Raw genomic sequence first — 121,783 nt, forward strand, 5'->3', positions numbered from 1 at the left:
ATGTGCTTATATACTTTATATGAGCACTTAATTGAAAAAACAAAAACAAACACAAAAAAGCACCAATCCTGCATGCGGATGTTTTGATAAACCTTGACATAGAAACCCTGACAATAATTACTGCCATTATCTGTATGTTTTCCAGCCTCTGAATTTATGATATATTATATGCAAACATACTGTTAAGTAATTTAATTTTTCTCTGTCAATAATTTTGCCTGCACTAAATTGTATTTTTTTTTTTTTTTTAAAGATTTATGCATTTTAATTTCATAACAAAGTAGCAAACCTATAATCCCCCTTCAAATTTAAGTCAGTATGGCAGACTGAATGTGTTATTAAGAACTTTCTTGATCTGACTACAGGAAGACAGAAAGAACAATTGTCATTGATGTGAACCAGAATCTCACCAGGGGGCAGTATAACCTAATGGAGGAGGCCTGTGTTCTGCTTAAATGCGTGTTGTAGTGCAGCTTAACCAATCAATTGTAATGCATTATAATATTTCATGTGACATTTAACTATTCAGATTAAAATCATGGAAGTACATAATTGGAAAAAAAATTTTTTTTATTGTCTATAAATATTAATATTCAAGATATAATCCAGCTCGGGTGTATTTTGATTGCCACTTGGCATGTAACTGAAAAAATAAATGTACAAAAAAGCTCTCTGCTTCAGACTAAATTAATAGAGGTCATTACAGTACATGCTGGTATCATCAAGCCAGTATTACAACGATATGATATGATATGATATGATATGATATGATATGATATGACTTCACAGAGGATGAACTGATGCAAATTCAAAGACATGGGATTCTTCATGAGCCACTTGAAGCATGAATGGAGATCACCAAAATTACCTGCCATAAACTTCCTGCCGGACTGCAATGCTCCTCACTGAATGATACCTATGTCAACTTGGTCAAAGGAGGGACAACACTCTCTTAAACTACATAGAATTAACCACTAACAAAAGCCTTCATTGGCCAAAATCAAAGGACAATGCATCTACGTGCATACTGACTTAAAGGACTTTAACACTAAAGCTTATAGTTCATACAAAATAATTTAGTTTAATCATTGACCCACAACACTTACTTAGTTTACTATTTTTAACCACGAAAATTTCTAAACATAAATAAGTAATATTGGCATTGTATTCATTCTTTTTCTGTTATAGCATAATTTCATGTATAAAAGCGCTTGCGAAAAGCACTATACAAATAAATTGACTTGACTTTGAGTATTATATTATATTATATTATATTATATTATATTATATTATATTATGTTATGTTATGTTATGTTATGTTATGTTATGTTGTTATTATATTATATTATGTTATGTTATCATGTTGTTATATTATATTATATTATATTATGTTATGTTATTATGTTATGTTATCATGTTATGTTATATTATATTATGTTATGTTATTATATTATATTATATGATATGATATTATGTTATGTTATGTTATTATATTATATTATGTTATGTTATTATGTTATGTTATGTTATGTTATGTTATGTTATTATGCTGTTATTATATTATATTATGTTATATTATATTATATTATATTATATTATATTATATTATGTTATTTTATGTTATGTTATATTATATTATATTATATTATAATACATTATGTTATTTTATGTTATGTTATTATATTATATTATACTATATGATATGATATGATATTATGTTATGTTACGTTATTATATTATATTATATAATGTTATGTTATTATATTATATTATATTATATTATGTTACGTTATGTTATGATGTTATGATATTATATTATATGATATAATATTATATTATGTTATTGTTATGTTATGTTATTATGTTATTATGTTGTTATGTTATGATATTATATTATGTTATGTTATGATATTATATTATGTTAAGTTATGTTATGTTATTATGTTATGTTATGATATTATATGATATTATGTTATGTTATGATATTATGTTATGTTATTATATGATATTATATGATATTATATTATATTATATTATTACTACACACACGTTGTGCCTGAACGTGTCACATCGCGTCAAAGGCTTTTCAGTGTGTACTTAATAAACTTCATTTCCCAGCATCCCCTCCTGTCCTCCACCCCAAGTCCAGCCGGTGTATTTGGATTCGAAGTCGGAGCTGACAGCTTGGTCCTTGGAATAGATCGTCTTTCACATAGAGCAAAGAAAACGGGAGAATTCGATTGCGATGGACGACAGGTCGACCAAATGACCCAGCTAGAAGAATTATTTAAGAGCATCGTCTCATTGGAATTTGATTATGTGTTTATCGAATGGGAGGAATATTGCAGCATTATGATACGCCCATGCGACGAGGTGCAGGAATGTTGTGATGCACAGTGAACGATCTAGGTAACCAGAAGATACATCTGAATCCAGAAAAAAAATGCTTATTTTGAGAGGAAGCCTGGAAGAGCGCATGGATGTACCATTAGCCTAATCTCTGGATGTCAAGAAATATTGTTGCAGGGTATAGAAAGGGACTAAGTGGATATTATTATTATTATTATTATTATTATTATTATTATTGTAAAGATGGTGGACGCATCCTCTGCTGGCTTTAATTTGGGCGATATAAACACACTATGGAGGAGAATTTCGTCGCCTAATCACTATCACCACGACCTGGATAAAAGTCACCTTTATGCTTGCCATTCGCATCACTCTCGTTCCTCATAGAAAGATCATATATCTTAAATATCATATTAAACAACCCGACGATCCGCTTAAGCGTGTCAAAAAATATGTATTGATATACGCAACAAACTCCAGCTTCATGAATCAGCTGCTCGGTGACAATAAAAGGTCTAGCCACTGTCAAAACGACAATCAATGAAAATGAGGACGAAATTATCGAAGTAAACACTCGCACGTGCAATTTATAGAGATAGGACGTGGATTAAAAAGCAGATATACAGTAGCTATAGTAACATTTATCACAAGGATAATTCATTTAAATGTTTAAACTCCGAATATATGGTTAAAACGCTATGTAGAAAACATTATGTATGTCGACTAAACCAAATGACAGTTCCTAGGCACTGCCATCTCTGTTGTAATTCACATCTTAAAATGGACGCGCGCTTTTTTTAAGAGCTATTTAGAGACTCAAACTGGCTAATAACGTTGACGATGTTCAGGATTTTAAACGATACAAGAGAGGCGTGTAGAGAAATATAATAAAGGTGGAAATAATTGTGGATGTTAGTGCATCTCTGTAAGCCTGTCATAGTTTAGCTGGAGGGGAAAAAATGTCTGAAGATGCCTTAAGCCTGCGCATGCATGACTTTCAAGACTATGAATATTCATTAACATCCACTGCAAAGAATAACGACGATGTCCTTTGCATTTGTGAAAATATGACAGTCTTACATGGATCAGATTTTGGTGGATTAGAGTCAAAATTCCAATATAAGCTCTTCACCTAAAAGCATAACCCCTGCAATTTATGATGTAGGGCCAATTGTGAGAAAATCCCATCTCATTCCTGTTGTTATCCTGTATGTGTTGAGGAGTTGAAAAGAGAAATCAGTCAAGCTGTCTCCAAGGCCTTCTGTGAGTAACTTTTTTGATGGAAAAATCAATGCCATTTCAAGCAACCAGAAATACCATTTTTGAATCAACATCCTCAAGCCTTTACTGACTTGATATTCTGACCTAATCTCAAGCACTTTGGCTCTCTTGTTTCTTTATATAAAAAATGTGTTACAATGCAAAACTCTTATTCAATATCCTCTTCTTAATCATATTAGAGCTGCAAGCAAACACAGAAAATGACGGGCATCTATTTGAAAGTACAAGGCTCTTTAAATGTTAACACATACACAAAGTGTGCTGTGGACAATCCAAGCGATCAGTGAGGACGGTGCAGGGGCAGCCCAGCTGAAGCTTTACTTATTAATTTCTTCCCTTGTCAAGAAGGCCTGTTCTCAGTAGATGGGCTCTGCATGGATATTGTGCATGAGTTGACAGAGGGCCTCCTCCAGCAATTGAGACCTCATCGCTGACCTGTGCACTCAGCGATGGACCCATATACGAGACTGAGTGGAGTAGGGGCTGGAGGTGGTAGCAGCGCCGCTCCGCTACCTTGCACCAGCAGTGGTGACTCCTCTGGCCCCCCACTTCCCCCTGCCCTCCCTGCAAATACAGCTTCAAAGCCCTGCATTACACAGGCAGAGAACAGCAGCAGCTGGAACTCATCGACCCTTTCCTCTTCTGTGGAGTCCCCAGATTCCCATCATCATGAAGGGAGTAACACTTTCTGGATGGCCGTGTTCGACTATGAGGCCACAGCGGATGAGGAGCTGACCCTGCGCCGTGGCGACCTACTGGAAGTACTCTCCAAGGACTCTAAAGTGTCTGGAGATGAGGGCTGGTGGACTGGCAAGATCCAGGACAAGGTAGGCATATTCCCCAGTAATTATGTGACCCGACGGGACACCAGCTATCCTGCGTTGCCCCCTGGAGGCCTGATTGGTGGGGAGTCTCCACTGGAGATTGATTTCTCAGAGCTATGTTTAGAGGAGATGATTGGTGCTGGTGGGTTTGGAAAGGTCTATAAGGGTGTGTGGCAAGGTGAGGAAGTAGCTGTTAAAGCTGCCCGTCAGGACCTTGATGAGGACATCAGTGCCACAGCAGAGAACGTGAGGCAGGAGGCTAGACTCTTCTGGATGCTCCGACACCGCAACATCATCGCCCTGCGAGGTGTTTGCCTGCGGGAGCCAAATCTTTGCCTGGTTATGGAATATGCCCGTGGCGGGGCTTTGAACCGGGCACTTGCTGGGAAGAAGGTGCCCCCTCGGGTACTGGTGAATTGGGCAGTTCAGATTGCGACTGGAATGGACTATCTGCACAACCAGACCTTTGTGCCAATCATCCACAGAGACCTCAAATCCAGCAACAGTGAGTAAAGTTTTTTGTTGCAGAAATATACACTCATACCATCAAATTAAAACCAATTCATATTGACATGCATAAACTTATTGGTTAAAGGTAAATGCAAAACCAACCCGGTCTCATGACAAGTCGTAGTAATTTGTATGAGATGGCAAAATTGTAAGAAATCAGATGAGTTGGCTTATACAAAAACATACAACTTCTGCCACCGAACTATGTTATTTAGATTTTTTTCTAAGTTTAACCACCACCTAAACCTAATCATAAAGTCTAACCCCTTAACTATACCCTCAACCTAACCATAATTTTAATAGGAAAATCACTGAACCATGAAAGAGAAGAAACATCGAGGTTTTGAATGAACATTCTTATGGTTTTTCCTAAGTTTAACCCCTAAACCAAACCCCAAACCTAAACTACAATAATTGAAATAGGAAAATAACTTTTGTGCTGCACAGAGGAGAACAATGGGGTTTGGAAAGGGAATCATTTGTATTGCATAAATAAATATGGAGTGAGGAATCAAATTTGTTTACTGACGTTTCTTAGCTAAAATTTGATGCTTGTATTGGATCAATTTGAAATTCTGTTTCGTGATTGGTTCATCTCTATGGTAATAAAAGTTGTACCTTTCGTACAACATGTGTTGTACGATATCTTACAATTTAGCCATTTCATATGAATTATTACCAGTTGTCATGAGACCATGTTGATACAAACTTCAAACATGAGCAGAAAAGATACAGCCCCAAAAATAGATCTAAATTGCATCAAAAACAGAACTCTCTTTACTCAAATTTGCAATAGGAATGGCATAAAATTAATGTGTTTGGTGGGATGAACGTAGTGACAGTGCCGAAAGAAATAGATGTTTTACGTGGCTTGCGTTTAGCTTAAAAAGTTTTTATTTTTTTATTTCTCAGCCTCTTCTTGTGTCATTGGCTCCTCTGCTTAAGGAGAGTTTCTCTGCTCTGGAACACACTAAGCTATTTTTGGTCCTTTGTGCTACTTTATGCTAAGCACAGTTAGAGTTGTTGGTTTACTGGGCAGAAAGAAGAGAGTAGCTGAATGGCTATGTTAAAGTATGGATGTGTGCGTGTGTGTTTAGTTGGATGGGGGGAAGGAAAACTGCACACTAGACAGTGAGTTTTTAGCTTTTGCAGTTTTTGCAGTAGCAGACCATGACAGGACACTATCTGTATCCGAGAAGCTTGAGAGAAGATTTAGCAAAGTCTCCTAACCCCTGTCCTTGTCAAGTCCACAGTCACCCCATTGCTGCCTATTCTCTCAGAGATGGGATGCATGTTTGCAGTGGCCCTGTAGAGAAAAGAAGGGTGAAAGCATTAGCTGTTAGAGTTTAGAGTTTCACAGTTCCTCATTATCCAGGGGCTCTGAGCTCAGGTATCCTCTTCAAACTGTTGGTGTACTTGGAGATTAGCATAGCTGCATTGGCAACAGAGGCGGATTCCAAGCCCTCCAGCCTCTTCCCAACTCCCCTCTGTATTTCAATTCAGTTTAGCTTTATCGGCATGACAATTGGAGGATAGTATTTCCAAAGCATTTTAAGATTATGTAAATAAAAACAGTTTTAAATAAGATAATAATACAATAATAAATACAACTATTAGTAGTAATGAAAAAAAAGGAAATTTAAACATTTCAGTATTGTTTAATATTTAAACAATATTTGTTAAAAATATTGTTTTAAACAAAACATTATTTATTTTTGTTTATTTTTGTTCCCTCTATTGCACCCAAGACATCCCCCTCCCCTACAGTACGGTCCCGCTCAGCCAACACAGTGAGGCAGAATTGTGTATATGGCATAGTATCCCATTTTGAGCTTCTGTATTTGTGTTCCTCCAAGCATTGGTGTTTATAAAACAGTTGATTTCTGATATTTCTGTGTAACTCATCAGCTCCACCTGTCACATCTTTTCTCGTAACATTTATTGGGTCTGTTCCAAAACCTAGTGAACATCCTCCAGATGCAGCATTTTAAGACATCATAGGCACACTCCCGACGCAAAGGCTGTTCCAAAAGTTAGGTATCTTAATTATGGTGCCTCTTAAGATATCTCGTTTTGGCCAAATTTTAAGGTAGCATAGTATGTATCCTTCCCCAGGTAGGCGATCCCAGAATGCTCGACGGAAAAATAAATAGAAGATGGCGGACGGAGCAAGAGAAATTTTGATTATAAATATACTTATAATCAATTCAATACTGAAAATTAATGATAAATACCATTTTAATATGATACAAAACATGCTATTTTACCCAAAATGTATGTGTGCTGTGCATATTTATGCTCATTAGAAGATTGTGTTGTTTCTCTCCCATCATCGGTATTGAAATCAGTTGTGAGTCGAGTCTCGCATGCGCTGCCTGTGAAGAGCACTATTTGAATGATGCGCAGAGCTGCCGCCTATGTAGAGCGTACCAAATCTGTCTCTTATGAGGCATAATTTCAGTAAGGATGCTGCCATAGAAGACAGCTGTCTATGTAGGCAGGAGACAGTGAGGTAGCTCACTACGTTTTGGAACAGACCCATTTAATCATGGAATGGAAAAGAAAAAGATGCCATTCCATAAACATTCCCAGGGACAAGTCAACATAAATTAGCCACACACAATTGGTGTTTTATTCAATGAGGCTCTGTAAATAAATCATATTAGAACAATGAAATGAAATGAAGAGTCAGGGACAAAGGCTTTCAAATGACCACACCAAAATTACTGTAATAGCTCCCTTTGCCCTATTATGTTGCCTGGGGGGCTAATTTGGACATATTTGGTTTGCTGGTTGTCAGTGCATCTGAACAACTAGGATAATCTGATTACTGTAACCTCCTTTGGGGTGATGTCACTCTGAGTTTGAGTTGAAAGGCTGCAGTTGTTGGTCAGTCCATATTGTTAACCGAGCTCTAAAGTTACCCGTTATCAAAAAATGGCCCAGACACTATCAAAAACAAAAGATAAATGGGGATCAATTGGAAGGATGACTCAGCTGAGGGTAATACTAAACCCCCGATCACCTTCCTCTGACACATTCCTCAGGCAGGTCTTTCCTGGAACACAGGGATGGCTAATGGCTAACGCACACTGTCTGGTGCTATCAAATAGCCTTGGCATGCGCTCAGTACTTGTTTTTCAACACTTAATGAATCTATACACTCAAATTTAAAGGGGTCATGAAATGCTTTTTAAAATTATTTTATTATCTTCCCTGAGGTCCACTGATAATGTCAGTAAAGTTTTTTGCACCAAAACTGTCATAGTTTAGTAATAAATTATCATTTTCCACTCTGTCTCTGGCCCTCTGACTGAAACGCTTAGCTTTGGCCTCAGCGTCTCCTTTAAACTTCAATGTAAATGCCCACTATTCTGATTGGCTAACATCGTGCAGCCCCTCAAATTCAGCCATATTTGAAACTTGTGAATAAACAGAGCTCTTCACAACATTATAAAACTACATATCAGGGTTTACACATAATGCACATCCAACACATTGCATCTGAATATATTAAACCGTTTACTCAAGCACATCAGCACCATAACTATCAAACAGTCATAACATATGAAAATTCATGAATGAAACTGTTTACTCACGGTTTTGCTGTCAAGTCCAAGTGTTTTTAACTGTCCCATTCTTCCCATTCTTTTCAGTTCCTTTGCAAAGCTTGAATGGAATTATGACTGGTTCACAAGCAGTCGATGCTGATATTAGCTGCACAAACACAGTCCATACCACGGTGAAACATGATGCACACACATAGGTGCACTGAGGCGATGATCGCCAGAAACGCAACCAAACAGTCAAAGACACCCAGCTTGTGCTTGTTTACATACACATACAAGTAAATATTGCTCAGATGGGTGCAAGAACAGCAAGACGCTGAGCAGCTAAATGAAGCTGAACGGAGTCACCTTTTCTGAGTTTTTACTGACACCGCGTCTTTTAAAAGCGGTTTGATAGACATGACAATGGTCAAAGACATCTGTGTAATGCATGTTATATGCACAAAAACCTTCAAAATAGTCCAGATGGGTCCCCTTTGGTGTTTAGGAATAGTTGGTCACACTAGGCCTGCCTCTTTCCCTCTTGTTTACAATACGAACTTAGCGCCAGTGGGCGGGGCCAAGGGTTTGATGACACAGGGCATGTAAATGCAATTGAGCAATGTCTCGTGACATTGCGAACACACAGTTTTCAAAATGAGACTTTTCAGCAGGGTGGGAACTATAAATGCTCTTTTTAGACTGGGGAGGATGTTTTGAGTTCTGAAATTTACAGTATGTTTTTATAGTACAGTTACCTCTTATATGTCTAAATATCAAGGAAAATTAGATTTTCCATTTCATGACCCCTTTAATATTAGGTGTATGATATAAAGGTAAACTAATGTTAAAGGTAATGATAGACTGATATATTGATTGGTTATTCACCTAGTTTCAGTTGCAAAATCTACTGTTTACCTTTTTTTTTTATATCGTGTAAAAATAATACATTCAGCAATTTTGTGTACACCTTTGCTGTTTGTAAATGAATTGGATTATATAGATTGGCATTTTACTACATAGCGCTCTGGAATAGTCAATTCTGATTGGTCAATCGTGGCATCCATCGGTCTGAAATGTCTGGATAATGACCACATATCCATGGATACATTTACATTTAACCCGTCATTTGGGTATTATGAGACGTCTTTCCTACATCTTGTATCACTCTTAGATTTTGCAAGTAAGCTAATAAAATAATTTAAACTCAAATAAATATTTCATGTCCATGTATTTATTTATTTGGCAAGTAATCGTGTAATAAGTTGGATAATGAGCAGTCAGATGGTAATTTTGCAATATAAAAACCTTACAGACCTACAGACGCAAACCGGAGGTGTAATTTAGCTGCTCTGGAGACTCTGCAGCCTCTTTCTTTTCATAAAATAATATAATTTAGATGCAAATCATGGAATTTCATGTCCATTTAATTATTTATTTGGTAAGTGGCTGTGTAATAATCGTGATCATATACAGTCAGCTGATCATTATTGCAAAATAAACCCCTTCAGGTAGCCTAATACAAGATCCCACTCCGAGTTGGGGTCCACACCCCAACTCGGAGTGGTTTTATTTTGTGGTAATAACCGGCTGACTGTAGATTATCCCTCATATAAACTTTTCTCGATAGATAATGGCATCCACCATTTAATAATATACATTATATTATATATATATATTGGCATTGTAGCTGTTTTATCTGCAGATATTGGCAACCACCATTTAGCAAAACCATTTCGGTTCACTACTACTAAAGTATGAGCAGGTTTATCGTACCTGTTCTGGCATTTGACCTTCAATGACAGGACACATGTACTACTCCATAGTGGATGTAAAAGTGCATTCCTGTATTTGTAGGCCTAAACATGTAATTAATTACAGTTGCAATCAAAATTATTCAACCCCCCTGACCAGCAATATATTCTGTTGATGTGAATTAAAACACATCAACTAAAACCTCAGTAAACAGACAAAGTAAGTTTTTAATACACATTTGAGTGATTTTGAGAACAAAGAGTTCAGTTTACCCAAATTTTAAAATAAAAAATAACTAATTCTCTCAGAAATAACCAATTCGCCTTACATATTTAAGAAACAGCTACATGCAATAGGGGCTGAATAATTATGACATGGCTGTATTTTTAAAAGATCCTGCTATTTACAAATATTAGGTTATATATTCACACTATGACTTTGAATGTGTCACTCAACTGATATAGATGTAAAGTTTAAAAATTCTGGGTCATCAGAAAAGCTTACCTTTGTAAATCCTTACTGTCTTGGGGGGGGGGTGAATAATTTAGATTGCAACTGTATACTAAGCCACCATAATATTTGTGTAGTAGACTATTAGGGTTGTGATTCTTTTGAACGTGTTGCTCTTGTAGCTCTGTTGACACTATCTGTAGCTTAATACCTTTATACTGCATTTATCAGTTTGGGCCCTTTTTCCACATGATGACTGCAGTTCAGTAATTGGCCATGTGATGTTTATGCCATATTAGCATGCAAATAGCTTTTACAGGCAGAGATATGAAATAGTGTTGAACCAGCAGGTGTAGGAGGTTAGGGAGAGATAGACAGGGAGAGGCAGAGAGGCTGGGAACACAGCAGCATAGCAACAATGACCACTTTATTTCCAGCCCAAGACAGAGATGGCTCGACAGTGACAGGAGTCACTCGTCCGACTGGGGGAGGGGAGGGTGGGTATGAGAAAATGAGGGTCTGGAGCTTGCACGAGAGTTCAGATGGACACAGGGAAAGGAAACAAGGCTAAGTAATGTGTGCGGATACATGTGGTGGAAAAGCCCCAGGGTCTGAACTCACACAGGAGGGGGGTCAATGGTGGGTTATAGGCACTGGGTCACCAGGGTACAGGGACACCATCACAGGACTGAAGCTGTGCTGAATATCTGTAGTTATATGTCTTTATTATTTTCTTGTATCTCAACAGGTAGAGCATTGCACTATCTATGTCAAGGGCATGTGTTTGTTTCCCATGGGGATGAATGTAGTGAAATGGATGAATGGATGGATGGATGGATGGATACAGACTATGTATCTTAAAGATATTTTATTGTTACACAAGGTTACTTTTATTCAAAAGTTTTGTTCTTGGGACTACAAAAAACCTTTCACACAAAAGAGGCCTGACAGTTTGACAACACCGCTTTCCTGCCTTTTATGACAACACCCTGGAATCATGTGATGCACAACTGTCACCCATGATTTTAGGTGTCTCATTAATAAGTAAAAGGATGCATTCCATTCCCACCGATTTGAGTCAGGTCCACTCTAGTTGCTTATCAAATAGAGATGATAGTAAATGTGGGCCTTTTAGCACTGTTTGCACTTTAGTTTGTGTCCATGACTCATTTGTCTGACACTTCAGGCTATATGTTAAACATCAGGAGTTCATCGATACCAATTTTTAGAGATTAGACAGTTTAAAAGTACTGGTACTTTCTTTTTAGTACTCGCTGCTGATACCAGTGCTGTATTTTTAGCTAAACTGTCATTTTCAAGTATAGCGTATTGGGACAGTTTCAGGAATTGTTAACTCAACTTTTAAATACTTCAAATAGAGCAGACTGATCTCACAATGGAATCGTAAACAATATGATAACTTAACTTTTGCTAAAATTGGTCTGTGCTCACCGAAATGCGAAACACTGTCCAAGCGGTAACTGTTGGTGGGTACCTATGAGGGCCATTTTCCAGGCGAAATGTTCATGGAAGTTCAGTAAAAGCGAGCTGTGAAGCGAGTTGTTTTTTCCAGCTGTACAGGCTGGAATACAGTGAAGAAGAATGCATTTTTTACAAACTGTACCCCAAAGTAAACATGTAACATTAGAGGTCGTGCCACAAGGGAAGGTAAACATGCTTGAGCTGATGCAAAAATGTCTGATAGGAGATGGCGCTTGTCAGTGAGTTGGCATAATGTGGCTGATCCTAAGGTACTGGAACTGTCAGAAACAACATGCCAACTTGCTGTTGAATATAGGACACTAAGACCCCGTTTCCACCTGGTATTAAGATGCGTCTTGGTGATCTGATCACACGTGGTCAGATGAGACACATCGCTTTTTACACCTGGTCATTTAAATTCGTCTCCCTTGACCACTTGTGATCAGATTTGGAAGGTAGGGACTCTGTTTCATGACGACATTCATCAGTCATTATGTCAGTGTGTTCCTGCATGATAATAAACCACAATAAAGTCAGAAAAGACAAAGAAAGTGTGAAAAAAATGGTGCGCTATTTCTCCCTGATGCAGCTGAAATTTAATCTAAGCACAAACACAACATTTCGAGCAGAATTGTCTGTTATTTTAGTGGATTACCTGTATTAACCTGAGCTGCAGATATTCGTGCTTCTCATAAGTGTCCCTGCATGTTGATATCAGACACACTGAAGAAGATCCGTGAAGTTCTTGTGCTTGTGTATATATCTGCTTTTTTTATTTTTCCGATCAGACGGTTATTTACTTTTAAAGCCACTCGTAACCAAAGCAAAGTTTAAACTCTTGTTTTAGCGCAGCAGTTGATTGACAGGAGAGGGGTGGTGCTTCGCTGCTGCTGGGACGCATACAGAAGGGATTAGCGTTTATACTTCAAATGTGATTCATTCAGATGCGTTTTTGACCACATGAACAATGTTTTAGACCCCGTTTAGACCTGTATTTAGCGCTGACCACCAAAAACGCATCTTAACATGAGGTGGAAACAGGGTCTAAGGCATCATTAAATTAAAATATGCACCATGCACCACCAATATTAGCATTTATGCCATTATGTCATTAATTGTGAAATACTGTATCTCTAATCCACTGACATTATTTGTAGGGCTGTCAGTGGATTCAAATTTTTATTTGAATTCATTACATGTGCTGATTAATTAGCCTAATTGAATTAGACCCCAAAATAAAGATAATTTAGTGTATTAGAAATATAAGGATTATAAAAATAATATAAATAATTCAGATAATTAAAATACATTATATTATTTAGGAAGCACACAAAAAGTAGCTTTAGAAGTCTATTAATGGTTTCTCTTCTATATAATTAAACATAAGTGTATTGGCATACACAGGGATGTGCTACAGAAACGGAAAGGGCTTCACTCCAAAATAAAAGCTTCCTCCAAATAAAAGCTCAATTTAAATATAAAAAATTACGACAGAAATATATCCCTGCTGTATAGTTATGTTACATGCACTGTAATAATACTACTACTACTACTACTAATAAATCAGTAGTAATGTAATTGTATTATATTTAGGCAATATCTCACATCTATGATACTCTGCTATGTAGCACTTTATTAGACAAAAATAACTTCAGTGTTATATTTTGGATTGTGCTGTGAGTTTCTGTATAAAAACACTTCATTTGATAAAAATAATATGACAATATTGACAATTTATTTTTCTATTTTAATTTGATTAAAGTTTTTTTGAATATATTTAGACACCATTTTGATGAAAAAATTCAAATAAACTGCTGATAGGTAATTCAGAAAAAAAATCAACAAAAACAAAAAACAGGTATTGTACTGGCGATTACCGAAAAGGAAGTATAGGTACTCATACTCGTTCTCCCAAAAAATGCTATTGGGACATTCCTACGAGACAGCAATCCATATTGCAATTGAGTTTGTCAGTCTCTCACAGGGTGCATTCGCTCTGTGCTATTTTGCATTGCGTTGTGTTTCAGCATCTTGCACCATAAATGCCGTGTTTTATTTCACAGTGTTAAGTTAAAAGTAGCTTGAAACTTTCAAAAATGTGTATCGAAATCCCTGCATTCTGTTGTGCTCAGTCCAGCTGTATTTGTGCGCAAAAGTGTCATCTGTGAAAGGCTTTACTGTCTGCTCAACACACTCTCACGGCAAAATCGTCAGGATTCGGACGACTTTTCTAAATTTGGCTAATTCAAATGATATTCCTACGACTTTCACTACAGCCAATGACATCGCTGGACATCGTTTCTATCTTAAACGCAACAATTACTTGCTTCTGTCACACACAACAGCTTCCTATCATGTTTACACACACTACTGATTGATTAAGTTTAGATAAGGGGTTTGGGTGAGGGCATAATATTAATAAGTATGTCCTTAATGCCTCATGTGTGGAATTAGACATTAGACATCCGGGAATTTGCACATGATGAAGTCGTACGAGTTAATGCGAACAACATCGTGCGAGACCATACAAAATAGCCAACTCGTAAATTATGTACGACTTTTCATGAGATTGGGTTGGTCTGCTCGCCTGAGCCCCATCTCTGCAGAGGGTGCAAAGTTTCCCATTAATTACCTAGACTGTGGCGGCTATTCTCACTAAATTAACATGTTAAATCCACAACCCTTATTATTTGTGCTGCCCCTGTTCCTTTGTGTAGCGCTGTTTATTCAACAAACATTGTACAAACATATGCTGTATGGTTTGAGTGTTGAAACTTGTGGTTGCCGCAAACTTGCTGAAAGCTGGCCACAAATTCGCCACTCATTAATTTTCACATGGAAATGAGCTTTGCGACAAATTTTTCATTTTCGGCAAGTTTGCAGCAATTTTTCGGCAATTCTAGATTTTTGTAAGGGGGTGCATCCCTATTAAACACTACGATAGCGTTAGATCAGAGTTGGCTCCGATCTGAAACACTGCTGATTTAGTGGGAACTTGGGCACCTGCAGTACAGGAGTTTTTTTTGAGGCCATGAGTTTTGGTCATCTTTTGTCAATATACTGTACCTGTAGGGGTATGTGTGTGAGAGAGAGAGAGAGAGAGAGAGAAAGAGAGAGATTGATGTACTGTAGGTAAGTGTCCTTCTTAGTTTAAACTGTGACACAGATCAAATGCTAGCCAGATAACAAATACACACACGCAGTATCTAGCACACAGATCAATAAATAGACAATAAAGAGTACGGCTTGCAGGCTTAGTTAATGAACTGAAGACCACAGCCCTCAGATGACTGAGTATCTGTAAAATTGAACAAGTTAATATGTAAGCGCACATATTTTTGCAGGCATGAGAATTTCTCAGTTGTTTTCTGTTAAAGAGTAACTGTGGCAGAGTCCAAGGTTTGGCCCAGAGCTCACGTGACGGTGAGAAAGATGTGCAACAACACAAAGCAAAAAGGACACAGTGTGTACACACAAAGTGCTTATCCACACCCAAACTGAGCATACACTATAATGTACAACACACACATTTTCTATGGACTGCAGCATCAGTCAATAATCAAACTGGACCTGCCCAAACAGCTAACATGCACACATTTACACTATTCACTTAGCCCAGTTTTACAGCACACACATAAGCAGCACATACTCTAGGTATTTTGATGCCCATATTTATTAGGTTATAGGTTACAGGATTCACACTGTCCATATAAGTAGCCCAGTCCTGCATTGGAGAAGCTTAGCTGCTAGAGTTTTGGCACTGAGCATACACTTAGTGCACTGAACAAAAAAACAAGCTGAAAACACTCTATAATCTTATTTATCATAAGCAATCTAGACTTTTATGAAACAACATAAAATAATGGAGGGAGCAACTCACTCATTGTTTGAAAAAAAGACATCTTGATGCTTGATGCAGGTTAAGCTGTTTTATAGCCACACTTAGGAGTTTGGGTTTCGTAGATTAATTTCCATTTGGATCTAAATGTGATTCTTCCTCCACAAGTAAATGTCATGACAATCAAGTTTGTACTAGTTCTCACTACTGATAACCCTTTTATAATTGTTATCAGAGGTGTCATGCCCATTCAGACTGAGGGGGCACGTGCCCCCTTAGATTTTTGAGCCAAGAGGGTTTTTAATAGATTATTTGAAATTCCAAAAACTATAATTCAATTAAATGGTTATTGCATGTCAAAAAAGAATGTCTTTGGCAAATCTGTATTCACATGTCTAAAATCTGTCGGTCCAAGTTCAATCGGGTCACATATTCCGCTATACGCACCGTCCAGTGGCTGCTGCTGAGATCGTGCTCAAGGGGAAGGTCGTGCAACAAGGGAAAGCCCTGTGTTATGGTAATAAAAACTAAATTATTGCATCAACTTCAGTGCAGTTCATATTTGCCAACTATGTCTGATATCTGTGAAACTGTCAGTCATCTTGTTATAATCTAATCGTTTATTTCTATTTTTTATTTAATTTTTTTAATGTTAATCAGTCAGCATTTAGCTTTTATTTATTCAGTTTCCTTAAGAACAGTCGGATCGATCTCTCCCTATTCCCTATACACTGTAGTAGGAGCATGTTTGGGATTATAATGGGAAACAAAGATTATAAATTGCATAATTATACTGGCTAAATTCTTCATACACAAAGCTACATTTATGAAGACCCAACCTGTTTTCAATATTATTTTTGAATGAAGTACATTTGTTTTTATTAGTACATTGAGATGTATTAAGAAGAAGAATGCCACTAAATTGTTCAATTTATTAGAAATGACCTTGGAATTTGTTTTTATTTATTTTTAAAATCTTTTTCTCTTCTTCTTTTTTTTTTTTTCCTTTACCATTAAGTTGTTGTCTGCTCAGATTAGTTGAGATGTTTCTCTTAATGTTTTGGTGTCTTGTTTGTTATATATTTGAAATTTTTGCAATTAAAAAAAGCAACAATAAAAAATAAATAAATAAATAAATAAAATTCCCTATACAGTGCATTGTGTGGCCACATTTAAGACAATTAAGACAATATTCGTGGTTAAAGTAAGGAGTAATAACATACTCTTAGAGTTATGCAAACCATTTTATTCAGGTAATTTATTTATTTATTTATTTTTATTTTTTTTTGCTTTAGTTTTGTTAGCTATCACTTGAACACGGAATACAATATTTACATGATTGCCACATTCAGAGATAGGCTTCATGTTTTCACTCCCTATTGAGTTGAAGCAGTTGTGGGCATCATTGTGTTTGTTCTGGCCCATTTTGCACCTCCTCTCCTGTCGTGAATGAAAAGTGCTTGAGAAATTGAGGTGGCAAGATCACAAAAAAGTGATGTAAAACCGCCTAAAGATGTCAGACATGTGCTTCACCTCATCAAATGTTACCAAATGCAGCCATTGCATATTGCACATTTTACTGACAAACAGCTGCAAATGTAATACCCTTACAAAAATCGAGAGTTCGTGGCAAATTTGCAGCAAACTTGCCGTAAATTCGCCACTGATAATTTTCACATGCAAATGAGCTTTGCAGCAAACTTGCGGCAAATTGTCCATGTTCACCTCTATCGGTGAAAAGCTGCAAACTTCTGGCGTACATTTGCAGCGGATCACAGGCTCATTTGCATGTGAAAATAACAAGCAGAAATTTGCCGCAAGTTTTCGGCTCGTTTAGATTATTTGTAAGGGTACTCAACCACATGTCGTTCCAAACCTATGTGACTCTCTTTCTTATGCGGAACACAAAATTAGATGTTTTAATGAATATCACGGTCTGTCTTTTCAGTACAATGGAAGTGGATAGTGACTCACTTTAAAGATTTAAAAAGGACCTGTGGAGGGGTGAGCAAAAGACAGACACAACACAGTATGTGTGGCGTCAGGCCTTGGAGAGTCATTTATTTAAAACAATAATAATAACAGAAAAGGGGGAATAAATGTGTCCATGGGGGAAAATTTCCCACATAAAGGGTAATCTGGCATCCTCGCTGTGAATGTGGCTATGGGAATGCGTGGATTGAAGAGAGGTTAAAGACGTACGTGCTCCCCTCCATGGTCTGGAATGCAAGAGGTGGCGGCTTCTTCAGCGGCCGGCATTCCTGGGCCACGGCACATGAGGGGAATGGTGGAGACATCCTGGCCAGACAGCCGCAACACGTGCTCCAGTCCCTGGCATCGTATCTAATTCTTGCTGGACTCTACCCGCTCCATTCTTGGACCTGTGAGGATGCCAGCGTGTAGAGACCGGTCTCCAGAGGAGAGGTGCGCTTGGTTTTTAAAGGCAGCAGTGATGAGGCTGTTCATTGTCTTCAGGTGCGCCTCATCATGTGCTGCCAAATGGGAAATAGTCACTGTGCCCCTCCTCTCTCCGGCCCATTCCAGTTGTGAGCCTGGCTGAATAACGGCCCTCTGAAGAGGCAGGGCGACGATGATCCAAGGGAGGGGTGTTTCGTTCCATCACAGACCCAAACTTATCATATAAGTAGTCCATGCGACTCCTGCATCGTATTCCAAGTCTTATGAAGGCATACTAAAACCTGTAATTTTAGTCAGAGTGGCTCGCATTTAGCACAAAAATGAACTCAAGATCTTGTGTGAATGCGTGCCAAGTCATATGGGTTTGAAATGACCTAGAATGACAGGGTGAGTAAATTATGACAGAATTAAAATTTTTCAGTGAACTGTTCCATTTAAGGAATACTCAGTGTAGTAACACATAAAAATACTACACAAAAATCAGCCTGAAAGCACAATGTGAGCCAGCTTATGCACTGCTTATGGTGTGGTGTTAAACAGGCCTTACAGAAATACGTACAGTTATGCTGCAAAGGTATTACTGTGGCACAGTAAACATGGACAGTACCACACATCCATCCCTACCAAGAAAGCACAAATGACACAAAGTATAGAGTATTGGAGACACAGAGTGTACAGTGTTGTGGTCTGTATACTATTGCAATCCACAGAAAACAATATATGCATGTGCATATACAGTAGCCCTGTACACAGAATGCACTGACAGGGCCAAGTGTCACAGATCTTGGGCACAATGCCCATCAGTGGCCTGCTCCTCTGCCATCTTACAGTGCCATAGAAGTGAGAGAAGTATTGTTGAAGCACTGAAAGGACATCAGACGGGAGCAGGGCAGAGCCTCCCGGCATGGGACATCAGACTGGAACAGGTTGCGTTGGAGTGTCTTGTAAACAGATCATTAGACTGCACAGTTCCCAGCCCTATTTTTATTAACAGTCAAAGTGGCCCAGTTTACCTGATACCCCTGAATACCCCAGTAAACATTTTTTAACATTATTCTTATTGAGGTTTTATTTACAAGCTATTAGTGAATGATTTTTAGTCTAAATATTTTAAAGAGCACCTATTATGGTTTTAAACGTGCCTAATTTTGTTTTAAAGGTCTCATACAATAGATTTGCATGCATTCAAGGTTAAAAAACACTTTAATTTGCTCATAATTTAAATTGCAGAATTACCTTTTTTTCCCAGTTTCAAAAAACGACTCATGCAATTATCCATTCTAAAGGATTCATTCTAAACTCTTCCTTTCAGAGAGCCTACTCTGCTCTGATTGGTCAGATGTCCCAGTCTGTTGTGATTGGTCTACCGCTTAGTGTAGTGTTTGAGGGCGGGTCAAAGTTGTTCGCGAGTAGCCAATGAAGACCAGAGGCGTTTTTTTGTTACCAAATTATGTAGGTTAGTACAGGAAGTAAGTCTGGAATTACTAACGACTCATTTCAGGTGTTCAGAATCAGTTCTTTCTTTTGGGAGTCAATAACTCCATTTGTCGTGCACTTCGATTTTTGAAACTTTGCAGACTTTTTTACATTAACAAAGCTACAGTATATAACACATTACATGAAAGGTAATATTTGAAAAACCATAATAGGTGCTCTTTAAGTTGGAAGAAGTATTATTACACAGATTTGTTTTAAATTTTCATTGTTAAAATACCTATATGAAGAAATAGCTATAAGTAAGCCATTTGTAGGTTGATATCCCTGAAAGGTGTAAACACTATGGCTCTATGGCACTATCAAATCATTGCTCTATTTGTTTAAGCATCCCAATCAGCCCGACACAGCAACAATGCCTCAACCAATGGTGGGAGTTTGGGTCAGGACTATCTGCTTGTCCAACCTATGGAAGAAAGGGGAAGTTTAAAAAAAACGTATTCCGTTTGGTGACATTAGTGGTACAGAAATGACAAACTTTACCTTTAAAGGTGCACTCAGTAATTTTTTACCCATTATAAAAGTTTTACTCCTGAAGAAATTAATTGTAATTTTGAAACATATGTATAAATCATGACCACTCACAAGAGGTGAGGACTCTAGTCATATCAGCAACTAGAGTTGCACGATTAATCGTTAAAAGATCGCAATCTCATTTCTAAATGACAACGATTCTGCAATGTATATTAACATTCCAGTGGCATACATTTGTAAGGTGGTCAAATTTAAATTCAAAATTAACTTCAAGATGTGTTTTTAAATGTTGATAAACTTTATATGGCATCTACAAAACACAGCGATCCTACACGAGACACTGAATCAACTAAAATGCAATGGCCAAAGACGTTTGTCCAGCACAGTGCTTTACAAACTGCAGGGTGCTGCCATGATTAGATAGGAGTATGACAGAATCTGTTCAGTTCAATATTTTAATAGCCACCGATGCTAAAAAATGACGGCATTACCAAGATCTTACTAAATTCACTTCCTGTGTGCTGTTTGATCACAGCCGGCTGCTTTTAAACGTTCACATGCGTGTCTCACATTTTTAGATTGTGTTTTTGTGACTTTAATAAATTTATTACAGTAAATTAGTATATTAATAACGCATTAGTTAATGAATATCCAAGAAACACAAAAGGTGTGTGTGGCATAGACTGTACAGTATGAACACACAGGAAGTCAGCACGTTGTTTCCGAAAGATCCAGTATCCTAGGATCGGCCACATTATGCCGACTCACTGAAAAGCTCCATCTCCTATCAGACATATTGGCAACGGCTAAATCATTTATCTTCCCTTGTGGCGTGACCGGAAGGACGTTGCATCAGCATCGTGGAAGACCTGGGTTCGCATCCCGCATTGAAACCAGGAAGTAATCATGTTCACATAATCAGTGACAAGCGTGATGCGGAGGTTGCATTTTTCAGCTCTGATAAGCAGGTGCTTTGGTGACTGTCAGGTGCTGCTTATGTCATAAAGTGTATCTTTGCATGTGCCTCAGGTGACATTTACCTCAAAGGGGCCTGACAGCCACACAGCTGACACAAGGTACATTTAACCCTGTGGGAGAGGGAGGCTTTGCAGTTACCACCACAGGTGTCCTGTTACTGAAGCTCATTCAGCACTACAACAACTGAAGTTTATGTCAGTAACATTTGAGATTTCAACAGATAGATTGAAGCTTTAAGCAAAAGCTGCATTAAGATTCTTCAAAATTTCAGAATTTTTGAGTGACCCATTCTTGTAAAGCTGAAGTGTGACATTTCTGTGCCACTAACATCACCAAAAGGAATTTGGAAAATAACAGAAAATAATGATTGTCTTCGATTCAGTTCAGGTTTCAAACAGGTTTCCGGAACACTCCCCTTGTCTCCCATTGGTCGGCATATAAAAACATTGTCTTGCCCCAAACATTGGTTTAGGCAATGTGGCTGTGTCAGGCTGATTAAGATGTCCAAACAAGCAGAGAGAGAAAGGGAAGAATGACGTTGAATGATGTTCTGGAGTTCATCCACAGTTCTTGCGTCCCTGCTCCCTGTTCAGGCAAATTTTCATGCAGTTCCTGGTTTGTGGTTTGCATTCCAAACGTCTCTAAAAGAGACTCAATATATGTCCAGAGGACAAGGCCATCAGTACAGCACAGGTTCTCATTACACTTTTATCTATTGACATTACAGCCAGTCTAATATTGACAGTTGAACAGAGTCGGGCAGAAATTTGACTCTAATCGTGAATGTGCAATCTCAAGAACTTCTAAAAAGCACAGACAACAAAGCAGCAGCGTCTAATGTCGAAATATCTAAAGTTCACCATGCTGAAGATCGCATGGGTTCAAAGCCATAATAATATCTTTCCTGGAGGGCAACATTGTGCCTTGCTGGAACTAATTAAGCCTCAGTCAGCCTTTGGTGGTGAATCTGCAGCCAACCAAAGGTATTGGTAACGAGGTCTTCAAATATAAGAAAAGAAAGAAAAACAACCACATAAGATACATTGAATCTACTTTAATATTTTACTGTTAAAGTTAAGAAAAGTTCACCCAGGGGGCCTGGGTAGCTCAGTGGTAAAAGACGCTGGCTACCACCCCTGGAGTTTGCTAGTTCGAATCCAGGGTGTGCTGAGTGACTCCAGTCAGGTCTCCTAAGCAACCAAATTGGCCCGGTTGCTAGGGAGGGTAGATTTACATGGGGTAAGCTCCTCGTGGTCGCTATAATGTGGTTCGTTCTCGGTGGGGCGCGTGGTGTGTTGAGCGTGGATGCCACGGTGGATGGTATGAAGCCTCCACACACTCTATGTCTCCATGGCAATGCACTCAACAAGCCACGTGATAAGATGTGCGGGTTGACGGTCTCAGACGTGGAGGCAACTGTACTGAGGCGAATCACTATGTGACCACGAGGACTTAAAAACACATTGGGAATTGGGCATTCCAAATTGGGAGAAAAAGGGGAAAAAAGAAAGAAAGAAAAGTTCACCCAAAATAAAAATTGTCATCTGCAAACCTGCATGATTTTCTCTCTTCAGTGAATGAAGAATCTTCACAGTCTTTTTCATAAAATGACAGTTCATAGTGTCCACAGATGTTACAGGGTTAGTTCACCCAAAAAAGGAAATTCAGTCATTGTTTACTCACTCATGTGTTGTTATAAACCCATATGGTGTTCTTTCATTTTCTCAACACAAAGGGAGAAATTGTGAAATAGTTTTTTTGCTCAGTGATGTCATACAATGGCAGTTTATAGTGACCAATTTTTCAAGATTTAAAAGCATGCAAAAGTATAATTCAGAAGCTTAATAAATTATTCCATAAGACACATGATTGTTATGAAAGCATACGATGAGGTTTGGTGAGAAACAAACTGAAATCTTACTTAGTGAAATGGTTGACCAACTGGTGCTGTCCTCTGCGTGTTCATGAGACTGCACAAGAGCAAGTTCAAGCAGCCCCTGCTCACGAAATGTTCAAGTGTCAGCTCGTTTTGTTTATATAAAAGCAGGTCCACCACAGTGATAGAAACAACGGAACACAACACAGCTGCACACAATCCTGAGAACCGAATTTACTACACATCTGATGAGTTTGTAGTTGGAGAATAGATGCATTTCTATGCCCAACCTCATTTGTTGTCTCATGAACGCACAGAGGACAGCAACGGTCGGCCAACAGTGTCATTAAATAATACATTCGATTTCAGTTTGATTCTCACCAAACTTCATGAGTCTCATGAATAATTTATTAGACTTCTGAATTATACTTTTACATGCTTTTGAAGCTTGAAGAGGTGGTCACCATAAACTGCCATGTATGACATCACTGATCACAATTTTTTTCACAATTTCTCCCTTTACATTAAGAAAAATAAACTAAGCCAAATGGGGTTATAACAACACAGGGGTGAGTAAACAATGACTGAATTTTCATTTTGGGGTGAACTATACCTTTAAGATCCAACAATGACATAAAAACACCTAAATAGCACCATAAAAGTAGTCCATACAACTGATGTGCTATATTAAAACGAATTGTTCGCCCACAAATGATAATTCTGTCATCATTTACTCTCATGCAAACTTGTATGACTTTTTTCTTCTGCAGAACACAGATATTTTTAGGGATGTGTGAGGTGTTTTTGTCCATACAATGTAAGTCATAAAGACATAAAGGCTGCATGAAAATAATCCATACGACTCGAGTAGTTTAATCCATATGTTCTAAAGCAATACGATCATTTTGGGTGAGAAATAAACCACAAATTCAGTCCTGATCCACTAAAAATCTTTACTTCCACCCTGCTCTCCTCTGCTAATTCTTGAGAGAAGCTCGTTCATGCATCCTGGCACTTAACGCATGGGTAGAAAGCTGTACACAAACCAAACACTGTTTTGCCATGTACACGGTTTTCACGCCCAATTGGGATATTTGTCCATTGCACGTGTCTTCCAGACACCTGCGCTCGAGATGCTGTAAACGGCCCCTTAGATTGTAGTGTGAAGTGACTACTTTTATGGTGCTTTCTGGTATTATTTTTGGCATAATCTCTATGAACTGTTGTTGTATGAAAAGAGCTGTGAAGTAAATGATGACAGATTTTTCATTTTTAGGCGAACTATCACGTTAAACATATTTTATTAAATACATACAACTGTTAAAATGATGAGTGTCACATTAGAAACTTGAGCCAGATATGCCAGAGTGAGACAGACTGCCAGATATAGCTTCTCTTTAGTCCTTCTTTCATGTTTTCTTTCTATATCTCATTTCTTTCTTTATCCGTCTTTTCTGATGCTGCTTACTGTCTAAAATATCCTCGTTACTCCCTCTGTTTTGTACTCCCACAGATAAAAAGCACACAAAGATACAAGCCTGAGAGTACAAGTTCATGGCTATGCAAACACACACACACACACACAAACTGATGATATGCCCTATTTCCTCTTTTCCTTGCATCCTTCCTTTCTTCTCCTGTCTCTCTTTCATCTGTTCTCATCGCCATCCCTCAGTCTTTCTCTCTCCTCTGATTGAGTGCAAGAATGGATGCCTCAGCAGTCGACAGCAGGAATATGATTCAGACGGGAATGGAGGGAGTTAGGCAAAGAGAGACCGAGAGAACATAGGAGAGAGAGGGGGATGAGAGGGATTGTCTGTAGGGCACAGTGATAAACAGAAAATATAGTCTCCCAGAGACTGCCGAGGATAGGGAGGAGAAGGGGGCCACTCTCACTGATCGGTCCAGACAAGCCCTGCCCAGTTTAGTCATGCCTCTGCTGATTGGTCCAGCGCCATGCTTGCCACCAGCACTCATAGTCAGTAACCTTTTTAGTGAAATTCTACTTTGATGTGTGTGCATGTTACTGTGCTAAAATTAGCTAAATAAGAGTGTTATCAGTACAGAAATATATTGAATATATACTGTACATATACAGACTGAGGGATCTGGAAGTCTTTTGAAGACCACTTGTGAAAATGCTTCTATTTTGCATTTTTCTAATGCAATACAAATGTTTTCATTGCAAATCATATTATCAGCATAACAATTTAAGCAAAAAGTTTAATTGAAACATTTTGATTTTCAGAATTTCCAAGTATTTGATATGCCCCTCTTTTTAATGACCGCATACACTTGAGCTGGCATGGACTCCACCACAAGTTGTGCAAAACCTGATGATCCTTGTTATCCTGGCATGATTTAAGAACAATCCAAAAAGCATCTTGTGTGCTTCAATGGGAACAAGGAAATCTGACCTTTTGTACAAAGGTGTTAACAATGTCACAAATTTGCTGATTTGATTAGTGACCTAGAATTCTTGAGTACTTCTTATTAATTTTACATCATAATGTTTCATTGTTTTAGATTTTTCAAAATCCTAAAACTTTCAGTTTAGATCCAGGTTTAAATTAGGATTTTCAGTGTGGCCCACTGTATATAACAATGTATTCAGAGGGAGATATTTTCAAAGCAGAAGCAAGTAGAATATAGACCATGAGCAGACTCAAAAATAGGAACCTCTGTTTAAAACAAGGTGAAGGATTCAAATTGCTCTGTCAGCATGAGGTACTGTAAACCCTAATGTTGTCATTACTGGAAAAATCAAGTTGTCTTAATTAAACATTACTTGAAATGTCAAGTTTTGGGCTCCTAACTCAAAAATGTATGTTAATTTAACTTAATTTAACACTTAAAATTGTAAGTGTTAATGACTCAAACGATAGAGTACAAAATTGAGGATTTGGGAAATATCCATAATCTCTTGCACTTGAATTATTTAATTATGTTTCCTTGGTCAAAGGGGATTTATAGGGGCATTTAAATAGTTGCTATTAAGAATTATAGAGGTTTTGCAAATGAAGACACCATTAGTTCACCTTGTGCATGTGCAACTGAAGCGCAGGTATATTATGCATTTTAGTGGAGAATTAAGTTTTTATTTAAGTATTTAATGATTGACCTAGAATCTGTAATAATCTTCTTTATATGGGCTGTGTTATTGCATGATCTAAATTTGAGTCGTTTCAACTGAAATTATTAAGTTGAAACAACAATATTTAAATAGTATAGCTGAGTTAAGTCTACTTTCATCTAGTTGCCTTAACTTAAATAGTAAAGAATGAGTTGACACAATCTATCGAGTAGAGTCAACTTATTTCGGTTTTAAGCATGTACCTGGGCTGGATTTGGGTGGTGGGGGAACAAGGAACCTGATTTAGCCACATTACCAGCTTTTCCTGCCTTTAGGAGACAGTTCCAATTCACCCTTATACACCCTTCTGAGTGTGCACTATACATGGCACTGAGAGGAGAATTCATGCCTCCAGATTAGAAGATAGTGGCTGACTCACTGATTGATTAAGACACAGACCTTTTTAGAAAGCTTTAAGGACACAAAGAGGACAGTATTAAGTGGGCGAGAGAATGTGTTTCTTATAATTACATATGAGATATAAAAAAATGGATAGTTCTAAAAAAATTCAGTTCAGCACTATTCTACACCATTTCGTAGTGCGAGTAGAGTGTTCACACAAAAAATGCAACAAAAAGAGAGTGTTACGAGTACCCAGATGACGTACTTTTTCAACCAAATTAACTTGAGTAATAACGTAAATAATGAAGTTACGTAGAGTGTGGAATATTAGACACTTTATGCGCTCAATGGCCGCGGCATGCCCTATTTAGCGGAAGGGCTGGAGTTACCTGGCCGCAATACTGGCCTGACAGAACAATTGTAATTAATGGTGAATGTGGCAACTAGCGAAACTTCTGTGAAAATGGCACCTTTCAAATGTGAGTTGAATGCTATACAATCACCCCATGCTGTATGAATATGTATGTTATTTGAGAAATGCACATAGTATAGCACAGCTTCTTGTACCTTATTGCATAACTCATATGGATGCTGATAAGTCAATAGTAATATGGTGTTGAGCAGGTAGAATTCAATGAAGATGTCAGCTGAGGACATGTGAGGCGTCTATTTCTCAAACTAGAGACTCTGATGTACTTATCCTGCCTTTAGGAGACAGTTCCAATTCACCCTTATACACCCTTCTGAGTGTGCACTATACATGGCACTGAGAGGAGAATTCATGCCTCCAGATTAGAAGATAGTGGCTGACTTACTGATTGATTAAGACACAGACCTTTTCAGAAAGCTTTAAGGACACAAAGAGGACAGTATTAAGTGGGCGAGAGAATGTGTTTCTTATAATTACATATGAGATATAAAAAAATGGATAGTTCTAAAAAAATTCAGTTCAGCACTATTCTACACCATTTCATAGTGCGAGTAGAGTGTTCACACAAAAAATGCAACAAAAAGAGAGTGTTACGAGTACCCAGATGATGTACTTTTTCAACCAAATTAACTTGAGTAATAACGTAAATAATGAAGTTACGTAGAGTGTGGAATATTAGACACTTTATGCGCTCAATGGCCGCGGCATGCCCTATTTAGCGGAAGGGCTGGAGTTACCTGGCCGCAATACTGGCCTGACAGAACAATTGTAATTAATGGTGAATGTGGCAACTAGCGAAACTTCTGTGAAAACGGCACCTTTCAAATGTGAGTTGAATGCTATACAATCACCCCATGCTGTATGAATATGTATGTTATTTGAGAAATGCACATAGTATAGCACAGCTTCTTGTACCTTATTGCATAACTCATATGGATGCTGATAAGTCAATAGTAATACAGTGTTGCAGCCATACAGTTGTACATATTGCTTAATTATTGCATTTTTTATTCCCCTTTTGAACTCCTGGGTGTAGAATTTGTGATGGCTGGTTTGTATGTTGCTTACATGTATTGCTGAAGAGACAAATAATCGAGTCTTCAGTCAGATCACTAAGGGTCAAAGGTCAAACCGCTTGCTGTAATGATGACAGAGTTAAAAATGGTTTGCAGTGTTTGACAGATGTGTGTTCACTGACAGTACTGTACTTCAATACTTAATCTTTATCAGGCTTAGTTTCAAGTAGCTGCAGATAGTGACATAAAGAAAATGCTAATTAAGTTACAAATTTTGCAGATTAGGTTCCAGAGTGTATAATCACATAAATGATACCATTATTGACATTGCCATTAACATAATCTGATTCAGATTGTGCAGTGTGTATTTAAATTAATTTAATACACAGACTGAGGTGTGAATATCAAAATTATGAAAAGGAGTTATAGTAGATGTCCTGTACATATGATAGTCGGTTTGCGAGTGTTTGATTTTAGACAGAAGCGAGTTGTAAAACTTGTGTGACTGTCCTCTCAGATATCATATCAACACATCAATCTCTCAGCAATCTCTGTCACACAAAAACACACACTCATACATCTGTTGACCAATGTCTGTGTTTCTTTGCCCACTCTAACCTTTTCTTTTTGTTTTTCTGTTTCAAAAGTGGCTTTTTCTTTGCAATTCTTCCCATAAGGCCTGCACCCCTGAGTCTTCTCTTTGCTGTTGTACATGAAACTGGTGTTGAGCAGGTAGAATTCAATGAAGCTGTCAGCTGAGGACATGTGAGGCGTCTATTTCTCAAACTAGAGACTCTTATGTACTTATCTTCTTGTTTAGTTGTACATCTGTCCTTCCACATCACTTTCTGTCCTTGTTAGAGCCAGTTGTCCTTTGTTTTTGAAGACTGTAGTGTACACCTTTGTATAAAATCTTCATTTTTGGCAATTTCAAGCATTGTATAGCCTTCATTCCTCAAAACAATGATTGACTGACGAGTTTATAGAGAAAGCTTATTCTTTTTTGCCATTTTTGACCGAATATTGACCTTAAGACATGCCAGTCTATTGCATACTGTGGCAACTCAAAAACACAAAGACAATGTTAAGCTTCATTTAATGAACCAAATAGCTTTCAACTGTGTCTGATATAATGGCAAGTGATTTACTAGTACCAAATTAGCAATTTAGCATGATTACTGAAGGATAGAGTGTTGGAGTGATGGCTGCTGGAAATGGGGCCTGTCTAGATTTGATCAAAAATGACTTTTTTTCAAATAGTGATGGTGCTCTTTTTTACATCAGTATGTCCTGACTATAATTTGTGATCAGCTGAATGCCACTTTGGTGAATTAAGTACTAATTTCCTTCCGAAAAAGCAAAATCTGTACATTATTCCAAACTTTTGGCCGCAAGTGTATGCATGTACTGTACACACACATATTTACTATCAATGACACACCCTTGCTTGTTCAACCTCAAGCATGAGGAGAAATGTGTCTGCTTATTCACTCCCATGTACACCCTCTCTCATCCTTGCATATATTCACACAATCCTGTATATTTTTCTGTGACACACACGTTCTCTCTTTCTCTCACAGCCCTCCACTGGCAGCTGTCTCTAAGGGGGGGCATGGCCATTAAGACAGGGCCGTAACAAAGGCTTATTAACATTGCGTGTGGCCATCTCCTATTCTCTTAATCTCGCCTCACACCACAGGCAGAAATACAAACACTGACTCACACACAAATACTGTACACGCAGTTAGAAATTAAGGATCAGTCCAGTCCTTAATGGAATAGTTCACCCACAACTGAAAATTCTGTCTTCATTTACTTGATCTCTTGTCTTTCCAAACCTGTATGACTTTCTTTATTAGTCGGAACACAAAAGGAGATGTTTTAATGTTTTAGTGAAACACTAACCACTTGTACTGAAAAGATGGCCTACAATATTCCTTAAAACATCTCCTTGTAGAAAGAAAGAATGTCAAATTGGTTTGGAATGACATAAGTGGGAGTAAACTATGACAGATTTTCATATTTTGAAATGAAATTTCTCCCCAATTTGGAATGCCCAATTCCCAATGCACTCTAAGTCCTCATGGTGGCGTAGTGACTCTCCTCAATCCGGGTGGCGGAGGAGGAATCTCAGTTGCTTCTGGGTCTGAGACCGTCAGTCTGCGCATCTTATCATGTGGCTTATTGAGTGCGTTACTGCGGAGATATAGCGCATGTGGAGGCTTCACGCTGTTCTCCGCGGCATCCGCGCACAACTCACCACACGCCCCACCGAGAGCGAGAACCACATTATAGCGACAACGAGGAGGTTACCCCATGTGACTCTACCCTCCCTAGCAACCGGGTCAATTTGGTTGCTTAGGAGACCTGGCTGGAGTCACTCAGCACACCCTGGATTCAAACTCGCGACTCCAGGGGTGGTAGTCAGCGTCTTTACTCGCTTAGCTACCCAGGCCCCCCACAGATTTTCATTTTTAGGTAAACTGTTTTATTATCATATTTGTGACAAGGAGGAGGGTGGGGCTGGGCTGTGGCTAATCAGCCGAAGAGAGGGATAAGTGCAGTGGAATGTGGCAGTTCGGGAGAGAGAGAGCCACACACAGCTGCAGTGTGTGCATTTGTATTGTGTCTTTTTGTTTAAATTTTCATTAAACCATTATTTTGACGGTTCAGCTGGCTCCCGCTGCCTCCTTTCCCATTTTAAACCCTGTTACATTATTCTTAGAGAAATATTGTATTTTAATTAAAGGAATATTCCGGGCTCAATACAAGTTAATCTCAATCGACAGTGTTTGTGGCATAATGTTGATTAACACAAAAACTAATTTCGACTCGTTCCACCTTTTATTTAAAAAAAAAAAAAAAAAAGGCAAAAATGTGGGTTACAGTGAGGCACTTACAATGGAAGTGAATGGGGCCAATTTTTGGATGATTTAAAGGCAGAAATGTGAAGCTTATAATTTTATAAAAGCACTTACATTCATTCTTCTGTTAAAACTCGTCTATTATTTAAGCTGTAAAGTTGTTTAAATCGTAGTGTTTACAGTCATTTTAGGGTTTGTTGACATTACATCATCATGGCAACGAAGTGGTAAAATTGGCTATAACTTTACACAGAAAAGGTTAGTAAGCGATTTTATCACACTAAAATTATGTTAACATGCATATTGTTTACGTCTTGTGGCTATACTTTTGGAACAGTGAGTATTTAAACATTCAAAAATTTGCCCCCATTTACTTCCATTGTTACCCATTGTCTGTAACCCAGATTTTTGCTTTTTTTAAAGAAAAGGAGGGGTAAATCAAAATAAATTTGTGTGGAAATCAATATGATGCCACAATTGCTGTCTTGTTCTTTAACTTTCATAATTCCAGAGTGGATAAATGGCTCGGACACATAAGTGAATTGCTGAAACATAAAATGTGATCAATAAAGTGGACTTATTGAAAAGGCATGCCAATAAGATTCTCAAATTCATCATACTGCAATAAATCCCAGTTGAACTATCATTTCTAAAGCAAGATAAATTTACCTATTGACCCATTTGTAACAAGTGCTGTGAAAAGTTTGGAACAATTAGAACATGATAACCTGATAGTCCTTGAAAGATATAAAATATATCTATTGGAATGATTTGATTCTATAAATGTTGAGGGATGGAATGCTGAGCCTAACAGCAGCACAAACACGTGATAATATGCAGAGGTGTTTTGTTAGCAGTATGTTTGCGAAGTGAACAGTGGATGGAGAGAGAGAAAGGTTCCACCTGTTCAACCTGAGCTTGTGATCTGCTGGTCAAACAGAAACCCTGCTGTGTGTTCCCTTCCTGTCTCTCTCTCTCTCTCTCTCTCTCTCTCCTCCCGTTTGCATATGTGTGGTGATAAAGGAATAGCACACTGCACCCCACCCTTCTCCACCCCTCTCAAACCTGTCCAGCTGACTTTTGACACTTAACATTTCCATAGCCTGCCCACACACGGAAACACACGAGGAAATACAGGGAGGAGCGAAATAACAAGGCACCACAAATTAACATCTCGCTCTTCCCTGTTCTGAGGTAATTAACAGACATACCTTATTACTAGAGTTTTGAAGCTGGGGTTCGTTGAGGGGGAGCTAGGGGATAAAAGTGTAAAAAATTTAATAAATAAAAAATAAAAAAAAGAATTAAAAAGAATACACACATTTACAAAATTTGACATTGTTTCATTTTGCTTTCTAAAGCCGAAATCATTAAATTAATTGTGATTATTTCCTATATTGACAGCCCTCCTATTGTCCAATGATTTGCTTACTGTGGGTTGTAAGGCAGTATTTTCTATACAACTGCTTTGGAATAATATGTATTGTGTAAAGCACTATACAAGTTTCTCTTTAGGTTTATACATCTAACTCATTTAATTACTCTAAAAGTGCATAAAAAGTACTTAAAGACATTCTAGGTAATATTCATAATTAATTTTGGTTTTAGTACAGTGACAATATAAAAGCCAGTTGTTTAATTTAGCAAACAATATGTTCTTTTTATAGTGTCATGCTTACTACTTTTTCTAACTCAGCATAAATTAGTCTTTATACATCAAAATATATACAGTAGCTTCCCTTTAGGTTTTAAGAAGGGGGTCCCCTCGCAATTGGGCTTATATTTGAGGGTCCTTGGCATCAAAAAGTTTTAAAAGTCCCTGCCTTAACATATAGTATCGAAACATTTATGAGACCCTCAGTTGGAATTGTATTGATGATTTATTGGTGGGATTTATCACATCCAGTGTGACTCATGTTTGTAATTGTACATAAGACAGAAAGAACTCTTTCAAGTCATTATGCAGACTGCTGAGTCCCATGTGGATGAAAGTGCCATATACGGTTTTGAACACCTCCACCTAGAACGTATCATTCCTGTTCTAATAAATTAAAGGTGCATTGTTGGGTTGCATGTTGTTTCAGAAGTCATTGAGGTTGTGGATCTTGGTAGTTTCAGTAAACACAGGACTGAATTCATGGATAACAATGACGGGATCGGTCTGTTGTCTAATGCCACTTCTGTAAAATATTGACATTGTACTCCACAGGCAGTTGATTAGGGCTGGTTAACGTGTACTTTAACTCTGTTATGTAAAAGGTTTAAGAGATGTGTGTGTGTTTGTGTATTTAAGAACATGGCCCCTGGCTGGGAGATCTTGTCTCTCTGTGATGCCTGCACACATGCTACAGGCTGATGAATATTTGATAGAGTAAATACAGTAGAGTATAGAGCTCTCCAAAGTGAAGAAGTATCCAAACTGCTGAGTCTGTATAGATTTTATTATGAAGTCATCATGAAATCAAAATGTACACAATTTGCTATCTTAGTACACATTTCTGATTTTATTAGAGTTAAACAGCTTTACTTTTCGCCTGATGTCACCAAAGCCACTTGGGCTATAGTGTAATGTTATAATGTATGTTAACCAAATGCCAAATAGCTATTTAGGCATTGTCAGTAGTTAACACAGTAATTTAGGTTATGGTAATAATAAATAGTGGTTGGCCGATATGGGTTTTTTAGTGGCCGATGCCAATATCCAGAGAGCAGGGTGGCCGATAGGCTGACACAATGTCGATATATCACACAATTTAATATAGTAAATAACAAACATAAAATTGCTAAAAAACAAACAAACTCTTATTTAGCACTATATTTACTCAATTTCACACAAAACTGCAAATAATATTGTATTTTAAATGGTAGATAGCAGTTTCTTCAGATTTCTGTTTAGTCATCAAATTTTAGTAATTTATTTGCACATGAAGAAATTGTTAATATATAAGAAAGAAGGAAATAACAGTACACACAGTAGTCCAGCAACCATGAATGGCATTTCCACATTAGTAATCGCATTTACTCAAAAAAATACAGAATCAGGGGCCTGGGTAGCTCAGCGAGTGAAGATGCTGACTACCACGCGAGGATTGACTGTCTCAGATGCGGAGGCAACTGATATTTTTCCTCCGCCACCCAGATTGAGGCAAGTTAGTACGCCACCATGAGGACTTGTGCATTGGGAATTGGGCATTCCAAATTGGGGAGAAAAATAAAAAATACAGAATCAAACCAATAGTACATGCAGTGCACAGTGAATAAGATATTTACTTATAGCACATGTGAAGCACTTTTACCTTGGGCTGCATCCGAAAACATAGGCAGCTAACTTGCTACCTTGCTGCCTTATCAGTTAATGATGAATGAATGGACCTTTTAAGGCAACTGGTCTCCGAACAGTTTGAAAAGCACCGTATTTTCATCGTACCTCCGTATACAGCCTCCGGAGGCAGCATTTTCATGGTTTTGGACGCAGCCTGAGTTGCACTCACGCACTCGTGCAGATCCAGCATGAGCAACAGCAGTGTCCTGACAGTTTAAACAGCCTGGATCACCTGCTTGGATTGTCACAGGTCAGACCATCATGATTTGTAAATGAGAGGAACATTTGATCCTGAAGTTTTTGATTTAGGCTGATAGAATACACGCTTCAGAGGAATATATTATATGAGCGTTCGACGGGAAGGAAACGCTGGATTTTTGTGAGGTTTGTGAATTACATCTGTTTAAACGAGGTATCTGCATATTTGCAAACGGAATATAATAGAAGTTTTATTGATATTTGCCTTTTATCATTAGCAAAGAAAGTTAAAAGTGACAGGGAACTGCTGAGGAGAGACTGTTAGAATACGTGCTTCAAAGGAAAATGTATGAGCGCTCAACAGGATACTGGATCTGCTCAAGTTGTGTGAGGTTGGTTTATTACATCTGTTTTAACAAGATATGTGCATATTTTCAGATGGTATATGATATTAGTTTTATAGATATTTGCATTTTATCATTAGACAAGACAGTTAAAAGTTACAGGGAACTGTTGAGGAGAGAGAGGGAGAATGAAACAAGTGAGCACTTTAACATTATGAGCTCAAACGGGTCTGCTGCGGCTCTGATATGCGGACCTTTTAAATGAGACTGTGTTGCACAACGGTCTATTATTATAGTAACACAATGGCACGTAACAACAAAATGAGCTATCACTGGTTGTTTACATGTCTCGGTCGCTTCACATGCAAGCTGCCGATTTTCGGCACCCTCAAGAAAAAACCGGCCACGGGAAAATTTATCAGCTGATGCCGATAATTAAAAAAGTCTGAATATCGGCCGATACATCGGCCCCGGCGATATATCAGTCAACCACTAATAATAAAAACAGAAAATTAAATTCCCAATGGATAAAAACATCCCATCCAATATTTTTTAGTGGTGCTCTATTTGAGGCCGATACCGATCTCCGATTTTTTTAACACTAAAATCGGCCGATACCGATTTTTTCTTAATTAATTATTAAGCAAATGCATGAAGGAGTGGTGCCGTTATTGAAGGTTAAACAGTTACATCTGTTATTAGTGGTATTGTGACCAACATTAATCTGATTTAAATTGGGATCCTCAGAGAATAGCGCTGGGATGAGTGACTGATGAGATATTGAGAGCACCTGGAGAGTGCGCATGTTTGATTGACACCGAGAGCGCTCATGTTAAAGAGAGTGAAGCTGAAAGTGCTTATGATCGCTCAAACAGTCTCTATTGCTCCAAACAACATCTGATTGTCACGACTCATGTTACATCATATGTACTCAGATTTGAACATTGGGGGGGACCAAACCATTTTGTTGGTGGGGGGTCATGGGTGTCCTCGGTCCTTTAAAATAGTAAATGCGGTAAATGCAATAATTTTCTGAATAAAGGCTTTAAATGCATTAAAGTTTTGTAAATGCAACCAAAATTTGATAATTTTTGGTTTTAAATTATATGTTGTTTTTAAGTTCACACAGTACAAGTCAAGCACTGTATCTGCATTGCTAGCAATATGCCAGTTTCAGCCATCTTTTCTTTCTTTTTTGTGCTGCATCAAAGAAAAGACTAATATAATTTGAATTTCTTTTCATCGCTGATATATCTGTAAAATGACGACATATATCTGGCTAGCAAAACAAAATACACAAAATTATTTACTGTCCTCAAGTTGTGCCTCACTGTTTCTTTCCCCCCATTGAATCTTAACACAATATGTTCTTCAAGAATCCTAACGATGCTTTTTTACATACAAAAACACTTCATATTGACCACTGCTGTCAAGGTCCAAAGAGGGAAAAAAAATCATCATGAAAATACCATAAAAGTAGTCCATACAACACTAAGATTTTCTATGGCCCCAGAATGCTTGGAATAAAGTGCACAAGTCATATGAACTACTGTTATTATGTCTTTATACTGAACCTTTAATAACAATTTATAGTATTTGTCCTTTTTGAAGCTTGACAGCTCCTGCTCACTATATACTGTTATTCTATGGAATAGAGCTGCTTAAAATGTCTATTTTTATGTTTCAAGAAAAAGTAACAGCATATGGGTTTTGAACAATATAAGGGTGAGTAAATGAGTGAGTAAAAGTACATTTTCCATTTTTAAATGAACTACTCTAACTGATGGCTCATTTTTTGAGCACAGACCTGACAAGGACATACTCAAAATAAAAACCATCTCTTATAAAAGAAATTCAGAATTAAAGACATTGATAATAAAACATACAAATTATTTAGAAAATCTCAGATTGATTGTTAATTATTACCTAATACTATTTGCATTAAAAGTATTTGACACTTGTCACAACCTAAAAATTCAGTGGAAGCCTCAAATCACAGGTCTAAAGTTCTAGTTCTAATCTGATGGTGATAACGCTCTACTATGTGTTTTATTGATCATTTTCTTAGACAATGTCAAGTGAATTTTCCTTCAAAAGCTTGCCAGATAACTACATTCATTCAATTCCTTTACAATATGCACACATTTGTGCTTTGTCTTAAGCTTAATATGATGAAAACTACCACATTAATGTTTTCACATTCACAATTATTAATGACAACCTAATCACGTACTGTACGTGACATTTTCAATTCAAAACGGCGAATTTCACGAAATGGAAAATAGTTTTAATCATAAAACAGTGGTCAAATTTTGCATATTTAGCTTCTGAAACTTCTAAGTTTCAAATGACGTTGATGACCAGTGTTAGACTAATAAGCACGCTAAAAATTTAACTTTTTTTAAACCTTTATGTTATTTCTGCAACAACTTAATGACAATTAGACAGCAGCACATAATGGGACTGCAGCAGAACAGCAACAAGGATATCAATTATTGGGTGGGACAATTTGGCCATATCGGATTATTGAGGGGACTTGTCCCCCTTAATGTATATTGCGGTTACAGTCCTGATATGAATTACATCATGTCGGAAAGTTTAAATTCGTGAATGCTTAGAATGCCAACAACTCACCTCCAAAGGCCACTTTGTCATGCTTCAAGGGTTGAGAAGGCACTCATTCATTAGAGTAGCAGTGTGTATGTTTGATTCCCTGCGTGCTGCAAAAAAAGATCGGCCCTGATTCTAGGCACGATCAGCCGATCGCTGATCATGGATTTAAGATGAATATTGGCCGATTTTGATCGGTGGCCGATCGATCAATGCACCGCTATTTTTTTTTTCCTCTAATAATTCCATTTGTCTATGAAACGTCAGATTACGAAAGTAGAAAGTAGTTGTGCCGTGACATGAATGCCGTGTCATGTTGACTTTATAAACAATTGGAAAAGTGGAACCAAAAAAAAAAAATAAAAGAGTAAAATTCAACATTACAAAAGCCAGAAAATTAGTATGATATTTTCTAGAAATTTTTAGATGATCTGTAGATGCTAGCTGCAGTTATATGCAGGGATTTTCCAAATAATGGTGGGAATTTTGATTCATGGTACATTTTGATCCAATTCTTTGTTCAGTGACCATTTCTTTAGATTACATCTTAATACCAGAAGCTGAGAATGATCCATTCACTTAAAAGATTCCTTTACAAATGAAACACTGCTAGTATGAGAGCAGTGCAGAGTAAAAAATGAGTACAAATCAAGATCACAAAAGCCCCAAAATTAATATGATATTCTCTAGAAATTTTAGACGATCTGTTGGTGCCAGTTGCAGTTATCTGTAGTTTTCTTTAAATTGTCATCGTGTGGACAGATTCCTACACTAACCCATCTCATATGACTCAAAGTGTGTTAATCCAGATAAAACAGATGTTTGCACATTAGTTTTATCCCAAGTGCAAGTCAAGGAAATTGTTTGCTATCTTTGTGTAAAGTCAAAGTATGACAGAGAGTCTTTTTATGAACGTCCGACTGGTTTGGTTCTTGCAAGTACCACAGAGAATTCTTCCTGGATATTACATGCCGAAGTTGTTACTGTTATTCTAATCCACTATGCATTATTCAGAAATATCTTATTTCACAAAAGCCTCAGTGGTTTGATTTCAGTAGTTAGCCAAATTTCGCTCCATTCATTTCTATTCCTTCCAACCCACTCTGGCTTCATATTTCTCTGTTCTTCATTTCACTCCTCCCTCAGTTCTGATTCTGGAGCCTGTCGAGAGAGACGACCTGAACGGAAAGACTCTGAAAATCACAGACTTTGGGCTTGCACGGGAATGGCACCGCACCACAAAGATGAGCGCGGCAGGCACATACGCCTGGATGGCTCCTGAGGTCATCAAGCTGTCCTTGTTCTCCAAAAGCAGCGATGTGTGGAGGTATGTCTCCGTCCTTCACCGGCCTGTCTGTTATGGTCTAACTGGAGATTTTGTGACTGAATGTGGTCTTTTTTATGTCAGTTTTGGAGTGTTACTCTGGGAGCTGCTCACTGGTGAGGTGCCATACCGGGAAATCGATGCTTTGGCTGTAGCTTACGGTGTTGCCATGAACAAGCTGACTTTACCTATTCCATCTACCTGCCCTGAGCCCTTTGCACAGCTGCTGGAAGGTTTGAACAAATATTTTTGCTTGAAGAAAATAAAACATTTATCTGTACATAAATAAACTGTAATGATCATTACCCAGTTACAATATGCTGTCTTTGTCCATTCTTTAACCCTTACAAAAAACACTCTCACAATACAAAAATTCTTCTTTGAAAGTGACTTTTGATCACTATTAAGTCAAACTTTTCACTATCTACAGAGTGTTGGTGTCCTAACCCGCATGGTCGTCCCGCTTTTGGGAGTATCCTGAGGAGGCTGCAAGCCATTGAGCAGTCCGCCATGTTCCAGATGCCCCTGGAGTCCTTCCATTCCCTGCAGGAGGACTGGAGGCTGGAGATCCAGCAGATGTTTGATGAATTACGGGCGAAGGAGAAGGTAAGGGAGCCTACAGACCCGATTCAACGGATTGCCTTACGGTCAAAGTATACTTTGGTTTTCGTAAATTTCTTTGAAAGGCTAGATCACTCGAGCGTGTGCGAGACACTAAGGTCTGATAAAGGAAACCGGGGTAATTAAATGCATTGTTTCATTAAGATTGAACTGCCAGATGATACAGTATCTGACCATGTGTCATGCTATATCCCATCTTAAAACCATTTTTAACAGCATTTTTCTAATACATTTTCAATTATGCAGGCAGATTTTATGATCTCATAATTCACAATTCATTAATTGAGAGACTTAAAGGAATATTTGTACTTGTTAAAAAAGGTGATAAAAAATTGTGAAAAACAACACAGTACCTAATCTATATATATTCATATACGTAAATTTAACCTAAAATCTTGATGTTGATATAAAAAAATAAATGTACATGTTATGAGTCAACTACCCATATAGTACACCAGTGTAACAAATACACACACAAGTATTGTGAACCATTATACAAATTGCACCAAAGAGAGCCTAGTGCAAGGGAATATCGAATCTTTTATGTTTAGAGAAATTCCACAAGATGCAAAATTAAAAGGAAGAACCTGTAGGCTTAGTGGATTAGTGGTCTAAATAACCTCCTGTTCATTAGGAGTTGCAATCTTGGGAGGAAGCTCTTGCACGGGCAGCCGAGGAGCAGAGAGAGCAGGAGGAGCATCTGAAGAGGCGCGAGCAGGAGTTAGCCGAGCGGGAGATCGACATTGTGGAGAGAGAGCTCAACATCATCATTCACCAGATGTACCAAGAGAAACCACACGTGAAAAAGCGCAAAGGCAACTTCAAAAAGAGCCGACTGCTCAAACTGGGAAGGGACAGTAACTGCATTAGTCTGCCCTCTGGTGTGTGGAATCTATACATGTTTAGTTATTTGCAAAGAGTATATTGCTTTTTGAGTTAAAAGACTTTACCTGAAAATTTATATTTACATTTATGCATTTGGCAGGCGCTTTTATCCAAAGGGACTTACAGTGCATTCAAGGCATAAAATCCATTGCCATTGCTAGTGCCATGCTCTACCAGTTGAACTACAACTATGCCATTCTTACTGTATAATGTTTGGATTTCTATGCATTAGATATCAAAATATCAAGCGTGGCATCTGCAAACAAATGATGCAAGACATTTCTGAAAACAAAATTCACTTTTCTGAGCTATTTTTGTGTTTGTTTGTTTTCAAATAATTTTAACCAAATGGTCTCAAGGTGATTTTTAGTTGATGTATGATGTCCGTTCTCCTCAAATTAAGGTGAACAGGTGTCCAAGCAGTGTAATGACTGGTATACACTGATCAGCCACAACATTAAAACCACCTGCCTAATATTGTGTAGGTCCCCCTCGTGCCGCCAAAACAGCGCCAACCCGCGTCACAGAATAGCAATTCTCTCACCACAATTGTACAGAGCAGTTATCTGAGTTGCCATAGATTTTGTCAGTACAAACCAGTCTGGCCATTCTCTGTTGACCTCTCTCATCAACAGCGTATCCATTCGCAGAACTGCCGCTCACTGGATTGCAAAGGCTCTGTGTTTTTTTATTTTGGCAGCATTCGGAGTAAATTCTAGATACTATTGTGTGTGAAAATCCCAGGAGATCAGCAGTTACAGAAATACTCAAACCAGCCCGTCTGCATGAAAATACCAGGAGATCAGCAGTTAGTGTTAATGTTAATGTTGTGGCTGATCAGTGTAGTTCAACACAAAAATGAAGGACAATTTCCATTAAAGTTTTACAACCAGAAATTTGTAAATACATAAATATTTTTTTACGTCATACAAAGTCCAGTAAACACACAAAAAGGTTAATTAATATTTGATGTGACAACCTTTGCCTTTGCCAAAACAGCATCAATTCTCCTAGGTACACCTGGACACAGTTTCTCTTGGTTGTTGGCATATAGGATGTTCCAAGCTTCTTTGAGAACTTGCCACAGTTCCTCTATCTATTTAGGCTCTCTCAGTTGCTTCTGTCTCTTCATGTAATCCCAGATATTGATTTAGCTTTTTTATGTTTACTGGACTTTGTATGACGTTAATTGATAAATGAAAACTATTTATGGCATTATTTTTGAAGACATCCTCACTATACAACATTTTTCCCAAGTGCCTAAAACGTTTGCACAGTACTGTATATATATATATATATATATATACAGGTGCATCTCAATAAATTAGAATGTCGTGGAAAAGTTCATTGATTTCAGTAATTCAACTCAAATTGTGAAACTCGTGTATTAAATAAATTCAATGCACACAGACTGAAGTAGTTTAAGTCTTTGGTTCTTTTAATTGTGATGATTTTGGCTCACATTTAACAAAAACCCACCAATTCACTATCTCAAAAAATTAGAATACATCATAAGACCAATAAAAAAAACATTTTTAGTGAATTGTTGGCCTTCTGGAAAGTATGTTCATTTACTGTATATGTACTCAATACTTGGTAGGGGCTCCTTTTGCTTTAATTACTGCCTCAATTCGGCGTGGCATGGAGGTGATCAGTTTGTGGCACTGCTGAGGTGGTATGGAAGCCCAGGTTTCTTTGACAGTGGCCTTCAGCTCATCTGCATTTTTTGGTCTCTTGTTTCTCATTTTCCTCTTGACAATACCCCATAGATTCTCTATGGGGTTCAGGTCTGGTGAGTTTGCTGGCCAGTCAAGCACACCAGCACCATGGTCATTTAACCAACTTTTGGTGCTTTTGGCAGTGTGGGTAGGTGCCAAATCCTGCTGGAAAATGAAATCAGCATCTTTAAAAAGCTGGTCAGCAGAAGGAAGCCTGAAGTGCTCCAAAATGTCTTGGTAAACGGGTGCAGTGACTTTGGTTTTCAAAAAACACAATGGACCAACACCAGCAGATGACATTGCACCCCAAATCATCACAGACTGTGGAAACTTAACACTGGACTTCAAGCAACTTGGGCTATGAGCTTCTCCACCCTTCCTCCAGACTCTAGGACCTTGGTTTCCAAATGAAATACAAAACTTGCTCTCATCTGAAAAGAGGACTTTGGACCACTGGGCAACAGTCCAGTTCTTCTTCTCCTTAGCCCAGGTAAGACGCCTCTGACGTTGTCTGTGGTTCAGGAGTGGCTTTACAAGAGGAATACGACAACTGTAGCCAAATTCCTTGACATGTCTGTGTGTGGTGGCTCTTGATGCCTTGACCCCAGCCTCAGTCCATTCCTTATGAAGTTCACCCAAATTCTTGAATCGATTTTGCTTGACAATCATAAGGCTGCGGTTCTCTCGGTTGGTTGTGCATCTTTTTCTTCCACACTTTTTCCTTCCACTCAACTTTCTGTTAACATGCTTGGATACAGCACTCTGTGAACAGCCAGCTTCTTTGGCAATCAATGTTTGTGGCTTACCCTCCTTGTGAAGGGTGTCAATGATTGTCTTCTGGACAACTGTCAGATCAGCAGTCTTCCCCATGATTGTGTAGCCTAGTGAACCAAACTGAGAGACCATTTTGAAGGCTCAGGAAACCTTTGCAGGTGTTTTGAGTTGATTAGCTGATTGGCATGTCACCATATTCTAATTTTTTGAGATAGTGAATTGGTGGGTTTTTGTTAAATGTGAGCCAAAATCATCACAATTAAAAGAACCAAAGACTTAAACTACTTCAGTCTGTGTGCATTGAATTTATTTAATACACGAGTTTCACAATTTGAGTTGAATTACTGAAATCAATGAACTTTTCCACGACATTCTAATTTATTGAGATGCACCTGTATATATATATATATATATATATATATATATATATATATATATATATATACACAGTTGAAGTCAGAAGTTTACATACACAAATACATTTAAACTCAGTTTTTTTTTACAATTCCTGACATTTAATTGTAGAAAATATTCCCTGTCTTAGGTCAGTTAGGATCACTACTCTATTTTAAGAATGTGAAATGTCAGAATAGTAGTAGAGATTGATTTTTTTTTTTTTTTTTTCAGCTTTTATTTCTTTCATCACATTACCAGTGGGTCAGAAGTTTACATACACTTTGTTAGTATTTGGTAGCATTGCCTTTAAATTGTTTAACTTGACTCAAATGTTTTGGGTAGCCTTCCACAAGCTTCTCACAATAAGTTACTGGAATTTTGGCCCATTCCTCCAGACAGAACTGGTGTAACTGAGTCAGGTTTTTAGGCCTCCTTGCTCACACTCGCTTTTTCAGTTCTGCCCACAAATTTTTGGGCTTTGTGATGGCCACTGCAATATCTTGACTTTGTTGTCCTTAAGCCATTTTGCTACAACTTTGGAGGAATGCTTGGGGTCATTGTCCATTTGGAAGACTCATTTGCGACCGAGCTTTAACTTCCTGGCTGATGTCTTGATGTTGCTTCAATATATCCACATAATTTTCCTTCCTCATGATGTCATCTATTTTGTGAAGTGCACCAGTCCCTCCTGCAGCAAAGCACCCCCACAACATGATGCTGCCACCCCCATGCTTCACGGTTGGGATGATGTTCTTCGGCTTGCAAGCCTCACCCTTTTTCCTCCAAAAATAACAATGGCCATTATGGCTAAACAGTTCAATTTTTGTTTTATCAGACCAGAGGACATTTCTCCAAAAAGAAATCTTTGTCCCCATGTGCACTTTCAAACTGTAGTCTGGCTTTTTTATGGCGGTTTTGAAGCAGTGGCTTCTTCCTTGCTGAGCAGTCTTTCAGATTATGTCGATATAGAACTCGTTTTACTGTGGATATAGATACTTGTCTACCTGTTTCCTCCACAAGGTCCTTTGCTGTTGTTCTGGGATTTATTTGCACTTTTCGCACCAAACTATGTTCATCTCTAGGAGACAGAATGCGTCTCCTTCCTGAGCGGTATGATGGCTGCATGGTCCCATGGTGTTTATACTTGCGGACTATTGTTTGTACAGATGAACGTGGTACCTTCAGGCATTTGGAAATTGCTCCCAAGGATGAACCAGACTTGTGGAGGTCCACAATTGTTTTTTCTGAGGTCTTGACTGGTTTCTTTTGATATTCCCATGAAGTCAAGCAAAGAGGCACTGAGTTTGAAGGTAGACCTTAAAATACATCCACAGGTACACCTCCAATTGACTCCAATTAGCCAATCAGAAGCTAATTGGCTAATTGCCTAAAGGCTTGATATAATTTTATGGAATTTTCCAAGCTGTTTAAAGGCACAGTTAACTTAGTGTATGTAAACTTCTGACCCACTGGAATTGTGATATAGTCAATGAAAAGTGAAACAATCTGTCTGTAAACAATTGTTGGAAAAATTACTCGTGTCATGCACACAGTAGATGTCCTAAACGACTTGCCAAAACTATAGTTTGCTAATATGAACTCTGTGGAGTGGTTAAAAATTGAGTTTTAATGACTTCAACTGAAGCGTATGTAAACTTCTGGCTTCAACTGTATATATATACACTGGCAGCCAAAAGTTTGGAATAATTTACAGATGTTGCTCTTATGGAAAGAAATTGGTACTTTTATTCACCAAAGTGGCATTCAACTGATCACAATGTATAGTCAGGACATTAATAATGTGTAAAATTACTATTACAATTTGAAAAATTACTTCAAAGTGTCCTCATCAAAATAATCCTCCACATGCAGCAATGACAGCTATGCAGATCCTTGGTATTCTAGCTGTCAATTTGTCCAGATACTCAGGTGACATTTCACCCCACACTTCCTGTAGCACTTGCCATAGGTGTGGCTGTCTTGTCGGGCACTTCTCACGCTCCTTACAGTCTAGCAGCTACAGAATCTAGCTGATCCCACAAAAACTCAATGGGGTTAAGATCCATAACACTCTTTTCCAATTATCTGCTGTCCAATGTCTGTGTTTCTTTGCCCACTCTAACCCTTTCTTTTTGTTTTTCTGTTTTAAAAGTGGCTTTTTCTTTGCAATTCTTCACTTAAGGCCTGCACCCCTGAGTCTTCTCTTTACTGTTGTACATGAAACTGGTGTTGAGCGGGTAGAATTCAATGAAGCTGTCAGCTGAGGACATGTGAGGCATCTATTTCTCAAACTAGAGACTCTGATGTACTTATCCTCTTGTTTAGTTGTACATCTGTCCTTCCACATCTCTTTCTGTCCTTGTTAGAGCCAGTTGTCCTTTGTCTTTGAAAGCTGTAGTATATACCTTTGTATGAACTCTTCAGTTTTTTGGCAATTTCAAGCATTGTATAGCCTTCATTCCTCAAAACAATGATTGAATGACAAGTTTCTGGCGAAAGAGTTTCCTTTTTGCTATTTTTGCCATAATATTGACCTTAAGACATGCCAGTCTATTGCATACTGTGGCAACTCAAAAACAAACACGAAGACAATATTAAGCTTCATTTAACAAACCAAATAGCTTTCAACTGTGTTTGATATAATGGCAAGTGATTTTCTAGTACCAAATTAGCAATTTAGCATGATTACTGAAGGATAAGGTGTTGGAGTGATGGCTGCTGCAAATAGTGATGGTGCTGTTTTTTACATCAGTAATGTCCTGACTATACTTTGTGATCAATTGAATGCCACTTTGGTGAATTAAAGTACCAATTTCCTTCCGAAACAACAAAATCTGTACATTATTCCAAACTTTTGGCTGCCAGTGTGAATATATATATATATATATACTACCGGTCAAATGTTTTGAAACACTCATTCTTTATTTTAATTTTTTTTATTTTTTTTATTTTTATTTTTTTTACATTTTAGAATAATAGTAAATTCATCAAAACTATGGAATAACATAAATGGAACTATGGAATTATGTTGTGACTAAACAAAATCCAAAATAAATCAAAACTGTGTTATATTTTAGCATATTCATAGTAGTCACCCTTTGCCTAGAATTTGCAGACATGTACTCTTGACATTTTCTCAACCAGCTTCTTGAAGTATCACCCTGGGATGCTTTTTAAACCGTATTGAAGGAGTTCCCATATATGTTGGGTACTTATTGGCTGCTTTTCTTTATTATTTGGTCCAAGTCATCAATTTCAAAAATAATTTTTTTTATTTTTTTTTATTACATTTTAGTTTTATAATGAAATAAATTAATATGTTGGCACAATTATATTTTTGTCTACAAAACTAATTTCAAACATTTAAGCATACGCCTTCAGATCAAAAGATTTTTAAGATCATGACAAACATTTCAGTCAAGTGTTACAAAACTTTTGACCAGTAGTGTATACAGTTGTGCTCAAAAGTTTTCACACCCTGGCAGAAATTGTGAAATTTTGTCATTGATTTTGAAAATATGACTGATCATGCAAAAAAAAACTGTCTTTTATTTAAGGATAGTGATCATATGAAGCCATTTATTATCACATAGTTGTTTGGCTCTTTTTTAAATCATAATGATAACAGAAATCACCCAAATGGCCCTGATCTAAAGTTTACATACCCTTGAATGTTTGGCCTTGTTACAGACACACAAGGTGACACACACAGGTTTAAATGGCAATTAAAGGTTAATTTCCCACACCTGTGTCTTTTTAAATTGCAATTAGTGTCTGTGTATAAATAGTCAATGAGTTTGTTAGCTCTCACGTGGATGCACTGAGCAGGCTAGATACTGAGCCATGGGGAGCAGAAAAGAACTGTCAAAAGACCTGTGTAACAAGGTAATGGAACTTTATAAAGATGGAAAAGGATATAAAAAGATATCAAGGTCAGGTAGACCAAGAAAGTTTTCAGCCACAACTGCCAGAAGAATTGTTCAGGATACAAAGAAAAACCCACAGGTAACCTCAGGAGAAATACAGGCTGCTCTGGAAAAAGATAGTGTGGTTGTTTCAAGGAGCACAATACTTGTTGACCCCTCTCCAAACATAGCGCTTATGGTTGTGACCATAAAGCTCTATTTTGGTCTCGTCACTCCAAATTACAGTGTGCCAGAAGCTGTGAGGCGTATCAAGGTGTTGTCGGGGCATATTGTAACTGGGATTTTTTGTGGCATTGGCTTCTTTCTGGCAACTCGACCATGCAGCTCATTTTTGTTCAAGTATCATCATATTGTGCTCCTTGAAACAACCACATCGTCTTTTTCCAGAGCAGCCTGTATTTCTCCTGAGGTTACCTGTGGGTTTTTCTTTGTATCCCGAACAATTCTTCTGGCAGTTGTGGCAGAAATCTTTCTTGGTCTACCTGACCTTGGCTTGGTATCAAGAGATCCCCGAATTTTCCACTTCTTAATAAGTGATTGAACAGTACTGACTGGCATTTTCAAGGCTTTGGATATCTTTTTATATCCTTTTCCATCTTTATAAAGTTCCATTACCTTGTTACGCAGGTCTTTTGACAGTTCTTTCTGCTCCCCATGGCTCAGTATCTAGCCTGCTCAGTGCATCCACGTGAGAGATAACAAACTCATTGACTATTTATACACAGACACTAATTGCAATTTAAAAAGACACAGATGTGGGAAATTAACCTTTAATTGCCATTTAAACCTGTGTGTGTCACCTTGTGTGTCTGTAACAAGGCCAAACATTCAAGGGTATGTAAACTTTTGATCAGGGCCATTTGGGTGATTTCTGTTATCATTATGATTTAAAAAGGAGCCAAACAACTATGTGATAATAAATGGCTTCATATTTTCAAAATCAATGCCGAAATTTCACAATTTCTGCTAGGGTATGCAAACTTTTGAGCACAACTGTAAATATATATATATATATATTATAATCAATATATGTATATATTTTCTTTATTTTTTATATATATAGACATTATATTTTTTATTTATGTGAAACCTTTTTTTTGTAAAAAGGCTTGACAAGGGGTTTTGTGCTATATTTCTTTACAATAAATGCTATTCATTTAACATTTATAATGCAAAGGCATTCTGATGTTTTGAAGTGTAGATAAAGTTTCCAAATACATTTTTGGGCCACTGTGTGGTAAAATATGGTATTATTTTCCCAAACCTCATGACAACTCCATTTGAAAATAAGAAGGAAAAAATCTGTCAGATTTTTGTAAATTACTTTGCTCATTGCTGGTAATGAGTCTAAATCATTAATAAAATGTAATGAAAATTTTAAGCTGTTAATCATTCCATAAATCTCTGACAGCATGTTTCTGCTTTAGGATTTGAGCATAAGATTACGGTGCAAGCTTCACCCAGTGTGGACAAGAGGAAAGGTCAGGGCAGTGAGAGCACCACTCCTCCAGCCAGCCCAGGGGTTATCCCTCGCCTCAGAGCCATACGCTGTAAGTGACATCAGAGGCATCACTATACTGTGTTCTGGTTCTGGTCTACTTAAGAAACACTGTAAACACTACCGAAACGAGTGATCCAAATGGAGAACAACATTCATTTTAAGTGTTAATTAGAGTAAAATGAGTTCAGAGTTAACTTGTCCAGTTGTTGGCTTTCATAACAACTTGAAGTAGTTATGAAGTTGACTAAAAACACTTGAGACCTGAAAACAAAAACAGTTATAAATCGTGGAACACTTCCACGTTCAGGAAAAAGGTGGATATAAAAGAATAAATAAGTACCAGAGTAGATTGCTGCACAGAGTAGTACATTTTGATGAATACCTGTATTGCCATGTGCCAAGAATCAATGCCTAGACACTTAAAAGTGCATTGAGACTGTTTAAACTTGTACACCTTGTGTTTAATACACCCCTCCTATTACAAAGATGTTTACAATAGCTGTATATAGTTTACTAATACATTTGTAATTTTAAGCATCTTAAAATCTGTATGTTAATATGACTGTCACTGACATGTGTGATCTAGTGACACCCAGTGATGGGAGAAAGACATGGAGCCGAACAGCAGTGTGTAAGAAAGAGGACCTGGCAGGGACCAAGAAGAAGGGCCGAACATGGGGGCCCAGCTCCACACATCAGCGAGAGAGACTGGGTGGAGAAGACAGGTACATTATAGTCTTGCCAGACTTTACTCCAGAATATTTTCAACCTTTTTTGGGAGAGTTTGGTTACTTTAGTGTTTTTTGTTTTTTTGTAGGTTGAAATCACTTGGGGAGGGCAAGGTGTGGTCCTCTAGTGCTCCAAATTTGGGAAAGTCTCCAAAACATGCTCCCATGACAGGGTTCTCAAGCCTAAATGAAATGGGTGAGTAAGAGACAAGTTCTGCTAATACAGTGGCCCTATTAACAATCATCCAGGGTTCCCACGATATATCAGGGAGGATCCAGGCCTGGAAAAGTCATGAAAATGAATACAATCTCAAAAATCATGGAAACTTCTATAGTGAATATAGATATATATATATGTTTTATTATGCTCTAAAATATTTAATGAGCTACTGGAATGTTGTTCTTGCGTAGAGTAAAACATGCTCCCAAGCCATAGTGATGTCTAATTTGTCAGTGAATCATTCTTTAGAGTCAGTCCTTTTCAATAAATTAGTTAAACAGTTCAGAAACCTTTATCAATTATTCGTTAGCAAATTGTTCTGCCACAATAAATAAATCAAAATAAAAGATTTTTAAAAATCTGTACAGAGTAATCATATACATTAGGCCTGGAAAAGTCATGGAAATGCACTGGTCAAAAAGGATAGAAGAAAACTGATCATTAGATAATCATTGCATTATTATCAAAATATCAAACCAAATGCCATTTATTTTAAAGAAAGTTAGCTCAGGTACACCTCTAAAGCAAAACATTTCACAAAAAGGAAGTTTGTTAGGTTTTAAATTATATGAAAAAATATATTCTTTTGAAAATTAAGAGAAAAAGTATTTGGACTCTGTCTAGTTGTTAGAATTACAGTAATGATACATTTAATGATACAGTGATACAAGTTAATGTGGTGAAATATTCCTGTTGGTACTCTGTTATAAAACTACTCAAGATGACCTTGGGACCAGTTGGTTTAAAAGTTATACTATAGCTTAAATGACTAAGAAAAGTGAAGTTAGATTTGAAAAAAAGGTTTAGGGTTATTTGTTTGGTGATGCTACTTGGTTTGACATTTAGTTATTTAATGCATTGACATTCCAACGGCATTTTTAAGCATGGCTTAATTGTCTAAATACCTTGCCCTAGTGGATTTTGACAAACAAATAAATGATACTTTTTGTGGTTTATTTCTCTCTATTCAGTGTTATTTATTTACCCCCCTCTTCTGTGTAGAGGAGAACTGTGAGTTTGAAGACAATTCCCCGGCTCGACTTGCCCCAGACCTGAGCAGTAATGGGGCGATGGATGAGGTGGGCTTAGGATCAGCAGGTGCAGGGCCAGGTGGAGGCTCACAGGATTCACTGAGACGCTGCAGCCAGAGGAAAAAGAGTGACCTGCTGCTGCTGGGTTGTGCCTCCATCCTGGCCGCTGTGGGCATCGGATCTGACATTTTACAGCTGGGACGAAAACAGGTACAAAACATAAGTGGAGTAGAACAAACTAATGATAAGTAATGAAATAGATACAGAAATTGTAGTTAATTGGAGAGCCAGAGTAAAAGATAAAAAAGAAAGAATTTGGATAGGACAGCTTAAAAGGTCACCAGCATGTGTGTTTTGGAGATTGGTCGCATTATGCTGGTGTCACCACCATGTTTCTTAACTAACTTGACCAGTAATTTTTCGTTGGTCAACCAGTTTTATTAGGAAATCCATGCTTGTAAATGAGTAAGTTTTGCCATAGAACAGCATGGCCATGCTGGTCCACCATCCTGGTCATGGAAAACCTGGAACTATCAGGGAATTTTACAGTTGTAAAGAAAAATCCAGGAAAAGCTTGGAAAAATCCAGGAAAGTCCTGGAAAAATCATGGCAATTAATAAAATCTTAAAAAGGCTTTGAAAAATCATGGTAAAATATACAATGTTCTAGTCATGCTCAGCTCTAAAATATTTTTCCTTGTGTGAGCAATATCTATAAAATGATTAAAAAATATATATTTTAATAGACAGTGCTGATTGTGGAACCTGTAAATGATTATAAAAACAATCATGGAAAAAAAGAATTATTCATTGGTCAAAAGGTGTGGGACAGAGTATGTGAGTGGAAGTGGAAGGGCATGATTTTGCCTTGAGCAAGAAGCAGGTTTTTCAAAAGTCTGAGCATCATTGATTTCTCTCCATCTAAGAGTTCTCCACTAACGCTTCATCACAAGCACAACACATGTGAACGGCCTGTAAAGCTGCAAGAATCCACCATGTGTTAAGCACAGTGTTAAAGATGGAATATCTGAAATATTATCAGAAAGAATGTGATAAAAAAATTTGAATGTAAAATTAATGATGGCGAAGGATAACGGGAGTGGGGTGGTGCCAAAAGTTTGTTGTGGAATCTTAAAAGGCATGTGTCCAAAAAACGTTCTGCATTCTGCCTACAGTTGAGTCAAGATGAGCAGGACCTGCGAGAAGAGCAGAGGAAGAAGAAGGAGGGCCTGTTCCAGCGCACAGGCCGATTTAGACGCAGCACCTCTCCACCCAGCCACACACTGTCACTGTCCGTCTCCCACAACCGCCATCATGACTCCACCCTGCCCAGCATGGACCCCTCTCCCTCTGTCACACTTCTCTCCCTCTCCTCCCTCTCCGACTGCAACTCCACCAAGTCCCTGTTGCCCTCTGATCCCGATGACTTTGCCCCGACCCCTAGCAGTGTCCTCCCAGTGGTTTCTCCCACTCCAGCATTAAATCCTCTGCTAGACCTGAGGGCAGAGAGCTTCAAACGAGAGCCCAATCAGTCCCTCACACCCACCCATGTCTCCGCAACCATGGCACTGAACCACGGGCACCGCCGCACACCCTCTGATGGTGCCATCCGTCCTCGAGCAAAAACAGTCGTGGGGCATCGCCGCACCCCCTCTGATGGAAGTATGCCTTTTCCCCCTCCACCAGCCCCCACCAATACACCATACACAGGTTCGACATTTCATTGCACTTGAATGGATATTTTATAGGGGTCATGACACGAGTAATCAAATTTTCCTTGATCTTTTGGCATATAAGAGTTCATTGTAAAAAAAAACTTTAATATTATAAGTAAACCTCAAAGAACATATTAAAATAATAAAAAAGGCAGATGCTATTTGCACCCTGGTGCAAATAATGGTATATGCTATTTACACCCCAGTGCAAATAGTGGCAGATATTATTTGCACCCCAACCCTGGTGCAAATAATGGTAGATACTAACTGCTCCCTGGTGCAAAATGTTTTAGATACTATTTGCACCCATATTTAAATACTAACAAACATTATGGGCATCGCTGCTGTGTAATTATTGTGTTTATTTAGAGTCCCACAGACAAACTACATTAACCCCTACCCCTAAACCTAACCTTATCCTTACTTTAGAAAACATAACCTTGGTTTTACTACAGTAACCATGGTTCCCTATCTGATACTAGGGGTCACTCTTGGGAGCCCGAAACACCTCTTGTCTTTGATAAAAGGCCAATGAAAATCGGCAAGTGGTATTTGCATGCTACTCCCCCGGACATACGGGTATAAAAGGAGCTGGTATGCAACCACTCATTCAGATTTTCTCTTCGGAGCCGAACGGTCAATGTTCACTGAGCTGAATTCCACGACTGTTCATTCACCTCTGCTGGATCTGACGGCGCATTTCAGTGGCTTCTCCCTCCTCTGCACTGGTGCACTGTGGAGAACGTCCCTGGGCGCTTCGGCAGAAATAAAAGAGTATATTTCTCTAAAAGAGCGGCACACACGGAATGTCATTTTAAAGATGCGTCTTTTTAAAGATGCCTTTCCGTTTGTGTGTTATTCCTGGTTGCGGTCATTATCTCTCGCCTTCTGATGGTCACGATTGCTGTCTTTCATGTCTGGGCGCGACCCACACGGAGACAGCGTTCATGGATGGTTCATGTACTCATTGCGAAAACATGACCATGGCAACGTTGCATTCACTGCTTGCCTTCGTAAGAAAGCAAACCACCCCAGCGGCTTTCCGCCTCGGTCCTTCTACTTACAGGTATGAGGCCAGCACGGCTAGCACTGGGGGCGATCTGGGGACCCCGATGGGACCACCTCCGCCGGGTATCCCCCCACGGACCTCCCATTCCCCAGCACGCTCGTCTGCCCCGATCGGGTTTCCAGATGAGTCCGCCGGCTCGTCTCACGGCGAGTTTGACCTCTTGTCCGGAGCCCGCGAAGGTGATGAGCTCTCGAGCGCAGCATCGGAGAACGGGCTCGTCCAGTCGGACGCGGAAGCCTCAGCTGGGCTCCCCCCCTCGGGTACGGTCGACCAGTCACAGGCTGACGCGGAAATGACGGACATGCTTTCCCGGGCAGCCGCGAGCGTTGGGCTAGAGTGGAACCCTCCACTCTCCCCTGAAACCTCGCGGCTTGATGATTGGTTCCTGGGCTTGTGGCACCGCTCACAGCCACGCCCCACCCCAGTTCCTTTCTTCCCGGAAGTGCACGAGGAGCTGACAAGGTCGTGGGAGGCACCTTTTACTGCCCGGTCCTGATCTTTCAGCTCCCCCGCCCTCACTACCCTCAATGGCAGGGTGGCCAGGGGCTATTCAGCGATTCCCCTGGTGGATAAGGCGCTTGTGGTGCACCTATGCCACCTGGTGCGGGCGCCCAAAGCTCACTTTCCAAGGCCTGTAGGTTTTCGTCGTCCCTGATGGCCAAAGCCTTCAGTGCCGCTGGACAAGCCGCCTCCGCCCTACACGCCATGGCTCTCCTGCAAGTCCACCAAGCCAAGGCACTAAAGGAACTGCACGAGGGTAGTTCCGCCCCGGGATTGATGCAGGAGCTGCGCTCGGCGACCGACCTCGCTCTCCGGGCGATGAAGGTCACGGTGCGGTCTCTCGGGCGGGCGATGTCCACCTTGGTGGTCCAGGAGCGCCACCTTTGGCTCAACCTGGTCGAGATGGGAGAGGCCGACAAGGCACGGTTCCTTGGTGCCCCCATTTCCCAGGTTGGCCTGTTCGGCAACACTGTCGAGGACTTTGCCCAGCAGTTCTCGGCAGTGAAGCAGCCGACGGAGGCTATCCGGCACATCCTGCCCCGGCGTGGCTCAAGATCCTGCACCCCGCCTGCTCGTCACCAAGGGCATCCCCCTGCAGTGACTGCACCGGCTCCGCCGCAGCCCACCCCTTCAGCCTGGCCCCGGCATGGAGCCCACCACAGGAAGCAGACGCCACCCATCTCATGGCCGGCTTGGTCTCCCTCACCCGGAGCTTGGACGCGTGGCTTGCGCTTTCCAACCCGTCACGATGGCTGGTCCGGACCGTCCGACTCGGCTACGCGATTCAGTTCGCCAGGCATCCGCCCAGGTTCAGCGGCGCCCACTTCACCTCGGTGAAGGGTGAGAACGCTGCTACCTTGCGCGTGGAGATCGCTACTTCCTACGGAAGGATGCGATAGAGCCTGTCCCTCTGGCCGAGATGAAGAAGGGGTTTTACAGCCCCTATTTCATTGTACCGAAGAAAGGCGGAGGGTTGCGGCCAATCTTGGACCTGCGAGTACTAAACCGGGCTTTGCACAGACTCCAGTTGAAGATGCTGATGCAAAAATGTATTCTAGCGAGCGTCCGGCATCAAGATTGGTTCGCGGCGGTAGACCTGAAGGTCTTCCTGCGGTTTGCATTCGAGGGTCGGGCGTATCAGTACAAGGTCCTCCCTTTCGGCCTGTCCTTGTCCCCTCACATCTTCACGAAGGTCGCAGAGGCAGCCCTTGCCCCACTAAGGGAAGTGGGCATTCGCATCCTCAACTATCTCGACGATAGGCTAATCCTAGCACACTCTCGGGATGTGTCGTGTGCACACAGGACCTGGTGCTCTCACACCTCAGCCGACTAGGGCTTCGGGTCAACTGGAAAAAGAGCAAGCTCCTCCCGGTTCAGAGCATCTCTTTTCTCGGGTTGGAGTTGGACTCAGTCTCGTTGATGGCGCACCTCACGAACGAGCATGCACAGTCAGTGCTGACCTGTTTGAAGGCGTTCAGACAGAAGACAGCGATTCCACTGAAACTGTTTCAGAGGTTTCTGGGGCATATGGCACCCTCAGCGGTGGCCACTCCGCTCGGGTTGATGCATATGAGACCGTTTCAGCACTGGCTCCAGACTCGAGTCCCGAGATGGGCATGGCACCACGGGACACATCATGTGGCCATCATGCCGGTCTGTCACCACCTCTTCAGCCCTTGGAACGACCTCAAATTTCTACAGGCAGGCATTCCCCTAGAGCAGCTCTCCAGGCACGTCGTGGCTATGACAGACGCCTCCAAAACGGGCTGGGGCGCTGTACGCAACGGGCACACAGCCGCCGGCTCCTGGATGGGCCCGTGGCTACGTTGGCACATCAACTGCCTCGAGTTGCTGGCAATTCTGCTCGCCCTGCAGAGGTTTCAGCCGTTGATCCAGGGCAAGCATGTGTTAGTTCGGACAGACAACACGGCAACGGTAGCATATATCAACCGTCAAGGTGGTTCTACACTCCCTTTGTATGTCACAACTCACCCGTCGTCTCCTCCTCTGGAGTCAGCAGCACCTCAAGTTGCTGCGAGCCATTCACATCCCGGGCAACCTCAACACTGCAGTGGACGCGCTGTCACGGCAGGTTACCCTCAGGGGAGAGTGGAGACTCCACCCTCAGGTGGTCCAGCTGATTTTGAGTCGATTCGGGCAGGCACAGGTAGACTTGTTCGCTTCCCAAGAATCCTCCCACTGCCCGCTCTGGTATGCCCTGACCGAGGCACCTCTCAGTATAGATGCGCTGGCACACAGCTGGCCCCCTGGACTTCACAAATATGTGTTTCCCCCAGTGAGCCTACTTGCACAGACTCTGTGCACAGACTCTGTGCAAGGTCAGGGAGGATGAGGAGCAGGTCATCCTGGTAGCACCCTACTGGCCCACCCGGACATGGTTCTCGGACCTCACGCTCCTCACGACAGTCCCCCCCTGGCGAATTCCCCTGAGGAAGGACCTTCTTTCTCAGGGACGGGGTGCCATCTGGCACCCGTGACCAGACCTCTGGAATCTCCATGTCTGGCCCCTGGACAGGACGTGGAAAACTTAAGCGGCCTACCACCCATGGTGGTAGACACGATCACTCAGGCTAGGGCCCCCTCTACGAGGCACCTGTATGCCTTGAAGTGGCGTCTGTTCGCTAAGTGGTGTTCTACCCCACCGCGAAGACCCCCAGAGATGCGCAGTCAGATCGGTGCTTTCCTTCCAGCAGGAGAGGTTGGAAGGGCGGCTGTCCCCCTCCACCTTGAAGGTGTATGTAGCCGATATAGCAGCACACCACGACACAGTGGACGGTAAGTCCTTAGGGAAGCATGACCTGATCATCAGGTTCCTGAGAGGCCGAATCCCTTCAGACCATGCCTCGTTCCCTCATGGGACCTCTCTGTAGTTCTTCAGGGTCTATGGAGAGCCCCCTTTGAGCCCCTGCAGTAGGCTGAGCTTAAGGCACTCTCTTTGAAGACTGCCCTCCTGATTGCACTCACTTCCATCAAGAGGGTAGGAGACCTGCAAGTGTTCTCTGTCAGAGAAACGTGCCTTGAGTTCGGTCCGGGCTACTGTCACGTGATCCTGAGACCCCGACCGGGCTATTTGCCCAAGGTACCCATGACCCGTTTTAGGGACCAGGTGGTGAACCTGCAAGTGCTGCCCCAGGAGGAGACAGACCCAGCCCTGACGTTGCTGTGTCCGGTGCGCGCTTTACGCATCTATTCGGATCGCACAAAGAGCTTTAGAGTCTCTGAGCAGCTCTTTGTCTGCTTTGGTGGACAGTGGAAAGGAAGCGCTGTCTCCAAGCAGAGGATCGCCCACTGGCTCATTGACGCCATAACAATGGCATATCACGCCCAGGACGTGCCGCCCCCGGCAGGGCTACGAGCCCATTCTACCAGGAGTGTAGCGGCCTCCTGGGACTTGACCAGTGGCGCCTCTCTAACAGACATTTGCAGAGCAGTGGGCTGGGCAACACCCAACACCTTTGCGAGGTTCTACAGTCTCCGGGTGGAGCCGGTTTCGTCCCGTGTAGTGGCAGGCACAAGCAGGTAAGTCCGGGAGAGCTGGCCGGGTGTATCGCTTGCGCATAGTGCCTTTCACCTCCCCTGAGCTGAAGACGTACGCTGTTGACTCCCAGTAGTGTTCACAACCTGTGTTCCCTGGATGATTTCCTCCAAGCCCTGTGGCAGACGAGTTTGCGGAGGAACTCGCTGCTGGCTCAGTACATGTGCTAACTAAGCCCTGTACTGGGGTAGGTGCTCTGCATGTGTTGGTTCCCTATAGGTAACCCCATGCAACTTATATCTTCTGCTAATTAGTTTCCCTGTTGGTAAACTGCATCTTCCTTGGGCAGAGGCCCCTCATGCTTGTAGAAACTCCTTCCCCGTAGGGTAGGACCTACCATGGGACTTTTCCACTTGACATACTTCCAACAAAGCTCGGCAAGACCATGTGACGTATTTCCACTCAAAATGCCCCCCCCCCCCCCAGGTGGGGTGTGGTCTCCGCGGTGTCTTCCCCTTGAGACCTGGTGGTCACAGTCGGTTAATTCGTTTTTTTTGGGAAGAGGAAAAAAAAGAGGATAAGAGGCCACAACTGGGCTAGCTTGTCTCTATCTTTTGGGCAGTCGACTTGTCCCCAAATGGCCATTCGACACTCATAACAGCGTTGGGGTAGTTTACGTGTCGGCCTGGTGCGCTGGCTACGAGGCACACAGTGGTCTGCCCATCACACACTGCCAGTTCACATAACACAGTTCAGCCAGTTGTGGCATTTCGTATAGGGACCGCTAGTGTCACTACATCGACACAACGTCGAGTGAGTGACAGATAGGGAACGTCCTGATGGAGGGAACGAGACATGTGTCCCTCCTGCCACAATGCTGAACTACCTGCTGAAATGGCCGGGACCTTGTCTCGGCTCCTCAGCACAAAACCTGAATGAGTGGTTGCATACCAGCTCCTTTTATACCCGTATGTCTGGGGGAGTGGTATGCAAATACCACTCGCCAATTTTCATTGGCCTTTTATCAAAGACCAGAGGTGTTTCGGGCTCCCAAGAGTGACCCCTAGTGTCACTACTTCGACACAATATCTCGTTCCCTCCATCAGGGAATGGAGGTTACGCAAGTTTCACGCAGGAACGAGTGCGATCGACAGACCCCGCCTCCGGATCCAACCCTTCTCTGCACTCTCCGATATTCACCGTGACCAAATCACTATTTTATATATTTAATCAGCATAAATTAAAGGCAGTAAAGCAAATACTACAGTGATGTGTAAATATTACAATGTTAGTAGTATGTTATTGGTTTTTTGTTGTTGTTTTTTAATTAAAGTAAAAAATGAGAATTTGGAGGGATAATATACTTACAGTAGGCTGAAAATTTTTATCTTATGATTTTGGGGAGAAATATGACCCGGACATGTTCTTGGCAGGTTTCTTGAGATTCACCCATTTTCAATTTAAAAAATGCACGCTATGACATCCATATAATTTTATTACATTACTGTTAAATAAATAACTGTTGTAGTAGTAGTACACTTTTTAAATATTTAAATCAGCATAAATTAAAGGCATAACAGCAAATACTACTATGATGTATAAATGCTTTACAATGTAAGTAGTATATCATTGTTTTTGTTGTTGTTTTGTTTTTGCATTACAATAAAAAGAATACGATTTATAATGAGAATTTTGAGGCAAAATTTACTTGATTGTCAAAAGTGTATTTAATTATCAAAAAATATTAATGATCCTTAAAAGCTTAATAAATGTATAGGTATTTTTTTCTTTCTTTTAATTTTGGGGTTAAACATGCCCCAGATGTGTTCTTTACAGTTTTTTTAATCTTGAGTGTGAATTTTAATGCGAGTAAATTAAAGAACATTTTATTTATTTTCTTGATAGTGATTCATCATTGTAAATAAGACTTTCAAATGTTTCCCCCAGGTTCTTCTGAAACTCTTGACATTCCACGCCTACCTGACCCGTCTATGGTCTATCCCCCTGCCCATCGGCGCAAACCCCCTCCGCCAATCTCTGTGCCAGAGCCAGACATTTATACGGGCACTCTCGAGCGTCCCAAAACCCTTGAGTTCGCTCCCCGTCCCCGTCCCACACCAACTCGGGCACGTCCGGACCCCTGGAAGCTCTCGTCTCTGTCACGGACACTGAGCTCGTCTCCCGGTAGCAGCTGTGACAGTCCGCTGGGCTCAGGAGACAGTGGAGTGAGTGCAGGGGTGAGCATCGCCCATAAAAGCCTCCTGGACATGGACATGGAAGGCCAGAGCCAGGACAGCACGGTCCCCCTGTGCGGAAAACAACACCCGCAGCCCACTCTGTGCGGTCAACATTTCTCATAGAAAGACACAGGTATCACAGCCTGGGATAATGTACCCCTTACCAGCACTCTGTGGCAGTTGTAAAAGTTGTTCCCCACAGTTTGCCCTCTGATTTCAGCAAACCATGTTTTGTGGTAGGCAGCTCAAATGGGAAAAGCTGCCCTCTGCAGTGGCTAGACAGACGCCTTCGAGACAGGTCGGGATCCAGCTTATAGATAAATGACCTTGATTTGTTTATCTCAGCCTCTCTGCAATGACTCATTGTCTCCGAACTTAATGGGCATCATAATGGCTGAGGTCGGTTGGTTAAGTGCCAGCCTATAGCGAGAAGCTTTATTACATGGAGCAGGAGAGGACACTCTAACTACACCCCTATTTCTCTGTAGGTCTGTGACCTTCCTTGTTTGTCCATATCTGTTATCATAGGCCCTGTGTCTCTAATCTTATCATTGTCTCCGTGGGCGCAGACAGTTTTTGGCCTAAAGGAAATATGACAAGCTCTTTTTTGCCATTGTTCTATCCAGTGTGTACACAATGTAAAGTCTAGTAAGGGGCTGTTCACATGGGACGTGTTAATGTCTCTGTTTATGCTGTTCGTTAAAGGAATGTTCTGGGTTCAGTACAAGTTAAGCTCAGTGAAAAACATTTGTGGCATAATGTTTCCACAAAAAATAATTTCAACTTGTCCCTCCTTTATTTAAAAATAAGCAAAGGTTGTGGTTACAGTAAGGCACTTACAATGGAAGTGAGTGGGGCCAGTCCATAAATGCTAAAATACACATAGTTTCAAAAGTGTAACCACAATTTTAGTGTGGTAAAATCACTTATTAACCTTATCTGTAAAGTGTGTAAAGATATATCCAATATTACAACTTAATTGTCACAATGATGTAACGCAGGTAATCTGGTACACACCCTAACGGCATTAAATTCCTGATTTTATGACACTAAAATCATGTTAGCACATATATCAGTGGGATCAGTGGAAATTTGTTGTGTTGTAATTAACATTATGCCACAAATGTTGTTGATTGATCTTAACTTGCACTGAACCTGGAAAATTCCTGTAATTGTTTTTATCTTTAAATGTGCAAGGCAGACATCTTTGAACATTGCGCACTGTAAGTGCCCCGTTTATAAGATGCCATGTCAAGTTTAAAACAGTTAAAGTTTTAAAAACGAGTCTTGACGTGTCTGCATTCTGTTCTGTTACGTTGCGCCTAGCTGTTTTCAAACTCAAGAACAAGTCTTGTGTGAATGGCCGCCTAATCATTTCTTATTTATAACCAGGAGAATTGTGAATGAAGTTCATTGTGATGGTACATGATCACAATGGTACATTGCTCTTTGCAAGTTGCATTCATTGTAACATATTAACAAAATACAAGAATAGGTGTACTATAAGAATGTTATATTTTTATTTGTGGGGAAAAAAAAGACATCTCATGGACTCTCTCCAAGACCTAATCAGATTGTGAGAGCAGTCCAAATGTGAAACTAAACGTGTTTTGGTGTGCTGTGCTCAGAGCAGAGGCTTTCTTATTGTGCTTTTGTGAGTGTGTTTGAGTGCATGTCAGTTTGAATGAACCCTGGATGAGCAAACCCCTGCTCTGCTCATTTATTGTCCTCTGAAATAAAAATCCTTTGAAAAGCCTCCCTTCTTCTCAATACAATGATAGCTCCCTTGAGGACCATTATGAGGAGAGCAGAAGGCAGAAATGGGAAAAATAGGGTGTTTTACAATTACAATTTGCAATAAAGAGCAAAAATGTACTACCTGTCTTTTTTATTATTGTGTACCAAACAGCCAGACGGACCTCCTTAAGTGGAACCCCTGACGTTCTTCCTCTGCCTATTCAGCAGTTCAACTCAACAGAAAGGAATAGTATGCATGTTCACAAGATTTTAACATGCATCACCACAGGGCATTTTGAAGGACACTGTCATGTCATGTGATGACATCATAATGATGTTATTCTGTTGATGGACTTGACTTTGCTGAGAAACACACCGGAGGTTTTTCAACTTCTCTGTGCTGAACCGTTAAACCTGGTAGTAGACAGTATTTTTTTGACTGTCCACCAATGAGAATGCCTGTACGTGTGTGTGAGAGCGGGTGGGTACGTGTGCGTGTGATTTGTGTTCTTATTGTTCTTATTTGTATGGGGTAATTCTCTTTGCAGGGGTTGAGCAAACACACCCCTTTATTTCCTGTGAGGAAATACTAAGAGTATTTATTAAAATAATTGTTACAATTGAAGTAATAATGTGTTTCTTTTGAAATCCAATTTCTCTTATTTTTTCACTGTCTAACACAAAATATTCACGTGTGGTTTTAGAATTACACAACACCATCTTAAAGATCTTGTTACAAGCTGTAATACCACATTCTTTATATATTATTTAAAGAATTTACCAGGCTTACATTTGATGTACAGTACCTGTCAATAATTTGTACACACCTACACATTCTTTTTAATTCATAGTTTTTACATATTAGAATAATAGTGAAGTCATTAAAACTATAAGCCCCATTCACACATGCAACCAGATAAATTACAGGAAACCGTTGGGTTGCCTTTACTGGTTAATGCACCACATGTGCTGTTTACACATACCATCATAATGGAAATTTATAGGTAATGATACAATTTCTCATTAAGGGAAATTGCCAGAGCAAATTTTACCAGTATTTTCAAAAAGGTCGTGTTCACACATGACCTCTAACCTGAAATTTGCAGGTAATTATCTGGAAAAGGCTGTATGTGTGAAAGGGGCTTATGAAATAACACACATGGAAGTGGGGGTATACTATAAATTGACCAAAAAAAAAAAAAATCAAACTTTAAAATCAGCCATCTTCATGGGGTTTCCACCGGAGATACTTTTCTAACAGTTATTATGTATGTTGGGCAATTTTGGCTGCTTTTCCTTCACTATCTGGCCCAACACCTATGGCAAATCTTTTAACATTGATTCCTTAAAGCTAACAAATTAAAAAAAAAAATCTTCTTATTTTTTAGTGACTAACAAGTATTACAATAGTGACTAGTATATTTTTCTGTTTTCTAGGATACTAGTCATTATTCCAGTAATGACAATATTCCATTGTTACTGCTAATAAATTGCTAAATTTTGTCATTTAATTCTATGGGGATCTGTGGTTCAGATATCAACAAACAGTATTCACTTTTGACTCGTATGTATTCCAGGAGAGTTCACTTTTTAATTTTACTTTTAACTTTTGCTAGTACTGATTCCAATAGTGACTAATATTTATTACAGTTTTGCTAGTACTTAGACACTAATACATGTTCCAATTATTACATGTAACAATTAGAATTATACTAAAATTTTGAATTGAACTACACAGTAGCCATTCTGACTAGTTATACCTAACATTTGACAAATAAAAAGCTGAAGCAGATATAACTAGTGAGATGAGAAATGTTACAAGTCACAATTGGAATACTTACTAGTAACTAAAAAAATTACTAGTAACAAAAATAGATACTAGTAAACTTTAAGGAAAAAATGTCAAAAGCTTGCTATACCTACATCATTTATGAATGAATAGTTTTGTAAAGATATTCATAATTTCATTATTAAGGTAATGAGAAGCTTAAATTCAGTCCACTGTGTCCACACTTTTGGTTGTAGTATGAGTCTCAAGAAGTGTCATTGCAGATCTGTTATCTTGTTTGGTTATAAGCAATTTTTTGCTATAAGAGATTATATCTATGAGATAGAAATTAAAGGGGTCATGACATGCCTTTTTTGTTATTTTAATATATTCATTGAGGTTCACTTAATACATAATACATAATAATAATAATACGTTTTTTGCACAAAAAACAGACATACACCAATCAGCCACAACATTAAAACCACCTGCCTAATATTATGTAGGTCCCCTTCGTGCCGCCAAAACTGCGCCAACCTGCATCTCAGAATAGCATTCTGAGATGCTATTCTTCTCACCACAATTGTACAGAGAGCAATTGTGCATCTGTGCATCAATTGAACATCTGAGTTACCGCAGACTTTGTCTGACTTTCCGTTTGCAGAACTGCTACTCACTGGATGTTTTTAGTTTTTGGCACTATTCTGAGTAAATTCTAGAGACTGTTGTGTGTGAAAATCCCAGGAGATCAGCAGTTACAGAAATACTCAAACCAGCCCATCTGGCAACAACAATTATTCATGCAATTATCTAATCAGCCAATCGTGTGGCAGCAGTGCCATGCATAAAAACATGCAGATATGAGTCAGGAGCTTCAGTTAATGTTCACATCAGCCATCAGAATGGGATGATTGTTGGTGCCAGATGGGCTGGTTTGAGTATTTCTATAACTGTTGATCTCCTGACATTTTCTCGCACAACAGTCTCTAGAATTTACTCCGAATGGTGCCAAAAAACATCCAGTGAGCGGCAGTTCTGTGGACGGAAATACCTTGTTGATTCTGGAACTGACAGTGTGTTTTTATAGTACAATAACCTATTAAAGGTCAAAAGATTAAGGAAAATTTGACTCCTCATGTCATGACCTCTTTTAAGGTGTCAAGGCCCAATTAATCCTTTTCCATCCTTACATTAAAAAGAAAGTCTGATGTATTTTAAATATAGCCACCAGATGTCGACAAAGTCATGCACTGCCAGTTCACCTCACCGTATGACGCAATGGATTCTTTGAATGGATATTTTTGTGTGTAACCACTGTATGTGCTTTTATGTCCACAAAAGCATAAAAAGCAACAGCTTGCTGAACAGATTTACAAAATAAATTAAAGGTAAACCTCATCAAAGCAAAACCATAATTATTTTAAATAATTTGGCTTCAAGAAATATAATAGCTGTGGAAAATAGCATGACATAAGGTAAGCAGCCTATCTCGACTCCATTGAACACATGGCGGCACACACCAGCACACAAGTATGGTAGTCTGTTTACATCAGCAACTACTCTCTCTGAGGACATGGGAGGATACCATACCAAGGCATTACTCTCCCTGTTGTGTGACAGAGAGAGAGAGAGATGCTATGAAAACAAGAAACAAGAAGTGTTATAGACATAGCTAAATAAATAAATAATTCCATCAATTGAACTGCTGGATGTGGAGACTGACCTTAGGGTTAGTTCACCCAAAAACAATGTTAGACTTTTGTGTTACATGGTAATAATAATAATAATAATAATAATAATAATAATAATAATAATATGCATTTGGAATGACATGATGGTTGGTGAGTGAATGATGATAGAATTTTCATTTTGGGTGAACTACACCTCAAAACTGGCTCTGTCTAATTTGCAATGTAAAAAGCTGCCCACAGCTATTTTTATACAATAAACTATAACAGCCTCAGACTTGCCACTGCTTACAACACCACACATGTACACACAAACACGCAGTCAAACACTTGCATAACTTTGCTCCTTTGGTCTTGTCTGTGAAAGCAGCAGCCACTCTTGAGCTCCCAGACGCCAGCCAGTTCCTTAGCAACCACACTTTACTTCCATGGCAATACTATAAAAAGCAACAACAAAGAAAAAAGGGAAGATGGTGGACATGACAGAACTGTGTGAAGGACTGTGTCAAAAGAATTACACACTAAGAGACGAAGATTATATTTTGACAGTTCTTAATTTAGTTAACACTAAATATTAGATTTGTGTTCTTTTATGGTCTACTTTATCATTCATTTTCAAAATGATCTCAAATGCTGCTCTCAATATTAAGATAATATTTCAAGTGTATTTCCATGCTTCATTTTCTACACATTGTCTTCCTTATTCATTATATTATCTACAAATTCCATTCCAAATTGATAAGTATTCCCTCTTTGATGTTACACATGAATGGGTCAGTGTAAGGAGACAACCCTTGACGTCCGTTGCACGTTCATTAGTGTTTGAGAAAAGCTCATTCACAGTGGTTTGCTTGTTCATGCAAGACATTGTGTTGTTTAGCACAATAACAATGCAAGTTCTCATGCATTCAGGTCTGGCTCCATTCGGGTGTGGAACACCCACCTTTCACAATCCAGTTAATTCCAGTTGGATAAAGTCCATGGGCTCTTTTTTCGTGAGTGTGCAAAGCACAGCGCTAGGTACAATGACCGTGCGCTACGTCTTTTCCAATTATTGTGAGAGCGCTAATTCTAAGTCCAATTTTCTTTCCAGCACAATGCACAAGTGGGCATGGGTGGGAGCATTTTAACTATCTTTGGGTGTATGCACACAAACTGTAGGTGTATTGTATGTTAATGAAGTGGCACAAAGCGCAATTTGCTATTTTCCTGAGAAATAAGTCACTGTGCTTAGGCATTTCAAAAGCAGGTCTGTTTTCAGCACAAAGTCTAAATTCAGTTCCTACATTTGCAGTTTGGAGATTCCACCAGCAGGTGGTAATAAAGTTCATGTCCAAACTCTGAAAATATAGTGGGACATCAAATTATGTCCCAGACGATCAGAGTTGTAGCAAAATGTCTGAGATTTGTGTTAAACTATAAAGTACATAGGTCATGGTTTATTTTTTAATTATTATTATTATTATTATGTTATATTTACAATTGTGTTTATGATATATTTTGTATTGGTATTTTTCCACCTGTTGTCATTGAGTGATCTTTAAGTCACTGCAGAAGGTGCCGGTGAAAGAAGTTGGAGAGGATACAATTTTTAGATTTGGTATGATTTTTTTTTTTTACCATTTCGTTATTTTGATTATATTTTTGTTTCATTTGGTGTCATTTGAATTTAGAAATATTTTTGGTTTCATTTGTTTCATGCTTCAATAAATGAATTTGATTGTTCAAAATCAACCGGTAGAAGTGAAGTGTGTGCTGATACAATCACTATTAGAACTAGCCATGATTTGTGTGTCAGTAGATGAAAATTATTAATAATACTTACATTCCCTATATTTTAACGGAGCGTACATCCAAGTCCTGATGAGAATAACATTTTCTAAGCATATAAAAGGAGCATGTTCATATTTCTATTATTGTAATTCATTGCATATAGTCCATTTACACTACAAACTTCATATGAATGTGCTGTTTTTGTTTATATCGCTGGTGCTTGAAGGAAAGGACTATATAATAGGAAGCAGACGCTGCATATCTGGAGAAGAACCTCAGCCCATTAGCGCGTTGCGCGTGTGATTTCGCCAAACCCATTGCGCCTAGACTTAGCACATGCTTGCATGAAATTACCAAAACTTCATGGCCATGCCCATTAACTGCACTTAAGACTATATGGTCCGATGTCCCACCCAACATTTTATTCTCATTGAACAGTTGTTGCACTTGGACTTACATAACTTCATGGAAGTAAAATAGGTTGCGAATGCCGTTTCATGTTGACTTTGAAGCTCATTGGCTCAAAGATGGCAATTTTGGTGCTGTTGTTCACAGTGGAGATGGTTTGCGCAGATGGAGATGGTTTAGGCAGCTTGGATACCCATTTCTGATTTACAAAGATGTTTCTCACTTCAAATGGAACATCAGAACCACATTTAATTGATTACATCAGAAACTGGGGATTGTGGGGACTGTAGTTAATGTGAGTTTCTCTGACCTTCATCATCTAATTTCTTCCCTAAATGTCAGTGTTGGGTCTTGCACTAGATTCAAGTCAATTTTACATTACAGAGGTAAACAAACAAAAAAAAAACTCTTGCAATTTCTCTTTTTAAACTTTATTTGTAGACTTCAAATACCAATCAATAGTGCATTCCTGGACTTGCAGGTAAATGTAACTAGTTTGCATTTACTTCTGATGTTTAGTGGAAGTATGCACTTCCCAAGGAAGCAATGAATGTTAATGCATTAACATTATAGTAACCGGAACAACCAGAGGGTCCAAGTCTCTCTCTCCAGAACAGGCAAGGAAAAAGGAAAAAGAAACCAGTGGATTTGTCTCTCTCTGTCAGTTCAGTCAGGTTTCCTCACCCCTTCATCATCTTCTGGGAATCCCCTACTGTCCTTTTCTCACCCACCCTAGATGACCTTTCTCTCTAGAGGTCAAAGGGCATACCCTGAATCCTTGGACTGGCAATCCGACAAAAAAAATAAATAAATAAAACACACAAAAAAACAAGCCTAATACAAGAGGAAAACGAAACATTTACACAGGTACAAAGTTGCCCCTTACAATGTTAAATATATTTTTCATAAATCTCTTTTATTTATCCTTCTCATTTGTTCTCTCACATATTGATAAAAACAATTTAATAAAGTAAAGCTTTTGACAACCATTTTTAAACCGCACAAATCTACTTTGACATTCAACAAACACATACCTCATGTGACATCCAAGAAAAGTAAAGTACAGATAGTTTATTTGCTTGTCCATAAACCAGTTTGTGCTTTTGTTGTTGTTTACTGACAACAGTCATGTCTGATGTTTCTCCATCTGTGCAGAAAGAGATCCAGCACATGGGGATAGTACAGTATATGGACCATTGCTGAAAGAAGCAAAGGTGAAGACATAAATTCCATACAGGATATCAGCATTATCAGCATTGCAGTGTTATAGGTAAAATTACCTTTACCATTTACAGAAATGAAAAGAATATATCAAAGGTGAAGTGGAAAGAGAACAGTCACAAAAACAGGAGAGACAAAAGACAGAGCTGAAAAGGTGGAAAGCGTCACAACAGCACAGAAAGAAAGAATTTGATTAGATTCTCTTGTCAATCTGTGCTACATAATCAATAATTGCTTTGATCACTAAAAGGTGCACTCAGTAAGATTTTGTTTATGTTTCGCTGCTCATCTTCACCCAAATGTACTTGGACTATATACTAACACCTACGGGCATGGATGCATAATGTTTTGTTAACTGCTGCGGCTTCACACCGGAGTTGCTTGGTTAGTTTTTGTTTTGTTCATTTTTCTGTCATTTTATTTTCAGACCTTTTTTTTTTTATCTATTCTGCTTGGAAAACACGATCACACAGGATATTGATATGTTGGTTCCGAATGTTCATGTACCCTGAAATCGACCCCGTTCTGCCACATTACAAGCGGCATCAGACATCAGACATTTTTGTATCAATTCGTACATGATCACCTTTTCATCTAGCGTCACCTTTCCATCAGCCTCCCAGACACATGTTCTGTTCTCATGCAAACCAGTAAGTAATTGCATTCATAAAAACAATAGTGAGTGTGATTCGGAGGTTGCATATTCGCTATAAAATAAAAATGTTACTCCACTGATGGTTAGGTTTAGGGTTGAGGTTTGGGTTAGGGCATACGGTTGATAAAATATGCCTTCCTGTTGACTACATCATTTACAACTAAAAACAGCTCACTTTTGGCACAGCTCTGCGGACATTTCATTTGGAAAATGTAAAAACAACTCGCTTTTTTCTCAACTCTGTGGACATTTCACTTGGAAACTGGACCTCACACTCATTCTCATTCAACAACACTTCCAGCTTCAGCCACTGGGGGCAGTGATTAGAATTTCGCAAAGCAGAGACTGATTTCAGCAGCAGAACTTTTGATCAACTGTTGCCAAAATTCATAGTGCAATCAGTCGGGTTTGGACTGGTGGATTACACATATGTTGATCCATACATCCATCTCTCATGAATATGCTGTTGACTCAAGCTCCACTGTTCAGTTTCATGTGTCTTCATTATGTATATTGTGGTTGTTGTTATATTGTTTGGTTTTCTTGTTTTGTTTAGATGTACTGGTACTACTAAGGAAAGATTTTATCAAGCGTCTTGAGTACTGGAAAAACACTTTGTAAAGTAAACATTATTATTGTTGATGTTAATAAATAGGCTACCATTAGTAACAATTCCAAGGTGGAATTGCAAGACACAGCTGGTCATGTGATTTTCAAAATGGGGCTGGGTGGGGGTGATTGCTCCATGTAGATTAAAAAAGCTTTTTCTAGGCCACTGACATAATAGGGGTCTTCAACTTATGGGAGTATACGTCATTTTAATGAGATTTGTCAAAATTGCTATTTATTTATGTGGAACTAACGAGAAGAAATTACTGAGTGCACCTTTAAGATAAAACCTCCAGTGTCAAAGCAACAAAGATGCTAAACTGGGGTGGTATGACTATTGGCAGGCCCAGACGAAATCTGCGCATGCAGAACTCCACAGAAAACAGCAGATTTTGGCTTCCTGCTCTCCTTTCTGAATCTCATCAGGATGTCTTCTTCTCTAAATCCATGATAAAACATCCCCAGACTCCCACTGACACAATTAAATCTCTGCCTTATATTAGGTCAGATGTATAATTTCATTTGTCTTTCCCCATCTCCTCAAAGCCATTAATCGAAACTAGACTCAGAATGACATGTGCTGTCAAAGGCATCTGCACATTCTAATGAATCCAAAGGAGATACTCCCTCGATGGACAAAAAATTACCAAATTATTGTGGTTGAGTAAAGTTGTATCTATCAAAAAGCTAGGAATGTGGACTCTGAGGTTAAAAAAAGCATAAAATTAAGAGAAAGTCAAACATTAATGCTTCCTTACACTTGTCATTATGACAATTCTCAGTGTTAACAGATAATTTTCATCCTTTTATTTAACATAATTTTGGTAACACTCAATATAGATACATGTTAATTCTTATTTCTTATTTAAAGGTATAGTTCACACAAAAATGTAATTCCTGTCATCATTTACTCACCCCCATGTCGTTCCAAACCTGTATGACAATTTCTTCCATGGAACACAAAAGGAAATATCTAGCAGAATGTCCAAGCTGTGTTTCCTTTTAATGAAATGAAAGTGGAAAGGGATCAATGACAGCCATGGTTACCATTCACTTCCATTGTGTGGAAAAGAGCGGCTTGGACATTTGGGTTTGGAATGAAATGATGAAAATGATGACAGAATTTTCATTTTGTGGTGAACTATCCTTTTAGAGTTAGCAGTCCTTTACCAATTTACACATCAAAGTATTTTCAGTATGGCTCCATTAGTAAATAATATTCCAAAAGGGCTGTTGGACAGTCCAATGTTACAACATATGCCGGGAGAAATAAACAACAAGGTTCACAAAACACCTGCTTACATTAATATGGAGGATTTTGTACCTTTGAGAAAGGGAAAGATAACAACTTGCTTAAACCACTAAAGAACAGTATAACAAAATGAGAAAAAAACTAAATCGATATCAAAGGACAAATTACATACACTTGAATTAGCCCTTGAATTAAAACAGTTCAGAAATTGAGTTGAGATGTGCCCAAAATCAAGAGAGAAAAAGGAAACATAAAATAAGAGGCATTGCAGGCAAGCGTGAATTGAGATCAACATCCAGCAAGATTGAGATGGTGCTCTGAAATATTGACCTTCCTCATCTGTATTGAACGGAGTGGATGGGAGACAAGTGGCTCTAGATGTATCACACAGAGTTCAGTGGTCACTAGTCTAATCATTGACATGTAGCATCTGCAATTCAGTAGCAGTGTGACTTTGACACGTGTGCTTTGACTCTTTTCATTGCCTATAGACTCAAGACACACAGGAGAGCCATTTCAAATTCAACCAGCCCGCATTACAGTAGAATATGATTCTATTAAAAACATTATACACATTTTGAAATCCTTAATTGATAATGTAATTTTAAACTGGTATGTCAGAACCCCTTTGTTTACATAATTATTACATTTCCTCTTTTCCTTTTTCTTGTTTGTTTATCAGTCTGATTCTCTATACCTTGGAAATGAAAAGCACCAGGGACACTGGATTTAAAGGGACAAATATACCTCAAAGTGAGGGTCACGGGGTTCTGTGCTGTAGCTGTTCCCATTTCGAGTCTGTTTCAAATGCGGGCACAGCATATGTATCCTGGTTGTCCATGGAATGAACGGCATTGTGGAAAAGGGGAGAGACTCAGAAAGAGAGGCTTTCTATTGAGAGGGCGTGGCTTAAAGAGGGCAGAGTGGGGTTTGGGCGAAGTTAACCCAACGACTCTTTCCCACTCTCACGCACTTGCTGACCGCTCTTACTCATCTTCATCTCCGTCAGCTGGATGTATCGAAGCACGTTTGTGTCTGGATGGAGAGAGGATGGAATAAAGTCAGTTACGTACCTAAAATTGTAATTTGATTACTTCATTGAAAAAGGAATAACATTACAAATGTATTTACCCTTAAGTTATTTTCCTAAATACTTTAACAGAAGTTTTTGTGTTTCTGCTCAACAGATTCAAAATTATATCTTAATTTCCTCCTTGTTCATTGATGCACAAAGTCAGCACTAAGTGTTTCTCTCTTACAATGACTTCAGCTGTCACAGAAACAGACTTGCATATTAACATAATTTTATATTTTAAATTAGATAACAGTAACTAATTACTTGACCATAAGAAAAGCAAGGGAGGAAGAAATAAGGAGACCAGCTTTAGGGAGGCGTTCACATAGAACGCATGTGGCTGGACAGAGCACAATAGAATTAAACAGAAGGTGCATTTAGAAGTGCATAAACTCCCAAACACCATTTCTAATGTACACATTCAATACATTAATGATGCTTATCCCACACCCAGATTAATATTATTGTTCCATTGTATTTTTGTGGCAAAACATTCAAGTCATATTACATAGAACCTTCAATTTACATATAATTATCACATTAGAGTAAAACCTTTTCAACTGAAAAACAAATGCATGTTAAAAAATATTAATAAATATTTGCACAGTTTTTCCAGTATTGACGTGTGTAACAGGAGCTGTATTCCAGGTTTTCTTTATATTATTTTGCATGCTTTTTTTTCTTTTTACAAAACTACATACATTCATGATACATACATTCACTGATCAAATATGAATATATGAAATTATCTTTTTTTTATTTTTTAAGTTATACTATTTTTTAAATTTGAACTTTTAAACTTTTTTAACAAAGCAACCTAAAAATGCAGCACACATGTTGCAAGACACATATACACACACATTTCTAGATGCAGCATGATAGCCAAAAATGCTGGTCTGCTGCATGTGTACATAGACCAACAATTAAAAAAATTGTGCTGATAGAATGCAAGAATGCATCCTGCTGAACAAGCCCTAAGTTTGTCACCTGCAACTAAACCTTGGTACCGCGCATATAGGCAAGTGCATGTCAGTATTATAAAGTAAATGCATTAATGAGCCATAACTAATAAAATGTTGAGAGTGCAAAATTTAGGAAAAACCATTACATTTTATATTTATTTAACCAATCAACATAAGACATTCAGAATTTCTGTATATGATATAAAACCATTCAAAAAGCACACCTGTAGGTTCACGGCACTTGGCATCGCGTAGGTAACGCAGGGCACACTCGTAGTCTCCAAGGTGGTAGAAGGCGATTCCAGCACGATACATGGCCTTAAAGTGATCCTGCTGGTGTCCCAGCACCTTTAAACAGTATTCCTTAACTCGCTCATAATTCACCAGTTCCGACTGCAGCAAGCATGCTAGAAAGACAGATGGATCAAATGGAGAGAGAGAGGCAGGAAGAGAAAGAGAAGGGATGATTAGAAAAATGACATGGACAGGGCAAAACAATAAAACAGGGAGAATGAATAAATCAAAGAACAGCTAGGGAGAAGGGAATCAAAATAGCCAGGAAAAAAAGCAGTACTACACAGTCTACAAAACCCAGGCCTGAGTGATAAAGTAAAAGAAGGGACAGTATTTTCTTACAGTCATCAGTACTCAAGGTCTGAGAGCAGCCGTTTTTAATGCTATTGGTCACAGTCAGGCTCCAGATAATCACATTAGCACAAAGAGAAGGTCTAATTGACTCTTTTAGCCACTCTAGGCTCAGTGACAGAGATTAAGTTATTGTTTTATCTGCTAGTCTAAAGACAAAAAGCTCATTCAGACATCCTAATCTAAAGCTGTGGCTAAAAGCTAAAGTGTGTGATTTCTGCACCACTAGGTGTCACCAAATGGAATTGCAAAAATAATGACTTTTCAAACAGGTTTCCAGAAAACTTCCCATCTGCCAATGGTGAGACAGACAGATTGTCCCACCTGAAATTCACACCATTGATGAATGTGTAATATATAGCTTTACTATCTATAGGTTAGAGGCACTATGGTTAAAAAGAGCAAAACAAAACTTAAAACAAAATTACTGATGACAGATCAGATACACCTGATAATGGCATGCAATTTTTCCACTAACATTTGTAATATTTTATTGAATGAATAAAATATCGAAGGTCCATGGTTCCAATAAAGCTTCAGCTAATTAGATGCATTGGTTCCCAAAGAACATCTGCACAACAAATAAATTACTGCAGTGCCAGCTAGGCAGCTGGTGCCTGTTGTCAAGCCCTTGTCCAATCAGGGTTATATATTCCAACAGCAGATGACATGGCTGAACTCTGATGGCAGGGGCTGGGAAACTCAATTTCATGTTTTAATTTGAGCTCATTGGTTGTGGTGTGTATGTGTGTGTGGTGTGTGTCTGGTATGTTCAGGCGTTTCTCGTAAACGTTTCTGCAGTTTTCCAATTATGGACCTCTGTAGGTAAATAATATGGCATTTATGTTTAAACTTGATTTAGTTTGTACGGTCGTTCTAATTCTATCAGGAAGACTTGCAGATTTGAGTAAAGTTTTAGACTACATTTATTTGATGAATATAAAACAGGAATTTAATGTCTCTCTTTGGCGTAAGCCCCGTGTGATGGTCCGAAGAAGTTTTATTCGGAACCATCAGATCCTGCCGGAGATAGGAGGCAGGGGCGAGGAGCCCAGTGCAGGTCGGGACTCAACTGGTGACTGTGGGGTGGTGGAGGTTGCCGTGTTAGCACACTGAAACAACAATGTGATAGATTGTGAGCAGACTTATAAAGCAATGGCTTACATGTGATTGGCAAGGAGTTACCTAGCTAATTGCGATGATGTACAGCTGCTAGTCTTCCCCCTAGAACTATGCTGCGCTTACATTTCTTGCCATCATCATGGACACCACAGTGCATCCAAAGTACAGTTGGGTCCAAAATTAGGAAGCCACATTGAAAATCTGTGATTTTTAAAAAAAATTCATTTCAACCTGGAAATAAACAACGTTTTAAGATTTTAAAAGTTTTAAAAGGAAGAACCTTCATTATGACATAAAATGAAGAAGAAATACTAATTTCTGTAAACAAATGTAAACAGTGTGACAGGACTTTATTTTTACACAGCTTTTCAGCACATACAATATGCACATCAGCATAGGCTCAAGCTCAGCTCTCTCTCTCCTACTCTGATGCTCTGGCATGCATTATCAGGTCTCCCTCCACCATCACTATAATGAGAGACAGGTGTTAGAGTAATTACAACCAAGGTGACGAGCCTTACTGCTTTCCCTCTCCCGCAGACAGATACATGACCATGCCCCCCATGCCACATACCGCTGACTCAGGCCGGGGCAACATCCAGCCTACCTACTCCCTCCCACCAATTCTGGAGAGAAAGTCAGCCACAACCATCTGCGCCCCTAGTCTGTGGATCACCTCGAACTTAAAGGGCTGAAGAGCCAGATACCAACGGGTGATCCACGCATTAGTATACTTCATGCAGTGGAGCTATTGCAGAGGAGCGTGATCGGAACAGAAGGTGAAGGCCCACCCCAGCAGGTAGTAGCGGAGGGTAAGAACAGCCCACTTAATCGCAAAACAATCCTTCTCGATGGTACTGTACTTTGCCTCCCTGAAGGAGAGCTTGCAACTAATAAACAGTACCAGCTGTTCCTCCCCTCCCACCTCCTGCGAGAGCACCACCCCCAGCCCTCTGTCAGATGCATCCGTCTGCTAAATAAACTGGAGAGAGAAGTCAGGAGCATGTAAAAGCGGCCCCCCACAAAGCAGACTTTACCTTAATGAAAGCCTGTCGGTAAGACTCTGTCCACTGGACCGGATCGGGGACCCCATTTTTAGTGAGGTCAGTCAGCGGGCTGGTGACATCAGAATAACTAGGCACAAACCTCCGGTAGTAGCCGACCAGCCCCAAAAACTGCCTTACCTCCTTTTTGGTCTTGAGCGTTGGGCAGGCTGTGATCGGTTTTGTTAACATATGGACGCACCTGCCTGTGACCCAAGTGGAACCCCAGATACCTAAATTCCACCCACCCAATTGCGCACTTCTTCAGGTTGGCCGTGAGTCCCGCCTGTTGCAGCGTTCTCAGAACAGCCCTCAGGTGTTGCATATGCTGCCGCCAGTCATTACTATAAATTATAATATCATCTAGATATGCGGCGACATATGCTGTATGCGGTCTAAGGATCTTGTCCATGAGGTGCTGAAATGCCGTACAAACCGAACGGAAGCGTCACGAATTGGTGTAATCCGAACGGTGTGGAAAAAGCAGTTTTTTTCTCAGGAATCTGCCAATAACCCTTTGTTAAGTCCAGCGTTGAGTACAATTGAGCTGTGCCCAACCGATCGAGTAACTTGTCAATTCACTGCATTGGATAAGCATCAAATTTGGACACCGCATTCACTTTCTGGTAGTCAACGCAGGACTGGACCGAGCCGTCGCTCTTCGGTACCAGAACTACCGGGCTGGCCCAATCGCTGTGCAACTCTTGTATTATGCCCATTTCAAGCACTGACTCTAATTCTTCCTGAACTATCTTTTTCTTGTGTTCAGGAAGATGATAGGGGCGGCTACGAACCACCAACCCCGGGGTGGTCTGAATATGGTACTCTACAAGGTTCGTGCAGCCAGGAAGGGGTGAAAACATGTCTGCAAATTCCGCTTGCAACCGGGCAATGTCTGTAAGCTGCGACAGTGAGAGGTGGTCTCCACAAGGGACCGGGGTGAACGAATTTGGTTTGGGAGTCACTTCCAGCCCGAGCTCCGCCCTCTCTGGAACTACCGTCGCCAAGGCTACAGGCACCGCCTCCCTCCATAATTTGAGGATTGAGTAGGTGGTAGATTTGATGTGCCCCTCCCCTATCCATTCGCCTAACCTCATAATCGAGATCTCCAACTTGTCGTGTGACCTCAAAAGGTCTTGCCACTTGGCGAGTAATTTGGAGCTCAAAGTGGGCAGCAATAAAAGCACTTTATATCCCTGTGCAAATTCGCGTAGTTGAGTGCCCGTCATACAGTTGCCGTTGACCTTCTTGCACTTGGAGCAAATTCTCCTGTGTTACCTGCCCCAAAGTGTGGAGTTTTGCTCTAAGGTCAAGAATGTATTGAATTTGGTTTTTGCTATTCGAAGGTCCTTCCTCCCAAGCTTCCCATATGACGTCGAGCTCACCATGCGGGCCGACGCCCATACAGGAGCTTGAATGGGGAAAACCCTGTGGAGGCTTGCGGGACCTTTTGTACTGCAAACAAGAAATGTCTCCTAGCAACCCAATTGGCAAACAATGCTGCAACGTTAGCATTTGTGCTACAAGTGTACGATGATCAAAAGAGAGTATAATTTACCATGTTTTATACACCTGTCTCTGCAGGCATTTGTTAAACAAGCTTTAATATCATATAATGTAGGAACTTTGACTATTTATCGAGATTACTTAATAAAAGTGAATGTTTGTCACTTACTTTGTATATCTCCCTGAGTGCCGACATGTTTGTGTGACATAATGCACCTGCATCTCGGCGAAATCAGAGTTGAAAATTTCTACACGTGTTTCCCAGTTGGAATTCCAACTTCAAGTGGCATTCCATTGCACTTTTACTAGTAGAAAATTAGAAAATCCAACTTTCCGAGTTGAATGGAACACAGCATTAGTCCTGAATTGCCCCTGTCTCAACCTTTTTGGAATGTGTTGCAGGCATCAATTCCAGAAAAAAATTTAGCCTATATCTAAAAAGCAATGCTGTTGATTAGGTAAAACATGAAGTACTTTGTCTTTATACTGTTTTAGTTTGAATAAAAGTCAAAGTTACAAGTCGCTTTTTTTATTATTATTACTGGCATTTTGCATACTGTCCCAACTTGTTTGGCATTGGGGTTGTACTAATAAATAGAAATCACAAAAGGTATTAAATGACAAAATAATGCAAAATAGAAGCTTTTGCACTAGTGGTCTCAGACTTTTGGTCCCCACTATATCTGATGAATTTGATTAAGTTGGCCTGCCAAATCAATACCTGTTTATTGCATCAGTACAGCACCAACCTTGGCCCAAGCTGACTGGCAGAGGTCTGACCCCTGCCAAGGTTAATGTCTGTCTGTGCAGTTGAGAGCCTGCTGGCCACCAAATACACATGCTGCTATATACCAACAACTTCCCTCTGTCCTTTCCTGTTACACTGCTTCAACCATTACTCAGCCTGCTGCTAACACCTCTGTGAAAGACATAAGTCAGGGACATCAACACAATATGTCAGCAAGACAGCAGTAACAGAGCATAAGAGAAAGAAATTTGTTGACCATAAATTCAAACATTTTTAAGACAATTTCTCATCACACAAATTGTTCACAACATGGATGGTGTCAATTTACAGGAGACAAACTGAGTAGAATACCTAACACAACATGAATGAAAATTTGTGATTGATATATTATCCAAGTTCATTATTTAACCAGTAATTGTACATTTTGATATTATCAGCTAACAACCATGTTCCGCTTTGCCAGTTAACATTTGTGGTAGTTCCAGCATGATCTCATGAACATTACGTGACAGTGGCAATATTTTTTGCAAAACAAAATTACATGCCTTATTACACATTTCGCTGCAGTTTCCCAGTGAAATGTCCAGTGGGGGTGCCAAAAGCGAGTGAAATGGTGTCATAATCAGATGAGGTTTTTAAGGTGGATGTTAGATGGAGGTTTTAATGAGTGAAGCGTACCTCCCTAACCTAAAATTTTAACTTAAACCTAACCAATAGTGTTGTAAAGGCAAATGAGGTAAACAAAACAGACATCCTTACCATTAACCAATGCCTAAACCTAACTAATAGTGTCCAAATCTCAAATGAAGGGTAAACAAAACAGACATCCTTACCCTTAACCAACACCTAAACCGAACCGATAGTGTCCAAAAACAAAATGTGAAATGAAAAATTTTTCTGAAACATGCACATAATTTTGATGCTTCCATAACACTTTCATGTCACGTGTCAGCTTGCGTGTTTGGCTGGACTTAAGGAAGATACAGAGGAAGATAAGTATGTAAATGAGTCTGTAATAAGTGTTAAAATGTCCAAATGTCAAATGATGCGTTTAAGTAAAAGTGTTTCTATATCATGACATAGCAGTGTGTGAGTAATAGTGTTTTATAAAGTGTTTGTAAAGTCATAATCAGCCTTTACAGTCGTGATTTGTGTGAAAGTGAATAAAATGCACAGTTGTAGTATCACCTCTAATGATAATTTTACTAGAAAACTAAGACGAAATGTAGAATTTGGCATGTAAATGTCAGTTTGCATTATTATTTAGTCAATTTTTTTTAACATTCATTCTGAGACTAGGTTGCCGTAGTTCCCTTTGTGTCTTTCCCGAAATCTACCAAAAGCTTTGTCAATGGATACTAAACCATTTTAAATGTAAATTTAAAGTGAAATTTGATTACATACTGTGTAAAATACATGTTCATTCCATTTCAGCAATTTTGTTTACATCTCATTTGCTGTCCTTAAACTGTATTATGAATATATTAGCATTCAACTGGCCATGCATCAGTCATTGATAAACCCATATTGGTCAACGACTGTAAGAATGGTTTGATAATTAATCCTAAATGCTAAAAATAGAATTAATTTAATCAGAAATGCAATAAAGATGTTGAAAACAAATTATATCTCTACTATCTTAAAAAACAGTTTAAAAAAAATTAATACTGGAAGAACATGATGAGAACATAAAACACTATATGACAAACTATTGTATATAAATCATCAAAGACAACCAGAAACCTTTGGATTCCAGCACAGAATTATATTAAAAACATATTGAATAAATACCTTAGGATTGTAGGCAGACTGGGAGGATGATTACATAAGCACCAGAGAACAGAGACTGCTGACTAAAGACTGTTTGCTGCTACAGAGAAATAAACTAAATACCTAACATCTGCTGACTGCTAAAACAGCTGTTCCCTATCTGTCACTCACTCGACGTTGTGTCGATGTAGTGACACTAGGGGTCACTTTTGGGAGCCCGAGACACCTCTGGTCTTTGATAAAAGGCCAATGAAAATTGGCGAGTGGTATTTGCATGCCACTCCCCCGGACATACGGGTATAAAAGGAGCTGGTATGCAACCACTCATTCAGATTTTCTCTTCGGAGCCGAACGGTCATGCTCACTGAGCTGAATTTTTACTGTTCATTCACCTCTGCTGGATCTGACGGTGCATTTCAGTGGCTTCTCCCTCCTCTGCACTGGTGCACTGCAGAGAACATCCCTGGGCGCTTCGGCAGAAAAAAAGAGAGTATATTTTCTGAAAGAGCTTTTTCCTCTAAAAGAGTATATTTCTCTAAAAGAGCGGCACACACGGAACGTCTTTTTAAAGATGCGTCTTTTTAAAGATGTCTTTCCGATTGTGTGTTATTCCTGGTTGCGGTCGTTATCTCTCAACTTTGGATGGTCATGATCGCTGTCTTTCGTGTTAGGGCACGACCCACACAGAGGCAGCGTTTGTGGATGGTTCATGTTCTCACTGCGAGAACATGACCATGGCAACGTTGCAGTCGCGGCTTGCTTTCATAAGAAAGCAAGCCACCCCAGCGGCTCCCCGCCTTGGTCCTTCTACCTACGGGTATGAGGCCAGTGCTGCTAGCACTGGGGGCAATTTGGGGACCCCAATGGGATCACCTCCGCCGGGTATCCCCCCGCGGACCTCCCATTCCCCAGCATGCTCGTCTGCCCCAGTCTGGCTTCCGGATGAGTCTGCTGGCTCATCTCACGGCGAGTCTGGCCTCTTGTTCGGAGCCCGCGAAGATGATGAGCACTCGAGCGCAGCATCAGAGAGCGGGCTTGTCCAGTCGGACGCAGAAGCCTCAGATTGCCCAGTCGCAGGCTGATGCAGAAATGATGGACATGCTTTCCCGGGCGGCCACGAGCGTCGGGTTAGAGTGGAACCCTCCGCTCTCCCCTGAACCCTCGCGGCTCGATGATTGGTTCCTGGGCTCACGGCGCCACTCAAAGCAGCCATGCCCCGCTCCAGTGCCTATCTTCCCGGAAGTGCATGAGGAGCTGACGAAATCGTGGGTGGCACCTTTTACTGCCCGGCCCCGATTCCGCAGTCCCCCCGCCCTCACTACCATCGATGGCGGGGCGGCCAGGGGCTATACAGCGATTCCCCTGGTGGATAAGGCGCTCGCGGTGCACCTATGCCCGCAGAGCGCCGCCACCTGGTGTGGACGCCCTAAGCTCCCGTCCAAGCCCTGTAGGTTCACGTCGTCCCTGATGGCTAAAACCTACAGCGCTGCTGGACAAGCCGCCTCTGCCCTGCACGCCATGGCTCTCCTGCAGGTCCACCAAGCCAAGGCGTTGAAAGAACTGCACGAGGGTAGTTCCGCCCCAGATTTGATGCAGGAACTGCGCTCGGCAACCGACCTCGCTCTCCGAGCAACGAAGGTCACGGCGCGTTCTCTCAGGCGGACGATGGCCATATTAGTGGTCCAGGAGCCCCACCTTTGGCTCAACCTGGTCAAGATGGGTGAGGCCGACAAGACGCGGTTTCTTGCTGCCCCCATTTCCCAGGCTGGCCTATTCGGCGACACCGTCGAGGACTTTGCCCAGCAGTTCTCAGCAGCGAAGCAGCAGACGGAGGCTATCTGGCACATCCTGCCCCGGCGTGGCTCATGATCCCTCACCCTGTCTGCTCGTCACCAAGGGCATCCCCCTGCGGCCCCTTCGGCCCGGCCCCGGGTAGAGCCCACCGCAGGAAGCAGACGCCACCCGTCTCACAGTCGGCCGCTAAGAACCCACAGAGGTCGACGAAACACACTCACCTGGAGCTGGTAAGAAGACCACTCCATCCCCTGGTGGAGGGCTGGGTGGAAAATCTTTTGTTGCCTTTTTGTTTGATTTCGCCACCCAAGTGGCTGCGGTACCCAACAGTTAAGCAAAAGAGCGATTTCCTTCCTCCCTGGGTCACATACCTGGTGTGCATTGTCGTCATCACGACTACCGTCCACGGGTTTTTCCTTGCAGGATTGGCGCTCCAGCAGTGGTCTTCCCACCCCTCAGTGCCCAGCTGTGGCACACAGCTGCCCCCGATGTGGCAGTCTCCATGGGTTACGAAGACAGGCCTCTTCCTCCCCCATCCCAGGCTGTTCCGGGGGTGGTCACAAGGAGCAGGTAAGTGCTTCGATGTCCCTAGACTCAGCACTGCCACGACGTGGTGTGGCACCTCGAGCTCTGCCCCGCCGTGAGGCCCCACCTGCCGTTACGTCCAACAACGTTGTCCCCTTGGTCCCCCTCACACGGAACTTGGATGTGTGGCTTGCGCTTTCCAATCCGTCACAATGGCTGATCCGGACCGTCCGACTCGGCTATGTGATTCAGTTAGCCAGGCGCCCGCCCAGGTTCAGCAGTATCCCCTTCACCTTGGACAAGGACGAAAACGCTGCTACCTTGCGTGCGGAGATCGCCTGTGGACGGGCCCGTGACTGCATTGGCACATCAACTGCCTCGAGTTGTTGGCAATTCTGCTCGCCCTGTGGAGGTTTCGGCCGTTGATCCAGGGCAAGCACATGTTAGTTCGGACAGACAACACAGCAACGGTAGCATATGTCAACCGCCAATCCAGTCTGTGCTCTTGTTGTATGTCACAACTCGCCCGCTGTCTCCTCCTCTGGAGTCAGCAGCACTTCAAGTCACTGCGAGCCACTCACAGCCCGGGCAACCTCAATACTACAGCGGACGCGCTGTCACGGCAGGTTACCCTCAGGGGAGAGTGGAGACTCCACCCTCAGGTGATCCAGCTGATTTGGAGTCGATTCGGACGGGCACAAGTGGACCTGTTCGCCTCCCAAGAATCCTCCCACTGCCAGTTCTGGTACGCCTTGACCGAGGCCACCCTCGGCATAGATGCACTGGCACACAGCTGGCCCCCTGGCCTGCGTAAATATGCGTTTCCCCCAGTGAGCCTACTTGCACAGACCCTGTGCAAGGTCAGGGAGGACGTGGAGCAGGTCATCCTGGTAGTACCCTACTGACCCACCCAGACATGGTTCTCGGATCTCACGCTCCTCGCTACATATTAAAGGGCTTAAATACACAAGGGAACGAGGAACACCTGGGGAAAACTATCAGGGGAAAACCAATCATAAAATGAAACTAAAAAAGACTACAAACGAACAGGAAGGAAACAAGAATTTCAACAAAAGTCAATACAAAAACAGGTAATATATGACAGAGCCCCCCTTTTAAGGAGCGGATTCCAGACACTCCAAAAAACAAAAACAAATTGTCCATGGAGTGTGGGGGAAAACAGGTAGTTCAGGGGGGCACAAGGGGTAAACAGGCAGTTCAAGGGGGCACAAGGAGCAGAGGAAAAAGGCAAAGTCAGGGAGGCTTGAAACCAAGGTGGAGCCAGAGGGATGGAGAGCCAGAGCGACGCTGTATGCTTGGAGGACCAAGTAGACCAGAGTAAATCAGGCGGGCGGCCAGAAGGCCAGGGAGACCAGAGCAGATCAGGCGGTGGCCAGGAGAGATCAGAGCAGATCAGGCGGACAGCCAGGAGACCAGGGAGACCAGGCGGACGGCCAGGAGACTAGGGAGACCAGGGCAGATCAGGCGGACAGCCAGGAGACCAGGGAGACCAGAGCAGATCAGGCGGATGGTCAGGAGACCAAGGAGATGACCTCAAGGTGGGGACTGGGTCAGGAGTCCTGGGAGGCGGCCGCAGGGCCGAGACAGGGTCAGGCGGAGGAGCCACTGTAGGAGGAATAGACTCTGGGGGCGGAGCCGCTGGGGAAATAGACTCTGGGGTATAGACTCTGGGGGCGGAGCCATGGAAGATGGAGACGTGGCAGGCTCGAGGGGCGAAGCGCTGGCTCTGGGACGGACGAGTATTCCAGCTCGTTGACCGTGGCAGGCGTGGGCAATTTGCGAAGAAGGGCCTTCATGACCCTACACACTGACATCAGTGGCAGATCATACAACTTGGAGACAGGGGCCGTGGAAGGCTTCGAGACAGGGGCCGTGGAAGGCTTCGAGACAGGGGTTCTCACCATTATCCACTGTATAAAGAGAACCGCAAAGTTCCAGAGCCTTCTCCACATACTCGCCGAGTGTCCAGTGAGGATCAGCCGGAGGCATCTGTTCCCTCAGTGCACTATTCAGACCGGCCCAGAAGAAGACCACCAGAGAGCGGTCTAGGTAGTGCACTACATTTGCCAGCTCTAAAAACTCACGGACGTGATCCTCTACTGGACGGTCCCCTTGTTGGAGGAGCAGAATTCTGACGGCCGCTAGATCCATTTTTGGTCAGTCTTTCTGTGACGAGGCAGACGAGGAATGAGGATCTAAATGTGGCTTTAATCAAAACAAAAGATGAACAAAGTAACTCAGAATAAAACGAAACAAAAACACTGGAAACCAGGCACAGAACATGACAACACATCTAAAGACTGACAAAGAAACCAGGGGAAAACAAGGGCTTAAATACACAAGGGCAAACAAGGGAACGAGGAACACCTGGGGAAAACAATAAGGGGAAAACCAATCATAAAATTAAACTACAAAAGGACTACAAACTAACAGGAACGAAACAAGAATTTCAACATAAAAATCAATACAAAAACAGGGAATATATGACAGAGATGAATTAAAACAGAGACTGCAAGTCAGATCTCAAGATCACTGCCTGACCTCACTGATGCTCTTGTGTCTGAATGGGAGCAAATCCCAACAGCCATGCTCAGAAATCAGGTGGGAAACCTTCCCAGAAGAGTGGAAGCTTTTATAGCAACACAAAAGGGTGTGGTGTTCGAGTGGCCACATACTTTTGGCCAGGTTGTGCTATCAGATTTTTTAGGATGGCACCACACTGTCCTGCTTTAACCTGGACTACTCACTTGAGTGGGCTGAAAGAGAAACTGCCTTTCAGCACATAGCCATTGCTCTCATTGAGTGTCCTGTCCATCTTCATTCTGGGCAACTATAACCCTGGCAAACTCTCAGTGTATTCAGTTTCAGCTAATAATGGCCTAATGGCTCCTAACTCTAAGCGATATCCTGATCTTTCTCTCTGGGCCTTCCTCTCTTTTCACAACACACCTAAATGTGCAAACACACACTCACACAAACTGTGCACACTCATTTATCACACAAATGGATAAGGCGTGGCAGTATGGATACTGAGGACTGCACTTAAGTGTCTGGTGAGTGGCTCTATCAGTGTAATAATGATGGCATGACATATTAATGGACCTGATGCACTTTATGCTACATCACAGTTATGTGAGAACATAACTGCTAAGAGTACAGCTTGAAAGCCAGAGCTGGTCATCTGAGCGGGACAGAGACTAACAGAGTATGTCTGGAGATAATCCAGGCAATTGGTATTTTTGTGTCCCTCAGATAAAGCTAAAAGCACCTCAAATCTGCTTAGCTGTACACTGCCGTAGAGTTGTCTCTCATGGTTCATCAATTTTCTAAAGATTATAAATGCACGCCATCATCAATAGTTCATCTACACTGAAATTAACCCTATTCTACCGGATGATCCCTTTTTGGAAACGATAATTGCAGGGTAAACTTGCAGGAGGGAGGGAAATCTGGGCCAAAAGTTGTTGAGCGTGGGGGGGTCGCTGCCCTTTTCTGCATATCGCTGCCCCCTTCGGCATATCACGGCGCCGTTTTTTTGCCTGTTCTGCATAACGCGGTGGCCCATTTCAGCTTATCGCAGCCCATTCAGCCCCATTTTGCGGCCGGCCCTTCGGGAAACGTCCCAGTTCTCACGATGGCCAGTCTGCCCTTGGTAAACTACAATAACTTTGAATGGGAGTGAATGGGAGACCACAGCAAATATTATTTTTGATTATACATTCGCTCCAGCAGCAAAAGAAAAATGGCACTATTACTTTTCCACAACTTTCCAATTCCAAATGAAGAAAAAATTGGAGAGCAGTGGATTATGACAGTCAGAGGAGAGAAGATGGCAAATTTACTGCCACTCTCTCAGCAGCTGTATTAGAAACCTCATCGCATCTGTGGTAACTTAACTTGTTTTTTAAAAGTAATTCCATGGTAATACAGTACAAAGTATATTGTTCTAACTTTACACTAAATATTTACAAAATTTAAAATATAATATTTGTTTGTTGTTGCTAGATTTACACTGCTAAATAAGGTGGAAACATGTCATTACAGTCTGTAAAAAGGGTCCATTACTGACAAGCACCATCCCCCATCACACATTTTTGCATCATTTGAGACATCAATTCATTTCTCTCCAATTTTACTGATAAAGCATTGCGCAAGCAATCTTTTGAGACATGGGTTCTGGTCCCGTGGGAACCATGAAGTAATTATGTTCACATTAACAATTGTGAGTGCGATTCCATTTCCTCTCTAAAGTTAAATTTTACCCATTTTCAGCTTAAGCCACTGGGGACAGTGATTCGAATTTCGGTACAGCAAGCACAATTTCAGCAGCAAAAATGTCGAACTACTGTTGCCAAATTCACAATGTGCTCAATCTGATATGAAGGCTTCAAGTGCAAAAAAGCCAGTTAAAGGAATAGTTCACTCCAAAATTAAAATTCTGTCCTTTTATATTTTAAATTTTTTTTGGACACTCTTTTTCCTTAAAAGGGTTATTTCACATTAAAAATGAAAAACACTGTCATGTCTTATTTGCATATTTAGACCTGCAATGTCGCAATCAGTTTTGAGACATGCAACAACCAATGCCGTTTATCATCAGATTTGAGAGCTATGGAGGAGGGCCAAATTTTGTCTCTTTTTTATCTTTTCCAGACACAAAGCTATTGTAGCTATTGCTTCAGAAGACTAGGAATACAGTGTTTGGAATAAATCGTATGGGCTTTTTGGAGCTCAATAGCCCCTGTCCCCATTCCATTTATATTGTATGGAAAAGAGCCTAACATCTCCTTTTGTGCTGCAAAGAAGAAAGTCTTAAGTTTGGAATGACATTACTCACTAAATTGAGGAATTTAATGAATTTGCACAGATGACAATGTGTTAGCTTGTGGGTTTAATTTTCTTTTTTTCCTTTGTTATTGTCAAAATGATTATTCTACGTAATTTTGTTATTACTTTTAGGGTCTTTGGTCTTATGTCGGCTTGACAAAGGAAAGGATTTTTTTTTTTTTTTTTTTTTAAATCCCTAAATCAAGACCAAAATTTCTGACTGTAACATCCTACAGCTTTCAAGCTACATCCACCAAACTTGCCACAGACCTTCAGACTGTTCTGACTTTTCTAACTGATTCAAACTGTGCAGTGAATGATGAAAAAAAATCCTCACAATCACATAGACAATATAGATAAATAAAACACTGACGGAATGTTCAAACAGGCCATGACTGACTGACCGACCAACCGACCGACTGACCGACTACCTTACATTTTTTAATAAAAAGGCTTTAAGTCAACATCAGCGTTTGTCTTGACAAAATATATCTGTCTTGTTTTGTCTTTACTGTTTCTGTAAAAACTAACACATTAGAAAAAAAAAAAGAGTTTGGAATGACATGAGGGTACATTTTCATTTTTGGGGTGAACTATCCCTTTAAGACAATTTATAGATCACTGGCTCCTATTTTTCTAAATACTGAACAGGTGGAGGGACAGCTGTTGAGTGTGAGTGTATGAGTGGGATAGAGAGAGAGACATGCAATAGGTGGGAGTGGTTAGCAAATGTTCAGGATTCCCCTCATATTTGCACCTTGAGTGTTTTCTGCAAACATTAGAGGAAAAATTGAAATAAACAGCTTTTTATTTTATTTTTTTGTTGAAAATATTCCATTATAAGTAGATTGCTGGAAAGGAAGTGAAATACTTAGCAAAGCAAAGCAGGAAGAGAGGGGCGATGGTTTGTGGAGTGCAAAGAATGGCAAAAAGGCGAGGCAGAGCAGAGGGAGAGTGAACTAGAGGGCAATCAATTTCAAATGCCCTCCTCCCGGAACATCCATCTCCACTGGACCTGATCACTCCCTTTCTCTTTTAGCATTCCTTATTATCTTCTCTTTTCTCTCTCTCTCTCTCTCTCTCTCTCTCTCTCTCTTCTGTCTCTTTAGCTCTCTCAGCGGCACTGCTCTTTTGACAGGTGTGGGGCTCACAGTATCAGGTAGGGGATTGGAGCTAATTTAAAACAGTTTTGGTTTGGGGTGATTACCTTCCTGTCACTTCGATGGTAATTTGTTCTCTTGAAGCTTAATGGTTGATGCAGGGACCCATAAGTCTGGCTGACACCTGCCCTCCCACTATGTCCTTGCTCACCCTGAGCTCCGATTAACATCTCTCCTCTCAATTCTCCCCAGGGGCGGGTTTATGATTTCTGAGGCCCCAAGCAATCGAACAACCCGGGGCCCCATATTGAAAATTTTTGCTGAAAAAATTACATAAAATGTATTTTAAATCCTAATTTTAAATTCATCCTATCAACCGTTGTCGCCAAGTACCAGTGATGGCAGTAGCTTCACTACAAATAGTGAAGCTATTAGCTTAACTACATTTCTGAGTAGCGAGACGGTAGCTTTTCTAGTTTTTAAATCAAGTAGCTTTTCAGTAGCAAAGCTATATTTTGCATTGACAAAAGCAACACCGCTACATCATGCCTTGTACCCGGTGTTTACTATCGCAAGTTTTGAATAAAAACTAAAGATGTCCGATCACAAATGAATCACTCATCTGAGGTGGTTCTTTCAAATGAACTGATCACACGTGATAGGAAAGCAGTCTGAATCGGTTCCCAATTCAATCTGAATGACTCTGAAAGATTGCGCGTACGCTGCTGAATCATTTGTGCACGCTCTCACTTGCCAATAAGCTCACAGAGTATTTTGTAACACGGAAAATAAAGATAATGCTGGCTGCAGTGGATCTACAATCAATGGAAACAAATCCTGCAAATGTGTCCTATCATTTGTCAGTGATGAAGAAGGTCTTTATAAAGTTCAACACGTTTGCAGCTCGTAAACGACTTCTGCAGGTAAATACATTTTCCAAACAAAAGAGTATCAAAATATGTATTTTACTACACAAAAACGCATAAAAAATTACCATGACATTACCATGTTTTTTGGACATGTACCATTACCTGGACGCACTATGTTAATACAGTGGTAGGCTATATGAATATGGTAATCATATAGCGAAGTACCATGGTATTTTTTTAATTACCTTGAAGCACCATGTAAATACAATAGTATATTATTATGGTAATCATATATTAATTTACCATGGTAGTAATATGGTATTCTTTGAAGTACTTTGAAGCACCATGCAACTACAGAATGGTGCATAAATACGGTAATTGTATATCAAAGTACCATGGTATTACCATCTGATACCCTCAGAAATCACATTGTTATTGCCCAGATGTGCTCTCTCTCTCTCTCTCACACACACACACACACACACACACAAGAAATTTGGCCTCTGATGATATATCCTGTAATTCTTTGTCTAGCTGCTGTATTTCCGTATTGTATAGATTAATATATAGATGAACAGTATACAGTATGTACACAGTTTTTATTTTACAGGAATGTGCCAATAAAATTATGTTTAAATGGGTATGGGTTTGTATAAGTAGCATGTCTAAATATGAACTCACATGTTTTTATGTTTGTTTGATTTTTTTATGTATTTTATGTATTGCACCATACTGTATACTTGTATACTGTGTTGAACTAAACTGTAATATACTGTACCAAGGCTTTGATAAACGTCATATGAATATGACTTTTAGGTGATTTGTCTATGACGGTATGCTCCGTGTATCTGCGATTTAAAAAATATATTAAGTAGCTTAAATGTAGAAAGCTACTTTTAGCATGTAGCGTGTAGTGTAACTTGCTACTTTCTCTGAAGTGTAGCTTTTAGCTTAGCTTAACTAATGTTTCTGTTGAGTAGTTTGTAGCTTAGCTTGCTACATTGCCCAACACTGCCAAGTACATTCAAAATGTTTAATGAAATAAAAATCTAGTTAAAGATAACTAATGCATGTTTTCCAGTTTTTCCACAATACAGTGATGAAAAAGCAATATTTACCTATATATTTTTACAAAACACTCCCCCACCCCCCCTTTTTTTTTTTTTTTTTTTTTTTTTTTTTTTTTGTCAACAGGGTGTGCAAAACCTACTACTTCACCCAGTAACATTTTGGAATTCAGTTGTTATTTATTAATATTATTACCCAACAGTTATTTATTGTTGTCCAGTTTGTCATTATAATATGATACAGTATTATTATTACTTTGAGGATTTGTTGTATACAATAGTAATATATTCCTGTCTTATTTAATTTACTTTCACCTGGAGCTTATATTCTGATGCTGAGGGTGTATTTTATGTAAGCATTCGTAACTGTAACAATAAACATACAAGGCACAGCAGCCCCTCAGCACACTAGAGCAGAAGGGAAAAAACATTGCCGTTATCAAGCGCTGAAACTTTGCTTGTTGCACAACAATCTGGAATAATGTTAAACATTGTAACAGTCCCCTCTTTGCAACCTGAACTTGTTCAGAATGTTAAATCTTTGTGACACCTGCACTAAAAACAATCTAGACAGAGTGCAACGAATGAAACAGAACGCAGGTGTCTCGGCATGCATTTTTGAAACCTGAAGCTCTTATTAACTTGACACAGTGTCTAAAAATGTGCCAGTCCTCCATGGGTTTACATAGGAAAACAATGGAAAAACAGAGCAGACACACACAAAAACACGTTCCGTGTGAACAGCCCCTAACTCATCCATTCGCGCATATCTGTGAGTGAGAGCGTGTGCGCGAAACAAGTATAGAAGACCTATTTATTTTTTCATAAATTACAATCCCGAACCCTACTTGAAAAACTCACCCGTCCTGACCCCGACGGCTTCTAACGTGAACCGTTCTAAGAGCGCTGACAACAGCGTATTTGCGACTGTACTCAGAACATCATGTCACCCCTCAAGCATTTTTTGCAGAGTTCTCCTACCGGGGCGGGGGCCCCCCAGACATTTGGGCAATTGCGTGGTTTGCGTAGTGGTTAAAACCGCTACTGATTCTCCCCTCCACTTATGCTGCTGATTAACACCTAGGTTTAGCCAGGCTTCGGCATTATGTCTGGTCCAGTTTGCAGCTTATTCTGGCCAAGATCCACCAACTTAGACAGGAAGAGACCATGATTGACATGCAAAGTGACCAATCACAATTTGTTTTGTTTTTATGCACTACATAGCGGCAGATATATCTGAAATCCACAATAATAGACCGCAGTTAAAGAATTCATTCATTTGAATCATAAAATGATGCATGTGATTTGAGAAAGCAAAGTGCTGCAGGTTCACACATTGGTAACCTCTACAAGTTATTATACAAATCTAAAAACGTGACATAATATCAAAGAAAAGGAGTAGATGACAGCATTTTACCACATTTGTAATGAGGAATATTGTAAACTGTATGACAGAATTATACTCCATTTGAACAAAACAAATCTAATCTTCAAAACAATAATAATGATTCCGTATTATATTATAATATTAAATCTGACAGGGTCCCAAAATAACAATTCAGTATTATAATAATATTCAACTGGGTTTCAAAAAATAATTGAGTTAAAGTTTTTGCACACCCTGTTCATTCACAAAAAATGTTTTAGTAAAAATGTATGTAGGTAAATAATGTACGTTAAATAATTAGATTTGTACTTAATGCATTAAACATTCTGAATCTACTTGGCTACAGTGGCTGTACGGTTGAAATGATGGTCCCTCTGATTAAAAAAAAATCACTTTTAAGCAATTTAGGAGCAAATACATAATTATCAAGATATATATTGAATATCATCAATAGGGTAAAAAAATAGAGATATAATTTTTTCTCAGCCAAACTGTCCTCATTCAAATTATGTCGGGCTGTCAACAGCCATGCAAAAAAACATTGAAAAATATTAGAATATGTCTGTAGATTGGGATAAGAATTGTTGTCCATCCAAATTCCTACTAAGTGCCTCAAATCAAGTTTTGAATATCTTTAAAAGATTTTATACCATTAAACTGACAAACTTTGCTATATCAAGTTATTATTTCGAAAGCATTCAGTGTGTCACGGTCCTGTCACTCTGTCAGACTGGGTTTTGGTCTAACAGGACCGTGGCATCATCGTCTCATGTCTGTCTTGTGTTTCGTTGTCTGTCATTGTGTGAGCGCACAGTTTCAGTTGTATTCCCTGCCGTGCGCTCTTCGGTCTGTCTTGTTTCATGTCGGAAGCATGGTGTCTTGATCCTGACTTCCTGTCTGGTTTGGTTTCGGTCTGTGTCAGGATCCGGACACTAATGCTCCATGTCTTTTATTGACGTGGGTGCATCACGCTTTCGTCATCTTGGCAGCATGCACTCGCATCAATAGTTTGTCTGTCTCTCGTGAACACGGGTGCGCCTCGCATCTCGCTCGTGTTGCGTTGCGCGCCCGGGTCGTGAGCTGTCTTCATGTTCTGCTGAGGTTCGGTCACTTCGGTCTAAGGTGTCGGGTGAGCGTGTGGCTGAACTCTCACACAGGTGTCCTGTCTTGCTTTTGTCGCCTGTTGCGTACATTGTGTGGCATTTGCCTCGCGATGTATGCTTAGGTTTCGTTTAGTGTGAGAATGCGTGGCACTGCTTTGTTTGGCATTGCTACGCATTTTCTCTTCTTGTTTGTCGGTTGGCATGGGCGTATATTGCCTCATTGTCTTGGCGATGTTTGCTCATGCCATTCGGGTGTTTTGTTGTCTTGTGAGAGCATGTGGCTTTGTTTTGTTTCTGTATCGCCACATGTCTCTCTATCTTACGTCATACCCTGCCTCCTTGTTTGCCCTTTATTAGTTTATTAGTCACACCTGCCCTGTCTTGTTAGCCTGTTGATTTCTCTCCCTATTTTAGTCTCCTCGTGTTTGCTGTCCAGTGCCAGTTTGTCTTGTTTCCAGTCTTGTGTGTCTTACGTTACTCAGTCGGTCTTGTCTCCAGTTGGTCTAGTTAGTCGGTCTTGCCTGTTTGTTGGTGCTGTTCTTCATCCTATCCTTGTCCGGTCCAGTTAGTCCTGGTTCCCCGTTTCCCTCCACTGCAGCCCTGGATTGTTCATTTTCCCATACAGGGTTGTTTATGTTTGTTTTCCCCCTTGTGGGTGTTTTGGTTTGATTTTTGCCCTTTTGTTTGTATGAATAAATTCCTTTATTTTTAACTCTGCACTTGGGTCCTGCCCACAGTGTAGCAGCCCAGTACCTTGAAAACTCAACTTTGTTTCTCAGCACACTGGTAAAAACCTTGCACCCTGACTCCCGGAATCAAATGGTCAGTAAAAGGACTGTGGGCATGCCATCTGAGACTGAGACTAATTAACATCAAACACCATCCGCTTCTCCATATTCCAGGAAACAGTCAGCACAAGCAATCACATTCGACATTACGCAGTACAAGTTAAAATCTCACACAGAGTGTAATGATAAAACATGTCACATTTCATCCATTTTTAGTGTGATGCATTTGTTTGTTTACTTGTTTTGTCACAAGATATGAATAGGCTATCATATCAAACACAGCAGTACAAGCTACCATCCTCATGAAGTTTTTATTAAGATATCCGCTTGACCCTTAGCAAACAAAATGGAATATTACCCTCAACAGGATATAGTAACAGACTGCTATAAAAGCAACAATAGCAGGTCTCAAAATAGTTTAGCTGTGGATGCACTTGAGTTGGTTTTCAGTCTTAATTAAGGTGGCTGAGAGACCTTGAGCTCACATGTTTAATTCAAACATTAGTTACTGCTAAGTGCTGGTTCCTCTCCCCTGCACTGCAGCCTGTTGATAATGGCCCTGTCAGTCAGTGCACTGTGGCTTGAAGGACGCTAAAAGGAAGGCTGCCCTAAATCACACAGCCCTGCCTGCATTCTGAGACTTAGCAGCCACCGCTGGCTCTCTTTCCACCCATCCATCCCTCTCTCGCTCCCTCCCTCCTCGGCATCTCATCTTTTTCTCACTATTTCTGATTAGGATTAAATGACCCATTCAAATTGTATGAATCTCATTTCTTCTCCGAGTTTAGCAACTGCATTTTCACTTGACTCATCTTCATTCATCTTATCGTGTAAAAATACATCTTCTCTTTACTCTGTCTCCCTCTTTGGGTCTTATTATAGTCACATTTACCACAAATGTACAAAGCCTCTAACAGATTAAAGTGATTAAGATTTTTTTATTTTTTTATACCATAATAAAATATCCCTACAACCTGACAGATATTGATTGACCCAGGTGTCCTGAAAAATCACAACAGTCTCTGCGACAGTAAACATCAAAAAAAGGAGTCAGGAAAGCAGTCCACCCTTCAGTCAGAAAACTAGCCAATCAGAAACCTTGCTCTGTGCCTGGCAATCATTTTGCATGTTCAGGCTTGCTGATATCAGGTTTTGGAGGGTGGGGTTTGGAGAGTGGGTGATTTGTTGAAGCACAGAGTTCTAATATACCTGGAAAATTCTATCTGTTAGCTTTCCTGTTCATCTCAATGACTGCTACTTGAATGGCACATTCTGCAACAGAAGTATATAACCTGGATGCTGCCATCTTTGATTCATGTCCAATCAGACCAGGATTTTTGAGCCAATCACCTGAGCCGTAAAATCCTCGATCTGATCGTAACTATAGAGCGTAACAGTGCCTGCACACTTTTTTTAGCCGTCTGGGTTATGGAAGTATTTTTCCCCATAATTTTTTCCATAGTTTTTTCCTAAAATCCTTCATAAAAGAGTTCTAAGCCATGAACCAAACCAATCAGTTCCGAGTTAAAATCACAACATTACAAACTTTGATTTGAAGCAAAAATTATTTCAAAATCTGACAAAAAGACAAAGGTACAATAAGACTGTGTACTTACCGTCTTTCCTGAGGGCATGAACTACAATCCCATGAAGCATAGCGAATGATGTAATCTAATTAAAAACCATGGAAAAATATTAAACTATTGATTTTAAGCTGTTGACTTTAAGTATAGAAAGATATTTAAAAACATAGAAGTAGTTTGAGAGTGTTCGGTGAGACAGACTCGATTGCATTATTGCGTTACAGTATGTCATGCAAGTGGGCGGTCACTTCCGGGTGTGTTTGGCACACTTTGTTGGCAGTGTGTTTCTTTAGGACAATAGGTAATGTAGTTGAAATAACAGACTGATGGCTATAACAGAAGCATTTACCATCAATTAACAACCTTGGAGCTTAAGGTAAGTCTATATAAAAGATTTACAAGTAATCATTAAAAATTAATTAGGCTATGGAAAAACTGAATGGGGTTTTTACTACTGGAAACCAACTTTTGCTCTTTGATCTGCCGGCTAATTACGTGAGATCTGACGTCAAAGGCAGCAGACAGGAAAATATGCCAATTTTACACTTTGAAGAGTCATCCAAAATATCGGTCACTGTTGAAATATCTATCTATCTAAATATCTGTCTGAAATATCTAAGAACTATAATTAATTTGCAATTTATTTTTTCTTTCATTTTGTTAAACATGACAACACAATTACATTTAAATGGCTGTCAATGGAGACTACCAGCAGGGGTTAACTGCTGAAATTAACCAGCCAAACCCTGATTCCCTGGGGTGCAGTGAGCAAAATGGTGGAAGTTAACAAAACGGCTGAAATCGTTACACTGGCACTGACTGCTAGAGTGGGTGATGGTAAAGGCTGCGGTCGAGCACAGAACACTGGGATCACAGCTGTTCTCTAAGGGGAACGGCCCACTCACCATATTTTGCTTACCACCCCATCTCCCCATACTTGTCTTATCCCTCTGCCTTTCTCTTTCTATCTCTCTGACCATCTGTATTCACAGAATGGCAGCCTTGATCATTGCACAGTGCACAAGTGCACTGGGCGAGCTGACAACAAATATGACTTTGCAGTTTTTTACCTAACAAAGAAAAGCCAAAGATAAAAATAAATAATGAAAAGTGCTGTTACATGCTGTTAGAAGTACCAAGAAATTGTGGTAATTGTGGTATCAGCTGTCAAGTCCAGTTTTACTGGGCTGTTATGTACACTAAATGCTATTGGCTGTTACAAAAGTACAAGCCCTTTGAAATGTTCCAGACCAAGTACTTCTTTCAATAGGAAAGAACATTGCTTTCATCAAACCATTTCATGGGATCTTCAAATAGTTTGATTTGAACATTTGTCCATTTAGGCTATGTTCAATTTGCACTAGGGCTGTGCAATATGTTCTGACATATAGTGCAATGTTAATTGCAATTTTGGCAAATGTTTTTTCCTTATTCACACATTTTACATTCAAAAGTGCATTTCTTTATTTCTTTATATTAAATATATCAAACTTAAATATCAAATATACATAATTAAATATATCCTTTTCTTTATTCACCTTCCCAATTTCTGTTTAAAACTCTCTCTCTGTTACCTTTTTGGTGCACTACATTCTGATTGGCGAAATCTTGTCAGTGTGCATAACATGTGCATCAATCAGAATGGCGAATTAAACATAACAGAATTCTGAGGAAAACAAATTGCAGCTTGCTGCAATTTAGAAAATGCATATGCTGGGGCCTGGGTAGCTCAGCGAGTAAAGACACTGACTACCACCCCTGGAGTTGTGAGTTTGAATCCAGGGCGTGCTGAGTGACTCCAGCCAGGTCCCCTAAGCAACCAAATTGGCCCAGTTGCTAGGGAGGGTAGAGTCACATAGTGAGTTGTGCGTGGATGCCGCAGAGAATAGCGTGAAGTCTCCACATGTGCTACGTGATAAGATGCACAGATTGACGGTCTCAGACGCAGAGACAACTAAGATTTGTCCTCTGCCACCTGGATTGAGATGAGTCACTACGCCACTGAGGACCTAGAGCTCACTGGGAATTGGGCATTCCAAACTGGGGAGAAAAAAAAAAAGAAAAGAAAAAAGAAAAGAAAATGCACATGCTCACATTACAATTTTAATGTGATAATGATTAATTGCACAGCTCAAGTTTGCACCCAACAAAACCAACTCAGACCCCCGCCTGCCATTGCTCATACAAAGAGTAAGTCCTGCACTAAACAACATTGGTTAAGCCATTGTTTTTATGTCCGGCCTGGTCTCAAATTTCCAAAACATAGGATGACAGGGAAAGAGTTCTTTATATTCATCAGGAAAGCACTAACTGATTGGCCAGAGAAACTATAACCCAACCCTAACCCTACCCCTAAACATAACAAAACTGGTTGCAGTTTATACATAAATATAAACTGTTCTTTCCCTGCCATCCTACGTTTCCGAAATCCAGTTGCGCCGCTCAAAGGAACAGGTTGCGATTCCGTTTAGCACCACTAGTAGCACAGAAATTACAAACTTCACTTTTAAATGTAAAGGGTTAGTTCACCCAAAAATGAAAATCCTCTCATGATTTACTCACCTTTAAGCCATCCCAGATGTGTATGACTTTCCTTCTTCAGCAGAACCGAATTGAAGAATTTTATAATCCCATATCAGCTCTGTTTGTCCATACAATGCAAGGAAACGGGTGCCATCAGGCTGCTGGCTGTTTGACAGTCCAAAAGGGGAGTGGTGGTGGTGTAGTGGACTAAAGCACTGAACTGTTAAATAGAAGGTTGTTGGTTCAATCCCCACAGCCACCACCATTGTGTCCTTGAGCAAGGCACTTAACTCCAGGTTGCTCCAGGGGGACTGTCCCTGTAATAAGGGCAATGTAAGTCACTTTGGATAAAAGCATCTGCCAAATACATAAATGTAAAAGGCATATTTAGGCAGCATACAAATAATCCACACTACTCCAGTCAATAAATTAATGTCTTCTGTAGCAAATCGATACATTTGTGTAAGAAACAAATTGATAATTAAAATGTTTTTAACTTTAAATTGTTGCTTCCATTCAGTGCTGGATTGCTATTTGAAATGACCTAACTCTTGCGTGACATTCTGTTGTAAACAAAGTGCATTCTTCCGTCTTCTCGTGTGAATGCGCCATTGCACTTACGTCATGCAACAGCTCCGTGATGCGTCGACTGCTGGCAGTAAGCGATTTTTAAAAGTCGATTTTTAATTATCGATTTATTTTTTACACAAACATATCAGTTCGGTTCAGAAGACATTAATTGATCGACTGGAGTTGTGTGGATTACTTTTATGCTGCCTAAATATTCCTTTTGGACCATCAAACAGCCAGAAGCCTAATGGCACCCATTTGCAGTACATGCATTGTATGGACAAACAGAGCTGAAATGGGCTAATAAAAAATCTTCATTTCGGTTCTGCTGAAGAAGGAAAGTCATACATATCTGGAATGGCTTAAAGGTAAGTAAATCATGAGATAATTTTGATTTTTTTGGGGGGTGAACTAACCTTTTAAGATTCTTCACTTCTTCCTCAGTCTCCACAGAGGGAGAGAAGGTAACTGACACTTTACTGTGAAGTGCCTGTCCATAGAGCACTTGTTTAAACACATACTTCCTATAATTAGTTTTCTCCCTCATCAGGCAGCTGCGTTTACATGCCTTTGTGTGTTCAACAGCTCACCAGAAATTTCACTGTGATTTTATTGTCTTGTGTTGCACTGAATGATGGAAAACCGGTATTTTGCCATTATTGCTTTCCCTGGATAGTGCATTAATGTTTCCTTACTCTTCCTGCAAAACCATCACAGTCATTGTTGTCCATGGAAACCAGCACCACATCACCCCAATTTGCATGGATTACCCACAGTGCAACATGTATAGAGGGAAGTGGAAAAAAGCTAGATTACTCAGTCAGATCTGCTCGTAAACAGCAGAAACTCGCCGCAGAGACAAACATGCAGCATGTTTTAAGAGGAGAGGATGAAATATTAATGGGGTATCCCTCCAGCTCCCCCACAATTCCCCTAAACACCATACATGCATGCTGACTGTAATCAAAACATCTCTTTACGGACACATTAAAAAGTATGCCTATGATTTAAAATGCGCAGAGATACATTTTTCTATATTCCTAGACTGAATTTTGATGCTGAGGCAAGAGAATGATGAGGAGACTGTGGCCAGCTAAATTCCCAGTCAGAGACCTTAAGCGATGTACTTAGCACCAGAGGTTTCAGTAAACCATTATGACTGCATGGAAACATAGCCAATGTAACGTCACTTTGACAGAGGCATTAACAGAGACTTGATGAATATGCATAACAATGGAAAGAGCTACATGAAACAGACCCTTAGAGAGGTAACTTAATACTACTTTCTATAATTTTTTCATACACAAGGAAGGGCGAGCATTTCCAAAATGATTATTACTATATGATGCACAGAGATTAATTGATCATATTACACTTGACGGCTTTAAAAGGGCTAAAGTCCAGTGGTTTTACATAATTTAGCATTTTTTGTCGCAGGGGTTACCAATCTTTTTTGTCAGCCAAAACTAAATTATTTCCTTAAAGTACGCCCAGAAATTTTAAGCATTTAAAATACCCTGACAATAAATATTATGAATTTTATCATATTTGATTTTATTTTTGGTTCTTATACTAAAGATAATAATTCAATTATTGGCATTTCTAGCACAATTTTATCAGTGTTTCTATTCTAGCATTTTACTGAAATTACATAAGAGGTCCAAAAGCAATTGCATCAGAGTGTGAGAATTTCTTTAAGAAACGAAAGCTGTTTTTCACTTTGTGATCTCCAGGTGGGAAACCTGCTGTTGTGCCATTGACCCATAGTGTTGAAGTTAATGAGGAGGGCCACGACTGTCCCTTATTGAATCTGTGTCCTAGAAACGGCCAACGGTGCACACAGCTAACACTCACTTCCAACAGACGGCAACAGCTTTTTGTGTACAAGTAAATTGGCAGTGGAACATTGGACCTCTACTATAGACAATATTATTACACCTTCATAATTCTTTCGACAACTGAAGCAGCAGGAACAATAACCATCTTATCTGTGGTTGTACTCTTCTGAAACTACCATATTGATTGTATTTTGATCTGTCAAATACAATCAATAAATCAGCCACAATGCAGAAAAAACAGATAGAAATTACAGGGTGAGACTCAAAAACATCCTCAGTACCACACATACACACCCACTTTCACACAAACACACTTACACAAGAATGAACTGGTGAGACTAAAGCTTTTTTTAACATTTGTCAAATAAAACAAATAAATCAGCCACAATGGTAAACACACACACTCAGAAATGAAGGTTTTAGACGATAACACACTCACAATGCAGAACACACACATACACATACACACACACAGAACCAGGGTATCAATATGTGGCGCTCTACAGCCATCTTTCGGTCATTGTTGGCATTATAAGTAATCTGTTGATGTCCAGCTGATGACAGCAATCTGACACACAGACACACACACTGGTGTGGCTATCCTTATGAGGACTCTACATAGACATAATGATTTTTATACTGTGTGAACAATAGATTCTATCCCCTAACCCTACCCCTCAACCTAACCCTCACAAAAAACTTTCTGCATTTTTACATTTTCAAAAAAACATAGTTTAGTATGTTTTTTAAGCAATTTGAATTATGGGGACAATAGAAATTTCCTCATAAACCACATTTATAGCTTAATACCCTTGTAATTACCAGTTTGTAACCTAAAACAATGCCCTCATAAATCACCCAAACCCACCCACCCACACACACACACACACACACACACACGTTTGCAAAATAAATGTTTACTATAGAAAGTTTGAAATTGCAATTGTTTTGAAAATGTTTACCCTGATTCATCTGTTTTATAATATAATTGAATTTTAAAAATTTTGCAGTTCATTTCTGTTTCTCATTTATTATGCATTTCCTTATTAAATTTTTATGTTTTAAATAAATTATTGGTAGAAAAATGTGACTTCTCTTTGTAACACCATCCTTTGATGACAAGCATAATGACATAAATTGCCAAAACTGACACTTCAAATACATTTTAAAAAGCTAAACTTTGACAAATATTAGTTTGATAATGTCTAAATATATATCCAAATGCATATCTTGTGATAAAATATAAATTTAAGTTGCAACAAGCCATCAGACTCCACAGTTGGTGGCTACTGGCTACTGTACATCTACGGGCTGTTACTTACATAACATGGGTTTCAAGTAATGTTATTTAGATTTTGTTCACCAGATTGCAGCCTCCAATTTATGTCACATTCTCGTATTTGCTTCATGTTTCAACTTATAGAAGTGTGGGTTCTGATTTTTTTTTTGTTATTTTTTTTTTTTTTTTGCAAATTATTGTATCTGCAAATTAATGGTAACATTTAAATATTTACATGTAAATAAGATCAAAATAGCATAAAACATAGAAAAAGTGTATTAGTTCAGTGTCCAAGAGACTGTGGAGTTTTATAAATCAATCCACTAGACTGTTTACATGGAGCATTTAAACAGCAGTGTTTCAGGCCAAGATAAATCTAAAGGGGACCTTAGAGAGATTGGCTTGAGGGAGAACTAGCATTGTGTTGACACACTGAGGTGTGCTCCCTCACACAAACACCATATTGGTACATGACTCAGCATCATAAGTCTGTGGAGTTGCTGGAGCCCTTATGGGAGATTGGTCTGTTTTCATCAAGTGTTTACAAGATGTACACACTAACATTTCTTTATTGAAACATAGTCAAGTATAGTCTAGAGCTTTGTAACATTTGTGCATTACATGCCTCTTAATGTACAAAAAGTATTAAAAAATATACTGTATAAGGTGTTTTTTTTTTGTTTTTTTTTACTACAATCTATGGAAGAGCTATATAAATGTATAAATAAACTTATATTTCATTCAATATTAAAAAATTAGCAATAAAGTAGTTCAGTGTAATTAAGAACAATTATGTAATTATTTTACCCAGTATTTGTGTTATGTATTTTTATGCTTATTAGCATATCATACCATTTTCAGCATGCTAACATCAAACTATACTTGAATCAATTGTGAGTCTAGTCTCCTGTGTGTGCCAAGTGAGGAGCGCTATTTGCATGGTGTACACACAAATAGAAAAGGAGCCTATTTACAGTGTTTCAAATCGGTGACTAATAAGGATCCATAATTGTTAGGATGCTGCCTTTGAAGGCAGCTGCCTATGAAGCAATAGGCAGTGAGGTAGCTCACTAGGTATTGAAACAGAGCTTAAACCTTTGCTAATATATTTCTATGTGTGACAGTCTCTCAAATTCCTTCTGTCTCTTGCTGCCTTTATTACCTCATACCACTTGTTCTCTTAACTAACAAGACAATTTATTGCAATGAAAGCAGTTCTTACAGACACCTTGTGAGCATTCTTGGCTTCTATGGCAATTTCGCATCTTATGATTAAATATGACCTAAAACTACTGCAATAGGGTGCCTTGAGACCAAAACAACATTCTCAGGTTCTACAGAGTCTGCAAGGTAAACAGGCTAACCCTCACAAAAAACGTTCTGCATTTTTACATGAAAAAAAAAAATAATGATAAAACACCGATAAGCAATTTGAATTATGGGGACACTAAAAATGTCCTCATAAACCACATTCATAGCAAAATACCCTTGTAATTACCAGTTTGTAACCTAAAAAAATTGTCTTCGTTAACCAACCAAACCCACCCACACACACACACACACACACACACACACACACATACATGCTGCCAACCCTTCTCTCATCTAGTACTTTATGATCTTTCTCATTTTTTACTCCATCCCCCCAGGCCGTGGCAGAGCACTATAACATAATACAGTGTACTGTACAGTAAGTAAAGCCTGTTCCCAGAGGAACCCTATGGTGATGCCATGCCATCTGCGGACCTGGCACCAGCTGCCTCTGCTGGCCAACCATCATGATAATTAACACAGATACCTCTCCCTCTCATGTTTCTTGTACTCCTCACCTTCACCTTCCACTTCATTCATCCCTAATGCACAAGAAAGTCTTCCAGCAAGAGAGAGATGATTTGGCAGATGAAAAGAAAGAGTTTAATATTTCATTCCTTTTAAGAATTTGGCTCTTGGGACAGCGATAAGACCCTTTCCTTGAGTTGATGTACGTAACCCAAACCCTATCTGGGCTCTCCAGAGTCAGCCAGACATAGAAAGAAATAGAGCGAAAGAGAGAGAGTCAGAGTTTCTTGAATACAGTTTAATAAGGCTGCTTCTAATTGGATATCAGGGTTGAGAAGTTAATTGTCTTTTGCTGTCCCTTGTAATGAGAGGAAAAAATGGGCAATGAGAGGTATATTATGGAAGTCACATGATTTCCCTGAGCCTTATGTGAACAGAATACTCGGCATTATTAGTCTCCCTTTAACACAAGAAAAATTATTTCATAAAGTGATTTCTATAGTAGAAACATGAGCTTGATGAAACCTAAGGGTCAAACATGATCACACAGGAACTTGACATGTTACTACCAAATCTTCCGGTACACTAATATTGACCCCATTCTGTGGAGTTACATCAATTCAAACGTGTTTATCTTTTCCTGTGGCGCTACTGACAGCGGGTTGCGTGAGCAGCATTAGAGACACAGGTTCTGGTCCCACGGTAACCAGGAAGTAATCGTGTTCAAATAATCAATGATGAGATTGAATCTTCGCTCTAAGATTTTCTGATTAACATTTTTTATTGATTCATACAGATAACAAAGAAAAGCAAAACATATATACACAGAATCAAAATTTAACCCCCACCATTACCCCTCCCCAATCCCCAACCCCACCATGACCCCCAACAAACATCCCTGTGGTCACATATAAGTATACGCACACACAAAAAAAAGAAAAAAAGAGAGCCCCCAAAAACGGCAAATAGCTGCCCCACTTCCCATCAAATGAATCCCAGATCCCCAGCCTTCTACATGACACCTCCTCGAAAGCCGCCACCCTCCCCATCTACGTGCATTTGTCTGCCGATCATAACACTGGTCAGGGTGGATTGTGAGGGAGGTTAATACACTCGGTGACCTATATGAGAGTGTTGAGATCCTTTGAAAATTTGGTTCAACATTTTGGGATTCCCAGATCTCAGTTCTTAAGGTATTTACAGCTGCGTCACCTACTCTGCACTATTTTTGGGAGTAGCATACACCCCCTAAAGCGGCAGATACTCTGGGAGTGGTGATTACTACTTTTGACAAAAGGTCATGAGGCACCTGTGTATTACTCCTTGCTAATTCAGAGTCTGGGGGACGGAGCTTTAACTTCTATCAAGAAATTAGGGGAGAAGGATTTAAACTTGGTATTGGAGGAGGGAGTATGGGCTAGGATTCTAAAAATCGTCAAGTCTGTATCTAGAGATGCAAGGGTGCGCCTTATGTAATTCAAAATTTTACATAGATTCTATTGGACCCCCTCTAGATAGGCTTGGTCTTAAAGACACACCCACCTGCTGGCGATGCCAATCAGAAGATAGAGACACAACCCATGTTTTTTGGTGGTGTGTTAAGATCCAAGAATTTTGGTTGAAGGTTCAGAGTTTTATGTGTGACGTATTGAGCACTCAAATTTCGTTTTGCCCCAGACTCTGTATTTTAGGTGGTCATCAATATAGGGGATAAACATATAAAAAATTGGGTCCTAACCAGCAGAAAGGGGACTTTTTAATACATAATTTTGGTTTCAGCCATATGCTCGAGGCAACATTTAAATAAATGTCCGAATTAAACACTCTGGACACTTTTGTCCGTACCAAGTGCAAATGCGAGATAGCGGGGTGTAACTTAACTTCTCCAATTAGTTTGTTAGAAAGGCTTTGCAATGGCGAAATAGGGGCAAGAACTTGCTGTTCAATACAAAACCAGGGAGGGGCTCTCTCAGGTGGAAGCGACCATTGAGCCAAACGTCTGAGACCGAATGCATTATAATAAAACTTTTGGAATACAATTCATTTTAATAACATTAACCTTCCCAATCATAGATAAATGTAATGAAGCCCACCTGCCCACATCGCTCGAAAACCTTTTTATTAAAGGGTCAAAATTGAGTCTAACTAAATCACACAAATTTGCTGGGAATAAAATACCCAAATACTTAATGCCCTGTTTGGGCCACTGGAAGGCGCCCGGCTGAAAAGCCGTTACCGGGCAGTACACTGTCAGAGCCAAAGCTTCGGATATAGACCAATTAACTCTGTATCCAGAGAACTTAGAAAAGGAATTAATAATTCTGTGGAGGCAAGGCAAAGATTTGGTAGGGTCAGAGACAAATAATAAAATATAATCTGTGTAAAGCAAAAGTTTATGCGCCACACATCCTTCCGCCACACCTGGAAAATCATCTTCCTTTCTTATCGCGGCTGCTAATGGTTCCAGGGCGAGACAGAACAATAATGAGGAAAGAGGGCAACCCTGCTGGGTGCCCCTATCCAGAGTAAATAATCTGAAATTAATCCATTCGTTTGTACTGCCGCTACCGGGTGTCTATAAAGTAACTTAATCCAACCAATAAAAGTATTCCCGAACCCGTGCATTTCCAAAATCTTAAAAAGATAATCCCATTCTATCACATCAAACGCCTTTTCGGCGTCAAGTGCGATGGCAGTGACTGGAGTCTGATCATTCGCCACTGACCACATGATATTGATAAGGATTCTAATCCTTATTAGTCACCGATTTGAAACACTGTAAATAGGCAACATCTCCTTTTTTATTTGTGTGTACACCATGCAAATAGCGCTCCTCACTTGGCACACACAGGAGACTAGACTCACAATTGATTCAAGTAATGTTATCAGAAGAGCTACGGCCCCGAATAAACCCCACCTGATCTATATGTATTAGAGATGTCATAACTTTACTTAGTTAGCCAAAATGTTTGACAATATTTAAACGTCTAGCTGGATCAGGGAAATTGTACGGTAACTCGTACACTCACTTAGATCTTTGTCCTTTTAAAGAATCAGACTGATCCGGGCTTGCGTCATGGTTGGCGGATGTTTTCCATTCTTTAATGATTCCGTATAAACTTCTAGCAAAAGTGGAGCCAATTCTGTAGCATAAGATCTAAAAAACTCAACGGTAAACCCACTTTGCCCCGGAGCCTTGCCTGTAGGCAAGGCCTTAATTACCTCGCCAAGCTCCTCCAAGTTTATCTCAGATTCAAGAGAATTTTTTTGCTCAGCCATCAGTTTAGGAAGTTCTAATGGTTCCACAAAGTTTCTAATATCCTCATCAGTAGACGAAGATGTGGAACTATAGAGATCAAGATAGAATTCTTTAAAAGCATTATTAATATCAATGGCTGAGGTAAATATTTCACCACCAGCAGATTTCACTGAGGGAATGGTAGAAAAAGACTCTCTCTGTTTTATATATCTAGCTAAATGTTTTCCTGCCTTGTCCTCCATCTCAAAGTATGACTGACTTTCCCTGAATAGCCAAAACTCCACCTTCCGTGACAAAATAGTATTACAGTATATCTATATTTCAATAGGGTCAATTCTCTGAGACCATCAGATGACATTCGGCACTTCAGCTCTGCCTCGGCACTTTTAATATTCCCTTCCAACTCCACAAGTCCTTGTGCTTTGGATTTTTTGGTGAATGAGGCATACTGTATGATCCGGCCCCAAAGAACCGCCTTAAGAGCCTCCCAAGCCATGCCCACAGAGGATACTGAGGTCCAGTTGGTCTCCATATAAACAGTGATTTCAGCCTTTAACATTTGTTGGAATTCAGGATTTTGTAAAAGGGCTACATTAAAGTTTCAGAACTTTCAGAAAATTGGAAATGTCCACACCAACATTTGTGCAAATTTATCACAGAGAAATTTTTGTCCTACCTCCAGCCTCTTCTGAAGTAGTGCATTAACGGTGTTGTCACATGGCATCTGTTACTTTTCTCAGCGTTGTTCAGCACAAACCAATCACAGTCACAGATTTTAAAAAAAAAACATTTTCTGGAGCAGCGTGTAAACATTACATAGGTGGATTTCCATTGGTATCTTTTGTCCTATCTTTGAAATTAATAGATTTAAACAAGCATACTTTCGTGTACAAATGTATCCTGTCTAGGTCAAAATTGTCTTGAGTTTTGCATGCAGCAATAGAGGATTCTACTTTTTCGGCTGGTAACCGTCCTCTTGAGAAAGACAAATTAGAAATTTGAAATTTGAACAATTGTGTCTGAGGGGCAGAATTTTAAGATGCCAGTATAACTCCCAATAAATGTTTTATTTTTCACATTATAGAAGAACTCGGAATTGATTGAAAAATAATATTTTGTCAATAAAATAAGGCATTTAGGTAAGCCTTATGCCTTCTTTGTTCAGGAGGCCTACTTTTTCAGATAAAAATGAAGAAAATATAAATAAGCAATATGAGAAAAGAATATGTGGGAGCGAGGGGAGTAAGTATTGAGGGGAAAAACATCAATACTCCATTCTCCCACAATTTGTTTATCTTGAGATGTCATTTTGCACATGTAAATTGTTAATTTAATTTAATTTAACCCTACCCTATGTTTACAGAAGCTCACTTCATGTCCCTGTCACATTATCCAAGTTTATAGCATATCGCATTTTATCTCCTAACTGTGAAGCTCTAGTGGTCAGTTCTTAAAAAAAATAAAAAATAAATAAAAATAAAAAAAAAACCTTGGGCCAATATTTAATATTGCAGGGCAGAGAAATAAGAAATTAATTTATTTGAAGAAATAAGACTTGTTATATGAGGTAATAATGTTATTTTGCCTATATTACCAGACTGACTGTCTTGCATTTTCTTAATACAGTTTCTTCTTCTTTTTCCCTTTTCTCCCAATTTGGAATGCCCAATTCCCACTACTTAGTAGGTCCTCATGGTGGTGCAGTTACTCACCTCAATCCGGGTGGCGGAGGACAAGGCTCAGTTGCCTCTGCTTCTGAGACCGCCAATCCGCACATCTTATCACGTGGCTCACTGTGCATGACACCACGGAGACTCCACATGTGGAGGCTCATGCTACCCTCTGCGATCCATGCAAAACTTACCACACGCCCCACTGACAGTGAGAACCACTAATTGCGACCACAAGGAGGTTACCCCATGTGACTCTACCCTCCCTAGCAACCTGGAGCTTAGGAGCCCTGGCTGGAGTCACTCAGCACACCCTGGATTCAAACTCGCGGTTCCAGGAGTGGTAGTCAGAGTCAATACTCGCGGAGCTACCCAGGCCCACAGTACCAGCTTTTTTTAATATTATCCTTACTATATGTCCATACCAACTTTCAAACCAAAACTATGCCCTTGTATTACATCATTTGCAACTAAAAAAAACTCACCTGTGGCAACTGTGTGGACATTTTACCAGGAAACTGGAGCTTACATGTGCCCATTTGTTAAACATCACTTCCAGCTTCAGCCACCTGGGGCACTGCTTCAATTTTCGGTCAGCACAGATCAATTTCAGTTGAAAAACATTCAACCAACTGTCACTGAATTCACAGTGAAATTATTCTGAAGGGTCAGGGTTTGGCTGGTTAGCATTGCCCAGTTAGTCTCTGCTGGTAGATGGTGTAATTATACCATCTGGACACAAAAAGCATCTTGCTCCATTGATGGCCATTATTATTATTATTATTATTATTATTATTATTATTATTTTCAAAAACAAATAAATAGCAAATATTTCATTGTATTTTAGTAGATATACTTCTTTGTCTGCTTTTTCATGTAACAGCTCAGGATAGTCACAAGTAAAAGGTTCAGGACTGTGTGCATTCTTGTGGTGCCATCAGTCATAGTTATCCTTCAGCTCCAGGAAGATAAGTCACATGGCATTAACAGCTTAGGTAATTGGTTCATCCAAAAACTGGATGCAGACTGAGTGCCCATGAGCAAAGATGGCTGATTTCAAATCAGCCAAGCAACTACCATTGAGATAATGGGAATGCAGATGGATTGCTTTTTCCAGGTATTATAGACCTCCTTGCATAACAAAGATAAGTGCAACAGCTGGGATTGTCAGAAGTTGTAAAATAACAGCTCATCCCAACATTGTATGCTTCATTCTATTTGCATTAGTGTTATACTGTAATCAGAGCCATCCCTGATAATATAGCCTGAAATATGCTCAAATTAAACAGTGTTGATTTTATACAGCAGTGAGAAAAACATTTCATGAGCTCTCAGTTTTGGCCCTTATATCCGGCACTGCCTCTAAGTGAACAGGGGTTCAACAGAGTGCAATATTAATCACAACACATTAACCAACATGCTTGCACCCTTTTCACCATATATATACACTATCAAGGACATGCTTGTCTAATGAACATTCTTTGGCTGTGGTGAGTAGAAGACAGTAATGGCAGAAATGGCAGTAATTGCCAAAGTGAATCACATTAAGCAATAAGGTTCCTGTGTATTGTGTTTATCGTCCTGAGACCCCAGCATGACAGCTGTGTACATTTTTCATTTCTCTTTTTGATTTATAACTAGTAGCACCTAATAAACACACAAAAAAAGAGCAAATAATTTTCTTGAGCATATACAGTTGTTTTTCAAAAAATTTACAAAAGTTTTGAAACACTTATTCTTTATTATAATTTGTTTTCACATTTTAGAATAATAGTAAATTCATGGAATAATATGGAATAATATGAATAATACTATGGAATAACATAAATGGAACTATGGGAATTATGTTGTGACTAAACAAAATCCAAATTAAATCAAAACTGTGTTATATTTTAGCATCTTTCAAAGTAGTCACCCTTTGCCTAGAATTTGCAGACATTTTCTCAACCAACTTCTTGATGTATCACCCTGGGATGCTTTTTAAACAGTATTGAAGGAGTTCCCATCTATGTCGGGCACTTATTGGCTGCTTATCTTTATTATTTGGACCAAGTCATCAATTTCAAAAACTCTTTTTTTTTTTTTTATTATTATTAAATTTTAGTTTTATAATGAAATTCATTAATATGGTGGCACAATTTAATTTTTGTCTACAAAACTAATTTCAAACATTCAAGCATATGCCTACAGATCAAAAGATTTTTAAGATCATGAGAAACATTTTAGTCAAGCGTTTCAAAACTTTTGACCGGTAGTGTATGTCCACATATGTTACAGACATTACAGCTTATTTTCTGTAAAGCTGCTTTGGAACAATGTGTATTGGGAAAAGCACACATAAAAAAAAGAAAAGAAAACTATACAAATAAAAATAATTGATTTGATTTGACTTTAATGTTACAGTGTTTTTTTTTCTTTCTACTTTGGCAAAAAAAAAAAAAGAAAAAAAAAATCTCAATGTTCTCTCTTTGCACTGTCAAAAAAAACAAGTGATAACCATAGCTGAAAAATTTTACCAATCAGAAATTAGCATAAATAATTCTGATTCAAAGTAATGGCCAGCATTGTCCAATCGCTGCCAACTATGTTGAAATAAAACTATACATTATAAATTCTGAATCTATGTACTGATTACCATTGTCCCATGTCTGCCAAACATGTTGAGTGGTGCAAACATCATCTGCAACCTGAAACTGAACTTTTGGTCAGATGTTAGGAGTGAATGCACTTGGCTGCATAGGAAAGCTAAAGGACGCTTCCTTGCTCCTTATTTAGTGAATGACTTAACCTCCAGTGTGCTGTCTGTCTGTCTGCATTGGTCTCAGAACTTTTCAAAATGCACCTTATTTTCATCTTAACTCCATATAAAGCCTCTGAAAGCAACATTTTACAGCTTTTGGATGAACCTATTGTCTCTCAATCTGATAATGCACAGTAAATATAGGATTTTAGGAGTTAAGCACTAAGGAAAAATAGCGCTTAAGTACACAATAGTGTACATTGTGTTTAGCAGCGTGACGTTTCATGATAAATTGCTCAAATTTAAAAAATGGCATATCGGATAAAACTAGAGACTCTAATCTTTTGACTCAAACATGTTACAATGTTAAAATGTCATCAGGTTTCTTACCAGATGTAGTTTTGTTGGCGTTTCTCTCAAAGACAAACTCCACTGTGATCGGTGCCATATTGTTTTGTCACATGACTCATACGTCAAAAGTTTAACCCTTTACTGAGCCCAGACTCTTCTGAACTAAGATCAGTCGGTTTAAATGAAATTAAATTATGCTTTGCGTTGTGTATAACAAAGCCAAAATACAACATCCACGCAGCATGTGTACGCGGGGTCACATGAGGTTAATACTCATATTTTTCAGCTACAGTGAAATTACAGGATATACTACGATCCAACCCATACAAAAGCAAACAACAGTTTGCCATGGTGTATTGTGCTGAGTTTAACCAACCAAACCGATCTCTTGTAACTTGCATAACTGCACTACTCCCCAAAAAAAGTGTCAGTAAATGTGGGCATAACCAACTTAGAAAGGCTCTTACGAAACTATTAATCTTCTTGCTGCTCAGACAGATTCAGGTAACTGTACTTTGGCACTAGTATTTCTTTGATTCTGTCTCTCATATGCTGTCCATTTATTTTTCATTTAACCCATACCACATAAAGGGTTCTCTCTAAATCATAGACGCTCTCAGAGTATAACTTCCTCTATCTCTCTCTCTCACAACTTTTCTTTGCTCAGCTGTTTCATGTTTTGATATCTCGGTCTTTCATTATAGTTTCCAAAGTAGCATCTTGTATGGTCTCTTGGTCCTGTCACAACTGACTTATGACTCCTTGCTGAGCCACTGTGTTCAGCAAAGACGACTCAGCAGACTTTCTAAAGACAGGAGCAGAATTTGCTGTGGCTGTCTGAAGTTGAACAATAAAAAAAGAAAGGCTTGGCCTTGTCACAACTAACAGAGTTTTGAATGCCCTTTACTTCATCCTCACACACATACACACAACAGCATTTGCTTCATTCAGATTAACAGATCAAACAGTAGGCTATTCTACTGGCTCTCGCCCTCCCCATCACCCCTTAGACTTGGCAAACCACAGTACCCTAGTATTGCTGAGGCCAACAACAGCACACAAGCACAGGCTAGTGCTTGTAATATGACCATTGGAAACAGAATGTCATGTAGGCATAATACAGCAAGCTGTTCTTCACATTAAAAATCAGCTGTCTGTGGATCGGGGATTGTACAAAGCCACCTGCATGACACTGTGACACGCACACTGCAGCACCAGATATTCACTGCTTGAGAAAGAGTAATTCAAACTAACACATGAGTGTTAACATGTGACTTCTGAATGACTCAAAACATAATCCCTGTGTTCGAATATTCATACTTCGCTATAGTATGCCAAAAACAGTATGCCAACAGAGTAGTATGTCTGAATCCTCAATATTCATAAAAGAGTAAGTGACAAATACCCGGATGACCTACTATTTCCGGCGAGATTCTGAAGTGTGGATCGACTGGATACTTTACGATCCCTTGGGAGCTGAGGTGACTTCATATTCAAAATGCTGGATTTAAAACAATGATGGTGAACAATGAGTCGTACAGCTCTTTTCAACTGTAAGTGATTTATATACAAAGAAATTTGTTTCTTGTGCTGAAATGGTGCTTGTTTAACAAAACCAGAGCAGATTATTTCCGCAGTTGTTGTTCTAACACCATATAAACGGGTCACTAGGGCTGCAACTAATGATTATTTTGATAATCGACTAATCTAATGATTATTAGAATGATTATTCGACTATTCGGGCGATTATTGCAACGATTAATCATTAGCTCTAAACCGACTCTTCAGCTTGTGCCCGACTTAAAAGGTTGTATTAAATGTGCTTACTAACAATAAAGAGGACAAAATCATCTTTTAAAAATACCTCTAAATGACATTCACTGAATTAAAGGGAAAAATACTTTTTATTGTGTTTAATTCAGTAAAAATTTCACTACAAAAAAATCCTATTGTTATCAAGTGTATTTGTCTTTTTTTCATTTAATATGGTATAAAAATCCTTAAAACAAGATACATTTACTTGAGAGGTAACATAAGATATTTAGACTTTCTTTAAGAGAATGTATCTTAAATATAATTCTCTAAAAGCAAGTCTAAATATTGTATATGCTGCTTCTCAGGTGAATGCATCTTTTTTTTAAGGATTTTTAGATATTTTAAAATATTTGTATTTTTAATATTATATTCAACATTCTCAGATAATTTTTTTTTTTAATTCTTCTGCAGTATAGCTGCTAAAGTAAATGTATGTTGTTTTAAAGGAGTTTTAGATATTTATATTGGAAAACAAGCCAAAACAAAAACAAATAAAAAATGTATTTTAATGCAGTGTATAATGGGGCGAAGACTACATTCTCCTTTCTGTTCACTTCAATCTATCTTTAACTCACAAAAAAAACAAAAACAAAAAAAACAAAAACTCGCTGTTATTAATAAAGCTGCGTTTTGCCAATTTTCTTCACGATAAGAAATGCACAGTGACATATATATTATGATTCAATAAATTGCCATCGCGTTATAATCTAGCTGCATTAAGCGCGTGCACTAGAGGGATGAGCGTCCCCGCAACAGAGTGTACCTCAGCCGGGTGCAGTTTCAATCTCTCCCCATTAGATCGGGACACTTCGCGCAACTCATACAAGAGGCGCTGACCGCACAGAGAAATGCCAGTTTCCTTATTATTTTAATTTTAATAAAGTTATAACGCATTAAATAGAACTGCATTAAAGATGTAACGCCGGGGTGTTTCCTTTAAAGACGCTCGATACGCAAATTTTGCTTAATCTGAGCGTCAGCTCCGGCTCTGCTTATTCCACAACAAGAGTGCTTCTGTATTTACTTAATTTGTATTTTTGCATTATAATTCCCTCATACTTTGTGATCTACATCACCTGAAGCTGTTTGGAAAGTTTAGAGTGCGCCTGGACTGTGAGATGTGTTTTCTTCCTCTCCTCAATCAGGCGCGAGCTGCAGTGCTGCTCTTGTGTGCAATCATTTTCATATGATCTTATGTTACGTTAAGATCAAACGACTATTCGACAACGAAAATTTTTGTCGACAATTTTTTATTGACGACGTTGTCGATAACGTCGACTAATCGTTTCAGCCTTAACGGGTCACAAGTCAATAACCACGCCCTTGGATGAAGTATGTCCGGAATCTATTCATACTGTCCCATGCATACCTCAAGAAAGTACTGTTTTACCTGCCGAGATGTGCAACCTTCAGCAAATACAGTACATACTGTGACAGAACGTGATTTCGGACACAGGGGATGACTTAACAATAGCATCCATCCAAAAGCATCCAAACAGCTAACAGTCACAATCTCACCTTATTACTGTGATGTATTCTTCACAAAGAAAATAAGGGTTGAAAAACACTGGGTAAAACATAGATTTAAAGGCATAGTTCACCCAAAAATTCATATTCTGTTGTTGTATTTGTTTGTAACCATATGTATTTGATTCTACCATGGAACACAGTCTGAGATGTTCCATTTTTAGGTGAACTGCAGCCTATGCATCTCAACCCTCAAAGGCCCTAAATACATGTCTACTGAGGTGTCTATAAAATGCATCTTTATATAATTATGTCATATATCTGTTCTCTACATATTTACTGCTTACCTAGATTCTAATTTAACAGTTATGTTGCAGGGGGACAAACAAAAGCAGGAGACTGTGGGAGAGAGTTCACACAAATGGAAAATTTGCAGTGGTGGCAGCACCGGTGAAATGTCCTGTTCTCTCTTTCACGCCTTAATGGTTCCCCCACAGGGCGCAAAGTGTTTGCCACATTCGTGACATTCAAGACTAACCTCAATCAGCCACCATGGGGGACCACCAGCGATATCAAGGGCCACAAATTCCAGGCATCACTCTTCCAGATCAAGCAGATGTGCATGGATATTAAGCAATATTATCGCAATGAACAAACACAGTTGGCATCTGTGATCCTCTTTATGTTATCCTTTGTTTATCGACAAATACATTTCCAAGATTTACATAAAATGACCTATGAGAAGTAATATGCATCTGCCTGTTATTAAAGAAAGGGGATGAATATATTAATTATAAGGTACTAAGATTTATCATAAAATTGAAACAAATTTTGGAGGGTACAGGACTCACAATATTCAGTATGCTACAGAAACCATATCCACTAAGCATTTATTTGGGAAATCTGAAAAAGGAAGTCAAAAAGAACAATGAAGAAAGAGATTAGCATACTTATTAGTTTGCATTGTGCATTTGATTAAGTCTCAACACTCAAATAATCGAAATATGACATTGAATTGACTTATTGGTTTATTATAAAACTAATGCATAACACATCAGTCGCTATATCACACTAGCTGAGAAAACAATGAATGCCAAACTTGTCATTAAAGGAATAGTTCTCTCATTGTTTACTCATTCTTATGCAATCCCAGATGTGACTTTTGCAGAACACACACACACACACAAAAAAAAAGATTTTTAGAAGAACATCTCAGCTCTGTAGGTCCATACAATATAAGTGAATGGTGGCCAAAACTTTGAAGCTCCAAAAAACACATAAAGGCAGCATAAAGGTAATCCAGTGGTGTAATCCATGTCTTCTGAAGCCATCCAATTAGTTTTGGGTGAGAACAGACCAAAATGTAACTCCTTTTTCAATATAAATCTTGACATTAGCAGTCTTCTTGGCGATCGTGGTTTCAAACTCAATTACAATTCCTAGAACAATCTAGCGCTCTGCGCATGCACCAAGCACTAGGAAGTGTAATCAACTTTGAAATCATGATCGCCAAGAAGACTGCTGATGTCAAGATTTATAGTGAAAACCAGTTTTGGTCTCTTCTCTCACAAAATCAACTGGATCTCTTCAGAAGACATGGATTACACCACTGGAGTTTTATGGATTACCATTATGCTGCCTTTAAGTATTTTTTGGAGATACAAAGTCCTGGTCACCATTCACTTGCATTGTATGAACCTACAAAGCTGAGATATTCTTCTAAAAACCTTTGTTTGTGCTCTGCAGAAGGAAGAAAGTCATAAACATCTAGGATGGCATAATAGTGAATAGCTAAATTATGAAAGAATTTTCATTTTTGGGTGGATTATTCCTTTAAGCCTAAACTGCAGCTTTTTCTCAGTGTTCTCTTTCTTTCTCTCTTGTTTAAAAAGAGAATAGATTACTCGCCTTTGAAATTTGTTGGTATAAATCTATTAAAAAGCGCTTTTCTCAGCCGTCTGGTTCCTTACATAGCCCTTGACACCTCACATTCTCGACAGCATCTCAAAGTGGCTTCAATCTCATTCAACCTCCTGCAAACATGTGTATAGCAAGCACAATTAGCCTAAAATTACCAGCGTTGTTGGTCGTAATTCAATTTAAGATATCTGCAACTCAGCTGACTAGAAAAAATATCCAGTTTAATTAAAGATATCTGCAATTTCGTTCTGAATAGTCATAATTAAAATTGTAGTAGTACACACTGAATTTTACCAGTCAGAATTGCATTGTAGATATCTTCAATGTGAAATATTACCAGTCAAATTTGCATTAATTGGGAGTTTTGACTAGTCAAAATTGAATGTCGACAAGTAACGCTGGGAGACTTTTAGGCTAAAACGGCTTGCCATACATTCGAGCCGTTCAGAACAATAGCAGCGGCTCTTTTCATAGGTCCAAGCTCTTATCTTACCTGTCAGGCTGTCGTAGCATTCGATCTCGGTGTTCTCCACGGCTCGCCGCTGCTCTTCTGTCAGCTTGGCCGCAGCTTGGTTCAGTAGGTTCACCTCGGATCCTGTGGTCCCATCGACGACATGGATCCCTTTCAACTGCAGCAGCGCCCTGTGGTACTTCCCAATAGCCTCCCGGAATTTCTTCTCCTTGTAGCAACGGTGACCCTCCAGCTTGAAGTCGATCGCCTTCTGTATTTTCGCCTCCATCTCTATCTCCGCGCCGCCGACGCGATATCCTCCACCACCGACGTCCCCGCCCGCCGCCGCCGCCGCTAGACTCCGACCCCCAGCCTCCGGATAGCTTTTCAGGCTCTTGATCGAATGCTGCTTCGCTTCCATCTCGCTCAGAACCCGCGACTGCAGGAAGCCATGCTGTTCCGACACGGATGCCTGTGTTCTTTTTAGAGGCTGGAGCAGCGTGCTGTGCATAAAGGATGCGAGCCAAACGGGAGCCGAAAAATACAAACACAAGCAGATAGTATCTTCCGGGGGGTAATAGATAACAAATTCACACTAATGATTATCATCAATGAAACGATATAAAAGGAACAAAGAAATTAAACAGATACCTTCAAGGCAGATTCAAATGATCCACCGGGTTAGCGGTTTATGCAATCGAGCAGCGCGTAACGCCTTTGCATGGAGGTGATGCTAGAGCAGGCAGGACTGAGCTCAGATTTCCTCTGCTGTGTCTCTTGCCGCCGGCGAGAGCATCTTCAGCACCACAGACAGCGTCGACGAGCGAGGCATTGTGGGAAGGTATTAATCGTGAGATGATGCTGCTACTGCTGGTGGTGGTTCACGATTACATTAAACATACTACATCTCCAAACGTCGCGAAGTCAAAGATATGTGAATAAAAAATGCAAAGACTCCCCATGTTTACAACTCATTATTATTATTATAAGCGCATTGTATTATAAAAACATTGATTGAAATAACAGCAGTGGTGTAGTAGTGTCTGAAGAAATAAAAATATACATAGCTCTGGAAAAATTTAAAAGACCACTGCAAAATTATCAGTTTCTCTGGATTTACTATTTATAAATATGTGTTTGAGTAAAATGAAAATTTTAGTTTTATTCTAGAAAGTACTGACAACATTTCTCCCAAATTCCTAATAAAACTATTGTCATTTTGAGCATTTATTTGCAGAAAATGACAACTGGTCAAAATAACAAAAAAGATGCAGTGTTTTCAGACCTCGAATAATGCAAAGAAAACAAGTTCATATTCATTTTTAAACAACACAATACTAATGTTTTAACTTAGGAAGAGTTCAGAAATCAATATTTGCTGGAATAAGCCTGATTTTCAATCACAGCTTTCATGCGTCTTGGCATGCTCTCTACCAGTCTTTCTCATTGCTGTTGGGTGGCTTTATGCCACTCCTGGTGCAAAACTTCAAGCAGCTCGTCTTTGTTTGAAGGCTTGTGACCATCCATCTTCCTCTTGATCACATTCCAGAGGTCAGTAGGGTTCAGGTCTGGAGATTGGGCTGGCCGTGTCAGGGTCTTGATCCGGTGGTCCTCCATCCACACCTTGATTGACCTGGCTGTGTGGCATGGAGCATTGTCCTACTGGAAAAACCAATCCTCAGAGTTGGGGAACATTACCAAAGCAGAAGGAAGCAAGTTTTCTTCCAGTATAACCTTGTATGTGGCTTGATTCTTGCGTTCTTCACAAAGATGAATCTGCCTGATTCCAGCCTTGCTGAAGCACCCCCAGATCATCACCGATCCTCCACCTGGTTAGACGGAGACCTGGAGAGGCCTTCAAGCCATAGTGTCTTGCACCAGCTGTGAAATTTGGTGGAGACTAAACTACTGAATAACAGGCCACAGGGCAAAGAGACACGCTAAACAGCTGTTTATGAAACGTAAAAAAGCATCCTTGAATAAGCTCCCAGATCAAAGTGCAAATTACCATCCTGGGTGATGAAACGTTTAGTTTTACTGAAAAACTACCAAGCCCACTGAATCGTCAGATTTCTTAGATTTCTTTTACCAGTTCACAACTAATGACAAAGCAAGTCTGTTTCAAAGGTTATGAATTAAATGACACTGAAAGTGCATGCAAAACATTTCCTTATTTTTTTTCTTCATATAGTTGGTCAAATGTGTTCTGTGTAAAAGATATATGTATGAAACATAACAAATACAGTACATATCTTTTGGTGTAGTTAAAAATTGTAACATGGATCAGCCTACATGATCTATATAGGCTAAAATAAAAAAAATAGCATAACTGGACTCACTGAGGCAGCATTAAAAGGGTCATGGCATGTCTTTTTTATTATTCAAATGTTCCTTGATGTTCACTTGTAATATTAGTAAAGTTTTTTTGCACAAAAATATATATTTGTAAAACCTGATCATTTTCCACCCTCATTTTGACCCTCTGTCAGAAATGCTCGGTTTTTGTGCTGCTTCTCCTTTAAGACTTGACAGTAAACGCCCACTGTTATGATTGGCTCTCTGCTGTTGACTGACCTGCTCTCTTCTTTGTTGTCTCACTGCTCACAGCTATTGGGCAGGGCTACAGAAGTGAAAAGGTAAAGTAGGTCTTGATGTGTTGTTGTGGAGGCGGTCAGTAGTGATGGGAAGATCGAATCATTTTACTGACTTGGATCTTTGAGTCTTTATTCGAGTCATTTCGTTCATTTGAGCAGAATTAAATTAAAATGTTAAATTTTCAATAGCCAAATCCCCCCCAACACTTCTACTTACGCAAACTTTGATTATAGTCCCAATAAGGAAAAAATGATAATGCAGCCAATGACAAATTATGAGAAACAGAAAGATTAGTTCACCTCTGGAATCTTGTCCGAGTTGTTCGTTCATTTGTCACGAACGAACGACTCGGACTAGATGACTCGAGAGGTGAACTAATCATTTCTGTTTCCTGTGTGAGCAATGTATAGTGTATACGGCTGTCACGTGACAAAAGAATGAACGACTCGGACCAGATGACTCGAGAGGTGAACTAATCATTTCTGTTTCCTGTGTGAGCAATGTATAGTGTATACGGCTGTCACGTGACAAAAGAACGAACGACTCGGACCAGATGACTCGAGAGGTGAACTAATCATTTCTGTTTCCTGTGTGAGCAATGTATAGTGTATACGGCTGTCACGTGACAAAAGAACGAACGACTCGGAACAGAAGACTCGAGAGGTGAACTAATCATTTCTGTTTCCTGTTCAGCACCTATGCGGTTTTCACGTAACAAATGAACGGAGGTTGCGCAATGCACATGCGCGGTCAACACAAAATGAACTAATCACTCTCTGAGACTCCTCGTTCTTCTGAGTCACATAAAAGATTTGTTCAAAATTAATGAATCGTTCATGAACGACACATCACTAGCGGTCGGATGCAAATGTCTATCACAGTTTGAAATCACAATGTGGAAGTAGAGAATGAGTCGTTTTGGCAGCTTGGTTTCAAGCACTAAGTTTTTGTTTGTTTTACACAAAGACATGAACAGTATTTTTAGAAGTATGCTGAAAATGATGTACACTCACATGTGATCATATCAGAAACCCAATAAAAGCTTTACTTTAATTTTACATGGAGCGGGTCGCCCCCTCATGGGCACTGCCATATTGACAGCACATGACACTGTCATACAATTGACTGAGCTACTACCACTAATAATGATAATAATAATAATAACAACATGTTTACTTTATATAGGACTTTCAGCCAAGGCTCAAACGTAAAAGTACTTGTAGACAAAACAAGCAAACCAAACCAAACAATATAACAACTAACACAACATACTACAAACAACAATGGAGCCCAACTCAAAAGTATAGTCCAGAGTGATGGTATCAGCAGGACAGGGTTCCCACTCTTTTCAAGGCACAATTTCCCAGGACATTTTAATGTGCCCAAAAAGTGTACTATTTAAGCAAAAACACATGGGTCCATTTAAATCAAGTTTTTATCATGGTGTTTTTCTGTTTGTTTCATGGTAGTTTCTCACCTCCAGATAAGCAGTATGACTATCTCATGCTACTTGGCCCACTATGATTATTTATCCCCGTAAAGCTGATTTAATTAAATAAATATATAGTCTGTATGTGCTGTGCACTTCAGTGTGTTCTGCTCTCTGTCATCTCACACACAAAAGAGCACGCATGATGATCATGATGTGTTTTCAGTGTATGAGCGGCCGGCTTCACACATTCAGTTTGAAGCGTGCATCACTTGCAGATTATATATTTATTCAATTAAATCACAGAAATTTGCAGTTTCACACAGGGACATGTCGCAATTTTTATTTGATTAATTGTGTATTTAAACATTCATTTTCGTCCAAATATGTCATATTCCATGACATTTTGCATTTTTTAAATTGTTCTGTCCATGTTTTCTGCATATTGCATGTGGTAACCATGGTATAAGCAGACTCCGATTGTTGAATTATTAGAAACACACCTCCAGCGGTATAAAGGCCGAATCACCACGCTCCCAACTCAGTGTGAATTAGTCATCAAAAAAATCCATGATCCGACCATCATCGTTGTCTAAAATATATAACTTAAATGTTTTTTTGTTTTGTTTTTTGTTAACAGCAATGTTGGAACGAAAAAATCTTAGTTTGTACTTTATCAATATTTAAACTATTTTGTTGGAGCAAAGCAGATATGACAGCAGATGAGCACATAATGTATTTGACAGGGATTCTTTCATGACAGTTAACCGTTGACGTCGTTTCACAATGCGCAGGCACTGGCAGTGATAAACAGGGTTGGGAGGGTTACTTTTGAAATGTATTCCACTACAGATTACAGAATACATGCTGTAAAATGTCATTTGTTACGTATTCCGTTAGATTACTCAAGGTCAGTAATATATTCTAAATACTTTAGATTACATTTAGATTTTTTTCACTTGTTTTGACAATAAAAACTCTGCCATGCAGTAAGACAATACATTCTCTGAAAAACCTAAATATCTTATGCAGTGTTGTTTCTAAAACAAGATAAACCAAATTGATCTTGTTTTAAGGATTTTTAGATATTTTTACAGGAAAACAATACAAAAATGATCAAGAATAAGATTTTTGCCCTAATATCAAAGGTCTTACTAGAAAAGAAGAAATTATGATCCAATGTGCATGTAAAATGGCTAGAAATAGCATTTTAGCTTAGCGTAAAAGCTGACAATTTACACAAGGTTTATTTCTTCTGCTCCAAACTCATTTTCTTATGATGTGTTACATTCATACGAGCAGACAGAGACGTTTGAAGTGTTTCACCGCTGTTCAAATGCACTTTGGATCACATAATTTATTTGTATACATTTT

The 121,783-nt window shown here is 39.6% G+C and overlaps 2 protein-coding genes across 4 annotated transcripts; one reads left to right on the forward strand and one right to left on the reverse strand.

Moving 5' to 3' along the window:
- The first annotated feature begins 2,130 nt into the window (after positions 1–2,130).
- LOC127416803 (mitogen-activated protein kinase kinase kinase 10-like) lies at positions 2,131–62,039 on the forward strand. The gene is made up of 12 exons (XM_051656353.1): positions 2,131–3,612; positions 3,810–4,959; positions 38,683–38,863; positions 38,945–39,093; positions 39,291–39,466; positions 40,116–40,362; positions 48,608–48,730; positions 49,268–49,406; positions 49,499–49,605; positions 50,632–50,870; positions 51,835–52,369; positions 59,388–62,039. The coding sequence occupies exons 2-12, from the start codon at positions 4,080–4,082 to the stop codon at positions 59,798–59,800; spliced, it is 3,189 nt and encodes a 1,062-aa protein (XP_051512313.1). The 5' UTR covers positions 2,131–3,612; positions 3,810–4,079; the 3' UTR covers positions 59,801–62,039.
- A 5,433-nt stretch (positions 62,040–67,472) lies between these two features.
- LOC127416834 (tetratricopeptide repeat protein 9B-like) lies at positions 67,473–117,161 on the reverse strand. 3 transcript variants are annotated; one of them, XM_051656402.1, is made up of 4 exons: positions 117,037–117,161; positions 116,428–116,888; positions 73,050–73,232; positions 67,473–71,823 (listed from the first exon to the last, which is right to left on the reverse strand). In XM_051656402.1, exons 2-4 carry the CDS (start codon positions 116,804–116,806, stop codon positions 71,729–71,731), a joined length of 657 nt encoding a protein of 218 aa, XP_051512362.1. In that variant the 5' UTR covers positions 116,807–116,888; positions 117,037–117,161; the 3' UTR covers positions 67,473–71,728. The 3 variants fall into 3 exon arrangements, with proteins under 3 accessions (XP_051512362.1, XP_051512361.1, XP_051512360.1); XM_051656401.1 differs by having other exon boundaries at positions 116,428–116,980; positions 117,037–117,084; XM_051656400.1 differs by having other exon boundaries at positions 116,428–117,158.
- Between the last annotated feature and the right edge of the window lie 4,622 nt (positions 117,162–121,783).

The sequence above is a fragment of the Myxocyprinus asiaticus genome, chromosome 26 (genome assembly GCF_019703515.2).
Source record: "Myxocyprinus asiaticus isolate MX2 ecotype Aquarium Trade chromosome 26, UBuf_Myxa_2, whole genome shotgun sequence".
Taxonomy (NCBI): Eukaryota; Metazoa; Chordata; class Actinopteri; order Cypriniformes; family Catostomidae; genus Myxocyprinus; species Myxocyprinus asiaticus.

Excerpts from the sequence above, each read along its gene's own strand:
- LOC127416803 (XM_051656353.1), top strand. The coding sequence starts at position 4,080 with ATGGACCCATATACGAGACTGAGTGGAGTAGGGGCTGGAGGTGGTAGC. Across the intron at positions 4,960-38,682 it reads AGACCTCAAATCCAGCAACA|TTCTGATTCTGGAGCCTGTC; the intron begins GTGAGTAAAGTT and ends CTCCTCCCTCAG. Across the intron at positions 40,363-48,607 it reads CTGCATTAGTCTGCCCTCTG|GATTTGAGCATAAGATTACG; the intron begins GTGTGTGGAATC and ends TTTCTGCTTTAG.
- LOC127416834 (XM_051656400.1), bottom strand. The coding sequence starts at position 116,896 with ATGCACAGCACGCTGCTCCAGCCTCTAAAAAGAACACAGGCATCCGTG. Across the intron at positions 73,233-116,427 it reads ATGCTACGACAGCCTGACAG|CATGCTTGCTGCAGTCGGAA; the intron begins GTAAGATAAGAG and ends CTGTCTTTCTAG. Across the intron at positions 71,824-73,049 it reads CAAGTGCCGTGAACCTACAG|ACACAAACGTGCTTCGATAC; the intron begins GTGTGCTTTTTG and ends CTCTCCATCCAG.